The sequence below is a fragment of the Bactrocera dorsalis genome, chromosome 4, assembly GCF_023373825.1.
Source record: "Bactrocera dorsalis isolate Fly_Bdor chromosome 4, ASM2337382v1, whole genome shotgun sequence".
NCBI classification, from domain to species: domain Eukaryota; kingdom Metazoa; phylum Arthropoda; class Insecta; order Diptera; family Tephritidae; genus Bactrocera; species Bactrocera dorsalis.
The window spans coordinates 21,405,303-21,549,481 of record NC_064306.1 but is presented as its reverse complement, the minus strand read 5'-3'; the positions used below and the strand labels follow the sequence as shown (position 1 = coordinate 21,549,481).

The window sequence follows — 144,179 nt, the reverse complement described above, 5'->3', positions numbered from 1 at the left end:
GCTAAAAATTATTAGAATTTTGGGTGATTTCTATAGCAGATTACAGAATCTAAATTTCAGAATGCAATAAATATGAAGTCAGAGGGTAGGAGCTAAACTCACTCAAAGCGCATTAGCTTATTATGGAGTATTTCATGACAAATTACTTTGTTAAGTTTCGCAACATTCGGGAGTTCAACATCAAATCAACCATATGAGCAAACCGCATTTTAACCAACAACAATGAAGTATAAATTGTTGACTAAAGAACTCGGATGCACCGGTACATTCGATAAAAAGATCTAGACGAACTCTTGTATATAGAATGTGAATATAGTTAACTATTGTGTAGTATACGAAACTTTAAATGACACTAAATAGGTGAAGGCAAATAAAACACTTTGTTGTTTTTACAGTGAAGAAAGGATTGTGAAGATACCACAGCTTGAAGAGAATTTGTTAAGTCTGCATTAGCATAATATTTTACTTGCGTTTGCATCCTATTCGTAATTGGTTCTATAAAAGGTGGTAACGGTCGCCGTTATACTAATTCAAAATTCAAATTCTATGCTCCTGGTCCTGCTATATGGTGCAGAGAGATGGACGATGGCAACATCTGAAGAGTTGACGTTACGAGTTTTTGAAAGAAAGGTTCTGCGAAAGATTTATGGTCCTTTGCGCGTTGGCCACGGTGAACACGAAATAAGCTAATAATAATAAACATGCTGAGGACATCATGCGAACTCAGCCCTCTCAACTTGTTTTAAATAAATCGTTGCTTTACTATATTTCAGTAAATGCGAAAAATTACGTTTCTAACGAAAAGCTATTTATGTTACATATATATGTACAATCTGTCACAAAAGACACCTTAAATCATGCTGTTGTTATCCGCAAACACATTGTTTTTGCACATTACAATACACAGCAGCAAAACGATGACATAGATAACATTTATTATTCAAAAACATGTCTGCCGCCAGCCATAACTTTTGCGAATATGTAAAGTCAATGAAATACACCCGACCGCCTCAAATACTCGCCTAGAGCGGCATCGCCATACAGACTGTAGTAAAACTTTTGTTGCAATTCTTTAAATTAACTCGAAATTGTTTCTGTAATTTCCCACCAACCTTATTCACCTTGTTCTTGCACTGCCTGGCGCAGACTCCCCACAGAATTTCTCGATTTCACTCAATTTGAGTAAATATAGGGTATGGATTGAGTGAGCAGGCAACATTTACTAGTTTGGTGGACTTAAAATAAATGGTCGCGGGTGCTTCAGGAAGTACTTTTGTGCAGGATTTTACCGCAATCAAACGGCATAGTGAAAAGAATTCTACGACAATCTGCGGAATTCGAATTGATAAAAATCAAAACGCACGCATGTTGCAGATATTGTAATAGTTTTGTTCACTTAACGACAAAGAAAGTATATTATCAGATTTACCGTAGTATAATGGTTATAATATGTGATATTGATCCACGTATTAATCTAGCTCCCATATACTATATTTAATGATTTTCATTAATTCAGAATAAAATTGGAATTGCCAATCCATTGGATCATGCTTTACTTATATATATATTATATACTAGCTGACCCCGCAGCCATTGTCCTGGGTGAAATTATATAGTTTGAAATGAAAAGAAAGTTAAATTTATCATTTCATTTTTGTTTTTGCTTTTTTCAATGTAACGCAGCTTTATAAACAACATTTTTCGGTTTCTGTTCCGGTGTACAGAAAAGATGGTTTTCCAACTCGTGAGCACGCTACGGCCGTGTGAAAAACATAGCATTTCCAAATTTATGCCACACACTATCCTTGTGTCCTGTTGATTGTCATCTCAAACGCAATTTTCACTGGAAACAGAATACCTTTGAACTGAAATTTCAAATCGTTAGAACTCAAAGGAATTCGTAGAATCAAGCATTCTGCTTCCTTATATTCGATAGCAGCGTCACAATCAGTCGGGTTCCATCTCAAGAATGATAGAAAAGAGATTACGCATTGCGCAGGTCCGTTATTCTAAACATACAATTCTGACGTCACACGGCGCAGTAAAAAATTTGACAGCTATAAACTATACTACTCTAACATTCTTGTTAACAAGCAATGTTTACTTGCTACTCAAGCTATTTCACGAAATTTATGAGCCGTGTGACGTAGATGCGCAGAACGAACAAAATTTGAACTCGTCATTGCGCAATCTTGTTTCTATCATTCTTGGGTTCCATTACACAATTTCGGTGCATGAAGATTACGAAACATAATAATGACAAATCATACTTTGAGACGCAAATGATCCGGTCGCATACCAAGTCTCTCCAATAATTCACGGCGTCGTCTTCATTGTCAAGACGATCGATCGATTTGTATGAGCGCAAGTCTCCCAGAACTTGACTTTGAATCTTCCAGTTGAAGTCAACAACATCGGTATTTTTGGCAGCTAACATTGTGCGTGCACTTAAGGAATCGTAGTTATGATAATTTGGCCAATGTCCGAACATTCGTGATGAGTTCATCTTTCAAACCGCCGAAGTATCAACCGGAATTAACCCATTTCCTATTTTTAGCGAAGAGGAAATAAAATGTCTTCGGTAATGTCATTTTTGTTCGTATCCCATAATAGACGCGGATTTGAAGGCTGATATGTCGAAATGATTATCGCGAAAAGTGTGCGAACTTCATTTGCATTCCAGTGATTATCATTTTCCAGCAATTGTAAAGGGTGATTTTTTAAGAGCTTGATAACTTTTTTTAAAAAAAAAACGCATAAAATTTGCAAAATCTCATCGGTTCTTTATTTGAAACGTTAGATTGGTTCATGACATTTACTTTTTGAAGATAATTTCATTTAAATGTTGACCGCGGCTGCGTCTTAGGTGGTCCATTCGGAAAGTCCAATTTTGGGCAACTTTTTCGAGCATTTCGGCCGGAATAGCCCGAATTTCTTCGGAAATGTTGTCTTCCAAAGCTGGAATAGTTGCTGGCTTATTTCTGTAGACTTTAGACTTGACGTAGCCCCACAAAAAATAGTCTAAAGGCGTTAAATCGCATGATCTTGGTGGCCAACTTACGGGTCCATTTCTTGAGATGAATTGTTGTCCGAAGTTTTCCCTCAAAATGGCCATAGAATCGCGAGCTGTGTGGCATGTAGCGCCATCTTGTTGAAACCACATGTCAACCAAGTTCAGTTCTTCCATTTTTGGCAACAAAAAGTTTGTTAGCATCGAACGATAGCGATCGCCATTCACCGTAACGTTGCGTCCAACAGCATCTTTGAAAAAATACGGTCCAATGATTCCACCAGCGTACAAACCACACCAAACAGTGCATTTTTCGGGATGCATGGGCAGTTCTTGAACGGCTTCTGGTTGCTCTTCACCCCAAATGCGGCAATTTTGCTTATTTACGTAGCCATTCAACCAGAAATGAGCCTCATCGCTGAACAAAACACGCGCGCGAAACACATTTCGAACCGAACACTGATTTTGGTAATAAAATTCAATGATTTGCAAGCGTTGCTCGTTAGTAAGTCTATTCATGATGAAATGTCAAAGCATACTGAGCAACTTTCTCTTTGACACCATGTCTGAAATCCCACGTGATCTGTCAAATACTAATGCATGAAAATCCTAACCTCAAAAAAATCACCCGTTAATTGCTTGCTTCTCAAAAAGTTGCACACACCGTATCATTCACAGTACGCAATGACTTAAATGAAGTTGAAACGCGTACATTTATCAATAGCAACCGAAGGTAGAAAGAATCGTTGTTTTGCGGTTGGATTGTGTAAATTCGTCCTAATGCATTAGTTGATAACACACCTGGATGTCCATTTACTGCTTGCCTTTGCTTTCTGCGTAATTATTTCTTCAAGGTATTTCCGAGTGTCTTCGCAAACGGATCACTGACGAAAGTTGAGCAAAAACTCATAAATGTTAATTGGGTTGAAATACACTCTTTGGTCATTCTCCAATTTAACTGCGATACGTACAACAGTCGGAAAACGTTCATGAATTGCAAAATTAAATATCCTACAAAGCGCTTTATTGCAGTTCACGTATCGACCGTATCGTTCAAGACCAATAACCTCCATGTTGCTTCCTTTGGTGACGTATTTACAGACGTATTTTATCGATTACACCAAACTGTAATACTCAACATTTATATGAGTTTAGAATATGAATTAGACAATAATGGTGAATATATTGTAGTACGATCCATGTGTTGTCAACTTCGATATTCACTCTTCTACATTGAATGCTGAATGTTCTGCCATCGTCGTCTGGTGAGCAACGCCGATAGAGTGGATATCCATCATTTCTAGTTTGTGTTTCCGAAACAAAAGCACGTGAATACTGTTTCGTGCATTTATTGTGAAACATACAAACCGAAGTGGGATTGTGGTGTCCGCAAGTTCCATGAACCATATTGGTTTTTATCACTTCGTATAATACTGCATCTTTCTTTGCATCAGGAATTTCCGCACGATTGAATAACTTCATCAATTTGATCTGGTGTAGCCACCATCCACTATCCACAATCCAAAGAAGAATGTAATGCGTAAACCTTTCTTTTGCCGCTCAACAGAGTACATCTAGCATCTAACAGCACCATATATATGTACGTTGCTTCAAGATAAAGTCCATCAAGGCTGTTGCTTGAAAAGTCTTACTGTGACATCGTGACGATAGCTTACTGATTGACCGCGATCTATAATACCGTACGTATGCCATCGTATCCTGGGAGTACTCGGCCATGTGCCTTGGGCTGCTAATGTAAGTTGATGCCAAAAAGAACGCCGACCGATATAAGCGCGACCTCTTCATGGCATCGCAACAAATTTCAATCTGTAATTGATCACTCTATGTGCAAAAAGCATAACATTTTCACTGAATAACTTTCAAACATTTTTGAAGCAAACGACAAATTTGAACGATTCAAATAAATGAAAAACAAAACAAAAAAATCGAAAAAAAAATTTGTATGGGAAAAATTAACTTTTTGGAATAATCCAATTTTCCGACTTTTCCTCACGAAAAGCATACAAGTTTTTTTTATTTCTAAACCTTCCCCGATTGACACAGAACAGTCTCTTTAAAATTTCATCAATATTGGTTCAGCCGTTCTCTTAGCGTTACTAACGAACAAACATTCATGGCATTAGGGTTCGTTACAATAAATTTGTAAACATTGGGGCTCTTCTGCGAATCGTACTTTATTTTATTTTATATTTTAATTTTAATCAAAGTTACAAAATTGTTTCCCGCGTTATAGTTTCAGCTTTACAACTTTTTAAAGATTTTCATTTAGATGCAATTTATATAGCTACAAATGCCCCAGGAAGGAGTGCATTTAACAGAGTTGAACGACGCAACGCACCTCTCAGTCGCGATCTTACTGGTGTACTATTAAATCATGATGATTTTGGGTCACGTCTTGATTCAAGTAATCGAACTGCTGACTTAGATCTAGAAAAACGAAACACCGAAAGTGCGGGCAATGTGTTGGCTGACATTTGGAGCAAGTTAGTCATTGATAATTTTCCACTCGTCGCTGAATGTGTTGCACCAACCGTTACTGCACTGGATATTGAATATATGTTGAAAAATAATGCTACTTGGTATGCTAATCATGTACGTGAGTCACAATATTTTTTACAAATAGGTAAATGTGAAACTATTGCATGTTGCGGTGTAAGATGTTCTAGTCTTTGGAAATTATTAAAAGAAGGGTTTTTACCACCACCTGTGTTAATTAAACAGACATCAGAAGGTTATGGAGACACAGGCAGTGATGCCAACGCTAAGTTTGCTCCATTATTACTACAGATATTATTAAATCTCCAAGCATCATCCCATTTGAAACAAGTTCCATGTGATAGTTATTGCCCTAGTGTCGAGTCATACTTATTTAAAAGATCGTATAGCATATGTGGTCTATATTTTTTCATATAAAGCCACCAATCAACACAAACAATCACATAAAAAACAAGAGCTGTTACCTATCGCGAAAATTCGTCCTCAAAGAATTGCGGCTAGACGTGCCCGAGAGATTTTCTGTTTAATGAATGATGACGATGCTTTATGGATGGAAGAAGACGATGTTGATACGAAAGATGTTCCTGAGATCCAAATTCAGAACGAAAATGAAGTGCCTGATTTACCAGCAATAAATGAAGAAAGGAGTGGGTCAAAAGTCCATGGACACAAGATGATTAAGTTTTGTATTTTTAATTAGCATAATTAAGTAAATACCTGTTATTTTTTGACTAGTCATTCGTTGTGTCTGTACTTTAATATTTAACTAAATGTTGATTTTACTAAAGATTATTCAATAAATATAAGAATAAATAGAATAACCTGTTTTTTTTTTATTTTTTGATAAATCCATAAAATTGTAAAATGTGTGACGCCACGAAAAGGGGGGACTAGTTCAAAATGTGACAACTAGTGACAAGGACGGGGGGAGGGATTAAAAAGTCCTTAAATTCGTGTGACGTAATTTATGGGTGGCCCCTTAGCTAACGTACGAGTACATACATATGTATGTATGATACATATGTATGTATGTACTCGTATGTATACATATTCATACATGAGTTGGTTTCCAATTTTTAAGCGTGACATTTGATTGCGTGTGAAAGTCAATTTTATGTTTAGCTTCTGTGATTTGTTTGCTGTTGTTATGATGCACTGTTGGTTAGTAACTATTTAAAGAAAGTTATACTGGACGTCAATTCAACACGCTTCCTCATGTTGAAATTTTATTATGACAAGGCTTTGCTTGAATTAAATAAGATTGTACTAGGCGAAGTAAGAATCCTAAATTGAAGAAATTTCCAAGCTAATGATAATTCTACTATACTGACCGACATATTCTGCACAAATTCTGCTGGAATAAAGAAAACCTTTATATTTGGAATATGGAAGCTAGTGTAATTTGGAATTAAAGCTTAACATTAGAAAAGAGATGTTCTCTAAATTTTAGTTAAAGTCCTCAGAAATGAACTTATATTTCTGGTCAGATATGGGCACTGAGGTTTACACACTCGGTATTAGTCATATTTTTCACGTAGTGCCTCTAGCAAAATATGCCACTACCGGATTATGGCTTATTTTTTATATTGACTAATTGTATTAATACTGATAGTACTTCCATGGTATCAAGTCTAGTACCGGAAAAATGTATTGTTTTCAATCTTATCATACGAGTACATAGTTTGCTATTAATTAATACTATCACTTGTACCTTGATATCAGTTGGTAAAGTTCAAAAAAACCTCAAACAAACATCTACAACTTTAATATATACATATGTTTATATATTTCAAAACACGCTTTAAAATCACTTCAAATTAAAGAGTGAAAAATAATTTATGTTGACAGTAATATTGCCTGAAAAATACTTGTATTATTGAGAAGACAGTCTATTATGCTCGATATACGAAAAATATAGCCCAAAACATCTTACGTCTTTCTCAAAATAATCGTTTTCAGTCAAAATGTTTTATAAGGAAAATATATAAAATTTCAGTAGAACATTATTAAATTTCATACATACTCACATTTGAACTTCCTTAACTCAAATCACCACAATCCACAAAAAAACTCTGAGTTAGGGAGACTTCGAGCTAGAAGTTTTCATTAAAACACAAAATTTTTCAAAAAGCTGTAACTTTTGGCTGAATATAGTATATTGTTTGCTTGTTTCAGTAAAAATAGTTTCTAATCTGATCGTCAATTGTATTAATATCCGTATTTAAAACGGTTATAGCCAGTTGAAGAGTTCAAGTTATGGAAGTTCAACTTATTACACAATCTACAAAACTATATTCACACACTATATACGAATTTTAATACACAGAATTCTCAAAATAATTTAATTAACTGTAACTGATGTAAATTCAAAAGTACTTTTTTTCGAAATTAATAGACATATTAATCGTTCTTTGGCAGACATATGGTTTTCCTACTACAATGTGTACACAAAAAATATTCAGAAAATCATACGTTTGTTTCCCTACCGGGTCGGAAACAAACGTATGATTTTCTGAAGGTGTTAGCTGTAAAGAAGAAGAAGAATGTGAAATTGACAAGTGACTCTCAAAAAAAAAAACTTTGTAGTAAAGAAACTGAAAACAGGGGGCTTAGCAGGGGGCTAGGCAATTGATACTCTGTATTGCTTACGCATCACTAACAATGTTGCTCACTTTTGCTTTTTTTTTCTTTTTATGTAATAAATAGTTGACATTACTTCCAAAAATGTGAAAGTATAAACGAGCAAAATAAAGAAAATAATAATAATTTGTTCGTTAAAACTGTGTTGAGTACTTTAAAAATGAATTCTGTGGCATTGTGGGATCATTATTATTCTCAGAAAAGAATTGATAGAAGAATTATTCGACATAATTCGGACATTATGTCTCTAAGCGATAAAAGGTTAGTAAAGAATTGCGGTTTTAAAATGTACTTAACATCTACACATTTTGTGTTTTTAGCTTTATGCAAAATTTCCGCCTCAATAAGCACGCGTTTTTATATGTTTTGGACAACATAAGACCCCAATTAAAAGTCGCTCAAAGGACCACATCAATTCCAGAAATTGTAAAACTGTCAACAACCTTGAAGTTCCTCGCACAGGGCGGGTATCAACACTCGGTCGGTCAAGATAGGCATTCAGGGCTAGCCCAACAATCAAAGCATAACGTGTTTCCCTTGATCATTGAGGAAAAAATAGAAGCAAATAGAACCTTTCACTTTTGACGTCCGGAATTCCAGGCGTAATTGGAGTGATTGATGGGACGCACATCCAGTTGATACGACCATCACGGAATGAACACTTATTTTTTAATCGTAAACTAAAACATAGCATAAATTAAATTGTGGTAAGAACATTCATAAATACAATAATATACACGTACATATATTGATTCCAGTGCAATGACCTAAAACTTTTTTTTAGATATGTGATCACAAAATGCAGATAAGGGCAGTAAATGGTGGATTTGGAGGCGCGTCGCATGACTCCCACGTATGGAACCTCTCAGGAGAACGTGAAAGTTTGAGGACGAACTACGAAAGTGGAAATAAAAGTGAACGAATTTTTGGTGAGTATATATAACTGTAATAATAACTTATGGCGGCTAAATCGCCATAAGATAAAATTGTTATATATAGGGTGATTTTTTAAGAGCTTGATAACTTTAAAAAAAAAAAAAACGCATAAAATTTGCAAAATCTCATCGGTTCTTTATTTGAAACGTTAGATTGGTTCATGACATTTACTTTTTGAAGATAATTTCATTTAAATGTTGACCGCGGCTGCGTCTTAGGTGGTCCACTCGGAAAGTCCAATTTTGGGCAACTTTTTCGAGCATTTCGGCCGGAATAGCCCGAATTTCTTCGGAAATGTTGTCTTCCAAAGCTGGAATAGTTGCTGGCTTATTTCTGTAGACTTTAGACTTGACGTAGCCCCACAAAAAATAGTCTAAAGGCGTTAAATCGCATGATCTTGGTGGCCAACTTACGGGTCCATTTCTTGAGATGAATTGTTGTCCGAAGTTTTCCCTCAAAATGGCCATAGAATCGCGAGCTGTGTGGCATGTAGCGCCATCTTGTTGAAACCACATGTCAACCAAGTTCAGTTCTTCCATTTTTGGCAACAAAAAGTTTGTTAGCATCGAACGATAGCGATCGCCATTCACCGTAACGTTGCGTCCAACAGCATCTTTGAAAAAATACGGTCCAATGATTCCACCAGCGTACAAACCACACCAAACAGTGCATTTTTCGGGATGCATGGGCAGTTCTTGAACGGCTTCTGGTTGCTCTTCACCCCAAATGCGGCAATTTTGCTTATTTACGTAGCCATTCAACCAGAAATGAGCCTCATCGCTGAACAAAATTTGTCGATAAAAAAGAAAAGAACCGAACACTGATTTTGGTAATAAAATTCAATGATTTGCAAGCGTTGCTCGTTAGTAAGTCTATTCATGATGAAATGTCAAAGCATACTGAGCATCTTTCTCTTTGACACCATGTCTGAAATCCCACGTGATCTGTCAAATACTAATGCATGAAAATCCTAACCTCAAAAAAATCACCCGTTATATTATGACATTATATTAATGTTTTAAAAGAAATTATCGACATCTCTCAGCAACACTTATGTATATGATTTTGTTATTATTATTATAGGAGACTCCGGATATCCTCTTGAACCTTGGCTGCTAACACCATATAGGAATGCGCCAGAACTTTCTGATGAACTCTATTTCAACCAACAGTTTACAAAAGACCGATCACTAATTGAACGTGTGTTTGTTATCTGCAAGAGAGCTACATTCCGCGCCTGAAAAAGTCGTTAAAATTTTGAACGTATGCTGCGCTCTACACAATATATGCATTTTGTACAAGGTAGAAGTACCAATTAATATTACACTTGAGCCAGAAGAATTTTCCACCACTAATATAGATTTACCTAATAGTGGTAATTTTATTACTATTACTAGAAACATTAGGGACGATATTAAAACAAATATGATAATTGCTCGTAACTCAACTTAATTAAAACGAATTATTTGCACATTAATAAATCCAGTCTTTTATTTCATTGTAACAAGGAAAATTAAATTTAAATAATTACATATTAAATTTGTAGTTTTTAATTCTACTTCTCGCAGTTATATAGTTATTTAACTTACATTTTCCAGTTTCTCAATTTTTGTTCATCAATTTTTTCTTTATATAGACATTTTTCCTTTTCAAAGCTTAGTCTCCGTTTTTCTAATTTATTTCTTTTTTTTCAATGTTTTAAAAATGTTTTTTATATTAAAATTTATATCGTTTATGACTTTAATCGAGTTATTGTGAAATATAATTTGGGTTTCGACTTGTTGTTCAAGCAGAGTCTGCTGCTTTTTGCGCGGTGGGTACGTCACATTTGAACATTGTGGTAGTTCATTTTCTTGTGTATTTGGTTCGGTAGGGTCTACATTTACCTCCGACATGATACTTGTAGCTGCACCGAATGACAAGGTACGTACCACTCATTCCATTTATTGATTCCTCTATTGACAATAACTCACTCACTTGATGCTCTAACTGTGATAAGGGTATGAAAAGTGAGGGACCACCTCCAGTTCCCGTAATATTATTTTTGTTTCGTCGCATTTTTGCCTTGAAGTGAATCTGCCCAAACCTTTAATTGATTACATTTAATCACATTTATAATTTATCTGTGCAATTATTGGAATTACCTTTTTCCACCCCGCAATGTCGCGCAATGGTGGCTCAGCTGCGTTTAAATGGGAAACTAAATTTTTCCATAAATTATTGGAGGTACTTTTGCCGTCTGGTGTTTTTAGTGATCCTTTCGATAAATTAAGATGCGCCTTCATGAAATTCCCGAGAGTTTCAAATTGCTTTGGTTGAGTTTGTTGTTTTATTTTCGGTTCTTTCCTGTAAATTTGTGCAAAATAGTTCATATGCACGGCGTTATATATTTATATTTGAAACTTACATTTTCAAGCAATGCGACTTCTTTATACTTGTAGCACAAAAATTACGAATATAACGCATGTTTGACAATTGCTTTGGCAAAGCAGACTACCGCCAATGCGAAAGGGAAAAACTAAATTCGAAAATTTCAAAATTTACTGCGATTGCCGAATTACAGAGTACCAAAATTGAAGATGCGAACATTTTCATATTCGTATCGCATTACAGAGTGACCCCCCAGGAATTAGCAAACATTTATTATACTCGTATACAATTCAAAACTATTGAACGAAAAAAAAAAACAAAGCGAATGCGTAAAGTATTTCTTGTTTAACAATTGTATTTTATTATGGCAGCAGCGAATTTCTGCAAAAAAATTTCAGAGCAGGAACAAGCAGTCCCTTGTATCGTTTTTTAGTTTTTTAGGTTAAGAAACGTTTTTGCAGCAGTAACCTTACCAACATTAAACTTCTTTTCCTGCCCTAGCGAACGCTACAATGCCGTCAAGGGATCAATCGTGGCTGTAATTTCTCTGCTTTCTATTTATATCACTTACAACAATGCACAAGTCACAAAATAATATGTGTGTCAAAATTTTAACACATCTGAGATCACCTAATTAACATACAACGTTTTTCCGGCACAGAGATTTAAATAAAAGAAATGTTAATTATAAATATTTTTGTGGAAACCTATTTTTAACTGAGAACATTAAGAAAAACTTTCTAAAATATTTTTGAAACAAAATTATACTGCACATTTATTATTGTGACAAGTGGAAATCTTCGATTTTCGATGGATAATGTATGGTATAAATTCATAATAATTATTAAGAGTAAGTTCATAAATATTTATGTATGTTAAATTATGTATATTCCGATTTTTCCCATAAGATTAGATACCTTGAGAACACTAACTGTGAAAAAGTTTTACTGTAATACATTATTAACATTTGTATGTAATTGTAAAGATGGATATTTTTTTGCTTGTTACATGGAGGAGAAGTTGTGGTTGTCATCTGACGTAAAAATGGTTGAGCTTTACTAGTTTAGAAGATATTCTTCTATTTAGGACGGAGCCATGCCCACTTTAACTCTGCGCTCCTTAGTAAAAAATACAGTTTTGTAGCTAAGTTAGTGTTTAGTTATGACGCTTTTTTGGGTTTCGTTTTAATGGTAACCATTTACGAATTCATCCTCGTTTTGTTAAATTTCATTACAATAACTCAATTTTTAATCAAGTTACAGTTTGCTTAGACAACCATTCGAATTCTGTTTCGTCATTCTGATCATTAATATATCTTCTTTACTGGCGCACCAATTGGATATTCTAAGCGAAGCCAGGTCCTTCTCCACCTGGTCCTTCCAACGGAGTGTATGTCTTTCGCTTCCTCTGCTTCCCCCGCTGGGTACTGCGTCGAATACTTTCAGAGCTGGAGTGTTTTTGTCCATTCGGACAACATGACCTAGCCAGCGCTTTTAATTCGCTGAACTATGTCAATGTCGACGTATATCTCATACAGCTCATGGTTCCATCGAATGCCAAATTCGCCGTGACCTATGCGCAAAAGACAACAAACCTTTCGCAGAACCATTCTCTTAAAAACTCGCTACGTCGAGTCATCAGTTCTTGACATCGTCCAAATCTCTTCACCAAATAGCAGGACGGGATCATTAATATATACCATATATATAACCATATATAACCCTTTAAATGTTATGTTAAAAACCTTATTAAATGGGAAATCCATATGGGATATATGTAAACACAACCGAAGAGACTTGAAACCGAAATTTTTTATATTAGGGATATGAGATTTAGACCCAGGTCTAGACTAATTTCACTCATATTTAGTGGTAAACCCCATAATTTTCAAGGAAACTTCTCCATTTACTTTTATTAAAATATTTTACATTTTGACCAACCTGTAGGACTTAAAGTCGGGTGGAAAATCAGAAATTTGTATACGTGCTTATTAGCGGCAGTGGAAGAACAAACTGATGATTGCATTAATTTGGACATTGCTCAGGTATATTTGCGAACATATTTCCACTCAATTTTATAAATATATATGTAACTAACCCGCTGAACGACAATGCTAGAAAAAGAAAACTCAATACATATACTATACATATATGTACGTATATAAGTAGTACAGGACAGTGGTGGCAATTCGTATTTATGGTGTTAGGTATATATGATCTATGTAAGTGATGCCTTGAAGCTGTTTTAGTAATATGCTCTCTGAGTTTCATTAAGGCGCACTTACTATCTCCACTATATTTATATGGACTGACGATTTCCAGATGTTCAAAAATTGTGATATTAAATAGTTATATACGGCTAGGACAAGTTTTCGCCCGATTTTACTTTAGGCACAAAGACACATTCTTATTAGCAAAACTCTCTCGTTTTCACCAAGATAACTCACATATTGTCCGATTTATGCGGTATAAAGTAAACCGAAAGCTCAAAATCTTGGTAGCATATAAGTTTTACAAATTCGTCATTAGAATATGTGAAATAATGTTAATGTATGTATTCACTCTGCCGATATTTGTGTGGTAGATCGTGAAATTTATGTTATACTATACCAAGTACCAAATATTTTTTGATGATGCCTCATCCATACACAGCTTTCAAATATTACTGCACTTTAATATGCATTAATATTTACACGTCATTATCGCAAAAATCGAGCAGGTACGGTTTCCGATTAAAATGTCGATGGCAACTCGCAATATAATATTTGAAAGTTTATAATCAAATTATATATGTTCAAAAGCGTATAACGACGAAAATTAAATACAAGGTGCCTTCCAAAGAAAACAGGACTTTAAAAAATTAGAACAAATAGTTTAGTAGTTACAGCTTTTTGCACGATCTAAAAGCATGTTGAACGAGTGTTTTAGCTCGTTGGCGGGTACGGCCGCCAGTATGCCGGTGCAAGCCTTTTGAATGGGCTCTACGTCTGCATAACGCTTTCCTTTCATGGGCAAATGCATTTTTCCGAAAAGAAAGAAGTTGCACATACTGACACTTAAAACGTAATAACTTCACTTCCAATCATTGAGATGTAAGGAAATTCTCAATGGACAATCGACAAAGATGGCAGATTCTAATGCACTAGTTGACATATAGATTGCGCCACCAGGGGGCGCTAGATTCAAAAAGTCCAGTTTACTTTGGAACACACCTTGTATGTATATTATCAAAATATATGTGTTACTATACATATGTAGTTATTTTGATAATAGGGCAGTAAAAGACAAAATTATTTCGGAGGGAGGAGATTAAGATCTGATATCAACTATGTATAAGCTAGTTTTCAGCTTGAGAAATAATAATAAATAATTAAAATTTAGAAGGGTTTGGAACCAATAAAGCAGCAAAGGGTCATAACTAGAAAGATACCTTATTTTTTTCCGAAAATATCCATTCGACATAGGAAAGGACTACGTAATATATGTAACTGATAAATAACTTTCCTAAGACTGAAATGAAATGAAACCTGCGATATACTTTCGCCTCCCTCCCACATCTATTGAATTATTTATATTAAATTATTAAATTTTGATTTTGAAGGCCGGTAGTACAATTGACCTTCGCTCAAGTAAATATACTGAAACAATAACTACCCAACTTCAAAGCATTCTATAATTATTTAACATAACATAAGTAATTTTTTGGATATAGTACAAGGATATATGACTGTTCTTTAAGCACCTTAGAATATTGCATTCAAATTACACAAGCTTTTACTTTTGAAACGATATGTGTCAACATGTTTGACATTATTAATTGTGACTTTAATTATTTTGTGTAATACCGTTATATTTGCCATATGACTGCTTGGATCAAACCACAAAATATACGTATTTATAAATATCATCTTTGAGTGAATGTTTGGGGTATTAAAATAAAGAAATACTTATATTTTAGGAAATGAAAAAAATAGGAAACAGAAGATTGCTGAGCAAACAATAATCACGATGAAACGGTGTAGGCTTTTCCTTTGCAAGGACCAAGCTGCGAAGATGATTGCGATATCTGTCACATTTCTCCTTAAACTGATTACAAATATGTATTTATGCACACTTATTTTATGCTTACTTTGCAAATTATGGAATGAATACGCAAACTTTTGGTTTTAAATTACGTAAATGTAATGAGATAAATATTTACTGACATGAAAGAAAATGGATTTATTTTTAAGTGACGATTTGCAAACAAAACCGTACATATGTAGATATGTTATGTATGTAAAGTTATTTACATATACATATGTACATGCCCTTATTTTACTGCACCCTTGAAGTGAATCAACATTGCAACTTAATTTATGTCTTATACTTAACATGAGTTCAGCTCCGCCATTCCCTTCCCCATTGATATTTTAATGTTCTTCTCGGTGGATTTTTTTTTTTTTGAATTTAGAAAGTTATAATTTGCAAAGCGTTTATTATATCCAGATTGTACATCTTATCTTACGTCCATACTATACAATCTAAACATGAATACGAGTGTATAAGTACGAACAATCGAGTTTTTTATCATGGAGTACCTTAACGTCCGGTCAATGACCAGGTACCCGGGTATCCATTTCAATCTACATGTCAATTTTTCTTAACTCCTCCTCAAAAAAATTTTATGGCCGCCTGGATCCTCAAAATTAAAGTTATTTGACACCCATCTTTCGTCAAAATTTTTTAGAATTAATTATTAGGTCTACAACTTTGCTTCCACCGTTTTCCAATAGATGTCTCTAGGGTCATCGGTTTATATCGATCTTGGACATTTGTGTCAACATTAACTCAATAAAATATTTGTAAAGATCTGTTTGCATCCCAAACTTATTCTCAACTGAAAATGTCACTTTTTGAGCCGAACTCTCTACATTTGCGGGAAATTTTGCTTTTCTTTTTTAATTCCAAGGAAAGTGCGGCTGAGGACCCGTCCACGCTTTACTGAGGCTGACACATACATAGATAATACTGTTACTCTACTACTATCAATTCTATTAGGTATTAAAAAATATAGAATTTTTGTAAAACAATTTGCGTTAGTTTACAAAAAAAATGGCAATGACATTTCGTGCATTAATTAAGCATTGCTTTTTGAGGGAATAAGGGAAAACACTTTTGGACCATTTTTATACAATAAAGCCTTAAATTAAAAAAAAAACGGCGGAAGCAAAGTTGTAGACCTAATATTTAATAAAAGCTATTAACTATCAAACTTGATACCTCCTCCGTTCAATAACCAGTTACCCGGGTACCCGCTGAGATTTATATATACTTGTATAAATGACGGGTTTACACACACTTATGAGATTATTTGTCAAAGTATTCAGATAATTATATTTTTAAATTAATAATAGACAATAAAGTTTACAATTTCTTTTATTTTAACAATAATTCTTATTATAAACAATAACAAGAATAGTTAGTAAGAACAAAATAACTCAGTTTTTCTTATTTCAGTAATATTATTATTTTGGAGGTTGGAGTCATATGTACAAGTTCATCCAAGTGAGGAAAGTTTTCTGAGCGCCATTCACTTAGGAATGACCAGAAACGATACTTTTACATATGACTCAAGCAGCTCACGACTTCCGGTCTTTGACCAAGTATCCTCTGGGTAGCCTAAGAACATCCGTTTGAAGGCGAGCTAAAGTGAGAAGGCGAAACATCCCCTCCGCAGGGTTGTGCGCTGGGTTTGGGACCCGCCACGTAAAAAACACCACGAATGATAAAGCAAACACAGCCTCGGATGAAAGACCCCCGTTTGATGACGACCATGGCAAACGAATGTCCGGTCCCTTAATTGGGAAGGTTCCGCTGCCCAGCGGGTAGATGTCCTCGTAAAGATAAAGGCTGACATCACCGCCGTCCAAGAAATACGATGGACGGGACAAGGACAGAAACGAGTAGGTCCTTGTGATATTTACTACATAGGCCATATAAAGGAGCGCAAGTTTGGTGTTGGATTCGTGGTGGGAGAGAGACTCCGTCGCCGAGTACTGTCATTCACTCCAGAGAATGAACGTCTAGCCACAATCCGCGTCAAAGCGAGGTTCTTCAACATATCGCTGATTTGCGCCCACGCCCCGATGGAAGAGAAGGACTATGTGACCAAAGATGCCTTTTATGAGTGCTTGGAGCACGCTTATGAGAGATGCCCCCGCCACGATGTCAAAATCGTGCTTGGCGACTTTAACGCCAGGGTGGGCAAAGAAGGTATCTTTGGCACTACGGTCGGTAAATTCAGCGTCCACGAGGAAACATCCCCAAATAAGTTGAGACTGATCGACTTCGTCGGGGCCCGAAATATGGTTATCTGTAGTATTAGATTCCAGTATAAGAAGATGCATCAAGCTACCTGGCTGTCTACGGATCGAACAGTCACCAACCAGATCGATCATGTTGTGATAGACGGAAGACACGTCTCCAATGTTTTAGACGTACGTACGCTCTGAGGTCCTAACATCGGCTCGGACCACTTATTGTTGCAGCCAAATTCGCACCCGCCTCTGTGCAGCAAAAACGCACGTCAGCAAACACAAGGAAGGTTCGACATCGAAAAGCTGCAATCACAAGAGACAGCTGAATGATTTTCTACTCGACTTGCACTCCTGCTCTCTGAGAGCACTCATCAACAACTTGGTATAAGGGAACTGTGGGACGGCATTTCAAGCTCCTTACGTACAGCTGCAAACGAAACCATTGGTTTTCGGAAAATGCAAAAGAACAGATGGCACGGTGAGGAGGGCCAGCGGAGAGAAAAAAGACTGCCTACCTCGCAACATTGCAATCGACCACAACACGTGTGGGATGGGATAGATACCGAGAGTTGAAGAGTGCAGCGAGAAACATTTGTAGATCGAAAAAGAGAGAGGCCGACATGCGTGAATACGAAGAGCTTGTTAAGCTGGCCGACAGGGGTAATGCTTGAAAATTCTACGAAAAAATGCGGCGACTTACAGAAGGTTTCAAGAGCGGAGCATACTCCTGTAGAACCCCCAAAGGTGATCTAGCCACCGATGCCCAGAGCATACTTCTCCAGCCTGCTGAATGGCAGTGAACACATAACACCAGGAGAAGGCGAACCCGATTCCCCAATCGATGACGATGAAGCAGACGTTCCATTACCCGATCTAGAAGAAGTTCGAATAGCAATTACTCGCGTGAAGAACAACAAAGCGGCAGGGGCCGTCGGCTTGCCGGCCGAGCTATTCAAACACGGCGGCGAAGAACTGATAAGGAGCATGCATCAGCTTCTGTGCAAAATATGGTCGGATGAAAGCATGTCTAACGATTGGAATTTAAGTGTGCTTTCCGCTCTTCTTTTCACTACATTTTCGCAAATATTGGAGCGGTTCGGCTACCTGACACTTAGAGCGTATTGCATAGTTCATTTGTATGTTGGTATGATGGTTTCACACATTTCTTAGAAGGAATTACCATTAGTGTGGTTGATAATTTGTTTGTTTAGAATACCCGCTTTTAATATTTTCAAGACCAAATAATTAACGCGAGTTTCCTAATCTTTGGGAAAATATTAAAAACCCGTAATTTTTTTATTCCATCATTTTTTCTGAAATTAATTAGTTACAATTCTTGTTTTCATCACAAAATGCTTTATATAAGAACGTTACACTCAAAACTTCAAACCGCTATGACGAAAAATAGCATATACGATATATACAATACCCTGAAGAAAGTTGTTACTTTTCTGCTATTTGCTATTGTGATCATAATTCACAGGTTCGAACTGCTATCGTAAATCACAGGTTCGAACTGCGATCACAGTTTCATAGAAGCGAACTGCTATTTATAAAAAGTGATCGCAGTTGCGTTTTGCGATTTTTCAATCACAGTGAAAAAATCACCGGTAGTGAAATATCGCTCATCACTATTATGTACAATACCCTGAAGAAAGTTGTTACTTTTCTGCTATTTGCTATTGTGATCGTAATTCACAGGTTCGAACTGCTATCGTAAATCACAGGTTCGAACTGTGATCGCAATTCACAGGTTCGAACTCCGATCACAGTTTCGAACTGCGACCACAGTTTCGAACTGCGATCGCTGTTCACAGGTTCGAACTGCGATCACAGTTTCGAACTGCGATCGCTGTTCACAGGTTCGAACTGCGATCACAGTTTCGAACCGCGATCGCAATCGCAGTTCATAGAAGCGAACTGCTATTTATAAAATGTGATCGCAGTTGCGATTTGCGATTTTTCAATCACAGTGAAAAAATCAACGGTAGTGAAATATCGCTCATCACTACAGCTCTGAAAGTATTCGACGCAGTACCCGCCGCGGGAAGCAGAGGAAGAGGAAGACCTCCACTCCGTTGGAAGGACCAAGTGGAGAAGGACCTGGCCTCGCTTGGAATATACAATTGGCGCCACGTAGCGAAGAGAAGAAACGACTGGCGCGCTGTTGTTGACTCGGATATAACCGCGTAAGCGGTGTCTATGGCAGTAAAGAGGAAGAAGAATATTATTTTCTATTTTTTTACTATTTGTTTATTTATATTGTTTTATTTATTATGACACAGTGCTATGTAAGAACATCCTTCACATGACGTGGTTATAATACAGTGTTCATCACAAATAAGTTTCTCACATACTGAACATATTTTTCTAGTTTGCGACGTTTTTTGAATTCACTTTGAAGAAATTCATAGCATACAGCAGTAATCTTTTTCCTTCCAGTTGAATCGCGCTGTTTCTGAGGTCTCAATAATACAGATGACCGACCAAGAAGAGATTCAATCGCCACTTTCGTTGAGAAATGCCTCATAATTTGGGCATTATTCGCACGATTTTCAACGAATGGTGAACACAGCTCTCTGCTCAATTGAAGATAAAATATAAAGGGTGACTTTTTAAGAGCTTGATAACTTTTTTTTAAAAAAAAAACGCATAAAATTTGCAAAATCTCATCGGTTCTTTATTTGAAACGTTAGATTGTTTCATGACATTTACTTTTTGAAGATAATTTCATTTAAATGTTGACCGCGGCTGCGTCTTAGGTGGTCCATTCGGAAAGTCCAATTTTGGGCAACTTTTTCGAGCATTTCGGCCGGAATAGCCCGAATTTCTTCGGAAATGTTGTCTTCCAAAGCTGGAATAGTTGCTGGCTTATTTCTGTAGACTTTAGACTTGACGTAGCCCCACAAAAAATAGTCTAAAGGCGTTAAATCGCATGATCTTGGTGGCCAACTTACGGGTCCATTTCTTGAGATGAATTGTTGTCCGAAGTTTTCCCTCAAAATGACCATAGAATCGCGAGCTGTGTGGCATGTAGCGCCATCTTGTTGAAACCACATGTCAACCAAGTTCAGTTCTTCCATTTTTGGCAACAAAAAGTTTGTTAGCATCGAACGATAGCGATCGCCATTCACCGTAACGTTGCGTCCAACAGCATCTTTGAAAAAATACGGTCCAATGATTCCACCAGCGTACAAACCACACCAAACAGTGCATTTTTCGGGATGCATGGGCAGTTCTTGAACGGCTTCTGGTTGCTCTTCACCCCAAATGCGGCAATTTTGCTTATTTACGTAGCCATTCAACCAGAAATGAGCCTCATCGCTGAACAAAACACGCGCGCGAAACACATTTCGAACCGAACACTGATTTTGGTAATAAAATTCAATGATTTGCAAGCGTTGCTCGTTAGTAAGTCTATTCATGATGAAATGTCAAAGCATACTGAGCATCTTTCTCTTTGACACCATGTCTGAAATCCCACGTGATCTGTCAAATACTAATGCATGAAAATCCTAACCTCAAAAAAATCACCCGTTATATGCTGTAAGGCAATATCGAGAATATTATAAAAAAATGCTAGAGGCCATCGTTGAGTTGATCTTTTTGTAGTATATCTACCAAGCATTTTATCCATCGTGTCTACTCCAGCTTTAGCTGGCTTCGATGGAATGTATTGAGTGAATCTAGTTCGACCTCGGTATGGATAAAGTTGCTCGTCGATTGTTAGGTATTCTGTTGGTATATAATGTTTTGCTAAATTACTATTTAACATTGTCCAAAAGTCTCGTATTGGAGCAGCTTTATCACTTTCTAAGCGCTGAGCTCTAGTATAGGGTGATTTTTTAAGAGCTTGATAACTTTTTTTTAAAAAAAAACGCATAAAATTTGCAAAATCTCATCGGTTCTTTATTTGAAACGTTAGATTGGTTCATGACATTTACTTTTTGAAGATAATTTCATTTAAATGTTGACCGCGGCTGCGTCTTAGGTGGTCCATTCGGAAAGTCCAATTTTGGGCAACTTTTTCGAGCATTTCGGCCGGAATAGCCCGAATTTCTTCGGAAATGTTGTCTTCCAAAGCTGGAATAGTTGCTGGCTTATTTCTGTAGACTTTAGACTTGACGTAGCCCCACAAAAAATAGTCTAAAGGCGTTAAATCGCATGATCTTGGTGGCCAACTTACGGGTCCATTTCTTGAGATGAATTGTTGTCCGAAGTTTTCCCTCAAAATGGCCATAGAATCGCGAGCTGTGTGGCATGTAGCGCCATCTTGTTGAAACCACATGTCAACCAAGTTCAGTTCTTCCATTTTTGGCAACAAAAAGTTTGTTAGCATCGAACGATAGCGATCGCCATTCACCGTAACGTTGCGTCCAACAGCATCTTTGAAAAAATACGGTCCAATGATTCCACCAGCGTACAAACCACACCAAACAGCGCATTTTTCGGGATGCATGGGCAGTTCTTGAACGGCTTCTGGTTGCTCTTCACCCCAAATGCGGCAATTTTGCTTATTTACGTAGCCATTCAACCAGTAATGAGCCTCATCGCTGAACAAAACACGCGCGCGAAACACATTTCGAACCGAACACTGATTTTGGTAATAAAATTCAATGATTTGCAAGCGTTGCTCGTTAGTAAGTCTATTCATGATGAAATGTCAAAGCATACTGAGCATCTTTCTCTTTGACACCATGTCTGAAATCCCACGTGATCTGTCAAATACTAATGCATGAAAATCCTAACCTCAAAAAAATCACCCGTTATTAGCATCGTTAAATCGAATAAAACGAATAATATTCCAGAAGCGATTGATACTCATTGCTGCGCGATATAATGGATATGAATACAGCTGCCAAATTTCCCAAGCATTGTCAGTATTTGAATTATTGGCGCCAGAAGTTATCAAAATAGCCAAAAATTCATAAAATTCCTGCAGCTCGAGATTTTTCCACTCCAATTGCTTTTTTCTGGACTTTTTCATTATATGTATGCCGGTGTGAAAAATAATTTAAAAGACAAGAAATTGGTGTTTCTATTAGGTCCACATCTTTCTCGCACAATATTACGTCTTTCAACTTTATGTTTACTTCGTGGTGTCGCAGCCCCAATGATGATGATACTCATGTTGCTTTCAATCCAGACAACGTCGCTTCTATTTCACTTTCTTCATCTTCATCCTCTCCATATTCACTTCCATAATCTTCTTCTTCGTCATTATCTTCATTATTGGGTGCAATTTCATCAGAAATAGAAATGTTAATCCGAAGCTACCGCTTCGTTTGGTGGAAAAAATTCATCGTCACTACTATCTAACATGTGGTCATCATCAGATTCTTCTGCTTCGAACGTTTTGTCGAAATTTTTATTTCCTTGAGAACGGGTGACTCTATGGTAAAAAATAACTAATTATTATACTATTACATAGTATATTATTATATTTTTTCTCTTATCTCTGTATACTCTCTACGCTGATCACTATGTTTGTAGAATTCCAAATGAACACGTTTCTTTCTTTTCGTCCGAAATGGAAAGGGGAGAGGGACGGCTTAGGTACCTAAATATCCATTGACCTTGGCACTCCGCATTCGTTATTTCTACGAGAACTATAGAATATGTCCCCATATATAGTTATTTTCTATGCCATGTAGCAAACTTAGACAGAAAAAAACAAATTTTCAGTATACTAACGACTTCTATACGTACATCTGCTCCACCTGGGTACCCGGTCATTGAACGAATGGTGAAAGTTTGGTCATTGAGCGGACGGTTAAATGAAGAACAACGGGGCTTTGTCAGTACTCGGTTTAACGAACAACTTGAAGAAGACTCCACATATGGTGAAATTGAAATAAAACAAAATCGTGGTGAAAACAAAATACACAGGTTTACAAAAGTATACATACGCCATATATATCTTGAATATGTGTGCAGAACATAGTAAAAAGCTATGTTTTTCTTTAAGAAACAAGTTATTTTAGTTTGATAGAATAAAAAAATAAGGTAATACGAGTACTTTCCCAATAAATAATTTAATTCAAATTCACGAACTATTAGATACTATACATAAAATCGAATTCACAAAAGTATAAGTGCCTCCTTTGACAATCGATATCTTACCCATTCCTCAGGAAAACCTGTGTAAATTCTGCATAGAACACAGCGTCAGTGAGAAAAATATCCAAGGAAAGAGTGGCTGTCCTTGTATGCAGCTATGCAAGTGACAGAAAAAGGTTAAAGCCTTTAGTGATTGGAAATCTCAAAAAATTAAATTCAGGGTAGTTGAGAAAAACTTACAGCGTTCAAAAATGCGTGCAAATAATGAAGAAATTCCTTTATTTTGAAATTTTTGTATAAAAAAGGGAAGAATGCCACGCAAGTCACCAATGAAATTTGTGAAGTTTACGGAGACGATGCTGTAGAATGGTTCGCTCGATTCCGTTTTGGAAATTTCGATTTACACTGCTGAAAGTTTATCACTGATAGAATAATCTCCCTAGCAGAAAAATGGTAAAAAGTGGAGACCAAGATGGTATATAAATGTTTATTTATTTTAGTATTAATGTAAAAAAATTAGTTGAAGTTTGATTGGAAATACGAAAATACTTTTTCGACTACACAATATATGGGTACTTTATATTCCTCCAAATGTTACCCCACTAATACGGTCAATGGACCAAAATGCTATTAGATTACTAGTAAAACTGCATTATAAGAACAGACTCTGTCCAAAATCTTTGCAAATAAGGTGGAAGATGTTATAGCATTTTTGTAAGCTTTTAAGTTTAATGATATTGAGACTGCATTATCTTCGGGATGGAAGTCCACCTCTGAAGCAAATGCTTGAATAAGCCATTTAAACAAAGAGGTCATTTTTTATGAAGAGAAAAATCTTCCTATTTCATTCTTAAGACAAGATATGAATGGAGGAATGGAATTGCTGAAGTAGACTTTTCTAAATAAAAATATTATTAAATTATGTGCTTAGTCTTTTTCAAATAAATATTTTCTGTAACATTTTAAATTTCAATTTTCAGTCAGCGATTTGAATGGATAGGTTGAACAAAACATACAGGATTCCGATGAGGTTGATGAACAAGTGAAAGAGAATGACGAAATATTCCCAAAAATTAAACTTGAAGATGCAGTTATAAATTTCGAAAAATATCGGCAAGATCGATTTCATTGAAATTTTAGGACGATCTTCAGGATGGCCCAGGGAGTCTTCCTGTAAAGCTTGATTGCAATAGATTTTTATACCCTGAACAGGGTATATTAAGTTTGTCACGATGTTTGTAACACCCAAAAAGAAGCATATAGAAATATATACATACATAAATGATCAGTATGTTGAGCTGAGTCAATTTAGCCATGTCTGTCTGTCTGTATATACACGAACTAGTCCCTCAGTTGCAAACGTCATTTTCTCTTCAAGAAGCTGCTCATTTGACGGAACGGCCGATATCGAATCAAGTTTTTGTATGGAAAACTTTCACATATAACAAGATATATTCACGAAATTTGGTGTAGATTATTTTCTAAGGCAACAATGTAATCTCCCAAGAAATTGTTCAGATCGGATTACTGTTGCATATAGCTGCCATACAAACTGAACACATAGTTGCTAAACTAAATGCATCTGTGAAGGGTATTTAGCTCGTAGCCAAGGAGGGGTCAGGGTACCAAATACTACACAAATATTTTACAAGGTGCATTCCAAAGTACACAAGACTTAAAAAACGGAAAAAATGGCTTTTTCGGCAAAATCAATTTATTTTATTCAAAATAGTCTCCTTCTGCTTCAATACAGCTTTTTGCACGGTCTAAAAGCATGTCGAACGAGTGTTTTAGCTCGTTGGCCGGTAAGGCCGCCAGTATGCCGGTGCAAGCCTTTTGAATGGCCTCTACGTATGCATAACGCTTTCCTTTCATGGGCAAATGCATTTTTCCGAAAAATAAGAGGTCGCACGGTGCCATATCAAGTGAATACGGGGAGTAGTTAATGGTTAAAATTTGATTGTTGGTCAATTAATCGGTCACGAGCGTCGGTCGATGAGACGGCGCATTATGGTGCAAAAACGCTAATTTTCATCTTCGCGATATTTGGGTCGAGACACCGTTCGGTCAAAATACGTTAAATCGATTTCAAGGATGATTTCGGCTGATTTTTGATGAATGCACGCATAGTTTCGATGGAATTTCCGGTGATCACGGATTTTGATTGGCCCACATTTTGATCGTCATTTATGTCCTCACGACTACTTTGAAATTTTTGAAACCATTCTTGCACTCTGCTACAGGATAGGCAATCCTCGCCATAAACTTGTTTCATCAATTGAAACGTTTCGGTGAAAGTTTTACCAATTCTAAATCAGTATTTGATGTTGGCTCTTTGTTCGAAGCTCATTTTCGCACCGATTACACAAACATACTGACACTTAAAACGTAATAACTTCACTTCTAATCAATGAAATGTCGTGAAATTCTCACTAGACAGTCGACATACTCGTATAGATGGTAATGGTGAGATAGATATAGGGTTATATATATACAAATGATCAGAATGACGAGGAAAGTTGAAATCCGGTTGACTGTCTGTCTGTCCGTCCATCCGCGCAAGCTGTAACTTAAGTAAAAAGGGAGATATATTGATAAAACTTGGTATGTGGGTTCCTTAGCACAAAAAAATTACGAAGATGGGTGTTATCGGACCACAGCCACGCTCTCAAAACGCCATTAACCAAAATCCTATAAAATGCCAAAACTATGCACTTAATTAAGATACACTTGTAGTCAACAGATAAAATCGGTTGATACTATCTAAACTCCCATATACTAGATATGATGATTTTCATTTTTCTAATAAACTTTATGTGACTGGAAGTGTTTGAGTTACACTACTGTGATCAAATTGAAAGGTGCGTTTTGTCCATTTCATCTCCTGTAAAGTAATATCCTACCCTTGCAATACACTTATGCCAACGAATTTTCCAGTTATCATAGCACTATGAAAAATCCTCAGTCGTGATGGTCATCACGCTTTCTTCGATTCAGCTTGTACGAGTATATCCTCAATTGAGTCAAAAACGGTTTCTACAGAGCTGTCGTTTAAATTTGCCGAATAGCCAGAAGTTACACAAAGGTAAATCAGAGGAACCGGTGGTTGCGACATGATATTAGTTGAAAATGTGTCGAAATGATCACAAATAACCAATGCAGTATGAGGTGGTGCATTATCATACTTATTTGTTCAATAAATTCAGACTAGTAAAAATCGAAGAATTCGAATAGATGTCACTAATAGTGCTTCCAACTTACAAAAACAAAAATCTACCAATTCGAAAAATACGCGAAATATAAATTTAAAATTCAGCTTTCAATTTGATCACAGGAGTAATAGTGTAGGTATATATATGTGGCAACACCACAAGCTTTAAAATTTATTATTTCGCAAATACAACCATGCGCATTCTATTCGCTTTTAACTTATATTCGCTTTAGGTTAGTAAAAGAAAATAAAAACGTCTATCGGCCCTTTTGCTTTTGGATTCTGAAGAACAAACACGCATTTTTATTTCGCTCCTAAACTCTATAATTGGTGACCCTTGACGGTAAGTGAGATGTCGCTCAACGATAGCATGGCGGTTACTGCTGGTCCAAGCCACGGAGAATTCAACGCTACAAAACCAATTTTTCCACGCATCCCGCTGCCATTGATGTCCGAAGACAACATTGAGGCTTATTTTTACTCGTTGGATTTTTGGTTCGAGGCCTCTGGCGTTACAACCGACTCGGCTAAAATTTAATATCGTAGCGGCCAGTATACCGCAGGTAAAGTTAATGGAGTTGCGCTCTATAATAGATGCTGCGCCCACGTCTGCGCGATATCAATTCATTCGTACCAAATTGATAGAAAATTTCACTGAGAGCCAGCAACGCCGCCTACAACGTGTATTGCGCGACATGCCATTGGGCGACCGCCGCCGTGGCGACCTGTTTAATGAGATGAAGCGCGCTGCTGGTTCCGCTCTAAGCGAAAGCATTTTGCATGATTTGTGGGTTAATCGCTTGCCACCATATGCGCAAGCAGCAATTATGGCAACCAACGTACCTATTGTCGACAAATTAAAAATCGCCGACTTAATAGTGGAGACGATGCAAATGCGTGAAGTTCGTATCCACGAGGTATCCGCATCAAATCATACGTATACCACAGACAACGACCTGAGGACCGAAATAGCAGAACTGAAACAGCGTTTTGATTAGTGATGAGCGATATTTCACTACCGGTGATTTTTTCACTGTGATTGAAAAATCGCAACTGCGATCACTTTTTATAAATAGCAGTTCGCTTCTATGAACTGCGATTGCGATCGCAGTTCGAAACTGTGATCGCAGTTCGAACCTGTGATTTACGATAGCAGTTCGAACCTGTGAATTACGATCACAATAGCAAATAGCAGAAAAGTAACAACTTTCTTCAGGGTATTGTATATATCGTATATGCTATTTTTCGTCATAGCGGTTTGAAGTTTTGAGTGTAACGTTCTTATATAAAGCATTTTGTGATGAAAACAAGAATTGTAACTAATTAATTTCAGAAAAAATGATGGAATAAAAAAATTACGGGTTTTTAATATTTTCCCAAAGATTAGGAAACTCGCGTTAATTATTTGGTCTTGAAAATATTAAAAGCGGGTATTCTAAACAAACAAATTATCAACCACACTAATGGTAATTCCTTCTAAGAAATGTGTGAAACCATCATACCAACATACAAATGAACTATGCAATACGCTCTAAGTGTCAGGTAGCCGAACCGCTCCAACATTCGCGAAAATGTAGTGAAGAGAAAGGCGGAAAATCTACGTAAGTGGGAAGTGGAACAGACCCGGTCTTTTATTCGGCCAAACAGTGTCAAATTGGCAGAATTTGCCGCCACAACAACCTTAACGACGTTTGAACGTCGACTTAGTTGCGATCGCAATAGCAATATAAAATCACAGTGATTTAAAAATAGCAATCACTGAAATCACAGATATCGAAAAATCACAATATCGCCCATCTCTAGTTTTGATAGAGTTACGAGCAGCGAGAAAACACGTGCGCGTTCCAGATCGAAAACGCATCAAACATCAATTCAGGCGAAATGTACTGGTATCACGCCAAGTTTGGACCAAACGCTAAGAAGTGTCGCCAACCTTGTAAGTTCGCTCAATCTACATCGCCAAATGGCAAACAATAGAGGTGCTCTGCCAGCAGTATCTCAGGGATAGGCAGACGCTCTGAGATGCCTTCGAACTGCCGCCTACGTATATTCGACACATCAACTAATATAACATTCCTTATCGACTCCGGCGCTGATGTGTCGGTACTTCCGAAGCATTCGAAATTGGCACGAGTCAACCCATCGGATATGCAATTGTTTGCCGCTAATAGTTCACCTATTACGGTTTTTGGAGAAGTCATACTTCGCCTTAACCTCAACTTACGGAAGGATTTTGTTTGGAGCTTTGTGATTGCAGACGTAACCCAAGCAATCATTGGAGCAGATTTTTTATCACATTACGACCTTTTACCTGACGATGTCTGCTCGACCGCAAAACAACAGTTAAATCATTTTGCACAGTAGCGCGAATCAATGTATCAAACATTTCAACCATAAGTTCAGCCCGAGATTTTTTAAACTCGCTGCGAGAGTTTAGTGTCGTAACGGGACCAGCCGCTCCGGATTCTACAACGAAGTCCACCGTGGTTCACCGAATCATTACAAACGGTCAACCAAAAGCTGACGGCAGCGCGCGCTGAATTCGAGCTGTTGATGAAGCTGGGCATATATCGGTCATCCAGCAGTAATTGGGCTAGCCCATTACATATGGCGCGGAAGGCCAACGGGTAATGTAGATGGTGTGGAGACTACCGCGCGCTTAACGCGGTAACCGTCCCCGACAAATACCCTCTGCCGTTCCTGCACAATTTCAGTAATATTTTTGCTGGAAATTCAATATTTTCAAAAATCAATCTACGGAAGGCCTTTCACCAGATTCCAGTCGATCCCAATGACATTTGTAAAACTGCCATCACAACTCCTTTTGGATTGTACGAATTCACGACCTTTGGGTTGCGCAACGCGGCGCAAACATTCCAAAGAGTCATCAACGAAGTTTTCCGTGGCATAGATAATGTGCTCACCTACCTGGACGACATATGCGTCGCATCACGCTCCCCAGAAGAACATCGCGCACATGGTCGTATAGTTTTGCAACGATTACGCCAACATAACTTAACAATAAACGGAGCCCACTCAGTGCTTGGTGTATCAGAGCTGCCTTGCTTCGGGCATGTGATCGCGAAGGATGGAATCAAGCCGCTGCCTAGCCGCATTGAAGCGATTCGCTTATTCAAACTTCCTACGATTGCAAAGGATCTTAAACGATTCCTAGCTATGATCAATTTTTATAGATCGCTACTTCCAAACCCACTTTCGCCCCAAGCACCTCTTTTCACAATGTGTTCTGGAAATAAGCGCAACGACAAAACGCCACTGAACTGGACGAACGACAACATAAGGCACTTTGAGGCTTGCAAAGAGGACTTCGCTAATTGCGCGCTTCTGGCGCACCCGCTATCGAACGCTCCTCTTTCATTATCAAATTTGCTCTACATCAAATTTCCAATAGATCACTTCAACCTTTAGGCTTTTTCCAGCGCCTTTTTACAAAAGCTGAGCAGCGGTACAGTACCTACGATAGAGAATTAACTGCGATATTTCTCTCCGTCCGTCATTTTCGCTTCATGCTTGAAAGAAGAAATTACCACGTTTACACCGACCACAAGCCGCCAATCTATGCTTTTCGGCAACGACTAGAAAAAGCATCCGATCGTCAGGCACGTCAATTGGATTTTATTGCGCAGATCACGACAGACATTCGTCACGTACCAGGGGTACAAAATGTTACAGCAGATCTGCTGTCTCGAATCCAAGCCATAACAACGGATCCAATAAATTTTGATGACTTGGCTGAAGATCAGAAAAACAACGACGAGTTAAAGTCATACTTAGAAGGTAAAATTAGTCATTCGCTTCTACTAACCAGTATTATTATCCCCTCTAGTACTAAGAAAGTCTATTGCGATACTTCAACCGGTCGACTACGCCCGTTCATAACAAAAAGATTCCGACAAACAGTTCTTTGCGCAACACACAACATATCTCACCCAGGCACGAGGGTAACTGCGAAACTGATGACTGAACGCTTTGTATGGCCCGGAATACAGAAAGATAGCCGGGAATTCGCCAAGCAATGCATCCAGTGCCAACGGAACAAAGTCATCCGGCACAACTCTTCACTGTTTCAACGCCGCGCATGCCCCGGACAACGGTTTTTACACCTGCATATCGACATTGTCGGACCCTTCCCACTTTCCGACGGCAACCGCTATTGTCTCACGGTCATCGATCGTTTCACATGTTGGCCCGATGCATTGGCTATCCCAGATATCACCGCAGAAACAGTATCCAAGGCATTAATAAGCTGTTGGATATCGCGATTTGGCGTTTCTGTTGACATAACTTCGGACCTGGGCCGGCAATTTGAAAGTAAACTTTTCGATCAACTCATGGGGGTCAGGCATCGACGGACGACCGCTTATCATCCACAGACGAATGGCATGGTCGAACGTTGGCACCGAACGCTTAAGTCAGCAGTATTGTGCCACAATCACAATCAATGGACCTCGTCGCTGCCACTAATCCTGTTGGGGTTTCGTAGTTCTTTTAAGGCTGACATAAGAGCTTGTCCAGCTGAACTAGTTTACGGGACTAGTGAAGGAAGTGGAGACCGTAGCACATTTACGACGCGTCATGCGAGATTTCCGCTCCATATATACCGCTTGGCATACCAAGCAGAAGTCATTCATACACGCAGACCTTCAAAAATGCGAACAGGTGTTTGTACGAGATCTATCAGTCAAGCCATCATTGTCACCGCCATATAAAGACCCGTACAAAGTATTGCATCGCCATTCAAAATATTTTGCCATCGACGTTAACCATCAAGCCGTGAATGTTTCGATTGATCGTTTGAAGCCAGCCAATACTGCCGTACCCTCTCTCTAGGAGGAGAGTACTGTGGCAACACCACAAGCTTATAAAATTTATATTTCGCATTACAACCATGCTCATTTATTTCGCAAATGCAACCATGCGCATTCTATTCGCTTTTAACTTATATTCGCTTTAGGTTAGTAAAAGAAAATAAAAACGCCTATCGGCCCTTTTGCTTTTGGATTCTGAAGAACAAACACGCATTTTTATTTCGCTCCTAAACTCTATATATAGAATTGCGTGAGTTCCGATCCTCTGATTGTCATTTTTTACTTTAAGATATTTTCCTGGTTTTGGTTCCAGAAAGTTCCAAGAGGATAAAATGTTCGTTTGTTCCAGAACTTATCCCTTCCTTACTGTTTTTATCATCCTCCAGAATTTGAGAATAAATTCGAAAGGAAAACGAATTGTAGTTGATCGGTCGTACGGGAAAAAGAGCGCAGCACAGAGGTATGAAAGAACGCACTTGACTTAACAGACCCCGCGCGTTCCTTATGAATAACTTTGATGTCCTTTTAATATAAAACAATTAGAAAATATGCGCAGCTTTCTCAAATCTTATCGGTCAATAATGTCATATATTTGGACATGCACAAGATGGAAAGTCAATTCAAATAAAATTTACACATGGTAGAAATTTTTAGTTTGAGTTCGCACATTATACAATTAAGCGTATTTAAGTATATAATTAAACATTAAAGTTTTTAGGTAAGTAATAACTGATGCAATTTCATTTGACTTTCACCGCGGGAAAACGTATAATTCTACACTGAACTTTTCCTCGCAGAATCATTGTAATTAATAAGCAGCCATTGGTAAAAAAAATCTTCCAAGACTAAGAAAGTAAAGGAAAAAAGAGCAACGAAAACAGTTAAGGAATGCAAGGCATGCTCCAAGAAAATCGTAACAGAATACATGTAATAAAACCAGAATGACAGAAACTGAAGAAGAGCGTAAATCATGTGGCAACAAATGTGTGACAGAGTATCTTCATTGTGAGCTACCAAGGATCAAGAGGCTAAGTCACCAAAAATCGATTTAACGTTCGCAGCGTTGAATTGCAATAAGGATGATGATTACAGAAATCATAAGGATCGGCACAATGAACAAAGTTTATTTCCTTAAGTTTTTAATTAATAGTCCATATATGCTTAAATAAAGCCCGGCGAAGCGGACTGTGTGCTAGAGCGTATTGTTTAAATAGCTAATTACCATAGATATATGCAGTATGTACCCTTCAGGTAAAAAAAAATTAATTAACACAGTTTTTTAATGTGCGAAAACCAAATTACTTCACAGCTGAGCAAGGATTAGCAGCATAATATCAACAGGAATCCGTTTTTTTCATTTGTTGAAGCTATAAAGATTTAGTGCTGTGTTGTAGATCGGCCAATACTGGAAGGGTGATTTTCTCTGTAAAGTATTTATCTATATATTGGATAGTCGAAAAAGTCTTTTTGTATTTCTAATCAAAATTATAATTTTTTTTTTATTTATACTTATGTGCACATGCAAAAAAATTAAACTATTATTATTATATAAATATTTTATTATAATATAATTATAAATTATTATTTCTAAAATTAAACAAGAGACTCTCCAAATTCATTCCTATTACACATTTAGCATCGACTTTATAAGGACCATTAAATTTGTTAAAAACTTTTTAATGAATTAATTTTATTGCAGCCAAATCTCCTCTTTGGTATGCTGTACCCATTGTTTGTTTTTTTGGCAAATTTATTTCATACAAATCTTGATCTTTCTGAATATTCGCTCTTCATTCATCACTCAGGGTACGGCGATCTTCTTGAAGTAATTTTATTATGTCACTAAACATTTCGATCTTCATTTTTATCCCAAATATAATCTCGTGCTCTTTTTAGTTTTTTGTACCTTAGATATGTAGTATATATAATTTTACATCATTATACAAGTTCGCCAACATGAAGGGCTAACTCTATTGGCCCGTTCAGTTTAGTCATTACTTCTTGAAACGCCTGTGGTTATTTACAAATATATGTTCAATTTTATTTTCACTACAATATTTTTTTCTACAAATTTGAATCAAATGCCGCGCTTTTATAGCTAATAATATGTTGAGGATAAATGGTGACCTATGTACTCAAAAGCTTTATTATTTTCTGAGCGTTTATTTGTTTAGGTCGGAAATAGCCAAACGAATTCAAACAACCATTAACTAAAGCGAAGTTATACTTATAGTTCTTCGATGTGGAATGTAAGATACCCAAATGGTCGACATGGATAGTTGTAAGTGGGCAAACACTTTTCTTGCCTTCCTGCTTTATGATTGTATACTATGCACTCAACGCAGTTTGATATGTTTCATACAATTTCTTTTTCTCGGTACTACCAATAGATCCTGTCCCTTCCATTGCTTGTATAGTGCTCCGTTTTTTCATAACGTAATCTGCGATGATTTATTGTCGAGAATTGCAACTGTCGCTTTTAGTTGTTTTGTTGGACATTCTGAACTTATCCTCTGCATCTGCGATGTCATGCCCATATTCAGATAAAAGCTTAGACTGTCAACTTCATTTTCTCTCCCGCTCGATGTTCAATATTATAGTTCAAATCTTGTAAATACATACTCAATTGTACTACTACGCAGTTTGCTTAAACGCCGAACAATCGGTAAGTGAATCAAACTGAATTCGCATTAAAAAGTGGGGTAGCAAATTCGTGGCTAAGTGCGCAGCTTTGACTTCTTGCGCAACAGCTGACTTCAAATCAAGTATTGCTTGCTGCTACTCGTACGTAAGACCAATCTGAAATTCAGCTTCTCTCTGCAGTAACTGTGTAAATGGTCTGGCCATTATGGCATGATTTTGAATAAACTTTATACCATCGTTTATCTTCCGCCAAAAAATGAACTTTACGTAGCGCATGAACACTGCTGGCGTGTTACAAAATCCAAACGGTGCTTAGTCAATTCAAACAAACCTTCTCTGGTTAAAAATGTTGTATATTTTTGACAACTTTCTCAAATTGGAGCGAGAAAGAAACCATTACATAGGTATATTACCGAAGAAAATTTCGCTGATTGCATCTTCTCCAACACTTAATAAATGGTTGGAATAAAGAAGCGATCTTTTAAGATGGCAGCATTTAGTTTACGACAGACTTTTATCTTTTATTTGCAAAGACTACTTTACTGGCCATGTCTGCCTTAGATTCATGAACTAACCGAAGTTTTTACCACTCGTCTACTTGACTTAACGTATTAATATGTGTTCATAGTGTGGCATTGTATGTCTTATCGGGGAAAAAATATTCCTAGCATTAAATTCTAATTGGAATTGCCGAAGAAAACCATATCCGACAATAACTTCGTTTTTTATTTTATGATTAGATACGACAAGAAATGTTTTTTACATTTTTAACTTCAACATCTAAAGATAATGCATCATTCGCCGCTAACGCAATATTTCCCAAAACATATAATTTCCCAAAACTTGTTTATAAACGGGATATCTGCACCTGCGTCAAGGATTATTGGTTAATCCGCAAATAAAAAAAAACCTTTAATAGATAAATTCTTCAACACATTTAGTAAACAATATTTTAATGCTCAAAGGATAAAAATAAAACTGTGACTAAAGCCGTGTTCTCACTTCTGAGGTAGCTCAGGTCGTAAGCTCAATGCGAATACGAGCATTTGCGTTCGAATTCTGAAACTCTCAAATCAAAAATTATATTTGTACTAGCTGACCCCGTAGCCGTTGTCCTGCGTGAAATTATGTATTTTGAAATGAAAAGAAAGTAAAATTTATCATTTCATTTTGTTTTTGCTTTTTTCCATCTAACGCAGCTTTATAAACATTTTTTGGTTTCTGTTCCGGTGTACAGAAAAGATAGTTTTCCAACTCGTGAGCACGCCATGGCCGTGTGAAAAACATAGCATTTCCAAATTTATGCCTCACACTATGCAACTTTCTTTAGGTCCTGTTGATTGACTCACAAATACAATTTTCACTGGAAACGGAATACGTTTGAACTTAAATGAGAAATCGTTAGACCTCAAAGGAATTCGCAGAATCAAGCATCCTCCCCAATTAAGAAGAAGAATCATTCTCCCCCTTGTATTCGATAGGTGCGTCGCAATCAGTCGGGTTCCATTACACACTTTCGGCGCATGCAGATTGCGAAACATAATAACAACGGATCCTACTTTGAGACGCAAATGATGCGGTGGCATACCAAACCTGTCAAAGAATTTAGAAATACCACTGGATAATTCACGGCGTCGTCTTCATTATCAAGACGATCGATCGATTTTTATGAGCGCAAGTCTCCCAGAATTTGACTTTGAATCTTTCAGTTTAAGTCAACAACATCGGTAAATTTGGCAGCTAACATTGCGCGTGCACTTAAGGAATCGTAGTTACGATAATTTGGCCAATGTGCGAACATTTCTGATGAGTTCATCTTTCGTGAATTGATAAACGGCATATGGAATTGCTATCGAACCACCGGAAGTATCAACCGAAATTGTACCATTTCCAATTTTTTGCGAACACGATGTAAAATGTCTTCGGCAATGTCGATGTTTATATCGAAAAGTATGCGAACTTCATTTTCATTCCAGTGATTAGCGTGTTCCAGCATTTGTAATTGCTGGCTTACTTCTTCAAAACTTGCACAGATGGAACCATTCACAGTAAGCAATGACTCAAATAAAGTTGAACCGAATACCTACATTATTCTATAGCAACCGAAGGTAGAAACAATCGTCGTTTTTCGGGTGGATTGTGTAAATTCGTCCTAATGAATTAGTTGATAAGACACCTGGATGTCAATCTACTGGTTGGCCTTGCTTTCTGCGTAACTATTCGACGATGCATTCCATGTATAATATCAAGGTATTTTCGAATAGAGCAATGTTCTCACAAACGCATCACTGACGAAAGTTGAGAAAAACTCGTCAATGTTAATTTTGTTGCTGGCGATGTTTCCACTGGCTGCACTGTATTCTTTGGGATGAAATACACTCTTTGGCCATTCTCCAAATTAACTGCGAGACGTACAACAGACGGAAAACGTTCATGAATTGCAAAAGTAAATAGCCAACAAAGCGCTTTAGTGCAGTTCACGTATCGACTATATCGTTCAAGACCAATAACTGCCATGTTGCTTCCTTTGGTGACGTACTTACAAAAGTATTTTATCGATAACACCAAACTGCAACAGTGGCGAATATGGTACGATCCATGTGTTGTCAACTTCGACACTCACGCCTCTAAATTGAATGCTAAATGTTCTGCCATTGTCATCTGGTGAGCGACGCCAATAGAGTGGATATCCATCATTTCTAGTTTTTGTTTCCGAAAGTAAAGTACGTGGATAATGTTTCGTGCATTTATTGACAGACATACAAACCGAAGTGGGGTTGTGGTGTCCGCAAGGTTCATGAACCTTATTGGTTTTCATCACTTCGTATAATACTGGTTCTATCTTTGCATCAGGAATTGCCGCATGATTGAATGATTTCATCAATTTGATCTGGTGTAACCACCTTCCACCATCCAAAGAAGAATGTGTGCGTGCGGCAAACCTCTCTTTTGCCATTCAACAGAGTATATCTAGCATCTAACAGCACCATATCTGCGTTGCTTCAAGATAATGTCCATCGAAGCTGTTGAAAAGTCTTGCTGTGACATCGTGACGATCGCTTTCTGATTGATCGCGACCCATAATACCGCACGTATGTCATCGCATCCTGGGAGTACTCGTTCATGTGCCTTGGGCTGCTAATGTATGTTGATGCCAAAAAGAACGCCGACCGATATTAGCGCGACCTCTTCATGGCATCGTGACAAATTTCAAGCTGTAATTGATCACTTTGTGTGAAAAAGACAAAACATTTTCACTGAATAATTTTAAAAAATTTTTGAAGCAAACGCCAAATTTGAAAGATTTAAAAATTGAAAAGCGAAACAAAAAATTTAATAAAAAAATTTGTATGGAAAAATTAACTTTTTGAAATTGTTCAATTTTCCGACTTTTCCTCATGAAAGACATACAGGTTTTTTATTTCTAAACCTTTCCCGATCCACAACGAACAACCTCTTAAAATTTCATCAATATTGGTTCAGCCGTTCTCTTAGCGTTACTAACGAACAAACATTCATTCGTTTGTATGGAAAAAAGAAAATGGCTGTTTTTAGGGGGTTTCCGGCAATTATTCGAATTTTTTTCTCCGCAGAAACCATCCCTGAACCTCAACAAGCATTTAAAAAACAAATTATTAAAATTGGTTCAGTCGTATGAAAGTTATGACGTGCATACATTTTGGCGATTCATTTTTATTTACATATGTACATATGTATATAGATTTTTATTTTATTATTTGGAATCCGTAGTAAATTTCCATTCAGTTACTTCAATAGCATATGTATGTATGTATTTTACTTACGGAGAGAACTTAAATATTTCATGATGCTCATATGTTCAATATGCTCATATGTTTATTAAATATTCCCTTATTTATGCGTATACCACAACCTGCACCAGAGTGAGATCGCCCCTGTCGAGCTTCTACTCAACTTAAAGAAGTGCGGCAACGACGTGGCTATAGTCCAGGAACCATGGATTCTATCGGTTAACGTGATCGTTGGGCTGAAGTCACAAAACTTCTGGCTTATTTGAAGCGAAAAAGCGTTTCCGATGAGCTATCAGTCTACTTAAAAGCGTCAGTTGGTCGGTTAAATAAAAATGTTAGAAATAGTAGCTTTGGAGATTAGGACAGATTTTAAATGCAATTTCCAAAACTGTTTCACATAGCGTATAAGTATTTAACGATTGTCGCGACTCATAGCCTTCTGAAAGACGTTTTTCGAAGGCTTCTCAAGTGTTAAATGAACAGTGAAATAGACTGCCGGCAAAAAATTTAAACAAAATTTTATTTCTAAAACGCTTGTACAAAAAAAAACTGGGGTTTATAAATACACTAGGCAGAAAAAATCAATTTATTTAGTTTTCATTAAAGGATATTAAAAGTGTAATTTTATGGAAGTAAAAGTGAATATTTTTCAACAATAACGTTTAAACAAAAAAAGTACAAACGACTTAAAAAGTCGACTAAAAATATTCTGCTTCGAAGTTGCTCTTAAATTGAATAGGAAGTTGGATATTCCCTACGTTTTAAAACTTCTGCTAGGCGTTGTGGCATTGAGTCAACAAGCTTTGAGGTTTCTGTCGAAGAGATTTTAACCCTTTCCTCATTTAGTACATCATTGAACATAGCTTTTAAGGGCGTTGGCGGGTTTTTCATTCCAATAAATCCCACAGGTGCTCTATGGGACTCAAATCTGGCGATTGTGGTAAAGCTGCTTGGGATCGGTATAGAGTAACTAAAGCTTAACTATGTCTGCGGTATACTTCGGGTGGTTATCGTGTTAGAAATAGTAGCCATTTCCTAGACCCATTTCTTCCGCGTCTTGATTCAAATTTCTTTTTGAAATATTGCGGTAAGCATATTTGTCGAGAGTGGACTCTATAAATTCCATTCGGCTCACAACATTACTAACCATGCACCTCCATATCATTGTTTTACCACCATCATACTTTTCAGTTGGCATCAAGTTTTCCTTATCAAGTGCCGTGGCCGTTTTTCGCCATAAAATTTTACGCTCCTAAAAAATAACACTCTGCCAAGACTCCCGGGGCTTGCTCAGGTGCTCTTTTGTGAAAGCATACGCTTTTGCCTACTCACTAGCGATATGCACGACGACGCGACCATGATACTCTGCATATACAATTTTACAAATTGTGTCAGTGCAGAAGAAATTTTCTTTAACATTTTCAGGAATTGTCGATGCAGTAAGTCTTGGGTTTTGCTTCACATTCTGCAAAACGTTACGTGTTTCACGCTCGTTTAATATTTTTGGCCGCCCGAAACGGTGCCTAGATACAAAAACGCCGGTATCTACGTATGTATGTAATTTTTTATCATCTTTTGTATGGAAGATTGTGTCCTTCCAACAATCCGATCTATTTCACGGTATGAATTTCCTTCTTCATGGAGTTTAACAATTATTTCTCTTTCAGAGGAGCTCATTTTTTGCCTTTAGGAGACATTGTGTATACTGCATTTAATTTCGAACTGAAATAAACAAACATCTTTTAAAATTGCTTCTCTTACAAAAAATAAATCTATAGCTTACCGATACTTTTACACTGTGTTATTACGCAAGTAATTCACGTTTTACTAATTGTACGCAGACTTTTTCTGCGCTGCCAAATGAGTATTTTTTGTAAATTTATGTAAAAAGCAATGTTGCCAGGTTTTTATTGCAACGCTATGAGATTATGCAATAGACTAACAATAATGCATTTAATTTGTTTATCCTTTGAAATATAATATATATAAGTTAGTGGATCGACCCTCATCTCAACTCCCTTAAAGGCATCATTGAATCCGTTCGTGTCTTTTTCTTCATTATTACCATAAAAGCGACATCAACTTGCGGTAACTAAATCTATGGAAAGCGTCCGCTGATCGCATACCTGACACCATCAACAACAACCTGTTTATTTCCACTTTGCATTTGCGTAGGCTCGATAGGCTTAGTTTTTTAAGCAAAAGAAATTGTATCGAAAAAGAAAAAGAATCAGAATAAATGTGATTGCCGAAGTGAGCAAGTCTCTAGTTTTTCAAATTTGATTGCCGAAGTTTCCGGTTTTTTAATTGGCGCCCAACGTGGGGCCTGTGGTAAAAAAATCATCGTTCATTGTAAGCAGATTCTCCAGCAAGGATAAATCTCGAATCGAAGGATAGTCCGGCAGGCTAAGGACCTCATCAACGAATTATAAAATTATCAACGAATTATTAAATCATCAACGAATTATGAAATCATCAACGAATTATAAAATCATCAACGAATTATAAAATCATCAACGAATTATAGAATTTAAAGGACTCAACGATCCTCGCTTCAATCATCAGTTATCAACATAACCAAGAATTTTCATAAAGAATACTTGTAAATGATTATTCAAGATTATTTCTTGTGGGGATTAAGTGTTATTATTAGTGAAAAATTTTAATATCAAAGTGAAAGTTTAAAAAATAAATTTAAATTTTGTATGGCATCTAAGTATTTCCTTCCTTAAATTTGATTTTTTCGTTTTTTTATAAAAATTGCTGAAACCACAGTAATTTGTCCTGTAAAGAGTTTGAATAATTTTCACCCAAGTCCTTGCTTTAGGAGTGCCTTTTCAAACGGCATACGGTTTCGGTTTGAAATAAGAAAATTGTGTTTTATAAGTTACGTGATTAAAAATGAGTGTTACGCGTGAATAAGTAATAGAAATAGTGAAAAAAAGCAATGAAGAAATTAAGCAGGGATTGGCAGAGCAAATTTGCCGTCTTTCTCAAGCTCTTGACCGGCTAATTCCACCTAGCGGGGAAACTTACTTACCGGTAAGCATTGATCCTACAGTTAGTTCAGATAATTTAAGTTTAGATTTAATAAAATCCCTCCCAGAATTTAAAGGGGAAGCCTCAGCGTACCCCGCTTGGCGCACTGCAGCTCATTTTGCTATGAGCTATTATAAAGAACATTAAGAAAAATATTATGTCGCTATGGGAATTTTCAGAAATAAAATTACAGATTCAGCTAGTATATCCCTTTCTTCCTTTAACACGGTTCTTAATTTTAAGGCAATAATCGCAAGGTTGGATCAGACATACGCGGATAAGAGACCATTGTATGTTTTAGAAAATGAATTAAGTATTTTGAGGCAAGGCAATCTATCGATTGCTGATTATTACCATAAAGTTGATAAACAACTGACACTAATTATTAATAAGCAAATTATGTCCCATAATGGTAACTCTGAAGTTGTCGCTGCTCTCAATGAGCAATGGTCTTCGTAGACCATTATGTGACATACTCTTTTCCACCAGGCCAAAGGACCTTCCAACTGCGCTTGCAGTTGCTCAGGAGCTTGAAACTAATCACAAAAGGTACGATTTTGCGCGTATATTTGCCGTAGGAAATTCGCAGACGCCGAATATTCCTGTTACATCTCAGGGCCGTCAGTTTTTTTTTAGGAATCAGCTAAATCATCGCACTTATTCAAATCACAAAAATAGACCAACTCCTATGGAAGTCGATCGTAGTATTCCTTCTACTCGGCAACATGCTAATCCTTACACCAACAATGCTCTTCAAAAGCGAGACAGCAACCATTTGCCCAACCCGAATCCTCCCATTAATAATTCTCGACCACAACAGAATCCAATCCTTTTCCAGCCCACAGTTTTTAAGCGCGGTCGCGATCAAACATACTCTAATAGATCACCATTCCCTAAGGTACAAAGGGTAAACTATATGCCACATGAAATAAAGCCAATTCTATCAATAACAAGTAAGGAAGGGCTAAGTTCGGGTGTCACCGAACATTTTATACTCTCGCATGATAAAGTGATAATCGAGATTTCATTATCCGTCATTTACATATTTTTTTAAACGTGATACCTCAACTCAAATACCGTATTTGTGTAAAGTTTTATTCCGCTATCATCATTGGTTCCTAATGTAGACATCAGATGGAATTCAAAATAGCGTTATATTGGAAGAAGGCGTGGTTGTGAACCGATTTCACCCATATTTCGTACATGTCATCAGGGTGCTAAGAAAATATTATATACCGAATTTCATTGAAATCGGTGGAGTAGTTCCTGAGATATGGTTTTTGGTCCATAAGTGGGCGACGCCACGCCCATTTTCAATTTTTATTAAAAGCTTGAGTGCAGCTTCCTTCTGCCATTTCTTCCGTAAAATTTTGTGTTTCTGACGTTTTTTGTTAGTCGGTTAACGCACTTTTAGTGATTTTTAACATAACCTTTGTATGGGAGGTGGGCGTGGTTATTATCCGATTTCTTAAATTTTTGAACTGTATATGGAAATGCCTGAAGGAAACGACTATATAGAGTTTGGTTGTAATAGCTATAGTAGTTTCCGAGATATATCCAAAAAGGGGGCGGGGCCACGCCCACTTTTCCAAAAAAATTACGTCCACATATGCCCCTCCCTAATGCGATCTTTTGTGCTAAATTTCACTTTAATATCTTTATTTATGGCTTAGTTATGACATTTTATAGGTTTTCGGTTTCCGCCATTTTGTGGGCGTGGCAGTGGGCCGATTTTGCCCATCTTCGAACTTAACTTTCTTATGGAGCCAAGAAATACGTGTACCAAGTTTCATCGCGATATCTCAATTTTTACTCAAGTTACAGCTTGCACGGACGGACGGACGGACAGACAGACATCCGGATTTCAACTCTACTCGTCACCCTGATCACTTTGGTATATATAACCCTATATCTGACTCTTTTAGTTTTAGGACTTACAAACAACCGTTATGTGAACAAAACTATAATACTCTCTTTAGCAACTTTGTTGCGAGAGTATAATTACATAGAAGGAGATAAGGATAACAAAGGATACGTTTATGGTTGCGAGCATCAGGAAAATGATTACAACACCAATGACTGTCATGAAGATATTGAGAGTAACTTTGCAGACGAAATCAACCATTTAAACTAAGTTCGCTCTTACCATTTATTACGAAAAAAACGGCAAGTGGTCAGGAGCTACGCATTTTAATAGACACAGGTCAAAAACTATTCTTTCTAGAAAGGCGTGAAATCGATGGAAAAAACATTCAAGCTTGAATCAATCAATGGCGTCAATCTGATTGATAAACAATGTTTAATAAATGTCCGAGATTCTACCTCTACTTTTTATTTACTAACAAATTTAAAAACGTTTGATGGTATCATTGGATACGATTTTTTGAAAAAAATTAACGCTATAATTGATATAGAGAGGGGATACTTATTTTACCGCAAGGGCCAAGTAAAACTTCAGCATATTTCTTGCAGTCAAGTAAATTTGATAACCATAGAGGATTCGGTTCCAACTAGTATCCGAAACCAATTCAATGATATGATTAGTAGCAATAATAATGCCTTTGCCGATACAGATAGAGCACTGCCTTATAACACCAAAGTACAGGGTAGAATTCGTACGATTACGAATGAGCCAATTTATACCAAAAGCTATCCCTATCCTGTTTCCGCAGCAGAGTTCATAAACACAGAATTATTAGCTCTCCTTAAAGATAAAATAATTCGCAAATCTTGCTATCCATATAACTCGCCTGTTCATGTGGTTACAAAAAAGGTAGGCAAAAATTACGGATGGTGATAGACTTTAGGAAACTAAATGAGAAAACAATTTCAGACAGATATCCCATTCCTGACTCGTCAGTAATTTTGGCACTCTTAGGGAAATCTAAATATTATGCCACCCTCGACTTAAAATCGGGATTTCACCAGATAATTTTATGCGATGAAGATCGGAAAAAACCGCTTTCAGTGTCAACAATGGAAAGTACGAGTTCTGTCGTCTGCCATTTGGCCTGAAAAGTGCTCCCAGCATTTTCCAGCGAGCTATCGATGATGTCCTTTGTGAATACATAGGAAAATGTTGCCACGTTTATATGGATGACAACATTATTTTCTCTCCTGACGAACAATCCCATTTAGTTGACATAAACATAATTTTACAAAGTTTAGAAAAAGCAGGAAAGAGAATTTCGTCCGAAAAATCAAAGTTTTTTAAAATAGAAGTTGAATTTTTTGGGATTTTTAGTTTCACGAAATGGTATCCAAACATGCCCAACTAAACTGAATGATATACTCAATTATAAAATTCCAAACACTCTTCGAGCACTACGATCATTCCTTGGGCTATCAGGATATTATCGAAGATTTGTGAAAGATTACGCTAGAATTGTGAAGCCGCTCACAAAATATCTGAGAGGAGAAAACGGAAATGTAGGTGCGAATAAATCAAAAGCCGTTGTCATAGTACTTGACCATGAAGCTGCATATAAGGGCATTCGAGCAAATAATACGGGTATTGGCATCTGAAGATGTACTCCTGCAACACCCGGATTATAGCCAACCTTTCGAACTTACTACAGATGCCTCTTCAAGTGCGTTGGGAGCAGTTTGTCACAAAATGGTAGACCAATCACTATGATTTCTCGTACTTTGTCTGCGACAGAACAAAATTATGCTACAAATGAACGAGAGCTCCTCGCAATGGTATGGGCATTAAAAAATTTGCGTCATTACTTGTACGGTATTAGTAATATTAACATTTTTACCGATCACCAGCCCCTTATTTTCGCTGTATCTGATAAGAATCCTAACTCAAAATTGAAAAGTTGGCGTGCTTTTATCGAAGAGTTTTCACCAAAATTTCACTACAAGCAAGGAAAAGAAAATAAAGTAGCCGACGCCCTATCTAGACAGTTCATCCACAACTTGAGTGAATCAGGGAAAATGGAAACCGTTCATAGCGAACAGTCTTCTAGTGATGCCATTAAAACTATTAAATATCCTGTAAACCAATTTAAAAATCAGTTAGAGTTATCTAAATCCAACCATTTTAGCAAAATAAATAAAATTTTATTTCAAAAGCTCCGACGTCATATTATTTGTTTTGACACCATCGAAAACCTAATGCGCTATCTAAAAGAAGCTATCAATCCAAATGTCACAAACGGCTTACAATGTGAACATAAAGTTTTGGCAGAAATACAAAATGAATTAGTGATGCAATTTCCTGGGGTTAAATTCGTACACACGGAAAAACTTGCAATTGATTTAACCAACAAGATTGACCAACTAGAAACAATCGCTACGGAACATAATCGAGCTCATCGATGTCTGAACGAGAATTTTCAACAAATCTCAAATGAATATTATTTTCCAAACATGAGAAAAATGCTAAAATCTTTAATTGTGAACTGCAGAATTTGTTTGCAAAACAAATATCAAAGAAAACCATTTGATCCTGGTATTGGAAAAACCCTCATACCGAAATACCCTGGAGAAATACTCCATATTGATATTTCTATCACAGCCAAACAGCATTTTTTAACTTATATTGACAAGTTTTCTAAATACGCCATTGTTAAGCCAATAGCTTCACGTCCCACAGTTGATATAAAAGATGCAATGCTAGAAATACTGCTAATTTTTAAAAATACCAAAGCTATAGTATCTGATAATGAAAAAGCTTTCCATTCCATCTTTCTTAAAAGTCTTCTTAGGGATAATTTTTCAATCGAACAGTTTTTTATTCCTACACTTCATAGCGAGAGTAATGGACAGGTTGAGAGGTTCCACTCCACACTGCTGGAATTTGCCCGCTGCATCAAGGAACAACAACAAATAAGTGAGACTAATGACCTAATGTTATTAGCCACACATAAATATAGTACTAGTATCCATTCTGTCACAAACTTGAAGCCAATTGAAGCTCTCTATAGCTCATCAATAGAAATACTAGAAACGATAAGAAATAAATTGAAACTTGCACAAGAAAAAACGGTAGACAGATTTAATAAAAACAAAAATACTAAAACGTATAAGCCTGGCGAAAAGGTGTTTCTTAAAAGGAATAAAAGACTGGGAAACAAGTTCAGCAGTATTTATATTGAAAAGGTTGTTGAAAAGGACTTGGGAACAACGGTACTAATAGATGGTAAAAAGATTCACAAAAGCAATATACGTTAGACATTTTTTGTATATTATAATCAACTTATATGCCAGAAATTAAAAAGTATACATCTAAAAAATTATAAGAAATTAGTACTAAAATAAAATCCACAAGCATCTAATCTTGAATATTTACCTTTATTTTAAGTTCAAGATAAAAAAATGTAAATATGAAATAAACTACTTACTTACTTACTTTTTGTTATTGTTATTTTGTTATTTGGATATTTGTATGCCAAACCAATTAAAAAAAGGCACACTGTCACAACAACTGTTAACATCTGCATCACAACCTACTGATGGCGTTGGAATTTTAAATGATACAATACAAATGCAATGTTGATGGAGTAACGAAACCATCCTATTGAACTGTAGCCTAAAACAAGAGCTGGTCATCGAACCGGGGACGATTCGATCTTATGGAGGGGAATAGTTAGTGGATCGACCCTCATCTCAACTCCCTTAAAGGCATCATTGAATCCGTTCGTGTCGTTTTCTTCATTATTACCATAAAAGCGACATCAACTTGCGGTAACTAAATCTATGGAAAGCGTCCGCTGATCGCATACCTGACACCATCAACAACAACCTGTTTATTTCCACTTTGCATTTGCGTAGGCTCGATAGGCTTAGTTTTTTAAGCAAAAGAAATTGTATCGAAACAGAAAAAGAATCAGAATAAATGTGATTGCCGAAGTGAGCAAGTCTCTAGTTTTTCAAATTTGATTGCCGAAGTTTCCGGTTTTTTAATTTATATAAGTTACCTTTTTAACAAAAGAAAAGAAGATGCAAGATTTTTTAATTGAAATAATCTGTTGGTTATTTTATTCGATGCATCGAAAATATCAATGTATTTTGACGATATATCGAAATGCATCGATGCAATATTTTGATACATTATATCGAAAAATGTATATGTATATTTTTTACTTGCACCCCTATTTTATATTATCTTTATGAATAAGTAATTATGTTTCTTTTATTAATTATTATTTTATTCACTAAAATTTCCTAAACTTGCTGTCTTTTATGCCTAGGACTGAATGTGTTTCTTTCCCCTGTTAATTTAAATTATTTCTCCCCTTCGAAATTGGTTTTCGTTTCCACGTTTATTGTGAAAAGTTAGCATCTCCTCCTATGATTGTTTGAAGGTATATCGTAAATTTTCATGATTAATTTTATTATAAAATGTATCTGCTGGCTTGAAATTTTTGACTGAATGCATAGTCAACTTATACTGTTGTGCAACTACATATGTGTGTATGTTTTGGGCCACGGTGAAATATTTCGTTTTTGATTTAAATTGAGGGGTAGTAAAACTTGGATCTTTGTCAAGAGCTACATATATGTTTTACATCCGGAAAGATTTGCATTAGCTCTAAAATTTGTTCACCAATGTTAGTTTTATCGTCTCGAAACTTGAAGGATGTTAGACTCCACTTCTTTAAGCATTTAATGAATTTTGCAAATCTGCTCGAGCCAGTGGAAGGAGAATATTAGACATAGGTGCTTTGAGGCCAGTAAAAAATACTCTGAATGCATTTTGTCTATTTTTGTTGTTGGGAACCCAAAGTCATGATGACTTTAAAGGGTCATCTATTTCAAGGTAGTCTACTTTTTTAAAGAAATAGCACAGGAATTTCATATTTAATGGAGAATGTTTAATATCATTCGAAAGAACATCCTTTGGCATTTATTTTTTGAATATTATATATTTCAAGATCACAGGATCTTGGTAGCCCAAAACGTAAACATATCTGCTCACCGAAGTGTTTTCTCAATAAATTCATTGATAGACGCGATGTGTGGAAAATGGCGCCGTCTTGTCACCGAAATCACGAGGTTCAATTTCAAGCATCAAATAGTCGGTTATAATGGCGCGATAACAGTCGTCGTTGACGGTTACCTTTTCATCGGCATCATTTTTCAAGAAATATACATATATACCAATGATTCTACCGGCCCACAAACTACACTAAACCATTGTTTTTTATTTATTAGTAACGTAACCCAAGCCATTGAACCCTGTGGAAAAATACTAAGCTCTGGTCGGCATAAGCGACGTCTAATCGTAAAAGTATTGCTTCGATATTTTATACCGTCTCGTGATTAGAGAATACGTCATTTCCGTCTTGAACAATTTTATTGCGTAATATAATTAGAGCAACAAAATATCTGCAGCTACCTCGTATATATAGACTCACGATGTTGTATGATATTTACTATGATTCCCTATTAATTTTATTATCTCTTAAGACTCGTCGAAATTCATTTCCAGAGTTATACTTATAAAGGGTGATTTTTTAAGAGCTTGATAACTTTTTTTAAAAAAAAAACGCATAAAATTTGCAAAATCTCATCGGTTCTTTATTTGAAACGTTAGATTGGTTCATGACATTTACTTTTTGAAGATAATTTCATTTAAATGTTGACCGCGGCTGCGTCTTAGGTGGTCCATTCGGAAAGTCCAATTTTGGGCAACTTTTTCGAGCATTTCGGCCGGAATAGCCCGAATTTCTTCGGAAATGTTGTCTTCCAAAGCTGGAATAGTTGCTGGCTTATTTCTGTAGACTTTAGACTTGACGTAGCCCCACAAAAAATAGTCTAAAGGCGTTAAATCGCATGATCTTGGTGGCCAACTTACGGGTCCATTTCTTGAGATGAATTGTTGTCCGAAGTTTTCCCTCAAAATGGCCATAGAATCGCGAGCTGTGTGGCATGTAGCGCCATCTTGTTGAAACCACATGTCAACCAAGTTCAGTTCTTCCATTTTTGGCAACAAAAAGTTTGTTAGCATCGAACGATAGCGATCGCCATTCACCGTAACGTTGCGTCCAACAGCATCTTTGAAAAAATACGGTCCAATGATTCCACCAGCGTACAAACCACACCAAACAGTGCATTTTTCGGGATGCATGGGCAGTTCTTGAACGGCTTCTGGTTGCTCTTCACCCCAAATGCGGCAATTTTGCTTATTTACGTAGCCATTCAACCAGAAATGAACCTCATCGCTGAACAAAATTTGTCGATAAAACACATTTCGAACCGAACACTGATTTTGGTAATAAAATTCAATGATTTGCAAGCGTTGCCCGTTAGTAAGTCTATTCATGATGAAATGTCAAAGCATACTGAGCATCTTTCTCTTTGACACCATGTCTGAAATCCCACGTGATCTGTCAAATACTAATGCATGAAAATCCTAACCTCAAAAAAATCACCCGTTAGTTTCGGGTTCATATTCAGTAACCCCATTTGTCTGTGTTAAGTTAACCAAAGTTAGTTTGATAGTATTTACTCGTATTTCTGCTCTCAAATTAGCTGGTATAACCCTAGCTATCAATTCTTTACTATTTGGTTTCTTACTGTCATTTTATTAAGTTGATTGATTAAACTCTCCAGTGTTTTTTTAACAAGAATTTTGTTACTGTTTGTTTTATATACAATTTTTAATAGTGTTATTGGCTGTATGTCTTAGCCTTGGATTGAATTTTTAGGCAAGTATCCCTTCTTATACAAATTTTCGTCGAAGTTTTATTTTTTCGTTTAAGGCAAATTTCGTGTATGTATTTTGATTACTTATACAATATACTTTGTTCAAAAGCATAATTCAACATTTAAAATTTTGAAATTATATATATCATATTTTTTATTTTTAAAATAATAATTTAATTTAAATCAAACCTTATACCTTTGTGGTTTAGCTTTTTCGCACTGGTCGTTACTTCTTTCATACGTCGTTCGGTTCTTCTGCACGTAGGCCTGAAATTTTCCCTGAAATTTGCCTGCAATTCTTGAAGTTCAGTTTCTGCTATTATTACTGAGTGTTGAAAATATTATTGAAATAATTTGCGGTTTCTTTTGAATTTTTTTTCACAAGGGAAGTAGTTTCCTTTTTCAGAAATTAATTTGCAGTTACACTTCTTCTGCTGTTGACACTATTCACATGTATTTTTAAGGTCTTTTTTTTAATAATTTTTTAGGTATATATATCGTCACCATAAATGCAAAATAACTTATCATCAAAAAATTCTAAATTGAGTGAATTATTGATTACGCTTCACTACTTCAAATTTTTAAATATGTTCAACATTTTCTGGTTCTGCGGTCATATATAAACCAGTTTTAACCAATATTAATATTTTTTTTCACTCATGTTCCATTTTATTCCGTGTTTCATTCATGCCACTGTAAATTTCTGAAAATGTTGTTACGTTAATTTGCATTTCAGGTGACGATATGTATGTATATGTATAATTTTTTCATTTCACGGTTTTGAAATACTTTGCTTTATTAACTGATTTTTTACACTTTTCAGTTTGTATACTCTTGCAACCTATTGCTACAGAGTATAATAGTTTGGTACACCTAACGGTTGTACGTATCACCTAAAACTATGCGATATACTATAGATATAGGGTTACATACATATACATATGTATGCTTATAAATGATCAATGAGGAGAAATGTTGAAATCCGGGTGACTGTCAGGCTCTCCCTCCGACCGTCCAAGCTGAAACTTTAGTAAACAAATGAGATATCTTGATGTAACTTGGTATGTGTGCTCCTTAGTAACGGGTGATTTTTTTGAGGTTAGGATTTTCATGCATTAGTATTTGACAGATCACGTGGGATTTCAGACATGGTGTCAAAGAGAAAGATGCTCAGTATGCTTTGACATTTCATCATGAATAGACTTACTAACGAGCAACGCTTGCAAATCATTGAATTTTATTACCATAATCAGTGTTCGGTTCGAAATGTGTTTCGCGCTTTAATTTTGTTCAGCGATGAGGCTCATTTCTGGTTGAATGGCTACGTAAATAAGCAAAATTGCCGCATTTGGGGTGAAGAGCAACCAGAAGCCGTTCAAGAACTGCCCATGCATCCCGAAAAATGCACTGTTTGGTGTGGTTTGTACGCTGGTGGAATCATTGGACCGTATTTTTTCAAAGATGCTGTTGGACGCAACGTTACGGTGAATGGCGATCGCTATCGTTCGATGCTAACAAACTTTTTGTTGCCAAAAATGGAAGAACTGAACTTGGTTGACATGTGGTTTCAACAAGATGGCGCTACATGCCACACAGCTCGCGATTCTATGGCCATTTTGAGGGAAAACTTCGGACAACAATTCATCTCAAGAAATGGACCCGTAAGTTGGCCACCAAGATCATGCGATTTAACGCCTTTAGACTATTTTTTGTGGGGCTACGTCAAGTCTAAAGTCTACAGAAATAAGCCAGCAACTATTCCAGCTTTGGAAGACAACATTTCCGAAGAAATTCGGGCTATTCCGGCCGAAATGCTCGAAAAAGTTGCCCAAAATTGGACTTTCCGAATGGACCACCTAAGACGCAGCCGCGGTCAACATTTAAATGAAATTATCTTCAAAAAGTAAATGTCATGAACCAATCTAACGTTTCAAATAAAGAACCGATGAGATTTTGCAAATTTTATGCGTTTTTTTTTTTTAAAAGTTATCAAGCTCTTAGTACAAAAAAAAAATTACGAGTTCGTAGATGGGCGTAATCGGACCACTGCCACGCGCACAAAACGCCGTTAACCGGAAACCTTTATAATGCCGTAACTAAGGACTAAATTAAGATATAAAACTCTAAATTGGCACAGGGGATCGCAGTATCAAGGGGCACCTGTGAGCAAAAATGTTTAAAAAAGGGAGCGTGGTCCGCCTTTAGTGGGCCATAAAGCTCCAACAACCAAATTTATACACCTCAAATATTATAAAAACTCCTATTGATCCTATGAAAATGAATGAAATATGTACCTGTAGGATGATAACCCTCACACCCCATACAATAGTATAGTTAAAAACTACTAAAGCAAGATAATTGAAGAATTAAATATGCCAGAGACATTAAAATTTCCCTCTTAGTTGGTTTGAAAGAGCGTTTGGTATTGCACCGTGGTATTATTATTTGATATTATGATTGGTGATTGTATGGAAAGTACCTTAATGAAACCCAGGGATATTTTTAGTATGTGGCATGACCGCAACTACTACATTTAATGATGTTCGTACTTCTTACAAACCTTATAGCGAATATGTCGCTCAGTGTATGTGTTATATGTAATATATACATAAGGTATTTCTCTGGCTTTAATTCCTACAAGAGTATAAAATATTCTGCTGGACCCGAACTTAGCCCTTCCTTAATTGTTTCCATTTCAGTTCCTCTTTTGAATTATAGTTTTTGTTTTAACAAAATAAATATATCCATGTTTTCACTTAAGTATTTCTTTATATTTTTTGTAGACATTGCCGTTAATTTATTTGAAACAACTATCACTTGGTAAAATTAGCACAAATTTATAAATAATATTTTGTTTTTGTTTTTTTTTTTTGAAAAATAATTTGTTTTTGTGGGTCAAAGGTCCACACGCAGCGAACGTGTCTTTCAAATGCACCTCTGACCAAAAATTACGTACGTATACTTAATTCGAGCAACACTCGAACAATATTCGAACTACGTACTATATGTATATAGTTGAGTAGCATAGTTGAGAATAATTGAGTGCCTGACAATTGAAATGTAAACTGTAATGTAAATTAGAATAAGTTAAGTGAGTTAATAAGTTGTGAAAATTGTGTAAAAATATTAAATTAAAGAACTTAATAAACCAAAAACTACATAAAGTTGTAACGATACATGTAAACACATGAAGTTATGTCCAGATGCAGATGCAGATGTTGTTAGTTGTTTACATTGCCGTTATGTATGTCATGGCTCGCGTTAACTTGTAAGTTTGTGCCATGGCGTAATTTTATTTTCGAACTTGCGTTTTTTGATGTTTCCTCATTATAATTTACATTTTACAGCTAACATTTGCGTCTCCTTTATTCATTAACATCCTCTGGTCATATTCCGGAACAATTTTTCTCGAATTGGTCGACTGACACATTTTTAGCAACTTTAATAGATCGCTTGAATTCACCAAATTACCGCACACGTTCGAGTTCTGCATTTAGACGTCTTCCACGGTTCCTACTACTTCCGTCGGTTTAAACACGTTTTCTTCTCTACTTTTTCAGTTTTCACTTGATTTTTTTCTGCTACTTCATTTTTCTTTTTGTCCAACCTGCATAAGGGTATCATTCTTACGATTTATCGATTCAAAGGTTAAGCCCCCATGTAAAGAGTAAATATTATTGTTAACGAAGTTACAAAATTTAAAAATAACAAAAAAATTTGAGTCACAGCCTCATTCTGTTCATCCCTGCATTTTGACAAATAGTTAATTGCTTCTTGTTTGCGATCTGAACAACAAAAACTAACTGCTTCCATAATTGCTTTAGATATGAGGAAAATTCTCAAAAATGCTGTTTTTCTTGGTTGCTTTGTACGTAAAAAACCTTAAATTTCGCTTGTCAGGACTTGGGTAAGTTGGTGACAGAAACACACTGGAAACACGGGAGAGGCGGTGAAATGATTTGATAGAACTGTAATTTGGTATCACAGTAGCAAGAGGCAACTGTGGGCTGAAAAGTTTGAAAGAATGGGCGTTACCCCGCTCTTTAATAAGTTTAATATAAGTCTTAAAGCAAATGGATGAAATTGGATAACTACCCTAATATCGATATCTTAATAAATGAATGCGTTATTTTACATCCAGGATGATGCAAGAGAACTTTATAGAAGTCGGTGACAAAACTAAACGATGGGCATGGTACCGCCCACTTTTAGATGTGATCACATATCTGCGGACCTCTTCGAGCGATCTCAACGAAATTAGGTATATAACCTTCACTGACATTCTTAAATTAGAGTGTAAAAATGGGCAAAACCACACAACCACACAATTCTAAATTCTACTTATTTTACTTTCCAGTATACAAATTAATATAACAATATAAGACTTTGCACGAATAGTGCCCTTAAATTATGCAACCTGATGACCGAAAATTGTTTAAATCGAACCAAAACTGTTGAAGCACCTATGTAGGTATCAAAATATGTGAACCCCAGTACTGACAAGTATAGTTGACTTTATGTCGAAAATATCGGTCAGTATGTGAGCTGATATGTCTGTGTATCAAGAATTGCTTGAATCCTGTCAACACCTTCCATATACCTAATTTAAAATTTTAGAACCTCCGAATGACTTTACATATACTGCTTATAGTATATCGGCCAATTTATGTATATGTTATGTAAGTTAAAAAAGAAAGCGTGTTTTACTTATAACATTGTATCTTTCTACTTAAAATCGATAAAAGTAGGCGAAGTTTTAACTAGCCCCCATATACAATATGTATTTATTATCAGGATTTTCAAACATCTTGCTGACTTTTCTCAATATGATTGGTTACCAGGTAAATACGGGTAGTACTTAGTACTATTTTACTTCGCGTTTAAAATTGTTGGCCCGATACCGGCTTTGGACCCAAAATTTCTTAGCTAAAGTTGTTCAGAATGATCCGTAGAACATTTCCCTAATACGCGATGTTTTCGTTTATGAAATTCCCTTAATTCGACGCGCTCTAATATACATCCCTTGTGACGTTGGTTTATTTGAAATTTGTTAAGCTTTAGGTAGAGTCATGGATAATAAACAGCTAGTGGAAGGCTTTCAGAGGTACATAAATATATGTATGTTGTTGTTCATGCCTGGCTATTGAAATATAAAACATGAAAATTTAATTTTTTTTGCAGAAAATATTGCGTGAATTTAAAAAGCTCAGCTACATAAAAAACTTAATTGTTATAATTTCGCGACTTAAAAATTCATAATATTTAACTTTATCGCCTTAATAAATTGTAGTTCTAAAAACTTGAGTTCAATGGAATTTTATTTATTATTAACATAAGTCCGTCGGTATACACCCGTTACGTGTGCATATAAAAATTTCGTGAATTAGTAAAATCATGAGCAACGCCTTTATTTTCAGGCAAATATTAACTGAATTTGCTTTTTGCTCAATCGGCTTAGAACTATCTCAACTACTCGAACTTTTTTGCTACATACGAGTCAACGAATAATGTTTGTTTAATTACTTCGTATTTATTTACAGTTAATATAGTTTGTATGTATCATAATATTAATGGTCCACTGCATATATCATTCAAACTAATTAATATAACACAAAATTAAATTTATAAATATATTATGTAGTTACATACGTCAAAATTGAATACTTTACGAACAAGTATGGAACAGTGAAAATTGAGCGGGGAAAACTAAACCATGATACCCGGCCACATCATCCTTGTATATCTGAGTCATGACGCAGTACTTCACCATTAACTTTTTTATTTGCTCCATTCCCAAACTTGTACACGAAGTACTAATTCAATAAAGTATAAAGTGGCTCGTTGAACAGCAAAAGTTAAAAGCACACAGAGGAACATTTAAGAAGCAATGCAGGAAAGGAGGAATGCCTTTTATTGGCTTTATTTAGATTATGTGGCGTGTCCAATTTTTACTTAGGGAATTTTAAAGATTGCGTAACTCTCGTTAGCTTAAACCAAGACGTACAACAAGAGTTCACTAAAAGTTCGCCGGTTTATACGTAGGTTACCTTTTACATTTCACGATTTGGCAACCCCAGTGTCACAACTTTACCGCACTGTTTTTATTTTTAATGTTATACTCAAAACATTTTGACATGATTGCACTATTTGTGTTGTTTACCCGATATAACTTAAAATATTCATCTCAGCAAAAAATAGGAATATTTCTCAATCATTTTTAGCGATTATCTTTTACAACTTAAATGAATTTTTGACGATGAAGCTGAACATGTGTTTATTGATGGTGTGGCGAATCCAGTCGAAGTCGAATTTCGTGAATGGCTTCAAAAATCTGTTGTTGTTCTGGAAATTATAGATGCTGTGCGTAAGCTAATATTGCAATATGGTCATGTGGCCCATCGTGAGATAGAGAAACTATAGTCATGGGTATTTCCAAATGAGTGGTACACAACCATTTCTTTGCCAGTTGTCTTTCAAGAAATCAGAAAAACAAAACATTGAAGACAAATTATTCTTCACGACAATTCGAGCTCTCACTTATCTACCGAACAAATGTATTTATGAGCACTCAAAGCATCGATTTAGTGAATCAACTCCGGTAAAGTCCTGAGTCGAATGACTTCTTTTTTTTTACCGAGAGACTAACGCCTCTCGACAACTGAAGAGGCGGCTGATGCGTTCAGATCACATGTTTTGGAGATACCTCAACCAGAGTAGCAAAATTGCTTCGAAAATTGGTTCAACGCGTGCAAAAGTATATACACGGTGTTTTCCAAAGTAAGCAGGACTTAAAAAAACAGAACAAATATTTTTTTCGGCAAAATCAATTTATTTTATTCTGCTTCAATACAGCTTTTTGTACCGTCCAAAAGCATGTCGAATGAGTATTTTAGCTCGTTGGCCGGTATGACCGCCAGTATGCCGGTGCAAGACTTTTGAATGGGCTCTACGTCTGCATAACGCTTTCCTTTCATGGGCAAATGCATTTTTTCGAAAAGCAAGAAGTCGCACGGTACCATATCAAGTGAATACGGGGATTGATTAATGGTTAAAATGTGACTCTTGGTCAAATAATCGGTTTTATGATGAATGTTGGATTCTGAGCAATTTTTGGTCGTCAGTCAATTAGTGCGGAACAAACCGTGTACACACCTTTCGTAAGCACAAATGTCAAAATGCGATAAATCGACGTTTTGAAGATGTTCAATTCCCTTTCCATGAATTTCAATGATGATTTCGGCTGATTTTTGATGAATTCACGCACAGCTTCGATAGAATTTCCGATGATCGCGGATTTTGATTGACCCACATGTTGATCGTCATTTATGTTCTCACGACCACTTTCAAAACGTAGAAACCACTCGTGCACTCTGCTACAGGATAGGCAATCATCGCTATAAACTTGTTATATCAATTGAAACGTTTCGGTAAAAGTTTCACCAATTTTAAAACAAAATTTAATGTTGGCTTTTTGTTAGAAGCTCATTTTAGCACCGACAACACAAACATACTGACACTTCAAACGCAATAACTTCACTTCCAATCAATGAAATGTCATGAAATTCTCACCAGACAATCGATAAAGATGAAGATATTCTAACGCACCAGATATATAGACGGCGCCACTAGGGGCCGCTAGATTCAAAAAGTCCTGTTTACTTTGGAACCCACCTTGTAGATATTGAAAGAAATATTTTGAAAAACAGTAAAGCGATATTCAAAGATTAATATTTCTCTTTCCTCTGTAATCCCGAATTATAAGAGACAACTTACATATGCGTTAAGAGAAGGTATTATGGGTAATATACTTGTATTATCCCGGTCTTAGGAGTTGATAAAGGTAAGAAAATGGGTGAGGTTTTGAATATTTTTTGGAAAAGAATTTTGTGAAAATTTGGAGCTCTTATATCTGTAATTTACAAAGTGATTTGAAGAAATAAGATTTTACGAGTTTTGGCGGTATTGTGTGTAACAACAGCCAGAATCATCGTTATGAACTCTAAGAAGAATCAATTAATAAAATTAGGAACAAGGTGGGATATTGGAGTGTCAATGGTCTAGCTTCCTTGAACATTCATAAACTCGAAAACCCCTTTCTATCTGCCTCTGATATATTGTTATCCCAAACTCGAAAACTTCAAACTCATATGTTTCCCCTCTGTCTTACACCAACTTTAGTTGAAATCCGTTTGGCTTATTTTAAACGCACATTTTATATGTATATATGTATGTATGTACTATGTGTATACTTATGTCTATGCTCCAATTTCGAAAATGTTTGAAAGGGGTCCAATATTTCATAAATGTCAGCTTAACAAAATGATATTCTAAGACCGTTTCACACCAACTCAAAGAACTTAAGACCTTTTGTCATAAATATTTATACACCCATATGTAAGTACATGAACATACACACTTCCACATTTCCCCAGTGTTGACAGTGAAAGTGAAAATAACAACAAAAAGTCATAAATCTCTTAAACTGTCATTTGTACACTTAGCGACTTAAACGAAAATGGTAGGGAAAAGCGCCAATACACATTCACCAGACACAATTTGCTGGACAATTTTGTAGCTGGATCTAAACGATTCGAAGTCCTGTCACGGTCACCGGAAGAAGAAACATTCTTGAGCGAGCAGGGATCTAACGTCTAGATGTTAGTACTTTGTGTGTGTGGTTTTCATTTGGATATATTTGGTACCTATCTATATTTACGAATTTAAGACCACGTATAGTAAAAAGTTTAAAATTTCAAAGAAGAAAACGGATCAAAAGTACTAGTGTAGTAGTAAAGTTTTTAGCTTGTCTACACATATAATTTGTGTGTTTCAAATCAGAACAAAAATTACAGTTTGTATTCTAGCGCATTAATTTATAAAAACTGTAATAGGCTCTAGTTTCAAATGCATGGCGCTTAAAATAATCGGAAAATAAAATAAAACCTCGTAACACGGCGAATCATTTGTACTTATGTAGTTATTTCCAAAATGAAATTCCAGTCGAATCTGACATTATACCTATGAGATGCATGCCATCGAATTACTGTTAAAAATAAAAACATACGTTTTGATGCATGCATATACATATATATTTGACTTCTGTTAAAAAATTAAAGGTATCATTCTAGAAGGAATCATGGCAACTGTAAAATCAAACAAACTTCAGCGAAAACCCGTCAAGTCATTTCAGAAAGTCAATCCCATAACTCGTTTAAGTAAGAGAACAAATTTCATCATGATAATTTCACCATGCTTTCCTATATTTATGTACTTACATATGTGTTTATGTACGTATATACAGGCTTATATTGAGCATATACTAAGCAAACTCTAATTATTTAGGCATGAATACCAATTCTTCTCCAATTTGATAATAAAGTTAATTGGTTGCCATTTAAATTTCCCTTAAAGATAAAAGGTCAACAAGAAATCCAAATGAGTTGAAAATCATAACATTTGAAAAGCAAATATAATATTTACGCAGCTTATATTCCTCTATATGGTAAATGTGTTTTCAACTTGTTTTCAATGGTTAACTTGAAGGTCGTATTATTAATAGGTTTTGAAAAGCAATTTCTCAATGAATAACCTCGCTCACTTCAGATATAATGGTATTGTTAAAATCTACTAAAAGCGCGATAAATCAATAACTAAATACGCCGCAGACATTTAATTTTATTCTCGAGATGGTATGGGAGGGATTAATAGAAGCCGAGGTCAAAATTGGAGAACGGAGTGACATCGCCTGCTCGTCTGGTTTAAACCGAATGACATTCTACTTACATTCTTACATTATTCATAATTGAAATTCAGAGAAATTTTTTTCCTGTAATGGTATGTCTGTGTATCAAAATCCGGTCGATATGAAATTACGTACAAGATTACCATATAACTTTTTTTTATAATGCTAGTACTTTTCTCGAAAATGGTGATGAGCCATTTTTAATCAACCACGCACCTCCCTTTCCTTTTCTCGATCTCAGCCTTTGCTTAATGTTTGTTACTTTGTCTTTATTGTTTCAACGGGGGCAAGAAAAATACTTTTATATTTTTCAATACAATTTACTTTAATTAAAAAGATGAATTTTGACACTTCACATTTAACAATAAAAATTAATGTTAAGTATATAAAGGCATACGCTACATGCCAAGATACGATCGTATAAATGAAGCGTATCCAGATGAAAATTAGAAGATAGGATCTCGGTCGAATTAGTTGTGGAATGACGAATACAGAATTGATCCGATTTATGTACATACTCGTATGTATATAATGTATAAGCGAGAGCTAATGCCAGTGCGCGGGATGGGTGTCGAAGCAACGAAAATTGATCTGCGAAGCGTCTATGGCGAATGTTGACGTGCGAATCTGTGTAACGAATTGAAGCCTGCTTTCCCATTGCCCATCCTTTTTCTTGAGTGGGCTGGCGTACATATGTGTTGAGGTGTGCTGTAGTGCCATCAGCTGTGGTGAATGGCGATGTAGCATCCTAATGATGCGCCAGTTTTACCGAGTAGAGGGGGTGGATGCTTAACTCATTTAAACATTTATTTTCCGATGGGTTTCATCCCACTTCTTTCTACAATTGTCTGAATATTTGAAAACTCAAAATAATGACAAAAAACTTCATTCATTCACCAAAAAGAAAATATTGGCACTAACTTTGCTCTAGAATCATAACTTGAAAAATTCTGTTAAATTCAACTATTTAAATATGGTTGACAGAACAAGGAGAGACTTCTTAAATAGCTGCTTGCGCATAATTTTAATTAAAACTCTCATACCATCTGAAGTGATTTATTGCACTTTTAGTAGTTTTCAAGAAACCGTTAATAGGGAGGCGGCTGGTTTACCACCTGCTGAAGCTTATTTTCACACTATTGTTAGAAAGGTTGATAAGATTAGTTCTGTGAAAATTATTATTTGTTGAACTTCAGCAGCCTTATTAATGTGTACATAAGTTATTCATTTAAGAAAAACGTTTCATTACGCCCCACTGTGACTCCATATTCTGAGTGTGTGTTCCGTCTTGTGTAAAGAAAGGAATATTCCCCTTTGATACTCATACTCATGATGTTTTCCAAAAGTCTATGCAAATTATTATTATTATTTTTTTCATTAGGAAAAACCTTAAACCTAATAGTTAGAAAGGAGTAGACGATCTTGAGAACTCCTGCCCTAAGGAAATCAACACCGATCCCGCATCGCACCGCACTATTAAATCTCAGCTACATTAAGTAACCACTATTCAAAATATTTTAGACCATTTTCGAGTTTCTGTGAGGAACAAGATTAGTCCTGCCTTTCACATACATAAGTGTTGTACAACGTGCGTGAGACTGCTACTAGTTATGTTATTTTTGTTGGACTCAAAGAAAGGGGTTCCATTATTTTCTTAATGGAGTCTTAAAAAAGATATTTCAGAAGGCAAATATTAACGAAATGTATTTTTCTACATTAAGCAATATTAATTTTTCTGCTTGCTGATGTTTGCACTTTTTAAGAAAATATATGCTTCCGCGTTGCTGTGGGTATGGTAAACAGAGTACATTAGGGGGGAAGAACAATTTGTTGCAAACAAATGGTTTTCTTCAACAATCTATTTCTATTATGGATTACTATATTCCATAAGAAGATTTACTTGTAATGTTATAATTTAAAATTATTCTTAAAAAAAAAATTAAAATTGTTTAACCAGTATAACTGAACCAGTTTGGACCGTACAAAAAGCTGTATTGAAGCAGAAGGAGATTATGTTGAATAAAATAAATTGATTTTGCCGAAAAAAACCATTTGTTCTGTCTTTAAAGTCCTGTTTACTTTGGAAAACACCTTGTGTTGCAACATAGAAGGAGTGAAGCTTGAGATACATCTCCAAGTGGAACAAAACTTTATATTTAACTAAGAAAAGTATTACCGTGAAATTTAAAAGTTTGTTTGAAGAAAGTAGGCGTGGTTGTATTCCGATTCCGGTCATTTTCACAGTGTCTAATACGAACATTTGGATAACCTCATACACCAAATATGATTGAATGTTTCATACATATACTCAAACAGACAGAAACGCAATCGATGGGACCATCGGTAGTAGCGATAGTTTTATTTCACGCCTCACTATCGTCAAGGTATTTTGACTATACCATGAATTCGCGATAGGTAAGAGAGGGATGAACCATTACACGTACACAGGAATTTCATTAGTGGCTTGGTTGCGCGCTTGCGGTTTCAAATTCTTAAGTAACGGGTGATTTTTTTAGGTTAGGATTTTCATGCATTAGTATTTGACAGATCACGTGGGATTTCAGACATGGTGTCAAAGAGAAAGATGCTCAGTATGCTTTGACATTTCATCATGAATAGACTTACTAACGAGCAACGCTTGCAAATCATTGAATTTTATTACCAAAATCAGTGTTCGGTTCGAAATGTGTTTTCGCGCGCGTGTTTTGTTCAGCGATGAGGCTCATTACTGGTTGAATGGCTACGTAAATAAGCAAAATTGCCGCATTTGGGGTGAAGAGCAACCAGAAGCCGTTCAAGAACTGCCCATGCATCCCGAAAAATGCGCTGTTTGGTGTGGTTTGTACGCTGGTGGAATCATTGGACCGTATTTTTTCAAAGATGCTGTTGGACGCAACGTTACGGTGAATGGCGATCGCTATCGTTCGATGCTAACAAACTTTTTGTTGCCAAAAATGGAAGAACTGAACTTGGTTGACATGTGGTTTCAACAAGATGGCGCTACATGCCACACAGCTCGCGATTCTATGGCCATTTTGAGGGAAAACTTCGGACAACAATTCATCTCAAGAAATGGACCCGTAAGTTGGCCACCAAGATCATGCGATTTAACGCCTTTAGACTATTTTTTGTGGGGCTACGTCAAGTCTAAAGTCTACAGAAATAAGCCAGCAACTATTCCAGCTTTGGAAGACAACATTTCCGAAGAAATTCGGGCTATTCCGGCCGAAATGCTCGAAAAAGTTGCCCAAAATTGGACTTTCCGAATGACCCACCTAAGACGCAGCCGCGTCAACATTTAATGAAATTAATGAATTCAAAAGTAAATGTCATGAACCAATCTAACGTTTCAAATAAAGAACCGATGAGATTTTGCAAATTTTATGCGTTTTTTTTTAAAAAAAAGTTATCAAGCTCTTAAAAAATCACCCTATACAAAAAATTGCTCATAATAATATACAAATTTTTAAATTCAACAAACATTTACACTTTAATCAGATGTTGTATGCGTAAGAAGGAATGTTGCGGAAACACTTACAACTAGGTAAGAATTTCTAATATTCTGAAATACCGTCTCCAAATAACCGCAGTTATTTAAAGTAAACAGCAACCACTATTCTGAATTTCTGACGTTACACATTTTCATTATTATAACAAAAATTAAGAACGGTGAAAAGAACTGTAAAGACGCCCAATACACTTATGCAAAAGTTTTTTTCCAATCCTCGAAACAGTTGTTTAAATCAGTTTCCGAAATAGTCTTCATTGAGCGCACGTATTCACATTTAAGGCCTTCAAATGGCTCAAAACGGTTTCCCGGAGCGGTCGTTTGAGTTTTCTGAATAGCAACAAGTCACATGGAACTACATCAGGCGAATACAGTTGTTGTGACTCAATATTGGTTGAAAATTTGACGAAAAACAGACGAAGAATCAATGCAGTGTGAGTGGTGCATTATCGTGGGAAAACGAATAGTTGTCGGCCCATAATTCCGTCCTCTCATAACGAATACAAGTAATTTTGCGCAAACGATACATAACACTCAAATATTATTCCTTATTGACAATTTGGCTGATCGGAAGCAATTCGGAGTGCACGACTACTCCAATCCAAGACTCATCAAGACTCATTGCTCATGACATCCTGGTAGTCGGAAAGCATTCTTCACAGAAGTTAACACGATGCTGTTTTTCGAAATTTATTGATTTTAGAACCAATCGTTCTTTCCTTTTCTGAGGTCCAAACGAATTAACTAACAAATTGATTTTAACTGATTCTTCCGATATTCCAAGGATGACAATAAGATCTCTGACTATTCATCGACGATTCTCACGCACCAATTGCTTTATTTTTTGACGTGTTGATCATCAGTTGATGTTGATGGCCCGTCGTCAACCCTCTTTGAATAATTCGTACCAATCAAAAACAAATGCTTGCGACGGATAATTATCACTGAAAGCCTTTTCCACCGTTCTGAACGTTTCGGAACCAGAAATTTGATTCCGCACACAAAATTTAATAGAACTTTTTTGTTGAATCATTTCATTCATCGTAAAAATCGCCGAATACACTCTATGTACTTCAGAAAAATACTAAGTATTTACATACAGTAGTTTATGTAACTTGTAAATTAATAGTTAAAGATTTTTAAAATATTTTACAAGTGGGCGGCAACTTTGGTTTTATGTGAACGATACATAATCAGACTCATGCACCCACTTATTTAAGCAATGGTGAATTATTATAATACTTTTTTCAAAATACTTGAAACTTAGATTTATATTTATTGAGCAAACAATTTTATTTGCTTTAAATTTACCATCGGGGGACTCCATTCGTATGTTGCAAAAAGCACAAAAGCAATTAATTAAAAATAAAAACAAATATGTTTGAATGAACTAATATTTTGAACAACTCGGTACATTAAATAAAAATAAATTGTACATGTGCTCCGAAATTTAGTAATTGGTTTCATAAATTCTGTTGCTATCTAAACTCAATTGTTTGCTCTGAAAATGCCAAAAGAATATGTTTTCTTTTAGAAAAGTTATTAAGAAAGCAATAAATTAAACACATTCACCACACTGGAAGCAACAAACTTCCAGTAGAGGGAAATAAAATGCATTTTACCATATTTATTCAAACGTAAAATATTTGTATACTCTCGAGTAAGCTTTGAGTTTACTCAGGTATACTCGAGAACATGGTTTCCATGCAAATTTATGTAGATAACTCACACACTGACCAACATATTTGGAAGAAGTTTTGGAAGTATTAATTTATAGTATGTCGTATATTAATTTTGCCAATAAATCTAAGGACTCAACGATATACATGGTGTAAAACCAACCGAAAATGTCAAGATTTTGTATAAGAAGATAGGGCTGTAATTAGATATACAGATTTTTTTTTCTTTTTAGGCACAAAGCTCTCTTTATTTCATTATTGACACCTGTGGTTTGCAGTTAGCCCCAACTTTCAAAAGGCTCATGTATAAGTTTGACAGCTCTCGGATAATTAGTTTGTGAATTATATTATTTTGAGTGAAGCAACTTTTGTTATTGTGGAAAAATGATTAAGATATTGCTTTTTGAAGGAAAAAATACAGTTAAAGCAAAAACTTTTCTTGATGTCGACACTGCCCAGAAAATCAACCTTCAAGGATTGGTATGTTAAGTTCAGACATGATGAAATAAGCACCGAAGACGGTGAATGCAGTGGACGCCAAAATACGTTGGTTCAGACGAAAACATCAATAAAGTTCACATAATAATAATTGTTGATGACCGTAAAGTTAAGTTGCTCGCGATAGCAACACTCGTAAAGATATTAACTGAACACGAGCCATACGAGCAAGCAAAAACTACGAAGAGTTGATTATTTGCAGCAGTGATTGGATATGTTCAACCGTAACAAACCGGAATTTTTACTTCGATAAGTAAAAAAACGCTACGGTCGACTGGCAAGGTTATACTGTATTTTGGGATGCGCATATTCTGCAGACCTAGCCCCCAGCAACTATTTCCTGTTCTCAGATCTCAAATAAATCCTAGCTGGGGAGAAATTTTCGTTGAATGAAGAGAAGGAGGGAGATCGCCGAAACTGAGGCTTATTTTAAAGCAACAAATCGTACTATAAAAATGATATCAAAAAGTTGGAGGAAACCTATAACAGACCAGAGACTTTTCAATTTGCGCAAAGTTTTATTTCGAAAATTAATAAAAATCTGAATACCATCCTTTTCATGATGGCAATGGATATGTGTATAAAGCTTTATATCTTAATTTTTACATACATATGTCTTGCACTAGCACATAGTTATCCAGACTGGCGGTGGTTTATATATAACTCTATACGTATCTCGATTTTTTGTGTATTTCAAACAACCTAGTGAAACGTTGCAGATAGAAGCAGGACTTGTACGTTTATCTAAAAAAAATTTAATATTTTTCTTTTACTGATTTCAACAACGAAGATGTCGTCACCGGCAGGGTAGAGGATGGCGCCAAAGAACTCCAGTGAATCTTGACCTACATGCCTCATGACGACGATGTGGATCACCTTCAGAGTTGCATAGGAGAATTGTTTCAAAGGCCATGAAAAGAGGAGTCAAAGTAATAATATTAAGAGCGGGAGGGTCTCTAATCAAAAGTTTTGCTTTGGATTTTGGAAACCACGGTTAAGCCATAATTTTAAAATTCTTAATTTATTCTTCACGATCTATGTTGTCTCCTCAAAGTAATATCCCTTGGCCCAATACACTTATGCCAACGTTTTTTCCAAAACTTGAAACAGTTGTTAAAGTCAATTTCCGGAATAGCTTCAATGTCTTCAAATGATCAAAACGGTTTCTTCAGAGTGATATTTGGAGTTTACTGAAGAGTCAGAAATCACAATATTGTTATGTGATGTATGCGTTTGGTAAATGACGTTCGGTAAAGCCACACCACGCTCATAAATCTTTATTACTCAATATCAAATTTAATTAAAATTTTAAGTAACAAATTCATGGCATGGCTAAATATTTAGAACAAGCTCAGCAACCGTTGTTTAGATTTGAATTTAGCCTATCTGAAAGCTATTAAAATTATATGATGGAACCAATTATGTATATATAAAATTGAACTATGAGCGAACAAGTATAATTGAAAAAATGTTGAAAAATTTTAGAATAGTTGACGTTCGAGTCTTCAAGATCAATTCGTAGACTGAAACAAGTTTTTATTAATATAAATTTGTTTATTTAAATTCACAGATGTTCTAATTAAAACTAATTGCCTTATACTTCACATAGTATTGAATATTCTGACACCTAGAATATACATAGAGTAGGGTTGTTTTTATTCGCAAGCAATTGCACATAACGAAAGTGGATTATGAAGAATCAAGTGCCATTAAACAGTGACCCGCATGACCTTCGCAAATGACAGCAACCACATAGCAAATGTGGTGCAATAAGGTAAAAAGTAATTTTTCATTCGCACCCTCCACCTATGTATGTATGTATGTATGTACATTATTCCGTTTATTCCTCAGGATATTTTAAATGAACTCAGATAGTTCTGCTATGAATTATACGTACATAAACGCGTATATGTATATTATGAAGGAGGATAACAGTAAATAAGCGACCTTACACAGTTGTGTGCACTCTGAAGGAGTGTATAGCATTTTTACTCCTTATACAAAAAAGACAATTGCAAGGTGGCAGTTGTTTTAGCACCGAGCAGCGCAGAACTTTGAAACTTGTACTGTTTCCTTTAAGTTTTACTAGTCATGGTTGCGAAAACTAGGCGCTGGTCATATATTTCCGTGAAAACCATATTAAAACTTTGCATCTCGCTGTGAAAAGGGAAATGTGTTTGTGGAGAATATGTACGTGTGTTTGGTCTTTTCCGCGAAAATGGATACATACAAGGTCTGTCACAAAAGAAACCGAACTTTTTAAATATAACTGTTTCTGGTGGCGCCACCTATTGGTGGATATATGAAATAAAAAGTTTGATCTCTTGTTGACATTTCGTAAAAATTTAAGACAATTGGATAACTAAAATCGATGTTATCGATCAAAAAGTGACAGCAGCTTTTGGCCATCGGTCGTAAAATGCATATAAATGCATATAAAGACAATGCTGATTTGTTTTTACGATTCCGAGGGTATTGTGCACCGAGAGTTCGTCCCACCTGGCCAAACGATTAATGCTGTGTTTTACCTTGGTGTTATGGAGCGTCTTATGTCACACATTCGTCGTGCTCGACCACAATACCGTGAGGCAGGGTCCTGGCGCCTGTTGCACGATAATGCGCCGTGTCAATGGTCGACGCTTGTCACTGATTTTTTGACAAAAAACTCCATATTAACCAATCACCCTACTCACCTGATCGGGCACCCTGTGATTTTTGCCTATGAAAGGACACTTGGAAGTTCGAACCGACGACGACCGATATTCTCAAGAGCATTCCGAAAACTGACCTTAAACACTCATTTGAAATGCTAATTGACCGGGCTAAACGCTGCATCGAAGCACAAGGAAACTACTTTGAATACAAAAATATAACTTTTGAAAAATACTATTTTTTTGTTGTTTTCCTTTTTAACAGTCCTGTTTCTTTTGCGACAGACCTTGTATAACTCAGTAAATAAATATCTGGATATATAAGAAAAACATTAAACAGAGGAAGTTAAATTATTATATTAGGGATATGAGGTTGAGACTTAGATGGGGAACAATTTCATTCATAATCAGGGCTAAGCCACATAGTTTTTAAGAAAACTTACTGGCCAATATAAATTGTATAAAAACACATGGAAAGTCGGAAACTGCTTTCCTGAAATATACTCAAGAACTTGTTTCCATGCAATTCTGTGTATATAAAGCCGCTGAAACCAAAATAGATGTTTTTATGCAAATGCTCGTTGAAATTACAGTTTTTGCCATAAAATCATATCCAAAGGAAACAAGCTCCTTATTTTTAATATATGACAAAAACATATTACACTCTTTTTTATATTCTTTTTTTGATTTTTTATTATTACGGGTTGAATCAGGTCAATGGTTCCTTCAGTCCCTTTCAATATGAAGATTTTCGAACTTCCAAGTGACTTCATACTGGATATATCGGCCAATAATTGAGTTATCTCAATGAAAATAACCAAACATGTTTTACTCATAACGGTATATCTTTGTGGCTAAAATACAAGTAGATACAATTGGGCGAAAACTTGGTCTAGCCCCCATATAACCTTTACCAGGATTTTCGAAAATCCGGCTGACTTTGGTCCATATGATTGGTGATTATATGTATGTGTATGTACTTTAATTAAACTCAAGGAATTTTTTTTTGTGACATGATAATAGTTAATAGGTAAAATCGGGTCGACACTACCTCAACTCCCATATACTTCATGTAATGATTTTCATGTTTCTAGCAAATCTTACGCCGAATTTGTCGGTCAGTGTATAAATAATATAGATAATATGAATAATGAAAGAACTCTTGTTTCTTGTAAACTGCAAGAGTACAAAATGTTTGGTTGCGTCCGAATTTAGTCCTTTCTTATTTGTTATAATTATTATCAACATATAACATTGACAACATTAATTAGGTTATAATGTGTTACGTTTTATTGTAGACTGAAGCTTTCAGAGGCGAAAAGAAAAGCTGGAACCCGTTTAGGAGGTCCTCAATTAATATAGTTATGGATTGCAATATTTTCCTTAAAAACCATAGAGCTGGCAATTATCACCTGATTAATAATATGATTACGAATTTCTTCATCATCTGTTGTAGAATGTCTCAAAAATACACTGAAGGTAATAAGCTTCTTTTGAATAAGAAGGCGAATGTTTTCATCAAGGTATAATAGGATTTGAGAGACAACTAAGAGAAATTTCTACGGAACATGACAGAAAAAAGAAAGGTGTTTATTTTTAAACATTTGACGTTTATATTAAAATGTCATTTATATGTAAAAATTTTGTATTTTTTTATTGAGTGGAATTTATTCATGTTTAACACATAAATGTAGACGTTTTTTTTTATTGTTATTGTTAATTTGAGGTAAGCAACAAAAATTAGGTATGATAACCCGTGCGCAAAAAATGTACTATCTGCGTACTCTTATTAAAGATGTGTGCTACATTTATACACTTTAGCTGTATTTATTAGATTATAATTATTGCTCGGGGGTTTTTAGTTAGGCAATTTTAGTAGTTTCAAACCAGTTGGGTGAGAAGTTTCAGCTGTTTTCCTTTTTAGTCATGAAGTACTGGAAAACATTGGGTCCACTAAATTTGGTTGTATTAGTGTGTGTGATTTGTATATTATGGGATTGTGAGTATGAGATTCACGTTACACAAAACTGTTTAAAGTTTCTAGAGAAGTTCTCTGATCGCCATTCACTTGGGGGTGGCCAGAAACGATTCTTTTACATATGGCTCAAGCAGTTCACGACTTCCGGCCTTTGACGATTACTTGGAGTGCACCTGTGAGAGCTGTCCTCTTCGAGCCGTTCGATACCAAACGAGGTTTTAGACAAGGCGACTCCCTATCGTGCGACTTTTTCAATCCGCTGCTGGAGAAAATAATTCGAGCTGCAGAACTTCACCGAGCAGGTACAATGTTTTATAACAGTGTACAGCTGCTGGCGTATGCCGATGATATTGATATCATCGTCCTCAACACTCGCACCGTTAGTTCTGCTTTCGCCAGACTGAACAAGGAACCAAATCAAATGGGTTTGGCATTGGGGGGGCAAAGACGAAATATCTTCTGTCATCAAACAAACAGTTGTCGCACTTGCGAATTGGCTCGCACTTCACTGTTGACAGTCAGAACTTTGAAGTCGTAATTTCGTCTATCTTATAATCAGTATTAACACCAACAACAATGTCAGCCTTGAAATCCAGCGCAAATAACTTTTGCCAACAGGTGCTACTTTGAACTGGATAGGCAATTGAGAAGTAAAGTCCTCTCTCGACGAACAAAAGCCAAACTCTATAAGTCGCTCAAAATTCCCGTCCTGCTATATGGTGCAGAGGCCTGGACGATGACAACAACCGATGAGTCGACGTTGCGAGTTTACGAGAGAAAAGTTCTGCGAAAGATTTAGGATCCTTTGCGCGTTGGCCACGGCGAATATCGCATTCGATGGAACGATGAGCTGTACGAGATATATGACGACATTGACATAGTTTAGCGAATTAAAAGACAGCGTCTACGCTGGCTAGGTCATATTGTCCTAATGGACGAAAACACTCCAGCTCATGTGAAGAAGGACTTGGCTTCGCTTGGAGTATCCAATTGGCGCCACTTAGCAAAAAGAAGAAAGGACTGGCGCGCTGTTGTTAACTCGGCTCTAATCGCGTAAGCGCTGTCTACGCCAATAAAGAAGAAGAAGAGAAGGTAATGCATTTGAAGTTGGCATGAGAGATTAAATATTGCATGGAAATGAAATATGACGTTAAGTACATGATTAAGATAATGAAAGTAAGCTTTGAAGCGGTTGGTGATAAGTTGTTATGGTCCTTTCATCATTCAATATCGCCAGGAGTGCCTTTAAACACTAATCACAAGTGAAGCTTGTTCAGATAACTCCATATTCCTTTAAAATAATGAGAAAGTTAAACATATTCAATCCCTCGCAATGTACGAGGTTACCTCTTAGTCCTTAAATGCGTATCAATTTCAGTAAATATTTAAAATTCAAGTTCAAAGAAAGTTAATATATTTTCATTCACACTTCAGCAAATGCGTTTAGTTAAGTGTGTATAAATCATTTAGTGTTTGAAATCGTTTAAGGCTCCCTCAAGTCAAAGGATTGACACACTTTACATGTCCGATTTGTTAGAAGCAAATGTGAAAAATGCAAACTGACTTACAGTAGACTACCGTTAACAGCGACTGTCGCATTCTACTGTTTTCTCACTCCATTGGATGATGAAAGGGTATTGTATTTATACCAGTTGTACTCGTATATTAAGTCCAGGGATGGACGAATTTAAAAAGATATTTTATTTTCAGAAAAGAAGACAACGTGTAAGAACTGACCATTCGCAACTGTTTTTCTTTTAATACATGAAAGTTACGTAATACAAATTTACACAGTTTTACTTATCTGTGTCAAACTGTTAAGTTTCTTGAGTTTTCGAGAATGCGAATATTTACGATGGCACTTAACCAAGCACTTCGCTCCTCAATCAGGAGTACCTCGGAGCGTTAAGTTTCAAAGTGATTCCAAACCCACAAATTTGCAGTAAACAATTTTCCGTGTTGAGTTTCACAGTTGACAAAACGAATTGAAATTCAGTTTGTTTTCTTTAACCAAAATATTCTGCAAAGTTGTTCAACTTGTACGCGCTAGTGGATATGTATGTATGTACATATGTATTACATTAACGTACATAAATCAATGAGCACATGCGGGACAAGACTTGCGTAGTATTGACGCATTGAATGGAATTAAACTTTAAGAGTTAATAAATAATTCGATTTACTTCAGATATCCACTTTTATATGAAAAGCAACTGTGCAGATGACAATGCTGTTCAGAGATTCAAGTATAAACCGATTTAACCCAGTTTTGAGAAGAAGGTTCCGCATTTTAGTGATTTTCGTGGAACTTTGATACGTTATTTACATATATACTCATTAGATTTGTAGAGATACGCTTTTTCGCTGTCGTTGCTTTGTCCAGATCTTTGATTTCAAGCGTAACCTACCTGTCTTAGGACTCGGACTAAAGCCATTTCTTTTAAAACTTCTAACGCCTGTTCCTGAAGCTTTATAGATATCATATATATCATGCCATCTTTGGGTAAAGTTCTACATCTCAGGAACTACTTGACCAAATTTGGCGGGTATTAAGTTCCCTGAACATAATTTTCAAGGATCTAGGCATCAAATATGTGGACCCCAGTACATAATATATATAATTAAATTTTTACCTAACATATCGTTCAATCTGCGGGATTTAGTATTTAAATTTGGAGAGAGTACTTTCATGTTAATAACATAAGGATCTTGTGAAATATTTTCGAAAATCCGAAAGAATATATTTTTAATAACTGTGTGACTTCTTGCCTAAAATGAGGGCAATATTGCCCTAGGCCCCATATACTCGCTATATATAATATATATTGGCCAATCTGTGAGGGTTCCTATAGACATTCAGAGAAATTCGTATACCTTGTACAATAATTGCAAACTTCTACTGGGCTTTATACCGTACATACCGGAACGCGAATTACCATAGCTACCATTTACTACATAAGTATAAACATTTTCATAACTCCAGAAGGGTTGAGATATCCTATTCTTTGGTTGATATAGTATTTTATTCAAATATATTATACATTAAATTTAGCTTTAATTAAGGTTATATCACACATGTATATGTATATACCTCTTTTGAGTTTATTAGGCTAACTTAATATTAATATTTCGAACATCGAAAACTAAGTGGGCCTGCCACTTATGTATAATAAGTTATTAAGATAGTCAATTCTTGCAAGTTGCGAGGGCATAAATGTTATGTTATAAGTACCACAACTCAGCCCTTCCATAATCGTTTGAATGTATTTTTAAATTTACCGCTTAAACTAAATCACGACATCAAAAGAAGGCATTGCTGACAGCAGGAAATTGATCCTTTTACCTTTGAGGAAACGGCTGCATAGGAAATGGTTGCTACATACGAAAATGCTTTTTCAACTTGAAATTCTTGTTGCTTTACTCCAGAAACAGAATAATGTAACAAAGTTTTACGTGAAATGCCACAAACATCGACCTTCGGCATTTCGAATGTTTTAGTTCATTTCAAACTTAATTTATTTCTTTAGAAACAGTTTCTCTTTCAAAAAATCCCCAGAAGAATTAATGCACTAGCCTAGAAGGCTCCAAAGAATATTTTAATAGACTTTAGCAACGACTTATACTTATATTATGAATCCTCAGTTTGTTCGCAGGATATTACACTTTAAAGCAAAAAATTGTAAACACTGCAGTGGCCAACTTTTTCAGAAAACTCAAAGCGCAAGTCACACCTCTAGAATTGTGGTTTACCAAATGGAACATACACAACAATACCGAAAAATCTGAATGAAGCAGTTAAAAAAAAGTGTTTTGATAACAGTACTTTTTATTTCGTAAAATTAATCTGCGAGTCTTATTATCATAATTCTATATCTTGACGCGTGAAGGAGAACTTATGTATTTGTATTTAGTTTTGTTTATGTTGTTTTGGTTTTAGTAGTTTTTTTTTGGATTGCTGTAAATTTTGTGTAATCATTTATAAATGATAAGTGATTTAAAAATTAATATACTGAAATATAGAGTGAAATAACTTTAAAGTTTTTCATATTGAGTCGATATAAAAAATATGTTCACAATATTTTGCCTCAAAGAAATAAATTTTAAATGTCCTTGCGTTTGTATATGTCGCCTTTATGATCAAAATCGCAAAATACTTATCTGGGGCATACAAGTGACAAGAGGTACATTAGTGCAGACAACAATTGGTTAAAATCAATAGGTAGCAATTCCAGTCCTTACAAATGCTTTAAGCCTGTATTAAGAAGTAACTACAATTCAACGTTTCCTTTTTTCCGACTTTGTGTTTACTCGTATATGTGTATGCATTATTATTGCACTGTGTTATAATAATAAAAATATAATATACCTCTCATGGAACCTTTGTACCTTTTGGCAATAAACTGAGACAGTTCAGGCGAATTTTTCATTAGCAAAGTTATTCGCCTTTGACAGGTACATGTACTAATCACTTAGGTTTAGGACGGGACTTTGATGTGGATGAATACGGACCTCTCAATTAAGTCACAGGAGCTTGTGACGAGTCACAACCGATGTGTGTGATCTGGCGTTGTTCTAATAAATGACAATTCCTCTCCTGTTGCCCAAAGTCAGAAAGCCTACAGGTCACTTTTTTCAGATGATTATAGGTACACATATTATACAGGTTGATAGTATGTGTCCGAATCAAGTGCATAGTAGAAAATTTCTTGTCAATCCCACCAAACTTATACTTAGGCTGTTCACGATAAGGTGGTTATCGGGTTATGTGGTTATGTGATTAAGTAAACAACAACAAAATGCGGTATGACAAAATAACCAAAGTTGACCAACTAGGCCCTTGTTTACAGACTATGTGGTTGTTTGCTTATTTCTAGTGTTAGAAAGTCGTTGCAATTTTACTAAATGGCAGCACAAAAAATAAATAAAACTAAGCGAATGGCATTTCCATTTAGATTTTCTTATTGGAAAATCTGCTATTAACAGCTGTTTTTGTTCACAATCAGCAAATTAAAACCGGAACAAAAAGCATCAAAAAGAATCAAAAATCAGCAAAAATCAACAAAAATCATCAAAGTAAGTAAAAAGATAAAGTACAAAATAAATATTCATTGTTTTTTCATTTATTTATACTCTAATTTTAGTGTCTACAGAAATACGAAAGCGCCGGCGAGAAAAGGAGGTGAAAAAATGGACGGAAGCTGAAATTAAAACCGTGCTGTCCTATATGCAGGATCACCGAAACGTCGAGGTTAGTTTGCGACACATTAGTTATTTATTTTGATTTAATTACATCTCCTTTAATTTCAGAAACCAACAGCGAGAATCTACTACACTAAGTTGCTTGCAGTGACAAAAATTGAAGCAACGTGGAACATCTTAAAATGTAAGATTCGCTATTTAAAAGCCAAATAAAATCGGCAGAACACTGGCTAAATTCCACGGGCGTTGGAGTAGAGGATGGCGATGTGGAGCTGACTGTGATGGGTAGATTTTATATATACAAACACCAAAACACTGCTATAGATAAACTGGCAACATTAGAATCTGAAAGAGTGAGCTTTCGCGAAAAACAGCTTCAATTTGAAATAGAAAAATTCAATTGGATGAAGCAAGTTGAAGCAAATAAACATGAAAATGAGAAGAAGAAGATCAAAAACGATTTCCAACTCAAAAAAATGGAGTTGGAGCAGAATGAGAGAATAAGGAAATTTGAAATTGAAATGAAGTACAAAATTAATAATATAAATAACCAATAAACAAATAAATAAATAATTTTTCTTACTTGTTATTAAAACAAAAATATGAATTTTGATTCAAAAATTAAAGTATATAGTGCTTGTCTTTTTAGTTCGGGGGTAGGTGCAACAATAGCACCTCTATCATATTGGAATTCATGGGCTTCGACACTTTGCCTTTCAAAGTGTGAAGAATCTCGCACTTTCAAGAGTATGTTGTGCAGCACACAGCGGACAAGTACCCACTTATTAAAAAATTTTTGACTCTCTTGGTCTTTTATTTTTATCGGCATTTGTTTCAAACTACAAAACTTTTCTTTAAGAATCCCGAAACAATTTTCGACACGATACTTGCTATGTACTTTGTTAAGTTTAGCTTGTCTTACAGAGTCTGCTAAAGAAGAATTGCTTCGGTATGGTGTTATTAAATGTTTTGTCAACTTATACGCAGAATCACCTGCAATCCACTCTTCTCCACTAAATAAGCTAGTTGTGTTTCTTCCAATATGGGATTTCCTAAACACTTTAGAATCGTGGTAGCTTTCGGGATAGCCCACCTCTGCATGTAATATGCGTAACTTATGGTCACATACGACTTGCAATTTGATAGAGTATATTCGTTGCCGAGAAAAATACACCTCATGATTTTTATTCGGCTTTTCGGCCAGTTTAATCTCATTACCGTCAATGTAACCAATGCAATATGATAATTCGCAGAATATTTGGAAAAGAAGTTCCCGGTGCTCTGCCGGTCCAGGCCAATGAATGAATTGGGGTAGTTTATTCAAAATTGCCAAAAAACTATTTTGGTGATATTGGTCAATGTACCTCCATCTCCCACACCAAAAGTTGTAGCGATTTTACGTACAGAAGCACTTTCCCCCGATGAACCTAATCGGAGCAATACGATTGCGAGTTGCAAATCTACAGGTATTTGTAAACTTGAATTAGTAAAGTTCATATCATTAGAAAATATTTCTAGGAGATGAGCGAATTGTCATTTGCTGACGGGCAGCATTTGTACAAATCTTCCATCGTCAAAGCAACACAGAACATTTTCTCGCCAATGAATAGATTTTGGAACATGTAGTTCATCTCCCCGTCTACTACAGATGATTAAAGTTATATCCTCTAGCAGTTCATCTAGTACTTCATCCATTGCATTATGACACTGTTCAGGGTGCAAGATGTCTGCAAATTTTATACAAAGACTTTTTTGAACCCTTAAAATTCGGATTATTTAATAAGCACATACCTTCAATAAAGTCCATTTCCTGAATAGCAGAACTTATTTTAAATTCGATAATTTTGCTTTTTAAACTTTGTTTAGGCATTTTATAAGTTGGAATTTCACTGAACTAAAATTGTAAACAATGAACAGCTGTTTGTGTAAAAATAAGCAAATAACCATACAACATAGGGTGCTCACGGAGCATAGAGGTTATTTTTAATCTAATAATCACATAACCCGATAACCACCTTACCGTGAACAGCCTAACTATATTATATAAGTACACTCGTGGTCCCGCAAAGCTTACAATTTCAAATGTTTTGCATATTTGACAACACTTTATAGCGGTATTGAAATTTTTTTATTTAGAAATAAGTTAATGACACGTTATTTATCAAAATTATTAAAACTTAAAAACAAAACAGATTCAGCTATAGACAAAATCATTTAAAAGTTAGTGAGCTTTACAAAATGAGCTCGAAAGGCAAAAGGCTGACATGTATGAAAAAATTATATTTTTTATTTTTTTTTAATTTAATTTCAATTCATTTCAATTGGATTTAATCTATTATTTTTTTAATTGAAACACAAGGTTTAGCGCGGAATTACTTTAAAAACAATAAAATCAGCCGCCTTTGTATAAGCACAGAAAAGCAAGTTTATGTTTTATTCATTAAACGTGATAAATTAAAAACTATAATTATAGTTAGATAATACAATTTAGTTTTATTCTGCTCATTAAAACTTATAATAACAAAAAAACAAAATGGAATAAAATCCCGAACACCCCCACATAACAGTACTGTTAAAAACTACTAAAAGTAGTAGTTTTGAATATAATATAATAATAAATGAATAACTAAATACGCCATAAAAAATTTTAACCCCGAAATGACATGAAAGGGCTTTGTAAGACGCGTGGTAAAACTTGGACGATTGGTAAGGCACCGCTCAGTTTTTATTCCATTTGAAACTCTCACCTTCTAGCACACAAATCAAAAATGAATTAATTTAGCAGCATAAAACTTTGCACGAATAGTGCATTTCAGATGGGGCCCAGTGCTCATACGTACATAGATAATTGTTTACTAAAAATGTGGGTCAATATGATTCAGAGAGAATCCTTTCCTGTGTGAAAAATGGGTTGAATCGGATTAAAGCTCAAAGCACATATACCTAATATAACGAATTCGGTTTACTTTATACCGCCTATATTGGCTAATACAGGGTGGGCCAAAAGAAACCAAGCGGTGTAAAAGTTTAATAATTTTTATTTTTTCTTCAGATTATATAATATACAAAACGGAAATTTTTTTACACTAAGTATGAAAAACGATGTCTCTTAAATGACGGCTTCGCACTGATGGGCTCTTTTTAGAGCATTTTCCATAACATCTTTCAAAACTTGTGGCTGTAGCTTTCGAATTTCTGCACCAATGTTTGCCTTGAGTTCAAGGATTGTCTCTGGCTTGTTCACATACACTCGCTCCTTCAAATAACCCCAGAACCTACAGTTCTGCTTATTAACAAAGCCATTCAAATGAAAATAAGCTTCATCACACATAATCAAATTTTTAATAAATTTGATTTCATTTCTGGCCAACTCTTGAAATTTAACTGCAAAATTTAGAAGTTGCCGATGATCTGCGGGTTCTAATTCTTGCACCATTTGCACCTTATATGGGTATAACTGTAAAATAAAAAAAAAAATAATAAACGAAAAAGTTATTAAACTTTTACACCACACCCCTTGGTTTCTTTTAGGTTTGTTTCGTCGAAAAAATACCTTTTTTCATGATTTTTTTTAGAAAAAATTATTGCTGTATGTTTATTTTACTTTTTACTTACTTAAAAAAAGCTTTATGGAAAAATAGCGAGGAATAACGGATTTATCGTCGATCTCTGCAGGCACCTCGAAAAGAAATTTTTGTGCGGTGACCAGCCTACCGCATCACGGGATCATCTGAAACCAAAAAATCAAAATGCTTTCTTTAGTTTATAGTTTATCCTTCAATTGACGTCGAGTTGTTTTTTTAATTTTTCAATTTTTGGTACCATTTTCAAGCCAATATGACGATTCTAGACAAAAAATTTGTTATTGTAAAATTGTTAGTAATTAAAATTCGAGAGCTGTATATATGTAGAATATTTGTACAATATTTCAAAACGATCGATGCAGTAGTTTTTTCTGTAGGCTGGTCACCGACTTTATAAATGACATATTTGGGAAAATCGATTCAAAGTTCTCGTTGATGGTTCAGAAAAAATAAAAATAAAAAAAAATGGAAAAAAAGTTTGACAACATACCCCCACCCCCTTCATGAAAATTTGTCCAAACCATATGATTTGTTATTCTATCAAAACGTATGCACCTAAAACTATTTGCCCTTCCATACTCGTTATATAAAGTTTTGCCAGTACCTGGAAGTATTTCCAATGCTGTGATCCGTGTAAATTGCGACAATATACACTCTTCGGTTATAGACAAACATAGTCCTTCCTTCCTTGTTTACCGGTCAAGAAGTCGCTGTACATACAAATGGCATTTTGTGGGTTCTACGAGTTTATGATACTTTTCTCGCCTAATGTCGACTTTGCGACCCCATAAAAATGTCTCTACAGATTTGAATTTGTTACGCAATAATTTTACGGTAACATTTAGTTAAGATGACATTTGTGAAAAATGAGAATTTAGGTATTTTCAAGATTTAGAAGTGCAAACATACATACATACACACATGGTCAAAATAATAAGTACATACGCCCGTGTAACCTTCAATGACTAATAAATTCTCTTTTATTCATGTTTAAAGAGAAAAAATATAATATTTCATTTTATTATATGACCTTATTTTGGAACGATTGCTTCCCAATCCATTCCTTTAGCTCCCCCAAAGGTTTTCAATTGGATTCAAGCCGGCAGTTAGTGGCAAACTTTCTTCAACATATGGGAACATCGTATTTTCCAAGACATCTTTGTATTGAAACCTATTCATGGTGCCTGAAGTACGATGTATTGGTCCTACACCATACCACTAAAAGCAGCCCCAGACCATTATGTTGCCGCCACTATGTTTAACGGTCTTTTTTGTAAATCGTGAATGCAATTCTTTGCCTTTCGGACGGCGAACATTCCGCCTGGCGTCATTTCCGAACAAATTTATTTTAGTTTCGTCGCTCCACAAGATATCGCGCCACTTTTGAAAACACTTTTTTTGGTGGTGAAACCTGGGCCGGACCAATTTGCATGATTTTTCGCGAATTGTAATCTTATCTTTAAATTTTTATTTCGCAATAATGGTATACCTGGCTATCCTGCCAGGTAAATTAGCTTGATATAGTATTTGTCGGGCCATTCGGGAAGATATTACACTACCAATATCGGTTGATATTATTCTTGAAGATCTAAATGGGTTCTTTTTAGCAAGAAGACGATACGGTTGTCCATTGTTGTTGATGTCTTTTTTGGTCGAACGAGAGTTTCAACATTTTTTTTAATCCTTAGGGCATTCTCAACGAAATACAATAAACAGCTTAATGTTTTAGCGATATTCCTAAGACTGTGCTCTTGTATTATCGCAAGTGTAATATTTAATGTCTCTGTATTAAGTTTGTGATTTATCTCACCTTTAGTACATAGACTTTAAGAAAACCGTTGTATGGAAAGTGGGCATATCTATCATATTTTCACACTATCGTGTAAATTTGGGTGATTGAACTTTATTAGTTTAAAAGATAAGTATGTACAATAAACTTAGTACACACAAGTTTATATTTCCTTGACTTATATTGGAGCTACAATTAACACAGACTGATAAAATGCGTCAGGTACCTCGCATACAGTCACCAATCATATGGACTAAAGGCAGCCGGATATTCCGGTTTACATTAGTAAACCACAGATATCGTTCCAGATGGTAAAAATGTATTGTTTGGAATCTAATTCGTATACAAGTATTTGTTATTAAAATTTGCTCAGGCGGATTTATACCAGATGATGTCGTAAAACCGAATTTTTCAGTCCCAACGAATAAGACTTCTGCGAAATAGAACTCGATGAGGACTCTGAAGAAAAAATTATTAAACCGCCATCCAAAAATGAAGTAACGCATTTCTTAGCAATTTTAAATTACGATTTAAATACGTATATTAATACAACTGTTGATTAGACTAGAAACTCTTTTCACTGAAACAAGCAAACAATATATATTGAACCAAAATTACAGAATACATGTTTTATGTATGTGAGCAAAAAACTTTGTGAAAAGTAAATAAATAAAAATGTCTATAAAACTATACTTTACAGCTTTTTTGAAAACTGTTATGTTTTAATGAAAACTTCTATAACTCGAAGTCTCCCCAACTCGATTTTTTTTTTGTGGATTATGGTGATTTGAGTTAGAGAAGTTCAATTGTATTACATTATATATATTCAATGTTATTACAAATTAAGTCTGTAAACTGTTTGATATACCTTTCTATCTACGATGTAAATGGCTCTTTATATTAGGCCTAATTGTTATTTTAAATATTTTTGTTCGAAATTCAGAGAAAACGTGAATTACAGGTTATTGTATATTCAAAAGTCGATTAATTGCTTTTGCCTCATTGACTTAATTACTTTAGTTTTTATTAATTGATGCAATTTTAATTTCCATCAATAATGAGGGTAACTTTCACACATGTTCAAACTTTCTTTGCACACTTCCACTCGCCGCAATTTCTTGTCATCAGTGAGCACTTTTAGGACCATCTTCTCGTACACCTTACGCATGTTTAAGTGCTCCGCCACAATGTCAATTGTGCCAGCCACTCTATTAGCTGAAAGCTAACTATTAACTACTTAGGCATTGTGTTTTCTATCCCCGTTCTATTCGAAGATCACTTCGCCTTCAGAGCAGGCGCTCACATCTACGAAAATGTAGTCTTCTTTCTTCATTAAACCAGTTATTTTACAAGAGGACCAATATTCTACCATGTACAGCAACTTCATACCATCCAATTCCCTCCTCCGTGTTTACGGTGTGCAAGCTAGACGAGTTTTAATATTTTTGGTCGATAAAGCCTTTTATTTTAATACAAGTAGCTGATTCGAAACTGATTATATTTAAAGCTCGTCGCACAGTCCTTTCGCTAACTGGTTTGTTTAACATTTCTGCAGCCTTTTTTTGGTGTCGTCGAACTGTTTTTTCGCATTTCTCGTTCCAATAAACGTGTATCAGAGTCAGTCAACAGTTTCGGCCATCCATGTCGCGTACGCATAATATTTCGCTTTTTTTGGACATTAACTGCTGTGCGTTGACTTATATGTAGTTTTTCGGGTATTTTTCTCGAGGCATTCCAATTTTCCGTTAATACTAGGATGCAGTTTTCCACTTCAAACTTATTTTTTTCGTTCTGTCAATTAAATAGCGATGCTGTCACTTCAAACACTTCTTTTTTTTTTTCAAATAATATAAAAAGTAAAGGGCGAGTAAAGTTCAACTAAAGCTTGAAAAACTAAAAACGGCAAATATTTTTTCATTTGATCAATGTAACAGTACTTCTATTAGCATGTATTCGAAACGTGCAAAGCTGAGCAAATAGTTATTTTTTTAAGTTTTGTTTTGTTACTTTTTTATGTAGGAGTTGGGGTAGTATCGACCAAATTTTATTTATTTTAACATGACACATACTAATTAAATGTTCCCTGAGATTCATTAAGGTACCCCACTAATCCTTTGGAGTAAAGTCAACCGGATGTTCGAAAATCCTAATAATAGTTATATAAAGATACACTGTTATGAGTAAAACATATATTGGCCGATGTATGCGGTATAAAGTCATCCGGAAGTTTGAAAATCTGTATATTAGGTACATGGAGTCTCAGGAATTATTGACCCAACACATTTTTTATACACAGAGATGCTATTATCAGAAACAAATTCTCTCTGAATTTCAATCGTTTTTCAATAGGGACGCTACAAAAGTAGACCGATAGGGACAGCAAACGACGCCACATTATTTCCCGCTCCTTTGACATTTCTCTTCAGTAAGGTTTACCATTTCAATATGGAAAAATACACGATCCAACAACGAATCGAAATGATTAAATCTTAATTCCGAAATTCGGAGTCAGTGACCTTTAAGACCGGGTTTTTCAATAACTTACAAAAGTCCGAATGTGCCCATTTACGAACTTTTTTGCCAGGGAACATGTTTACCAAGTTTGATCAAGATATCTTAATTTTTACTCAAATTACAGCTTGCACGGACGGACGGACAGATATAACGGGTGATTTTTTTGAGGTTAGGATTTTCATGCATTAGTATTTGACAGATCACGTGGGATTCAGACATGGTGTCAAAGAGAAAGATGCTCAGTATGCTTTGACATTTCATCATGAATAGACTTACTAACGAGCAACGCTTGCAAATCATTGAATTTTATTACCAAAATCAGTGTTCGGTTCGAAAATTTTTTATCGACAAATTTTGTTCAGCGATGAGGCTCATTTCTGGTTGAATGGCTACGTAAATAAGCAAAATTGCCGCATTTGGGGTGAAGAGCAACCAGAAGCCGTTCAAGAACTGCCCATGCATCCCGAAAAATGCACTGTTTGGTGTGGTTTGTACGCTGGTGGAATCATTGGACCGTATTTTTTCAAAGATGCTGTTGGACGCAACGTTACGGTGAATGGCGATCGCTATCGTTCGATGCTAACAAACTTTTTGTTGCCAAAAATGGAAGAACTGAACTTGGTTGACATGTGGTTTCAACAAGATGGCGCTACATGCCACACAGCTCGCGATTCTATGGCCATTTTGAGGGAAAACTTCGGACAACAATTCATCTCAAGAAATGGACCCGTAAGTTGGCCACCAAGATCATGCGATTTAACGCCTTTAGACTATTTTTTGTGGGGCTACGTCAAGTCTAAAGTCTACAGAAATAAGCCAGCAACTATTCCAGCTTTGGAAGACAACATTTCCGAAGAAATTCGGGCTATTCCGGCCGAAATGCTCGAAAAAGTTGCCCAAAATTGGACTTTCCGAATGGACCACCTAAGACGCAGCCGCGGTCAACATTTAAATGAAATTATCTTCAAAAAGTAAATGTCATGAACCAATCTAACGTTTCAAATAAAGAACCGATGAGATTTTGCAAATTTTATGTGTTTTTTTTTTTTTTAAAGTTATCAAGCTCTTAAAAATCACCCTTTACAATCATCTGGATTTCGACTCGTCTCGTCATCCTGATCATTTAAATATACATAACCTTATATCTATCACGATTAGTTTTACTTAAGTGATACATACAACCGTGAGGTGAACCACACTATTATACTCTGTTGCGACATGTTGCAAGAGTATAAAAAGGTTTTATTTCCAGATGAATGAAAGTTCAAGCAAGAAAAAAAGTGCGAAGCAATACTAATGCTGAGCTGCCTCCGAGCTACTTAGTACCAACACCAATGCAGCGTGATGGTTTGTAGAACTGTTGCAGCCTCTGGGGTTGAAATTTCGGTGTTTATTATGGGTAATATGGAGGGTTACAAGTAAAAGTCACTATTGCAAATAAGTTAATACTTTTAGCGGATAATTTTTATCTCGGTTCAAGTTGAATCTTCCAACAAGATGAATCCAAAGCATTATGACAGCAATTAAACATATAGTACAACCCCCAAGAACATTTTTGAAAATATCTAAATATGTCTAAGAAATTTAGAAGAGAAGCATTAGAAAAACAGTTTTTACAGCATCTATTCTAAGGAACCTGGAAGAAATTTATTTTAATCAAATGACAAGGCAGCTTCGAGCGGTTATACTATAGATTCCAACGGGGCCAACTAAATCCCAAAATGCAACAAGACCTAAAATTACGTAACGTCTTCGTATTACAGTGAGTTATTTGTGTATTATATTTGTGTACAAGATGCATAATGTATGATCAAATGAAAAATTGTATAATGAATGTGCGTTGACTAAGATGGCACAGAAAAATCTTTTGCCGTACAACCTAATTTAAGTTCGCAGTAAAAACTGCTTATTCCGGATATGACAAAACATGAAACAGACGCAAATTGCAAACGTTACTTAAATTTATGTCACAATTGTTACCAAATCGATAAGATATGAAGTTTCCTTGACAAATCTGTGCGCGCATTTTACAACGTTACTTTTTGTAACTTTTACTTTCGAAGTGGAACTGAAAATTCAATTACTCAAGTCACTAAGCTTTTGTGTATAACAGCTTCATCAATCAGTTAGTCATAAAATGATGAAAACTCAAAAGAAACTCTACATGTGCATAAGTCAATAATTTGAAATACTTACCTCCCTGTTAAGATCTTTAGTATAGTAAGTAGATATTATGTAGTAATAAAAAGATTTAGGGATGCAAATAATACAATGAAATTTTGAATTACGAACCGATTTCGATAATTTAAAGACAATAGTTAGTTTGAACCGTTAAAAATATATTATAAAATCGTTTACATCTTTAGCAAAAATGTTTTGAAAGTATGAATTTTTGTGTTATTTTGAATGTTTGTAACTATATATTTTAATATATAATTATTTCAATATCATACTCTTCTCAAAAGTGCAAGGTTTATTAGTTATATCTAAATACACATTGAAATTTTCGTTGATATGCAATATAATATATTCTTTCTCCAAACAATTTTCTCCCAAATCTTTATTCTCGATATTTAATGGATTCAAATGAAAATAATAAGCAAAAGCGAACAAAAACGAGACCAGTTCGGGGAATTCTAAAAACAATATTTCAGGTGCGGGCTAAAATAGAAGTGTTTTGGTAGCAAATATTTAAACACACATATAGTATTATTTGTGGAGAGTTATTATCAACAGGATAGACATGTGTAACTATTTTTTCGTCAAATGGCTGCAAAGTTAAATAGAGAGACGAACTGTAATATCACAAAATTCTCATTTAAGATTCGTGCAGGTTAAAATATGTTATTATTAATTTCCATTCAATTTGGAACCTGAACGTTTTGGGTCTCTGCTAATTCCATTCTGTTCTGACGTTCGTCCATCTAATAAGCGCTTGGCATTTCGGTAATTTTAGCATTAGTTCGTGTGACAGTCTTGGTCAGAACGGTAAAATTTTTACCAAATTAACCAAGCCTGTATATCTGGTGTAACGAAGTCTGTATGTATAGGGTGATTTTTTAAGAGCTTGATAACTTTTTTAAAAAAAAAAACGCATAAAATTTGCAAAATCTCATCGGTTCTTTATTTGAAACGTTAGATTGGTTCATGACATTTACTTTTTGAAGATAATTTCATTTAAATGTTGACCGCGGCTGCGTCTTAGGTGGTCCATTCGGAAAGTCCAATTTTGGGCAACTTTTTCGAGCATTTCGGCCGGAATAGCCCGAATTTCTTCGGAAATGTTGTCTTCCAAAGCTGGAATAGTTGCTGGCTTATTTCTGTAGACTTTAGACTTGACGTAGCCCCACAAAAAATAGTCTAAAGGCGTTAAATCGCATGATCTTGGTGGCCAACTTACGGGTCCATTTCTTGAGATGAATTGTTGTCCGAAGTTTTCCCTCAAAATGGCCATAGAATCGCGAGCTGTGTGGCATGTAGCGCCATCTTGTTGAAACCACATGTCAACCAAGTTCAGTTCTTCCATTTTTGGCAACAAAAAGTTTGTTAGCATCGAACGATAGCGATCGCCATTCACCGTAACGTTGCGTCCAACAGCATCTTTGAAAAAATACGGTCCAATGATTCCACCAGCGTACAAACCACACCAAACAGTGCATTTTTCGGGATGCATGGGCAGTTCTTGAACGGCTTCTGGTTGCTCTTCACCCCAAATGCGGCAATTTTGCTTATTTACGTAGCCATTCAACCAGAAATGAGCCTCATCGCTGAACAAAATTAAAGCGCGAAACACATTTCGAACCGAACACTGATTTTGGTAATAAAATTCAATGATTTGCAAGCGTTGCTCGTTAGTAAGTCTATTCATGATGAAATGTCAAAGCATACTGAGCATCTTTCTCTTTGACACCATGTCTGAAATCCCACGTGATCTGTCAAATACTAATGCATGAAAATCCTAACCTCAAAAAAATCACCCGTTATATCAAACGAAGTCTGTCGGAAGCTGCAAATCCTAGGAGAAGGACAAATTATAATCAGATTAATTTTACATATTACAAAAACTCACAGATTGACCTATATTTTTTGTAAAATGTGAGCAATATTCACTCATATTCATATACATATTCGTTTTGAGGTTCTTGAAAAGATATGATTCATTTTTAAATGTTACTGGCATTACTTTTGCAAATGTTTGTTCAGATATCTGCATTGTTGTATTTATAAACAGTAAAGTGAAAGGATCAGATTGGAAAATTGTGATTTAGGATGTATTATCGTTTAGTTGTCGTTCGATCACTCTGTAAAATAGAACATGCCAGGGCAGTATTAAAAATTTATGAGTTTATGATTTACGATGCATTATGACAAGTTGTGGGTCTCCTAAAAATGCAAGAGAGGAAAGAAATTCGTTAATTATGATAATGGGTGTTGCCAAGCATCTAGCCCAATTTTTATACTGATTACTATGTAGCCCTTCTCCTTTTTCGGCTCAGCAAAATTGGTTACCTTGTATATCAAAACAACTTAAACATAAATATTGACGGACTAGAATTTTATTAACTTGTCGGTATACATATAGTCTCATAGAGCTATAAGTTATAACGATCCGAAAACATAGAGTTCAGAGTTGTATTTGCGTAAACTTATTTTAGCATGTATAAACTAATGTATAAACTTTATTTACTTTCATGAATGTCGCTATGATAGCTTTATTAACCGCTACTTGCGTATTTGCTAGGCATCAAGCAGCAAAGTCACACACGGCTAAAAAAAAAAGATATCCAATTTCGGTTTATTTTCCACATGTTACCCAAAAGTCAAATTGCTTTACACCATTTCCTATTATATTAATGTGTGTAGGTACATACATATATGAGTGTGCTAAAAAAAAAATGCAGAAAGCTGTAAAGCTCTGTGCTCATAATTTATAAATGTCGCATTAACTAATAATATTTTAAGCCCATTTCGTAACAGCCAAAGAAATTAAGGCCCTTATTCCTGTATATACATACATACATACATGTTTACATGTCCCTCATTTGCATGCTTCAAAGAGTAAGAAAAAAGAACAACATGAAGTCATATTATAAATCTCATAAATTTAGCGACTTTGACGAAAAGCATAGGATGTGTATGGGTTATTACAAAATATATCTCCTAAGCACTGAAAAGCCATGCAAATTTTGTGTTATGTGGTGCATTTTAATAGCTCTTGGGTTTAAGAAGTAACATGTGTTTCGTCGAGCAACAAACGGCCTATTTTTATTTTTTTTTTTTATCTGAAGAATGAAATATTTTCTGCACACTTTTTATAATTCCAAAGATACAAATTTTCCAAAGCTTTTCGGCCAGACCCTTGGAAAAAAGGTGCCGTGTCGTTGACAGGAGAACTTTTCGCAAGATCATCAAGAGTAAAAAGAAAATAATACGTGTTTTAAAATCCTTCGTTAAGGACTTTGTAAATTTTATCTCGAAGGTCGTTGTAAAATTTCATTCGGATCGGTTGAAAAGTTCGCGAGAAACATTGACAAGCGACTTTGAAAACATTGTTCCAAAAAATTGCGTTTAAAGTTTTAACTGACCTCGAGCAACTTTTCACAGCTGTACCACAAGAGTTGTGTAGAATTAAATCCGATAATAAAATTTAACTTTTGTTGCAGTAAAACCATGTAATCTCTTGAAGAAATGACTTTTCCGCCTTCAGTCACAAAATATAAAATACATAAGTCCATTAAGTGAACAATCCAGAGTATATTCTTAATCAGACGAAGAGTTTCATTCCGGGGCTCACAGATAGCTTTATTTAGGACAGATATATTAAAATCTTGCTGATGGAATTAAATTGGAATTTAAAATTGTGGTATATGCGATTAGGCATGGTTCATTCTGTCCTGTAACTTAAGGATGTCACGATAATTTTACGTACGCTAAATTTGATTCAAATCGACTGGAATAGTTCATTGAATGTAAGATTTGGCGAATGTATGCTGTGACGCCCCCATTGATTTTTGAGCAGAACAACTGTGACATCTTTACTGTTCAATTTGCTGCGTATGAGGTTTTGGATTACTTTTTTTTAAGGTTTTATCATAACATTTGTATTTGGTTTGAACGTGGTCTGCGTCAGTTTCCATTAGTTTCAAGTGTTACATAGAACGGTTAGAAAAAACTATAATACCCGTCTAACATGTTGCTATGTGTGACGTGTTCATCTTGGCATCCGTCAGATGGGAAAAATGAGATCACTATCACGCCCATCATTAAGGGGTTAGGGGTAGTCAGAGGTACAAAAAATAAGAATTTTCAGTTTTTTTTGCTATTAAAACGTGTTATTTTACAAAATTAGTAATATGGCATTATTATAGAATGTGTTGGCTTGAAGTCACGAAAATTTGAAAAAAAAAAGTTTTATATCCAAAGTTATAGTTGTTTGTGTTGACTCAGTTCCAAAACAAGGTACTTGGGGTGACAACCATAAGTACTTGGAGATTCGTCTAAAATCAATCGGACAAAAAAAAATTAGTTTTATAAATAGATAAACATTAACAAAATGGCGGCCTCAGGAAATTTTTTTCTAAATTCTTGGGAAAAAATAAAAATCCTTCGATCAGGCCCGAATTCATTATGTATTCTAAAAGCTGTATAAATTTCATTAAAATCTACTGAGCGATTTTCGAGTTACAGTTGTCACCAGCTCAAAAAACATAGTTTTGAGAAAAACGCGTTTAAAGTTTCACACTAGCGCTTTGAAGTGCCCAAGCTCTCTTTGTTATTTGTCGAATAACTCAAAAACTAATTATCGGATCAACGTGAGATTTTCAGAGAATATTTTTAAGATATTACACTTAACGAAAATGCGAAAAAAATATGTTTTGAAAATTCTGACTACCCCTAACCCCTTAAGTTAAAAACTATATAAGGCCAGAAATTAAGATACAAAAATGTTATTTGGCATCCCTAAAGTACATATCTCAAAAATTAAAATAAAACAAAATATTAAATTTTACAGCCAACATCACACTTTATTAAAATCTGTTTTCGACTTTTAACTAGCTGTTAAAGTTTATCATGCCATCTTATCCTCCATTCATCAGGTCCGATTTATTTTTCTCTCAAAAGTCAAGAATTTTTTCCAGTTTTTCCTCCCTCATTGCACAAGTATCAGCACCATAGTATAAAACTTGGCTTACACAGATAGGAGTGTCAGTTTATGTTATTTGTTGAGTGAAAACAACTTTTTTTAGTAAAACGAATGATCTACGAGTATTTCCTGTCGGTATCCTTTTATCCTTTGCAATGTTCATGACGTTGTCTGCTGTTTTCTTGCAACCGAGATATGTGAATGTGTTCACTGCTTTAAACTCATATTTTACAAGTTTAACTGTTTAATGTTTGCACTTTTAGTTTTGTTTTTTCCTTCATTTGTTTGAATCCAATTTTTTCTGTTGTTGTTGCAATCTCAGAAAAAATAGTTAAAATCGCATTTTTTGTTTTACTTGCTATAACAATGTGGTATGCATATGTGTATGACGTACGCATACAACCCACTAGCAAAAGGTAATACATAGGTAGTGTATGGGTTGGTAAGAGCCAAAGTGAGGGTCTTACTTCTGAATTCATTGCTGAATTTTAACACAGCGATGTCCTAGGAATTTCAGAACAGATCAACTCACATACCCAGGTTTACAAATCTGTACGCATTACTAAGCTATATATCTGAAGACATGAATTAGTCAGTTGTAAGCATTACCGGCTCACATACCTAAATAAATATATGAATCGATCAGTTGTGCGCATTTCCTACTAAAACGAATCCAAAATAAATATCTTATAGTTTTATATTTTTTAATTCAATTAGAAATAATAAAGAAATCCATTTCAGTACAAATTACTATAACTAAGATTTTACATTTAAAAATAATGTCAATGTTACTTAAGTTAGTTGTTTTCATACTTTAATTTATTATATTTGTTTATCTTTTTGCTTTTTCAAAGAGCCCGGTTTGTGATATCGGTTTTTACCCATCTTGAAAGCTCTTTTGAGCTCCCGTTCATAATCGCCTTTAGTGAAACCTTCCACTTGCATTGCTTCTAAAAAAATAAACAAAGTGTATCAAAACAAAGACTTATTAATTACGGAAAAGTAAAATTTACCATATATGGCATTATTTAGGCACTATTATTTTTCACTGCCCATTGTTTTAAGTCAACTACCAAACTACTTTCATTCACATTTTCAGTTCTAGAATTTTCATTGTTAATTTCAACCACATTTTCATTATCATTGTCACATTCACTAAGATTATAATTATTGTCATTTGAATTATTTATATTTAGAATTTCATTTATTTCGGGATTAATTAGTCTTCTTTGATGACGTTTGCTGCACATATTTAAATAACTTTTAATACTTCACACGCGACTGCTTTCAACAATTGTCGACGTCGTGGCAGGACTAACGGTTACCAATTATTTTCAGAAAAGACAACAACAAAAAAGCATCGGTTTTGTCACACAACCTATTTCCTATGAAATTTAGTACTGAAGCGCTCACATACCCAGAGGGCTGGGTCGATCAGTTGTGCGGATGACCAACTCATATGAATAAAATTCGCACATTTCTTGAAGATAACAACAACGATTTTAAAGCGAAATTTTTTTCGTTTCTTGCCCCGCAACCCATTACCAACTCTCTTACTTTTTTCAGTAGTGAATTATTTTGCTACTGGGAAGTATACATACATACATATGTTCTTAAGTATATGGTTCTGTTGAAAACATTACCAGTCCGTTTGGCGTCGCACGTTTCGTCTATGGCGCTGCACAGTAAAATGTTGAAAATTGCAGAAGAGAGTCTCGCATTGGCGAAGGCAAGTCTTGCCATAAATTCTGTTGCAAAGTTGACAATGCATACAGCGAGTACGAATTCGCGAAAAAGCGATAGATATAAACTTATATACATATGTATATACAATAAATGATCAAAGACGGCGAGTTGAAATACGGTTGACCGTCTCTCCGTCCATCCCTCCGTATAAGCAGAAGCTTGAGTAAAAATTAAAAGATCTTACCGCCTAAATTTTAACGGCATAAATCGGTTCAACACCTCTTGCGACAGTGTTGCTACTCCCCATATAATGGTTTAAATGAAAACTTCGAAAAGTGCAATAATTCACTATCTAAATTTGTTGAAAATTCGAGATTCGAGTCCAGAGATGACTTTACTCCTCAATTGCCTATTCAGTCCAGAGTAGCACCAAATTCTACGTTGGATTTCGAGGATTACATTGTTGTTGCCATTAATGCGAACTTATCTACAAATTCGAAGTTATGACTGACAACAATGACGTCGGAGCCTAGTTGCGAGTGCGACGTCTGTTTGTTTGATGACATGGAATATTTCGTCACTACCAGACCCATCTGCTTCACTTATCCAATCAGGAGAAAGCAAAACTACCGGAGCAGCTGTTGAGACCAATGATACCAATATCATCGGCGAGCGCCAGCAGCTGTACACTCTTATAAAAGATTGTACCTCCTCGATTAAGTTCTGCAGCTCAAACTATTTTCCCAGCAGATTGAAGAAGTCGCACGATAGGGAGTCACCTTGTCTCGTTTGGTATCGAACGGCTCGGAGATGACCTTCCCGATCCAGTCGGAGCTTTTGGTATTGCTCAACGTCAATTTACACAGCCGAATTGGTTTTGCGGGGATATCAAATTCAGACATCGGGGCATAAAGGCAGCTCCTTTTCGTGCTGTTAAAAGCAGTTTTCAAATCAACGAAGAGGTGATGTGTGTCGATTCTCTTTGCACGGATCTTTTCCAAGATTTGACACATTTTGAATATCTGATCAGTTGTTTATTTCCAAGGCCTAAGGCCATACTGATAAGGTGTAATCAGTTTGTTAACGCTGCGCTTTAGTCTTTCGCACAATACGGTCGATAGAACCGCGATGTTTAGGAGACTTATCCCATATAACTAAAATCAGTTTATTCGAATATCTAATTGACTTTACTACTTATAAATTGGTGATGGTATATGTGCTACTTTAATGAACCTCAGAGATATTTTTATACCATTGCAACCAGTTACTCCAGAGTATTATAGTGTTGTTCACCTAACGATTGTACCTATCACTTAAAACTAATCCAGATAGATATAGGGTTATATAATATTTATAAATGATCAGGATGACGAGAAAAGTTGTAATGCGGTTGACTGTTTGTCTGTCCGTAACTGCAACTTTATTTAAAGTTGAAAAATCTTGATGTGACTTGGTACGTGGGTTCTTTAGTACAATAAAAGACCAACGAGATCGTAGAAATCGGACCAATACCACGCCCATTAACCTACATGAGGACGGCAAAAGAGTATTTGGACATAGTACTTGTTTTCTGTTAGTAATATATAGTACTCGTAGTAATAGATAAAATCCCCATGTACCGTATATAACGTTAAATATGTATGTAAGAGCTCTTTGTAAAATTGACTAAACGTATAAAATTAGATATATCCGAAATTAAAGCCGAAAATATATCAAATTGATCCACAATTACTCCACGATTTTACAACTTTCTGCGTTCAAGAAATCAACCGCTTCATTCTTTACCACAACTATGCGATCGTCGACTAAAACAACCGCATTTTGAGCACTCAAAACATCGATTTGATGAGTAAATAAACGTTTGCCACACCTGAAGAAGCGGTTGATTCATTCAAAAGGCATGTTTCGAAGAAACAGCAATCAGATTAGCAAAAGTGTTATGGCAATTGGTTCAAACGTTTGCAAAAGTGTATAGATCTTAATGGAGAATATTTTGAAAAAGAATAAAGCATATTTGTAACTTGTTTTTGTTCTGGAATCCCAAAATATAAAAGACAACCTACATATCTAAAAAAATGCTTGAATTCCTATCTTTCCCTAAATTTGAGCCTGGCAAACTTCAAGAATATGAAAGGTTCAGTTACATCCTTAGCCCCTAGCCCTTATTATAATTACATCCTTCTGCTTAACTTTTTCTTTATATGTACATATATCCAATATATTCAGCTGTACTATATTTTACTGTTTTTCATAAGCTTCGTCAGCATTATGTCATATATTGAATTCAATGGAACTTAATTCAGTAGAATTTTCATTATGTGCTGAGCCCCTGCTCAGCTTATTCTTACATATTTATACCCTGAACAGGGGATATTAAGTTTACCAGGAAATTTGTAACACTCAAAAGGAAACGTCAGGTTCTCTACATGACAGCGTCTATTTAGCTGAGTCAGTGTGTCTGTCTGTACGCATGTTATTTGACATTAGGAGAGTCGTTTTTGTTGATTAGTGGAAACCCGTTATGAATCCAGCGTTTGCTATAATATGCCCAGTATCATGCTGGATGACCCTACATAACGGGTGATTTTTTTGAGGTTAGGATTTTCATGCATTAGTATTTGACAGATCACGTGGGATTTCAGACATGGTGTCAAAGAGAAAGATGCTCAGTATGCTTTGACATTTCATCATGAATAGACTTACTAACGAGCAACGCTTGCAAATCATTGAATTTTATTACCAAAATCAGTGTTCGGTTCGAAATGTGTTTCGCGCGCGTGTTTTGTTCAGCGATGAGGCTCATTTCTGGTTGAATGGCTACGTAAATAAGCAAAATTGCCGCATTTGGGGTGAAGAGCAACCAGAAGCCGTTCAAGAACTGCCCATGCATCCCGAAAAATGCACTGTTTGGTGTGGTTTGTACGCTGGTAGAATCATTGGACCGTATTTTTTCAAAGATGCTGTTGGACGCAACGTTACGGTGAATGGCGATCGCTATCGTTCGATGCTAACAAACTTTTTGTTGCCAAAAATGGAAGAACTGAACTTGGTTGACATGTGGTTTCAACAAGATGGCGCTACATGCCACACAGCTCGCGATTCTATGGCCATTTTGAGGGAAAACTTCGGACAACAATTCATCTCAAGAAATGGACCCGTAAGTTGGCCACCAAGATCATGCGATTTAACGCCTTTAGACTATTTTTTGTGGGGCTACGTCAAGTCTAAAGTCTACAGAAATAAGCCAGCAACTATTCCAGCTTTGGAAGACAACATTTCCGAAGAAATTCGGGCTATTCCGGCCGAAATGCTCGAAAAAGTTGCCCAAAATTGGACTTTCCGAATGGACCACCTAAGACGCAGCCGCGGTCAACATTTAAATGAAATTATCTTCAAAAAGTAAATGTCATGAACCAATCTAACGTTTCAAATAAAGAACCGATGAGATTTTGCAAATTTTATGCGTTTTTTTTTTAAAAAATAGTTATCAAGCTCTTAAAAAATCACCCTACATACTAAACCTTACTTTTTTTAAAAAATTTGTACGCCTTCAATAAATTTACCTTTAACGTTTGCTATACATTCGAAATTACTACTACTTAATATTGCTATATTTATATATGTATTTACTTCTAAAGATATGAATATATGGTAGAAGTTTCTAACAGCCCAGTGTATAATTCAAACTATGGGCAATTTATACGTATTGCACATTTGATTCATGATTTTGGCAATTTTACGATTTCTTGCATGATATTTATGTGCTAGTAACACGTGTGGAAAAACGACAATTTGGAAAATTTACGAGTTGACGCCACAATTTATACCTTTTTACTTTTGCAACATGTTATAATAGCTTTGTTCACTTAACGGTTGTTTGTATCATATAAACCTAATCAATATAGAAATATATATCGTCACCTGAAATGCAAAATAACGTATCATCAAAAAAATCTAAATTGAGTGTCTTATTGGTTACGCTTCACTACTTCAAATTATATACGTAATATTACATGTGTTCAATATTTTCTGGTTCTGCGGTCATATAAAGGGTGATTTTTTAAGAGCTTGATAACTTTTTTTAAAAAAAAAAACGCATAAAATTTGCAAAATCTCATCGGTTCTTTATTTGAAACGTTAGATTGGTTCATGACATTTACTTTTTGAAGATAATTTCATTTAAATGTTGACCGCGGCTGCGTCTTAGGTGGTCGATTCGGAAAGTCCAATTTTGGGCAACTTTTTCGAGCATTTCGGCCGGAATAGCCCGAATTTCTTCGGAAATGTTGTCTTCCAAAGCTGGAATAGTTGCTGGCTTATTTCTGTAGACTTTAGACTTGACGTAGCCCCACAAAAAATAGTCTAAAGGCGTTAAATCGCATGATCTTGGTGGCCAACTTACGGGTCCATTTCTTGAGATGAATTGTTGTCCGAAGTTTTCCCTCAAAATGGCCATAGAATCGCGAGCTGTGTGGCATGTAGCGCCATCTTGTTGAAACCACATGTCAACCAAGTTCAGTTCTTCCATTTTTGGCAACAAAAAGTTTGTTAGCATCGAACGATAGCGATCGCCATTCACCGTAACGTTGCGTCCAACAGCATCTTTGAAAAAATACGGTCCAATGATTCCACCAGCGTACAAACCACACCAAACAGTGCATTTTTCGGGATGCATGGGCAGTTCTTGAACGGCTTCTGGTTGCTCTTCACCCCAAATGCGGCAATTTTGCTTATTTACGTAGCCATTCAACCAGAAATGAGCCTCATCGCTGAACAAAACACGCGCGCGAAACACATTTCGAACCGAACACTGATTTTGGTAATAAAATTCAATGATTTGCAAGCGTTGCTCGTTAGTAAGTCTATTCATGATGAAATGTCAAAGCATACTGAGCATCTTTCTCTTTGACACCATGTCTGAAATCCCACGTGATCTGTCAAATACTAATGCATGAAAATCCTAACCTCAAAAAAATCACCCGTTATAAACCAGTCTTAACCAATATTAATATTTTGTTTCACTCACGTTCGATTCATTCATGCCACTGTAAATTTCTGAAAATGTTGTTACGTTATTTTGCATTTCAGGTGACGATATATAATTATACATGGTATATACTGCCTGCGTGTCCGTCCATCTGTCCTTTTGGGGTAAGCGATAACTCGGCTAAAAATTAAAACATCGTTATGCATCTTGGTACACGCGTTCCTTGGCAAAAAAGGGAGGACGAGTTCGTATCTCCTAAACCTCTAATAACTAAATTCGCTTTTGACAAGTCTCTTAAGACACCTTACCACATGATCCTTTTACTTTCCAGTACACAAATGAGTACAATAATATAATCGGGATAAATCTATGAACAAATAGTGCTTTTTAGACATACTACCTCGAGTCTAAAAATTGTCAAAACCGGCCTATAACTGACAGACTTTTTTAAACCACATAGATATATCGGACAATAAGTGATTTTTTTTAATGAAATTGAGAGAGCGTGTTTCTATAATAACAGTGTTTCTTTGTGCGTAAAACTGATAAAATTGGGCAAAAATTGGCATTAATCCCAATATAACAGATATTAAGCATTTTGAAACATCCGACAGAACTTATTTCATACATATATTATATAATACATAGAAAGTTTATAGAATGCTTGAAAATTAGTTGTCAGGTATACATGAACAGTGTCAAAAATTATTGCAAACAAGCCAGACCTTTTCAGACTTTCCACTTGATTTTGAACCATTAATTTTTTGTTGGCCATCAGAGCCTTCTTCGATTCAGCTTTTATATCCCGAATTGGGTCAAAACGGTGTCCTCGGAGTGGTTACGTGAATTTGCTGAATTACCAGAAGTTACACGAAGGTAAATCAGGCGAATGTGTGAATGTGGCGAAATAATCACAATGCAGTATGAAATGTTATCGCACTTCTTTAACTCTTAGAGCCTCCCAAAACGAGGCGACGATTCCCAAAACATGCAAAGTATCAGAGAACTGCAACGAGTAATGAATTTTTGGGTATACTTAAGTACTGATCCGGTACTCTGTCTGATTCTGCCAGTTCAGTTCATGTACACGAAGCGAATTGTTTTCTTCAAATCAGCGATAGAGAACAACTTTGTATCACTAGCGATCGGCTTATACCTGATTTGTTTATGAACGTTCGTATCAGCAGAAAATACCCGAAGTGATGCATACTTATACTTCAATGATTGAAATGATCGACAGCGTTCGGTTTGTATATCATCCCCTAAACACTGATTTAGTCGTGCACTTCTGCTCTATTTCAAATATATATGTTTGTATGTATATGTATGTATGTACGTATCAGAGAACTGCAAAAATCAGTATTTTCTTGATTTACTCATACGCGAACTTTTTCATTCAACCTAACTCACTGAAAAAACCAGAGTGATGAGTAAAAATCAACTAATTTTGCCGTACACATCATTCCGAGGATCTTGAGTCTTCGGTTCAAAATTTCTCACTCAATTCAACTCACTGAATAAAAGTCAGCGTTCAATAAAATGAGCATGTGTTGACGAAAGCATCATTTGGTTCAATTTGAGTTGATCGATTATGAGTAAACTATTAGCGACAAGACGACACGATGTGAGCGTGCATGTACAGTAACAATTTCTATGTAAGCCCAATGCGTTCCACGAACTGCAGCTTGTTGTTGTAGCTTGTTTTTGTTTTCGTTCTTCTCACAATTCATCTGTGCAGAAAAAGTGGCACTTGCTGTGCGCATGAGTAAAATCATACGAGTTGATTTTTGCGAGTTGAGTGTTGTTCTTGTTCAAAACAATGATTGTTGAACCGAATGAGCAAGCGTCCGAAATCATTATATTGAACACGAGCCGAACACACTCGGAGTGAAACAAAAAATCGCACACACCCGAGTGTATTTAGAATCAACAACGAAAATGTAAGCACATGCAAGTTTGATCGGCTGATCCGAACAGTGTGATTATTCGGCTGTTGAGCGCGTACGAATGTTTTTCATTCAGCCGATGCAGTTCTCTGGTATGTATGTACAACATATGTTATAGGTATAATGGAAATTCCATCATGTACATACATACAAGAAATGTATTTTTTGCCACACATGATTCAAATCAGTCCAGCAGTACATTGTTGTTGTTTGCTGTACTTTTAGATTTACCCATAGATTTACTCGAAGATTTACTTATAGTTTACCCAAAGTTTCATTTCAATTCAAGCAATCGCCGCAACGCTATGAACTGACATGATGCGATTGCAACCGAAGCCAGCTATACGTTTACACGATCGTGATTGCCGAAGAACAGATTGTTCGTGTTGTATCAGATCAGTTGACGCTGGCAGATACACGAATTGATTAACAATGTTGTCTATGCTGAACTGAATTGATTTGATTGTGTTTTTGGCACGACTGTTTGTTCTGATTTTATCATACTCGTTGCAGCTCTCTGCAAAGTATAAAATAAAAATTCACTCAAAAATGAATTTGAAGCAGAGTGAAAATGAATTAAAACATATACTTAAGGCTTTTGAGAAGAGAGAGCTGCAAATCGAATAGATGAATTGGACAAAGTAAAACAACAATGCTAGAAGTGAACAATATCTATGAAGTAGCGGAAAATTTCAATACACAAATTGTAATAGTATGTAAAGAAGTAGGTTAGCAAAAATGAAAATAAGAGAGTCTGCAAAGATATGTTGAAATCACAACAAATGAAAGAAAACCAAACAAAAACAGTTACCGAAGCTTCGGAAATATATGCTACTTATTGTTAAATCTAAAAATAAACAAAGAAGTGAAAGAACACAAAGTGACTTAAATAACAATATTTATCCAAGTCACTTGCGTATCGCGAACATAGAAAGAAGAAGAAACGGTGTAATAATAATTGAAAGTGTGAATGATAAGGAAAGAAATAAAATACAAGTAAAAAAGGCTATTGAACAGAATATGAATAAAAGCTATGAAGTTAAAATTCCGAATACAATACATCTGAATTTCCGTTTGCGTAATATGAAATTTTAATATGAAGATAGTATCATAATCGAGAAATTGAAAAAAAAAACAAACCTAACATATAGAATATTTATGTATAATATATTAGAAAATTCATATCATGTAACAGATTCAATCACAAAGCTGCAGAATGCAAAAACGAAAATCATTTCACAAAGTCATGAACTGAACATAAATACAAAGAAATTCACCAATTGTATTCGTTGCAATATACAGGGTCTTATAATCAATTTTGCACAACTACAAATACATATGTACTTGTAGAGAACAATGATTATGAATGAATGAACAATTTGCCATTCGATTTTCGATAACCAGCAAAGAAATTCGAAATCAACTAATCCATTGAGTATAATGTCAAAGAGATAGAAGCGAGTGTAAAGGATATAATAAAAAGTCATACAAAAGTCGTACTTTAAATAAAGTTTAAAAATGCTAATAAATACTCTTCGACCAATATTGAAGAATACAGTAGACATGTTTAGATTTCAACATTAACCTGCGTGCGTTCAGTCGTGAAATCGGAGCTGCGCGGATAACAACTTTAGGTGTTATTATGGTGTGGTTTCTGCAGACTAGGGTCCCACCGGTTTTAAGGGGGGAGCCTGCTTTAGAGGCTTCAAAAAATCGATTTTTTGAGAATTTTATTGGGAGGGAATGATTGATTAAAGCGGAATTTTTAAGGATTATAGTTATATATTTAAACATCATTCACAAATTTTTTGGATACGAAATCTTTGCTATTCAGCCTTTGGGAAGCAATTGCCCGATGCATCTCGCATGTGCATTTACCGGACGGCGGGCTGGATGCAGGTTCCAATTTATGTCGGAAACAAAAAATTCAAAGAGATTCATATTTTTTAATAAATTATCTTCTAGTTAAACTAAAAAAATCCCAAAAAGTTCATAATTTTACAAATTTTTTAAAAATTGAAAAAAGTGGTTTTTGTCTAAAAAAATGTTACTTTATGTTGTTTAAAAATATGTTCAAACTTGACTTTTCTAAGTTTTTTTAGTTTGAATAGAAGATAATTTAATGTCAAAGATAATAAATTTTGCCTCAATTCCATACGACGTTTAGTTTTTTCTATCCTGCCCGCCAATTAAGAAAAATCGTAAAACTGAAAAACCGAGAAATCGCGCGTCAAAGTTTCCGCTTTCTGCCGAAGCGCTAATATATTTGCTAGCTAATAATACGAATTCCCATCTATAATTTTGGAGACATATTCTCAGATTATTTTTAAGCAGATTAAAGCGCTTTCTGCCGAAGCGCTGATACTCGTGTATTTGCTAAACGCTCGGTCACTATTTCTCTTCTAGCTTCGAAGATATTACGAATTCCCATCTATAATTTTGGAGACATATTCTCAGATTATTTTTAAACAAATTAAAGAAGGAAAAAAATCGATTTTTTTAAGCTTCTAAAGCAGGCTCCCCCCTTAAAGCGTATATGTGCTACTTTCTGAGAAGCATATGTATCGATGGGGTTGCTTGAAGACCCCAGCCATTGGAGCGAAACAATGGACGACGCAATGTTGCGCCGGTCAACGACTACGTAAAGAGAGCTTTTTGCGATTATGATAAGCACCTGCGTACTCTCCAATCCACGGAAATTGTGGGACAAGTATAAAAACGCTATGCCAGAAGACATTTCATGCCGATACCAACGGATAACACTTGATAACGATTATTTAATTTTTAACAAAGCGCTAAATCTTATTGAGGATAACATTTTGGTGAGGTGAAGACCTACATCGCAATATACATGGTGATGACAACTGACGACTCAACTGCCATATATACCATAAAAAGTTCTTACATTCCCTCTACCTGTAAGTGGTACCCTCCCACAAGTTGAAATTCAAAGTTGGACACATCGATGCGTAGCCTAGACGCGTCCAGACTGTATAACACCACAACTTTACATATCACAGAGATTAGACATCACATCGTCCAGCCCACCATTCTTACTGGAAGGGCCAGGGTAGAGACGGTATTGATATCCAGAATCCCTACAATACCCACAAAACTCTCACATTTGAAAGTGGCCTGTATCACAATTGATAAAAGTCTAGGACAAACAAAAGTAGGCATTCATCTGGGCACTTCTTATTTCTCCCACAGACAATTATAAGTGGGTTGCCTCCAGGTTCCGAATATTTGGACCACAGTATCTGTAGTTGACATTTTACTACGACCAATATGTGAGATAAGAAATATAAATTTAGAGATAATCCTTTCTGGGCAATAGTATGTCTGTGTGAATGAACTGAATTGACTTTATACCGCATACATACATCGATCAACATGTGATTTATCTCAAAGACAAGAAGAATAAGAATCGAGAGCAAGAAATCTTTTTATGTAGGAAGAAAAAAAAGTCTTAGGACGTGCTACAAAAAATGATTTCTAGTTCTCTACGACCCGAGACAAAAGTTCAATCGGAGACTTTTACGGTCAGCGAAATTATTCAACAAAGAAGTTATATTAAATTTTGTGTACGGAATCTAATTTCTGGAACCGAAAAGTTGAGAATGTTAGAAAAGACTTTCGGTAATAATTGCTTGTCGCGAGAAAGAGTTTTTATTTTGTCCAAATTATTCAAAGAGGTAGGCGTCAATAAAATAAAGGAATCGGGTACTTGGAAATCGGCGAATTAACAGTCAGAGATCTAACTGGCTTCGTTGAAATCTCTAAAGGATCAGTGGAAATCAGTTTGAAAGATAATTTGGGCAAAGAAAAGTGAAAGCAAGATTGACTCACGACTGGATAACTAATTTTTTTCTTCGAAAAAAAAAATCCGAAATCTTAATTCAGTAGAAAAAGTACTCGAAAATTGGGTTCATTAAATTCGTTCCCGCAAAAGAAGTTGTTGAGGCCATAATGATAAATGATGTTATATTCTGAACTTTCAATTACACTTCACATTGAATAAAAAAAATTTTAATTTTCATAACAATTAGTGCGTTTTTTTAAGGAAATCATATCACTCTTTTTTAATTTTAATATCTCTTTGTATTGCAAAAATTTGGGACATGATCTGTCAAAACATGGATGCTCTCCTAAGCAGTTTGTACAGGGCTAAGGGGTTCGAGGATTTTAATAATACCCATTTCAATGCGGAATGAATGGTAAAACAGTTACACCTGTTTAGTTTTTTTTTCTATTTCAGGAAGATTAGGAAGAGGATCAAATTGTGTTTTTATTTTCTTCCATTTGGTTGGGGATCAGAAGCCAGAAAGAAGAATCTACCATCATCAAGATTGGGAGGATGGATGGCCATTAATTCTTATGTTCAAAACTATAAATTTGTTATTACTATACATTTTTGCTTCTTGAGAAGTACGTAAATATGTACATAGGTAACTTTAAAAAATTTTTTTTCTTCACAAAAGAACAATTATTTCATCGGGCGCTGCAGGTCAACAGCTAAAAAACTCCTAAAACTTTAATGAAACACACATTTTTTGGCAAAACTTAAGTTTAATTTGTTTTGTTGCTAAAATATGGAACATATTGAGATAATCTAATGTTGGTTGACATTGGTCTAATAGTCCCTGAGGCAGAGGTTTCACCTAGATGTGCACGGTATCATAGCTACTTTTCAACCAACTAGTTATAGCACTTTATATGTTTTCGCTAAATTTCATTTTGAGGGTGCGGAATTGGTCTGCTTTTGCCCAACTGCAATACCAACTTCCTTTGAGACCTAGAAAAAAAAACTCTTTACGATTTCTCAATTTTAGTTAACTATATCGCACTTGTTACGTTAAAGTGTAACAACTCAAAATTTCCAAATTTTAGTTTTTTGCAAGAAAATAATGTGCAGTGGTCATCTGTACCCACTGTAAAAATCGTTCAGTGATTTGTCTAGTCTTTCGTTAAAAAAACCGTTATGACTCTCTTTTTGTTTTCAGAATGACTTCTTTCGACTCAACTAAAGAGTTACATTTTTAGTTGTCTCCAAGTGTTTTATCAAATTGCTTCGTTAGTGTATCACATAAAGTGTAACATTTTGAATTGTTAAACAGAGACAACTCAAATTAATACCACTATGTATATAAAAAAATTTCAGGAAAAGAGTAATAACTCAAAAATTTGTTATTTTCGTGCAAATACTAAACAAATAAAAATGAAACAATGGTTATATTATTTTTAATCAGTCATTATAGTAAATACTTTAATAACTTAATGCTTTTCTATGATTTGTTTAAGGTTAAATGCAATGTTCCAGTAAGTGGCACTGACCCCGACGATGTAGAATTGAATTATTTAATCAGAATGCAAAAATGTGCTTACTTTAAAAATATTGATTGACTCGGAATGAAGATAGCGCAGTTATATATACCATACATTAATTCTATTCAAAATACAGTGGTACTCCAATATAACGAATGATATAATGTTGGGACCGTTCGTTAAACTGAAATATTCGTTATATCGGAAACGAAAACTAAATTAATATTGGTACATATATGTTTAAAAATAAGTACATATTTGTTCATGAATTCATAAGCATTGGTTGAAATAAATACATATACAACGGAAAATGCATACAATACAATTAATAAAAGTTGAATTTTATAACAAAAATATGAGCATTATTCAACTGAAAAGAAATTTGTTATGCTCATTTGCTTTTGTGGGCAAGAAATTTTGAGATCCTGTGCCTTTTGAGGTAGGCTTTTCAATACAAATATTTTTTCCTGTTCCACTTTGTTTTCTTCAGACCATTTGATACACTTTTCATGCAGTCGATGGCATCAGGATGCTTTATTGGCGGCACAGCTACAACTGCAGCGGTATCACCTTCCTCCTCTTCCGAAATTTCTATAGCTAGTTCATTTTCAGCACTCGGGTTCTCTTCTACAAGTACATTGTCTACACTGTTCCATGCTTCCAAATCATCTGTGCTGAAGTTTGATATTCGCCTTTCTTTAACGATTGTCGTCTCAATGTGCCAGCATGTGTGCCTTTAACACTTCTTATCACTTTCCGACAATTTTTTAAAATTGTGCAAACACTCGATTTTGGAATACCATATTTCAAAGAGATTTCTTTCAGGGTTTTCCCCTTTTTATTTTCGTCAATTATTTTTAATTTGCAAGCAAAGACGTTTCCGAATTGAAGGCATTTATAAATAATTTATGCGATATCCTCACTTTACCACTTTGAACTCACAACTGATATTTCGCGCAATGAAGCGTGCATTAAGAAAAATAGCTCAATAATAACAAGAACTAACGGGTATTTAACTGCCTGCATTGTTTTTTGTTGTAATACAACCAAAACCAAATACAAACGCCATACATTCGTAATATCGAGTTCATCCAATTTCCAGCTTTCGTTATATAGAGTCATCAATGTATTGAAAAACAGCGTTCGTTATATTGAACATTCGTTATATCGGCGTTCGTTATACTGGAGCACCACTGTGTCTAGAACTTTTTGGAAAATCGTATTTGAAAACATCGAATTTCATCAAAATAAGGCCAAAAAGATGGATCATCTACTTAGTGGGTCAAAATATCCAGAAATAATACTAGATATTGAGTAGGGAGCATACGTCGATGTCTAAGAACACTAATAGCAACAAAATATAGGCCAAAAATTTTATAAAACTATTGTAATTACTTTTGATTTATATAAATAATCATTAGTGTACGTAAACTTTTTTGATATGAATTAGGCACATTTTAAGCTTTAGCATTAATTTTTTTTATTTGTGTAAAAAAAAAATATTTTGATATGCTATATTTAAAGTTAAATATACATATCTTGAAAAACCACAAAATTTATTAATTTTGAAACAAATAAACGCGTCGTAATTTTATAGAACTAGGTGTATGTAAACTTTATTGGTCCACTGTATATAAATTGCAAATTATTATTAACAAAAAAATTTATTAACACCTTTGAAAAATACCAAGGATAAGCACGTGATAGTTGGTTATTTCAAAACTCGAGATTTGGAGCAAACTTTCTGAACTTTGTAGAGATAATACTAAGATTTATATTGGTAGTAATTATTTTAAACTATTTACATAAAATTATTTATTCAGCGAATCTATCTATCCGTGTACTTCTAATTTAGGAACACTCTTCCTCAATAGTGGGTATCTGTCAGATGATTTGAAGATGCTTAATAAGTAAGTATAAAGCTAAGTTATGCACCAGTGGCAATTGAACACATTTTCGGCGTTATGAAACAGAGACAAATCTTCGGAAACTACTTCAGTCGCTGGTGAAACTTTATAACAAACAGGTAAGAAAGGGCTAAGTTTGCACCCTAATATTTTATACTTTTTCAAAATACAGGAATCAAAGATAGGGAAGCACCTTAAAGTGTAAAACGTCAAGCAGACCAGCCAATCTAAGCAAACTGAATCGTAACACTTCCACTTTCCCCCCAAACTTTTTTAAACTCAACTTCATTTCTCTTTTAGAAATTTGTAAGCCACCCTTCACTTGCCGCAAAGTTTTTGATGCTTAGAGTAGACGCGAACTCTTTTGCCAAATGACCACGCTTGTTTCCAGACAAGGTAATTCACCTTTAGTACTTATTTTTAGTACTCCAGCAGTTTGAGCAGCATTAATTTTTTGAGAGAGTAATCAGAGGAATCTAAAATTCTTTTGTAACATCACTTTTCATCTTACCTTCCTCTACCTTTTCGATTAACTTCTTCTTTTAAGCATTCGTCAAACATTTATACTTTCTAGGGCTCATAACGAAGACAAACTTTTAATCTGTATGCCAACGAAAAAGTTTCAGTAACTGAATGCTAACTAAACAAACTCGTTTGTGAGAAGTGTGTGTCAAAAAGCCAAACCAATCATAACAAAAACAAAGGCTCGTGTACGTTGATACATGTTTGAACTTGTGGCAAAATGTACTTACAATCTTACCGCCTCTTTCTCAGCAAATTTGAATTGCCGAGTGTTGGATGCCAATGAGTTCGAATTAATTCGTCATTTGGTTATACATACATATGTACAGTCAGAGTCATTAATATTCGGTTTCCTCTAACTCGTCAATTCAAACAACATAAAAATTGAGAAAAAAAATATTATTTAGTTTCGTTTATTTTATTATTAAGGACAATTCAACAGTAAATAGTGCACATAAACAAAAAAATAATATAGAATTCCATTCTAAAAAAAAGCAAATAACTTCAGGTACACATAAAACGAGCGTTCATTAATATTCGGTTTTTTGGTATTTAAGGCACAAAATTATTCAAAGAATTAATACCGAAAAACATTAATATTTGGTAGGATATCCCTTTGTTTAACCACTTCATTCAACCTACTTATTTGGCATATTTTCAACAATTTTAGCAGTGTATGCCGGCGATATGGGAGGATGGAGTCATGTGTAGAAGTTCACGCAAGTGAGGAAAGTTCTCTGATTGCCATTCACTTGGGAGTGGCCAGAAACGATTCTTTTACATGTGACTCAAGCAGCTCACGACTTCCGGTCTTTGACCAAGTATCCTCTGGGTAGCCTAAGAACATCCGTTTGAAGGCGAGCTAACGTGAGAAGGCGAAACGTCCCCTGCATAGGGTTGTGCGCTGGGTTTGGGACCCGCCACGTAAAAAAACACCCCCAATGAAAATCAACTATAAGCCTCGGATGAGAAACCCCCCTTTCGATGACGACCATGGCAAACGAAATAAGGACTACGATTTGAGGGCATGCACCTGGAATGTCCGGTCCCTTAATTGGGAAGGTGCCGCTGCCCAGCTGGTTGATGTCCTCGTGAAAATAAAGGCTGACATCACCGCCGTCCAAGAAATGCGATGGACGGGACAAGGACAGAGACGAGTAGGTCCTTGTGACATCTACTACAGTGGCCATATAAAGGAGCGCAAGTTTGGTGTTGGATTCGTGGTTGGAGAGAGACTCCGTCGCCGAGTACTATCATTCACTCCGGAGAATGAACGTCTAGCCACAATCCGCATCAAAGCGAGGTTCTTCAACATATCGCTGATTTGCGCCCACGCCCCGACGGAAGAGAAGGACGATGTGACCAAAGATGCCTTTTATGAGTGCTTGGAGCGCACTTATGAGAGATGCCCCCGCCACGATGTCAAAATCGTGCTTGGCGACTTCAACGCCAGGGTGGGCAAAGAAGGTATCTTTGGCACTACGGTCGGTAAATTCAGCCTCCACGAGGAAACATCCCCAAATGGGTTGAGGCTGATCGACTTCGCCGGGGCCCGAAATATGGTTATCTGTAGTACTAGATTCCAGCATAAGAAGATACATCAAGCTACCTGGCTGTCTCCGGATCGAAAAACTACCAACCAGATCGATCATGTTGTGATAGACGGAAGACACGTTTCCAGTGTTTTAGATGTGCGTGCGCTCCGAGGTCCTAACATCGACTCGGACCACTATATTGTTGCAGCCAAAATTCGCACCCGCCTCTGTGCAGCAAAAAACGCACGCCAACAAACACAAGGAAGGTTCGACGTCGAGAAGCTGCAATCACAACAGACAGCCGAGCGATTTTTTACTCGGCTTGCACTCCTGCTCTCTGAGAGCACTCGTCAACAACTCGGTATAAGGGAACTGTGGGACGGCATTTCAAACTCCTTACGTACAGCTGCAACCGAAACCATTGGTTTTCGGAAGGTGCAAAAGAACAGCTGGTACGACGAGGAGTGCCGTGTCGCAGCGGAGAGAAAACAGGCTGCCTACCTCGCAACGTTACGATCGACCACAACACGTGCGGGATGGGATAGATACCGAGAGTTGAAGAGGGAAGCGAGACGCATTTGCAGACAGAAGAAGAAAGAGGCCTAAATGCGTGAGTACGAACAGCTCGATAAGCTGGCCGACAGGGGTAATGCTCGAAAATTCTACGAAAAGGTGCGGCGGCTTACAGAAGGTTTCAAGACCGGAGCATACTCCTGTAGAACCCCCCAAGGTGATCTAGTTACCGATGCCCAGAGCATACTTAAATTATGGAGGGAACACTTCTCCAGCCTGCTGAATGGCAGTGAACACACAATACCAGGAGAAGGCGAACCCGATACCCCAATCGATGACGATGGAGCAGGCGTTCCATTGCCCGACCATGAAGAAGTTCGAATAGCAATTGCCCGACTGAAAAACAACAAAGCGGCAGGGGCCGATGGATTGCCGGCCGAGCTATTCAAATACGGCGGCGAAGAGCTGATAAGGTGCATGCATCAGCTTCTTTGCAAAATATGGTCGGACGAAAGTATGCCCAACGATTGGAATTTAAGTGTGCTATGCCCAATCCATAAAAAAGGAGACCCCACAATCTGCGCCAACTACCGTGGGATAAGCCTCCTCAACATCGCGTACAAGGTTCTATCGAGCGTATTGTGTGAAAGATTAAAGCCCACCGTCAACAAACTGATTGGACCTTATCAGTGTGGCTTCAGACCTGGTAAATCAACAACCGACCAGATATTCACCATGCGCCAAATCTTGGAAAAGACCCGTGAAAGGAGAATCGACACTCACCACCTATTCGTCGATTTCAAAGCTGCTTTCGACAGCACGAAAAGGAGCTGCCTTTATGCCGCGATGTCTGAATTTGGTATCCCCGCAAAATTAATACGGCTGTGTAAACTGACGTTGAGCAACACGAAAAGCTCCGTCAGGATCGGGAAGGACCTCTCCGAGCCGTTCGATACCAAACGAGGTTTCAGACAAGGCGACTCCCTATCGTGCGACTTCTTCAATCTGCTGCTGGAGAAAATTATTCGAGCTGCAGAACTTAATCGAGCAGGTACAATCTTTTATAAGAGTGTACAGCTGCTGGCGTATGCCGATGATATTGATATCATCGGTCTCAACACCCGCGCCGTTAGTTCTGCTTTCTCCGGACTGAACAAGGAAGCAACGCAAATGGGTCTGGCAGTGAACGAGGGCAAGACGAAATATCTCCTGTCATCAAACAAACAGTCGTCGCACTCGCGACTTGGCACTCACGTCACTGTTGACAGTCATAACTTTGAAGTTGTAGATAATTTCGTCTATCTTGGAACCAGCGTAAACACCACCAAAAATGTCAGCCTGGAAATCCAACGCACGATTACTCTTGCCAACAGGTGCTACTTCGGACTGAGTAAGCAATTGAAGAGCAAAGTCCTCTCTCGACGAACAAAAGCCAAACTCTATAAGTCGCTCATAATTCCCGTCCTGCTATATGGTGCAGAGGCTTGGACGATGACAACAACCGATGAGTCGACGTTGCGAGTTTTCGAGAGAAAAGTTCTGCGAAAGATTTATGGTCCTTTGCGCGTTGGCCACGGCGAATATCGCATTCGATGGAACGATGAGCTGTACGAGATATACGACGACATTGACATAGTTCAGCGAATTAAGAGACAGCGGCTACGCTGGCTAGGTCATGTTGTCCGGATGGATGAAAACACTCCGGCTCTGAAAGTATTCGACGCAGTACCCGCCGCGGGAAGCAGAGGAAGAGGAAGACCTCCACTCCGTTGGAAGGACCAAGTGGAAAAGGACCTGGCTTCGCTTGGAATATCCAATTGGCGCCACGTAGCGAAGAGAAGAAACGACTGGCGCGCTATTGTTGACTCGGCTATCATCGCGTAAGCGGTGTCTTCGCCAGTAAAGAAGAAGAAGAAGATGCCGGCGATATATTATCCCATTCCTGCTGCAGCTTAATTTTCAGGTCGGTTACTGAAGAAATCGTATGTTTGCGAATTTGACGATCTAATTCATCCCTCAGGTTTTCGATGGGGTTAATGCCCGGGGATGAGGGAGGTGGGTGGAGCACTTTAGTGCACAATTATAAAGAAGCCACTGTTGCACTAACCGCGATTTATGTTTCGGGTCGTTATCCTGGTAAAATTTGAACGACTCTAAAGTACCAAGTTTTTCTGCGCTACATTTTAAATTGGTTTTTAGGATATCAAGATACGACTCTTTGTTCCTTATCCCATTAATAAAAACTAGTTTCCCGACCCCTTTTGCGTCCTTACGCCTTAACGTGGCCATTGCCATGCTCTACTGTGGGCCTCAAATTTTTCGGTAGCAGCTCTTCATTAGGATTTCGCCATACTTTTACACGTCCATCCGACCCAAAGACGTTGTATTTGCTCTCATCGGCAAATAAAACATCATTCCACCAACTCTTTGGTTTAGAAATATATTCCTTGGCGAATTTTACACGTGCTTGTCTATTTTTTTGGTTGCACCAAAGGCTTACGTCGCGCAATTCGGCCATTAAAACCCCTAGCATTAAGGGTTCTTCTGATAGTAGAAGACGAAACCTCTTTACCAAACTCTTTCGCAATCTCTGTGGCAATATTTGGTGCATTTAAGAGTGGATTTGCCTTTATTTTTCGTTCGACTGTCTTCTGCTCTCTCTCACTGAGCTTCTTAGGCTTACCCGGTTGTTTCAACAAATGTTCTCTTCCTTCATTTTTGTACCACCGAACAATATCTCCCACTGTATTGACTTTCATATTGGTCATTTCTGCAATTTTTTTATACGATTCTCCATTCTTTTGAGGAAAAATTACCAATTGGATTTGTTCCAGAGTAAAATTTTTTCCTTTGCGTCCCATTAGAATTTTCTGTCTGAAATCAAACTATTTGAAGCATTTCTAAATAAGAGTTAAAGTTTATTTATAATACCTTAAACAACTTTTTTCAGAAAATCACTTTTAGCTCACGTTTTACTCACATAAACTCCAAGCGTGGGGAAAAACCGAATTATAACGACGCGTCGTTTTCTAGTAAACTGTAAACGTTGCACGGTTGCATTTTAAAGAGTGATTCAAATACTCCAAAAAAGTCATGAACAATAAGCGTAGTCATTATTTTTTAATTTTTGAAAAAAAATGTACTCATTTAATACTTATATTTAAAAATATGCAGGTATTAAGTTAAAGAAAACTAAAACCGAACATTAATGACTCTGACTGTATATTAATAATTTTTTCGTTCGAATTACCAAATGCTTAAAAATGTATTGGTTTAATTCGAAATATAAGCTAGGGAACTCGTGATAATTTTGAATTATAGTCGTCGATGTTTGTTAGAAAAACTAAAATCATTATACGTAGTATATTAGAGTTTGGGTGATATCGAACTGATTCTATCTATTAATTATTAGCATGCCACATATTAAAAAAATATAACCTGGGTTTGATAAAGGTACCTCACATACCATCAGCAATCAATTGGAGCAAAGTCAGCCGTCTTTTCGAAATCCTCGTAATAATTATATGAATGGTAGGTCAAGTTTTCGTCCAATTTTATCTATTTCAGGCACAAAGATATACTGTTATACATAAAACACGCAGTCCAATTTTCGTTGAGATAACTTGAATATTGGCCGATATATTCAGCAAAACCTGGAACCGGAAGTCCGGAAATCTTTATATTAGGTATATGAGGGCTCAGGTGAATAGCAATCCGATTCAACCTATTTTTGATACACAAAGTTACCATTGTCGGTAAAGGTTTTTGTCTGATTTCCAATTGTATATCTTACACATTGATCGATATTTTCAATCAAAAGTCAACTACAGATACTGGGGTCCACATATTCAGTACCTAAAGGCTTGAACAGTTTTGTTTAGATTTGGACAATTTTTGGTCATAAAGTGGCATACTTTAAAGGAATTAATCAAATTCAATTAAAGCTTTTGTGTTATATGGGAAGTAGGCGTAGTAGTAGTTGTATTTCGCCCATTTTCCCACTGTGATATAGACTATGAAAGACATGGCACTTACTAAGTTTAGTAAAAATCGGTCGGTTGTGGGTCAGGTTCCTCATACATGCTCGGAGGTTAAATTTAATGTCTCTTACGTAATTAGTTATTGATTTAACGTATTGGGACTCACGACTAATTAATCCGAAGGGACGACAATTGTATCACACTGTTAGAAATAGGCACAATAGCCTTGACATAATATCTCCTGGTAAGTCGATATATTGGCCTAGTGATCGTAAGAAAATACCAGATTTAGTTGATTTTGCGGTAATCAAAAATACAGATAAATCGCATATAACAGCTTTTTTATTATTTTACATTGTATAATAAAAATAAAATACTAACAACAACTACTCTGGTCTAAATAATTAGGAGAGATACTTAAAGCTAAATGTTAAGAAATACATTTGCTGCTGCTGTTGTCTTACTAGGTCAGAAGACTTCTTGCATTTCAACCTGATTTCTCGCCCAGCAGTTTCGGTGAGTCTGGAGGTTTCCTCATTAACGTGCTGTCTAAGCCTCAGTTGGTAAGACTTTGCTAACTTGGAGATTTCATTTACCACTGAATTCATGCCTAGATCACGGTGCAGGTCAGCAGATCTAATGTACCAAGGAGCATTAACCAAAGTCCTTAGTACCTCACTTTGAAAGGTAATGCTGGCAATAGAGCTTTGACTTGAGCAACCCCATAGTTGGGCTCCGTAGGCCCAAACTGACTTTAGGACTTGATTATATAATAAAGTCGACATGAATTGATTTGGTGTCGTTTAATTTGATGCGCCACTTAGATGCCCACTTAGTAATTACGTTGACTACTGTCTGCACTCGTCGACTAGATACTAAAGTTGACTCTCCAGCTGCTAACAAAGCTGTCCGCAAATGTCGCTGTCATATAACTAGAATCAGATGGGAGGTCACTGGTAAAAAGCAAATAAAGCATTGACCCCAACACGCTTCCCTGGGGAACACCGGCTTCTATCGGTTTCAAGTTTGAATACGCATCCTCTTGTTTAATGCGGAAGTATCTGTCTTTTAAGTATGAAGCAATAATTTCACAAAATTGTTTGGGTAGCATGTATTTCAACTTGAGCAGTAGACCCGTATGCCAAACTTTGTCAAAAGCTTGAGACACGCCCAAAAAGGCCACCGTACAAACGTTGTCTTTATCGATTGTATTTTCAACGCAATTAACGATTCGGTGTACCTGGTCAATTGTTGAATAGTGGCCACGGAAGCCAAAATGATGTGTTGGTATTAGGTGTTTCTGAGTGATTATTGGTTTGAGCCTATTTATGAGTACATTCTCAAAGATTTTGGATAAGGCTGGCAGCAGCGAAATTGGTCTGTATGATGTAACATCGTGCACTGGCTTACCCGGCTCAGGTATCAATATGACTTCAGATACTTTCCAAAGCGATGGCACGTATCTTAGGCATAAAGCACTTTTTATAATGTTTACAAGATTTTTTTACACAATTCTTTGGCAAATTTCGTAATATTTCTCCAGTTATTAAATCGTACCCAGGTGCTTTTTTGAGTCTTGTGTTCCCGATAAGATTTTTAATTTCTTCAATAGTAACAGGAGAAATGTTGATGTGTGGATCCAACTAACCATTTTCACAGTTCATCTCTTACCCATCGTTAGGCGTAAATGTATTTCTCAAATGATTTGCAAATACGCCAGCTTTCTGTTCATTTGGTTTGGCCCATGCAGTTTCGTTTAAGCTACATGTTTTATTTGTTTATTAATATTGCTTCAGAGTGAATAGTCGATGGATTTATCAGCTGTGAGTTTAGCCAGATAAGTTTTGAAGGAAAAATTTTTAAACTCTTTAATTTGTGCTCTTAGTTTCGCTGTACATTTATTAAGCTCAGTTTTGAGAGCAGAGGACCTAGTTTGCTGCCATCTCCGTCGAAGCATGCGCTTTTTGTGGATATTTTCTAAGATGTGTTTTGGGTATTTGGTACCACTTAGATTCACGCGGGTATTTGGTGTACTCTTCCACGCAGCGTTTTGAATTATTTTTGCGAAATCTTCAACCTCACAGTCCAACTCGATACCAGTCGATATGTGCTTAAGCTTTGGTCGACTTCATTCAATATACTTTTAAATTTATACCAATTACTGTGTTTATTACATAACTTTGGCTTGGCGGCAGAAGTAATTGGCTTTTCATACAGAGTTAGTAGCACTGGAGAATGGTCAGAGCTTAGGTCTGAGCAATCTTTATTACATAAATTAAGTTTCGGTCTTTTATTGATTATAAAGAAGTCCAAAAGGTCTGGCAATTCCTGTATATCTGTAGGCCAAAAAGTGGGTTTTCCTGTAGAAAAAAAATTGCAGTCAACTGCTTGTATAGCTTTGAGAAGTTCTCGACCTTTGGTTGTAATTAAACGAAATCTCCAATGAGTGTGTTTTATGTTAAAGTCGCCACCAATGATATACCTTTCGTCATATTTTTTTAATAAATTCATATACGTTTCTATTTTTATATTATGTCTAGGTGGACTATAGAGATAAATAAGATACAATGGGTGATTGTGCAATTTAACTGAAATTGTTGTAGCTTGAATTTCTTCCATCTTAATTGGATCTTCCTCGCAGTGTTCAATATTGCTTTTGATAATTATAGCGCTCCCACATCGTGCTGAATTTGCCGGGTGTGGTGTGTGAACTGATTGGTTCGTAAAATGAGTTTCAGATAATAGACATACATATATCAATATTTCTGTCGTGTAGAATAACTTCTAATTCATTTTTACTTTTGGAAAGACCATTAGCGTTCCAAAACATTATTCTCAAAGAGTTACTGTTCATTAATAAATTGTAGATGGCACTCAAGAGCGTTGAGACCCTGATTAAAGGACTTAAATAGTTTCTCTTGCTCACACAACCACGGTAGCTTGCAGGATGAGAATCGCCGCAGTTGCAACTTTTAGCAGGGTCTTTTTCAGATTTTCGCCATTCAATAGTAGGATGTTTGCCTCCACATTTCACACACCTCGATGGTTTACCACAGAAGTTTTTTGTATGTCTAAAAGCTTGACAGTTTTTAAACGGTGGAAATAATTTAGATGCTTTAATAGGCTCAACTTTGACAACGGTACTAAAAATGGGTTTGATCAGGTGAATTTTCTTTATGTCTTCAGTGGCATCAAATACTACTAAAAACATATCTAGCGGTTTCTTAGTCTTCCATTTAAGCTTATTAATTGCATTTATGACCTTAAAACCTTGAGATTTTAGATCATTTAAAATGGATTGTGTATCGCATGAGTGGTGTAAATTTTGTATCATTACCTTTATTGGTCTATTTTGTTTACTCTCGTAGGTAAACTAAGGTATATTTTCATTAGATAAGTATTTTGTTATTTGCGATAATTGTTTGAATCGAAGACATTAAGTAGGCGCCGTTGCTCAAAAGTTTTATTAAAAAGTTGTTCTTTATTAGATCTGTAATATTAGATCGTAATTTATTAAAATCCTTTACGTCGTTAATTATAATAGGAGGTGGGCGGTATTTGGAGAGGTATCAGCTTTGTGTTTTTTTGAAGACGCTGTTTTTTGAGTATCCACTCAGTTTCTTTAGCTAGCTCATCTTCATCGGTTTCGTATATTTGATCTACATTCATACTAGAAGGTTTTGCTTCAACACTCACTTGCTTGCTTTTACTAGATTTTAGTTCTTCGTTTTTTCTTTTTAATGTTAACTTTATGTAACTGATTGCACATCGCTTCCAAAGTTCTAAGCCTCTCATTTATAAGTCAGTTAGTTTTTTGTTTTTTTTTTTGCCAGTATGGCAGCGCTGATTGCAATTGGAAATTGTTAGAACAGAACAGCTGATTTCATATACGCAGAAATAACGTGTAAAAGGAAAAGTTGATGAGCACTTTTTCCCCGGGAAAATTAACTATTTGAGTGTTTAATTGATTTGTTATTGTTTAAAAAAACAAACTTTGATTAAAAATGCGATTTGATTTGAATGATTTTTTATCAATTTCTACCACTAATCCAAGGAAATCGATGTGTGACGTGTTGACAGCATCAATGCCTCCCACGGCGAACACACCCACGAATTACCACAGATTAGTTTATTTGCAAATTGTCGCAATTGCGGAGCACACTTGGATGTTGACCGCACTCAAGGATAGTAAACTAGTAATATGACATAACAGCTGATACATGAACTGTTCTATCTTCTGATCACTCTTCTGTTCTAATAAAATTATGTGAACAACACATATTCGTTGATCCAAAAGTAGGTCTAACATCTTATAAAACGAATTGGCTAAAATATAAAAAATACTCAAAAATACTATTAAAAGAACTCAATGATATAATAACAAGCCCAGCTGTCTTAGCAACACCAAACAAAAACTATAAACCGCTTGGTGCCAGAAAAATTATTAACAGAGAAATAAAAAAGCTTGTAAATGAAAAAAAGGCGTGCAAGGCGTGAATGGCAGATAAATCGCTCCCCCTTAGCTTCAATTGAAATCTGCTGCACGTAAATTTAAAAAAAGCGCTTAAACGTGAGAAAGAATTCAATACCGAAATGTACATAAAGATGCTGTGTCCAAATTCAAGTAAGCAAAATTCCCTTTGGAAGACCCAAAAGTCCATGAAGCAACCAACTAACTTCAACATGCCTATACGAGACATGGGTGGAAATTGGGCTCGAAGTGGCGAGGAAAAGGCTAATTGTTTTGCAAATCACCTAGAAAAGGTATTTCAGCCAAATTGCCCAAAGAACGACTTTAAGTTGTCTAGCTTACCCAACACAGTTACCGAGTCACTCGGGTCCTTTAAGACTTCACCTTCTGAAATTATTAGAATAATAAAAGAACTTAAACCAAAAAAGTCACCAGGACATAATAATATTACCTCAAAAATGCTAATTGAGTTATTATTGCCGTAGAAGTGCTCTCTTTGCTCTTCAGTGCAATCCTTAATCCCGGATACTATCCTAATTCTTGGAAAAAGTCGCAGATTATCTTGATAGATAACACAACCGTCTTCATACAGACCCATCAGTCTTCTACCCTGTCTTTCTAAAATATTTGAAAAAGTCTTACTATCAAAGATGTCTCCTTTCCTCCACGAAAATAATATAGTAATACCAACGCACCAATTCAGGTTTCGTGAAAAACATAGCACAATAGAGTAAGTAAACAGAATTACTAACGAAATAAGGAAAGCATTTGAGCACAGGGACTACAGTTCAGCTTTATTTCAAGACGTGGCTCAGGCGTTTGATAAGGTGTGGCATGAAGGCCTTTTATATAAGATTAAAAACTTTCTATCTTTCGAATTGTATAAAACATCTTATTTAAAAAATAGACAATTTATGGTGAAAGTGGGAGATTTCATATCTGCTGAACAATCACTCGCTTGAGCTTGTCTAGTTTTTAAATAGATGTAAGATTTTATAACTTATTGTTAAGCGTTTTAAATCAAAAAGTAGATTTAATAATTAAAAATCGATATTGCAAAAAAAAAAAACAAGTTATTGATTCATTGTAGTAGTTTTGAAATGTACCGTTATATGGAGGATTTCATCCATTTTCATAATGTCGCTAGGAATTCCTGTAATATTTATTTGCGCAAATTTGATTATTGTAGCTTTAGTAGTTTAGGACATACATTAAACCTATTAGAGTCCGGGCTACGCCCTCATTTTGAAATTTTTTGGCCCCGAGTACCACTTACTACTGCTATATCCTGTGCCAAATTACGATTTGTGGGCGTGGTAGTGGTTCGATTACGCCCATCTACGATCTTGTGATTTTTTTGGTACTAAGTAACTCAAATACCAAGTTTCATCAAGATATCTCAGTGTTTACTAAAGTAAAAGCTTGCACGGATGGACGGATAGACAGACATACTTACACTCACCAGGAATTCAACTTTTCTCGTCATACTGATCATTTATACATACACATATATATATATATAACTCTATATCTATCTCGATTAGTTTTGGGTGATACGTACAACTGTTAGGTGAACACAATTACTATACTTTTTAGCAACAGGTTGCAAGAGTATAAAAATTACATCGAAAATCTATATCACTATTAGAAAAACACAAATCCTTCAAATCCTATGTTCTCCAATTTTTCATATAACTATAACCAGGAGGCAGTGTATTATATACATGTGTCTTCGACTTGGTCACACTAGATTAATACACAAATATTGGAAAAGACCCAACAACGAGTCTGCCCATATTTCGTCCTGGCGATTCTCTCAATTCAACATCTAATAGAAAACAGCCCATCATTAGAATACGCCCGAATAGAATTAAATAACTCTAACTTAAGAGAATTGTTAACAAAAGTAACTTATTCTAAGATAAAAGACTTTATACAATTTATCTGTAAATTAAACATTTATTTTGAAATCCGTTAATGTAAAACAATAACTTTAGTACCAGATTTACTTAATAAGCTGATGGCCTTAGTCGTTATTTTTTGTATTTTAAATGTGTATAGTAATTATTATGTTATCCTTTGCAATAAATAATATTAGTATTTCATTTGAGTTGATTAGGTTGATTTTGTAATGAATCTAAGTGAGTTAAGGATTTTTAACATAAGTTAATTAAATAGCAAATATCACTGTAATCCTTATTTCTTTAATATAAAAAGTCCTTTCTCACCTGTGATCCTTGCCAATTGCGAGAATTTAAAATGTTCGGTAGCACCCAAATTTATATCTTCCATACTTTTGTAATATAGTATTTTGCAGCATTGGATAAATTTCCACTCCCTTAAATTATTTTAAAGATTCTAGGATGTCTTTCATTTAATTCGTTTCATTTCTATTCATATATGTACACACATCGCTTATTATACATCGCACGAAACAGCCTTCGCCAAAAAGGTTATTCGATTTGCCGATACTCAATGCAACATACTTGTATATTGAGAAATTGAAACAAGCGCCAAAGCTTAATACAGCGCCTTATATTAAATAGAATAATATACAACATGGGTATTATGAATTTTTTTGGAAATTTATCTATCTCCTACTGCAATTTCACATATCCATAAACTTGTTTGCACCTTTGTAAAGACAGAAAAACTTCACTAAAAGTTTGCCACAATTTAAGTTGAATATTTATGATAGTTTAGAAACCAGAATGTATGCATATCTTGTGAAACGGTTGCGGAAGTTGCTATTGTCCTCTGATTGAACTTGCTATTCTCTACACAGCCAAAACTTAAAAGGAAAAAGTTATGTGCCAAAGGTCTAAAATCAAAACAGAGATACTTTTTATGTATTCATTTATGTAATTTTTTTCTGAAACAAATTGATTAAATATTCAATACTTGGAGAAATTGTTCATTCAATGAGGTATCCATGTAACCTCTATACTGAACTCACAAAATTGCAATAAAGTAGTTCTTTTTCTTCTGTATTGACATAGACACCGCTTACGGTTCTAGCTGTGTTTACAACAGCAGCCTCCTTTTCGCTGTTTGGCGCCAATTGGAGATTCCAAGTGTAGCCAGGTCCCTCTCCACTCCGTCTTTTCAATGGAGTGGAGGCCTTCCTCTTCCTCTGCTTCTACTGGCGGGTACTGCGTCGAATAGTTTCAGAGCTATAGTGTTGTCATCCATTCGGACGACATGACATAGCCAGCACAGCCGCTGTCATGGCGATATTCGCCGTTGCCAATGCGCAAAGGTCCATAAATCCTCCGCAAAACCTTTCTCTCGAAACTCTTTGGATGATGAGTAACTCGTAGAGTTTGGTCTTCGTTCGTTTAGATAGGAGTTTACTAAAATAGTTACTTTAATAAAATACATGTTTGGCTGCACACTGTATCATTTGAAACGTGCTTCTTCTTGCGAAAAAAAGTTTAAAATTGTACATATTATCGAAAAAACTTTCTTGTTTACATTTTAATAATTTTCAGTGTTTTGCAACAGCTATTGGTCAAATTTTTATTAGCTATAATTCTGGGAAAATATTTTATTGAATTATTTAAACAAAGCAAACCCATTTTTCACACATTTTTCTTTTTTTTGGAGTAGGCACAACCATGTGTAACTAAATCAAAATCCTTAACATACTCACATCAAAAATTTTGAATGACAACAAAAGCCAAAATTCACCTGCAAAAGCTGCAGGTTTTTTAGATTAAAAGTCTGGTAGACTAACAAAAATCTTTATAAGTAGTTTAAGGGAGCTGGAGGAACATCCTGCTTTCGTACATTTTGCATTATGTTCATTAAACTATAGTACTCGTATTTACAATATTACGCATTCATTTAATTTTGCTAAGGTATGTTACATAATCACTGATATAAATACTTTAAAGCCAATAATATAATATATATATAATATTGATGAATATTGGCAATGGAGGTTGAAATTATTGCTTTACGTTCACCTCAAATAATACAGTTGTCACAAATGCAGCACACTTTTATTTCCAATATACTTATATACCGGAATATTGAACTTTTAAAAGAGAAATGAGGAATTAGTGATCGCCAGGTCAAAACATATTCGCTAAAGTTATTCAAATATGGCCGGAGTATTTAACCCTTTTTCCGCGTCCATGAAGCTGTTGTGACCATTATACAATATAACTTTACTGTACTCTGAAAAAGTATCATTAAGCCCGTGCCTCTTTATATATGTATATACGCGATCTAATCTCTCAGTTTTTGTGATATCGATTTTGTAAAAGCCCTCTCTTTCCAAAAAGCTAATCATTTGTCGGAACGCCGATATCGTACCACTATAGACAATAGCTGACAAACAAATTGTACATTTGGCCAGAACTGATGTTAACCTTTATTCTTGTTTTCTTCTTGTTTTTATACTCTCGCAACAAAGTTGCTAAAGAGAGTATTATAGTTTTGTTCACATAACGGTTGTTTGTAAGTCCTAAAACTAAAAGAGTCAGATATAGGGTTATATATACCAAAGTGATCAGGGTGACGAGTAGAGGTGAAATCCGGATGTCTGTCTGTCCGTCCGTCCGTCTGTCCGTCCGTGCAAGCTGTAACTTGAGTAAAAATTGAGATATCATGATAAAACTTGGTACACGTATTTCTTGGCTGTCACGCTCACAAAATGGCGTAAACCGAAAACCTATAAAGTGTCATAACTAAGCCATAAATAAAGATATTAAAGTGAACTTTAGCACAAAGGAACGCATTAGGGAGGACATATTTGGACGTATTTTTTTTGGAAAAGTGGGCGTGGCCCCGCCCCCTACTAAGTTTTTTGTACATATCTCGGAAACTACTATAGCTATATCAACCAAACTCTATAGAGTCGTTTCCTTCAGGCATTTCCATATACAGTTCAAAAATGGAAGAAATCGGATAATAACCACGCCCACCTCCCATAAAAAGGTTATGTTGAAAATCACTAAAAGTGCGTTAACCGACTAACAAAAAACGTCAGAAACACTAAATTTTACGGAAGAAATGGCAGAAGGAAGCTGCACCCAGGCTTTTTTTAAAAATTGAAAATGGGCGTGGCGTCGCCCACTTATGAACCAAAAACCATATCTCAGGAACTACTCGACCGATTTCAATGAAATTCGGTATATAATATTTTCTTAACACCCTGATGACATGTACGAAATATGGGCGAAATCGGTTCACAACCACACCTTCTTCCAATATAACGCTATTTTGAATTCCATCTGATGCCTTCTCTGTATAATATACATATACATTAGAAACCAATGATGATAGCGGAATAAAACTTTACACAAATACGGTATTTGAGCTGAGGTATCCCTTGTGGAAAAATTGTCGTGATCGGACTATAACTTTTCAAGGTCCCTGATATCGAACACGAAGAACTCAGTGCCTAACCTAACCTAACCTAATTTTTCACCGAAAATATCGGTAAATCTCTCAGAATTTAATTCTAATTAATTTTACAGCAAAATAAAAAAATATGTAAATGACGGATAATGAAATCTCGATTATCACTTTATCGTGCGAGAGTATAAAATGTTCGGTGACACCCGAAGTTAGCCCTTCCTTACTTGTTTTTTCTTTAATTGACACCCGGTAGTAATTGCTAAATAAGTTTAAATGAGAACAATGTCATTACGAGCAAAAAAATTTAAAGTATTTCATATGTATGTATATTAGTTTGTGTATATCGGAGTATAAATATGTATTTAACAAGTAAGGAAGGGCTAAGTTCGGGTGTCACCGAACATTTTATACTCTCGCATGATAAAGTGATAATCGAGATTTCATTATCCGTCATTTACATATTTGTTTATTTTGGTTCATAATGTATATATTGTATTATACAGAGAAGGAATCAGATGGAATTCAAAATAGCGTTATATCGGAAGAAGGCGTGGTTGTGAACCGATTTCGCCCATATTTCGTACATATCATCAGGGTGTTAAGAAAATATTATATACCAAATTTCATTGAGATCGGTCGAGTACTTCCTGAGATATGGTTTTTGGTCCATAAGTGGGCGACGCCACGCCCATTTTCAATTTTTAAAAAAAGCCTGAGTGCAGCTTCCTTCTGCCATTTTTTCCGTAAAATTTAGTGTTTCTGACGTTTTTTGTTAGTCGGTTGACGCACTTTTAGTGATTTTCAACATAACCTTTGTATGGGAGGTGGGCGTGGTTATTATCCGATTTCTTCCATTTTTGAACTGTATATGGAAATGCCTGAAAAAAACGACTCTATAGAGTTTGGTTGACATAGCTATAGTAGTTTCCGAGATATGTATAAAAAACTTAGTAGGGGGCGGGGCCACGCCCACTTTTCCAAAAAAATTAAATTTAAATATGCCCCTCCCTAATGCGATGGTTTGTGCCAAATTTCACTTTAATATCTTTATTTATGGCTTAGTTATGACACTTTATAGGTTTTCGGTTTCCGCCATTTTGTGGGCGTGGCAGTGGGCCGATTTTGCCCATCTTCGAACTTAACCTTCTTATGGAGCCAAGAAATACGTGTACCAAGTTTCATCATGATATCTCAATTTTTACTCAAGTTACAGCTTGCACGGACGGACGGACGGACAGACGGACGGACGGACGGACAGACAGACATCCGGATTTCAACTCTACTCGTCACCCTGATCACTTTGATATATATAACCCTATATCTGACTCTTTTAGTTTTAGGACTTACAAACAACCGTTATGTGAACAAAACTATAATACTCTCTTTAGCAACTTTGTTGCGAGAGTATAAAAATTCAAGTATACTGTTGTAGTCCATTTCCCTGATTACACGAGTATTTTCCTCATATCCACTTGTTATAACTTTTTTGAACACGCGCTGATTGCATATTGTATGGAAAAAATTGCGAATAATACGAAAGGAATAGCATTTATCCGCAAACAATGTACTCTTTTGTAAGTAAATTATGTTAATTAAATAGTAATTATAATTGCGCAGATTGAAAATAAATTATAACGTATGTATATATGGATGTAACCGACGTATGAAAATACTGAATTTATACTGTGAGTGTGTTTTTACAGTTCTGTTGATATACTTGTATATATGTCATATACCATACTGTATATACATGAATGTGTGTTATATGTATGAATTTACATGTATATGAAGTATAGTATATGACATACATATGTATATAAAGGGTGATTTTTTAAGAGCTTGATAACTTTTTTTAAAAAAAAACGCATAAAATTTGCAAAATCTCATCGGTTCTTTATTTGAAACGTTAGATTGGTTCATGACATTTACTTTTTGAAGATAATTTCATTTAAGTGTTGACCGCGGCTGCGTCTTAGGTGGTCCATTCGGAAAGTCCAATTTTGGGCAACTTTTTCGAGCATTTCGGCCGGAATAGCCCGAATTTCTTCGGAAATGTTGTCTTCCAAAGCTGGAATAGTTGCTGGCTTATTTCTGTAGACTTTAGACTTGACGTAGCCCCACAAAAAATAGTCTAAAGGCGTTAAATCGCATGATCTTGGTGGCCAACTTACGGGTCCATTTCTTGAGATGAATTGTTGTCCGAAGTTTTCCCTCAAAATGGCCATAGAATCGCGAGCTGTGTGGCATGTAGCGCCATCTTGTTGAAACCACATGTCAACCAAGTTCAGTTCTTCCATTTTTGGCAACAAAAAGTTTGTTAGCATCGAACGATAGCGATCGCCATTCACCGTAACGTTGCGTCCAACAGCATCTTTGAAAAAATACGGTCCAATGATTCCACCAGCGTACAAACCACACCAAACAGTGCATTTTTCGGGATGCATGGGCAGTTCTTGAACGGCTTCTGGTTGCTCTTCACCCCAAATGCGGCAATTTTGCTTATTTACGTAGCCATTCAACCAGAAATGAGCCTCATCGCTGAACAAAATTTGTCGATAAACACATTTCGAACCGAACACTGATTTTGGTAATAAAATTCAATGATTTGCAAGCGTTGCTCGTTAGTAAGTCTATTCATGATGAAATGTCAAAGCATACTGAGCATCTTTCTCTTTGACACCATGTCTGAAATCCCACGTGATCTGTCAAATACTAATGCATGAAAATCCTAACCTCAAAAAAATCACCCGTTATAACAAAGACGGCGTAAAGTTTGCTAAAATAAAAGAAATAGTTTATGTAGTATATAGTAACTGTGGTATTTTGTTGACTAAATTTACCCATTAAAATATAAAATGTCCGATATTACAAGTTGCCTTAATTTTGCTAAGATACCTAGAAATTTATCAGTATAAACGGTATAAAGGCAACCAGAAATTAAAACGTCATAATGAATATTGGAGGCTAGAAGTAATAACCTGATTTTATTAATTTATGACACAAGGTAGCCGTATTATCGAGAAAATATTCCCTCGAAATTTTAATAATTTTCAGTGAAATGTCCACTTGAACAGTTATAGTGCAATTTTAGCTTGAGATGGCTTTTTAAAAAAGCCACTAACTTGGGTACACTATTTGTGCAAAGTTGTATCCCGATGTATTCATTGGAGCCTAATTTGTATACTGTAAAGTGGAAGGCTTATATAAAATTTAAAATTCTGATATTTGGGAAGTAGGCGGAGTTATAATCCAATTTCACCCATTTGTGCCAAAAAGATTTGTTCTGAAGAAGACTTATTGATTTAGCTTAAGGGGCTATACCAGTGTGACGCATGAAAAATTAGGCGATTTTCGTGAATTTTTTTAAGAGAAAGTACGCGATTGAATATTTCGAACTTATTTCAACGTAATAAGATATATTTTCAGCCTCGGAGGCCCGTCTTTAATACGACTCGTTGTACCAAATTCCAATTCTTTATGTGGACCGACAGACCGACGTACAGATAGTCACACTATATTCAACATATTTGCGTAGTTCAAAAGGTTTTAAGGGGGTATTCTACTCTAGAAATCAAATTTTGGACAGTTTTTTTAATTATATTTAACCAAAAATATTTTTAGCATCTCATTTTTTATGGTGTTTTTATTGATATCTTAAGAATACAGAAAAAAAAAATTTACAAAAAAATATATTAAAAATTAAAATAATTACATCCTGGTAACATTGATCCTGACTGTCCTGGTGGTCTGAAAAAAAAATCAAAAGAAATTCTTAATCAGTAAGGATGCTGTTATAGTCCCTACCTCAGGGAACACGAAAAACACGACTGCCTGAAAATAAAAATCATTTTTTACGCTTTTTTTGAAATTCCTGAATTTTTTTAAAATATTAAAAACAAAGGATTAAGGATTATATAAAGATAAAGGATTATATAAGGAAGGTTCACACAAAATTTCAAGTAAATAGGTTGTATAGAACTTGCGATAATGCCGGCACCGTGTGGAAAAAAGTAGTGTCGAGAAAAATTCGTTTAAAAAAGTGAGTCTACCTACCTACCGGGCTAGGTACTGCGTCACTAAAGTAACTGTAGCTCTTAAAATAATTTTAATTTTTAAAAATCCTTTGGAGGATATGTTCTTAAGGGTCTAAACTTTAAATATATGAAAAAAAAAAAATCGAATTTTTCAAAATTCTAGAGTAGAATACCCCCTTAAGTATTACAAGCAACCGTGGCGACAGCATGAAAAGCATGTGCAGCTCGATTTGATGGCTATTGCTCGAAGTCTGCCTGAAAGAGCATTGATATAAAAGATAGACACAATAATAAAATATTGTAACGGATTTCTCGGTAAATCGTTTATTTTAAAACTCTCTCTTGGGTTTGATCACTGGATTATTGAATTAAAATTCCAATTTAAGAGCTATACACCGCCGGCTTTGTCGTAGGATTCGTCTCCTGTTGGTAGATCGTACGTGTGAATCTGCTCCGAAAAAGGCGAATACTGCGAATTAATACTTAACCCTTTCGACCCCGATTTTGTTCCTGTAATATAAATTTTTTTTTTAGTTTTAATCTCCTTATATTTATTCTAGAAAGGTATAGTCAAATTTTCAACTCGCCACTCCTACCCGTTTGAGCGCTACTTAATGTTGCCTGTGAGCAACGTTGGGCAATTGTGGTATAAAATTTATTAATATTTTTTTTTTCTAATCATATTTTATTTTATTTATTGGGGAAAAATTAGGTATGAAAAGACAAAAAAACAGTTTTTATTGTTATTGCAGCAAAGATGGACCTTACATTAAAGACATTTGGACATTGGAGTTCCTGTCTTGCACACCCTGTAGCGCCCTTTTTCACCGAATCCAATGTTCCTCTTATCATATGGTTTCGTTTCTGGAGGGTTCGACTGGAATCTGTACTTTTTCGTGTTATTCGACGACACACTGCTCGATGGAGAGTTTGTATCGCTATCATTCCTCTCTGCGTTCGACGGTCTGCCTCGCTTTCTTTGCATAGAAACTGCAGAAGACGTAGATTGCAAAAGGGCAACAGCAATTTCTTGTTGAAATTTTATTAGGGGAATGTGTTTCTGTTTCGGATGAAGCAAATTTAAATGTTTTCTATAAAACAGCCACGCATTTGTAAAAAACGTTCCCAAACACCAATAAAAAATTCGTATATACCACTTCCTTGAGTGGTGGTTAACTTTGTAAAGTTCCATCAACATGTCCGCTAGATCCACACATCCCATGCCTTTGTTGTAGTTAGAAACTATAGCAGCTCTTCGGACATCTACGTGTGTTTTTTCTTTTGGGAACAACGTTTGCAAATGCTAACTGGTTGATGATTTATATGCGATGATATAAGTTGGACCGGCTTATTGTCAAACCATCTTACACATACAATGTCGACGTCTGCCTTCCACACACTTTCAGGAACTTCAAATGGCTTTGATCTCCATTTTAATGCCTTCGAATCAATTTTTTCGATGCAAAACTCTTCACTAGAACAAGATTCATGCTCGTTGTCTTCCGTAATTATATTGTCAAGAAGTCCGATTTCTATACTTTCCCCTTTGTACGTCCTCATTTGACAACCCTTTATCTTTAGGCCTCATAACTAAAGTCATAGAAATTTTATACCACAATTGCCCAAAGTTGCTCACAAGCAACTTCGCATATGTAAAAATTACTCACCTGATGTTGGTTTAAAACTAAAGAAATTTTCTTGCAAAAATATTTCACTTAACAATCGCTGAAAAGTAGTTCATTTACAGATTGATAATTTTTGTTACAATTATTTTAAAAATTTTCACTTTTATAAATGTCCTCCTTCGTGCAGAAATAAATTTTCGCCGACACTGCTGCAGTCTTTATCAAATTGCTTTGCTAAATGATTTACTAGTGATTTTTTTTTTTGATCACACTACATGCTGACTCATAAGACTACCGTTATCATATCCGTTCAATAAACAAAAACAAAAATAACGCTGGTTTGCCCGCAGGCATCATTGGGGTCGAAAGGGTTAAGTATATGTATTTTCACTACAAATCATGGCAAACCTACATATTAAGAAATATTTCATACTAATTTATTATACGAATTTGTGTTTGGAGTACGTATTATATATTCATAGATTTTCTTAGATTGTGTACTATAGGGCAAAAAATAGTAACAATTTTTAATTTAAATTTCGCGCAAAAACCCATTCGTCGAAATATTTTTTTCTATGTTGGTATGACTGTCAGTGACATCTTTGCCAAACGAGACATCAAAATAATCATTAGTGTTCAGTATACGCTTGTCTTTCTGAAGTACACAAAGTGCATTCGGACATTTTTACGTTTCCATTAAATTTTGTGTACGAAAATAAATTTCTGATGTGGAAACATTCAAAATGTCGGAAAAGGCTTTCGGTGATAATTGTTTATAGCGAGCAGTATTTTTGATTAGTGCAATTTATTCGAAGAGAGTTGAGAACGCGCTGACGACGACCACGACCAAAACGGTCAATAACATCAGCTGATGATCAACACGTCAGAAATATAAAGGAATTGGCGCTTGAGAATCGACGGTTTACTGTCAGGGATCTAACTGCCATAGTTGGAATATTGAAAGGATCAGGGAAAATCATTTTAAAAGATCTTTTGGGCCTAAGAAAAGTGAAAGGTTGATTGGTTCCAAAGTCACTCATTTTTTTTTCGAAAAACAGCGTCGCGTTAACGTGTGTGAAACAGTGCTTTCCGACTACCAAGATATTAATACTGCCGATAAGTTTTGGATCTATGCTAAGACCCGGATACAGACCATCAATCAGACGAATATAGTGGCAAAGATGAGCCGAAGCCGAAGAAACTACATCAAAGCAGGTCAAAATTCAAGGGTATGTTGACAGTTTCCTTCGATTATGAAGGTGTGGTACACTCCGAATTCCTTCTGGGTGTTTGAGTGTTATGCGTTGTTGCGCGAATCTTTTCGTGAAAAGAATCCGGAATTATAGGGCGACAACTCCTGGTTTTTGCACCAGCATAATGCATTCTGGCTATTCAGCAAACTCATACTGCTTTTTCTCATAGCAGTATTTGGTTTTAACGTAAAAATCATAAATTATACCACAAGATGACATAATGCCAACTGAAATATTCTTGCTTAATATTTCTTCCGCCATTACCGATAAATGCAGTATACTCGTAAACTAAACCAAAGCAATGAAATTTAAGAAATGGGGTATACATATGAAAAGAAAGTCAACCATAGGGTGGAATACCATGGATTTAGAGCAGGACCTTATTTTAAAATATAGAATTTATTGATAGATACGAAGTCATCCGGATAGCAATGCATTGATTTTATTAAAAATACTTTGGCACTAAACTAAAGTATGTTTAAGAAAAATAACAAGTAAGGAAATATACATATGTTCAATTTATAATGAAGTTTGTTTTAACATGATGTGTTCTTCACCAATCTTTGCTTCGAAAAGGACAACTTGCGTGACTTAACTTTATTATTATTCATTTATTTAATTAAAACGAATCAATTTACTCAAGAAAATAAAATTACTGAAATTTCATTAACAAAATAAGAAACTTAAGTGCTTTCTTAATTCTACATAAAACATTTCTAATATTTAAATATTTATGTTTAGTATGCCGAATCGCCAAAAACGAAACGTTTGTTAAAGATACTTTAACCGTTATAAGTTTCTAGAAGTTTACTGAAATGCCGAAAGCAGCGAAAAAAAATATTACCAGAAATTCTCAAAGATTTAGGAAACTGATCTGAAATTGAAAGTGAACTTAAATTATTTTGGAAATTTATAGAAAGTACCAGGAATCCTATATCTTTTTAACTTTAAATTTGAAAAGAAGACGTGAACTTCCGGTTCTTTCTAATGAATATTAACGAATTACGGGCGTTCAATTGCAGCCGTACTTAAAATTTTATTTGGCGACGTTTTTCAAAAATTTCATTGAAATTGTGAATATCTTTATGTAATAACTTTAATAGGCTATTTTATGTCAATTTATAATACAAAATCTTTATTTTGAATATTTTCTGTTACCTTAAGACATAAGTAATACAATGAATCTTTATTTCTTGTGCAAATGAAAATAAAAGTTCTATTCTTGTTTTCGAAATTTTCTAGACAACGACCAAAACAACATATGTATTCCATTTAAATGTTTCCAATTTAAGGTCGCTCACCTGGAATACGGCCGGCAATATTCACATAATATTGTATCAATGTACACATGTACGATGTGTACGTGCTTTTATTTCGACTACGTGTTAGTAGGTTGCTCGAGCAATAAAGCGTGCGAAATTTATGTTTTTTGTGAACAATTGTGATGTATCGATGAAAGCTGAAAGAAGTAAATGAAGTTTTTTACTACAGACGTCTCCCTAGAGGTAAAAGATTTATTGCTCTTTTGCTCACCAACATAAGGGAATATCAAAAGCGAAGAGGTGTGAAGACGTGTAAAAGCAGCCAACTTTTTCAATACCAATGTAAGCTTCTAATATTCAAAATGAGAAGTAAGTTCGGCGATTTCATATCTGTTCTGAATAACATAATTAGGGGCAACATTCTCTCGAAACGCAGGAAATGCCCTTACCATCAACACGATTTTTTTCCTCGGAATTGGATGAAATTGACACGGACAATGGCTTTTTCCAATGAGACAAAGTACCGTCTGATGTTTCACATTTAAACAGGGATACAGTGGGTTAAATGTTTGGCCAATCATATTGCCGTCATGATTATAAAAAGCTATCATCGCTCAAGAAGCTCGAAGACAGCATACAGCGCACTTGGTGACCACTTGGCCAATATTTTGTATAAATCATAAATGGCATAAAATTATCTGCATAATAAAAACAACAGAATACATATCGAGAAAAGGATTTTATTTCAATTTAACATCACGTTGTTCTTGTTGGTAGACCCTTTACATCGTTTCAGAACTGTTGGAACAAAGTGCATGGCAAAGAAAGGCTCAGATTTTCTGAGCTTGGTATTTGCGTTTTCATACGCAGTGTTTTCAGTTCTGTGAAAATTAGCCCAGTAATTTAATTCAGTGCTCTTTGCGCAGGAAGCGAACAAATTTACGTAATAGAATGTACCAACTTCTATCTTACATTTGTATTTACCTAGAATAGGTAGTTATAAGAAGGAACAAGTAAGGAACTGCTAAGTTCGACTTGCACGAATCAAACCGAGGGAAAAACCTTAAGGCGCAAGACGTCAACCAGAGGATCGGAATCCAAGCAATTATATAATTATCTATTTGTATGCATATTATATATATCTATATACAACTGTATCTGACTGGACATATTCCACATACGGTTTGTTAGAAAAACGAAATTTATTTATTTTTGCAAATACTACAGTAAAAGTGGTATTGATCGGATGCAACCCATTCTTAACACACAGACAAACCGTTGTCAGGTAAAGATGATCCCAGTGTTAAATAGGAATGTGAGACGAATGCCATGTACCACATTTGGTTGAAATTGGTCTGACGGGTCCTGAGATATGTATCTCACTTAAAAGTGAGATGTGCCACGCCCATCGTTCATTTTTTACCCCGGCCCTTATTCCCCTCTCCCATCATGTCGAATGTAAAATTTTTTATAACTAAAGCTAGGTGATACATACAACCGTTAGGTGAACCAAACTATTATACTTCGTAGCTACATGTTGACAGTGTATAAAAAACATATCCTCTCAGTTTCTGTAAAAAATCATACATTTTGACCAGCTTAAAGATGGGTGGAAAGGCGAAAATTACTACACCGTGTTCAAAGTCTGCGCGAGTATATGAGAAGGTCTAAGCCTTATTTTTCACATTACTTATCTACAGGATTTGTCCGGAAAGTTTAGGACGCCTCGAGGGGGGGACCTCTCTCCGCTTCTATGAGTTGTAGCGCTGAACGAAATACTCCTCCAACTAAACAGTGGAGGAGTGAAAGCAGTAGCGTATGCAGACGATATAGTGTTGTTGGTATCAGGTTTGTTTCCTTCAACAGTCAGCGAGATTATGGAAAGAGCACTTCGTAGGTTAAACCTATGGGCTAAAAGCAATGGTCTAGGAGTTAACCCGAACAAAACAGAACTAATGCTATTCACAGGCAGAACCAAAATACCTCAGTTTCAACTTCCGGTACTAAACGGCACAACACTCACTCTATTCCCAAACGCTAAATACTGGGGGTGGAGATTGACACCAAACTGTCCTGCAAAATAAATATAGAAAAAAGAATAAACAAAGCATACATGACCTACTATACTTGTAAGAAAATCGTCAACAAGAATTGGGGCCTCAAACCAAGTATAATCATGTGGATGTACACGGCGGTCATAAGACCCATACTCACATCTGGTATGGTGGCCAGCGCTAAACAAACAATACTCGTACAACATTAAAAAATTAAATGGAATACAAAGAGCAGCATGTGCGGATGTTACTGGTGCAATCAGGTCATGTCCGACTGATGCACTCAATGTGATCCTGAATCAACTACCAATGGGTATTTTTATTCACAAAACAGCAGCTATTGCGGCGATAAGAATAAAAGAATTGGGAGGTTGATACTATGAGCAGAACTACGGACATAGTGTAATCCTAAACAAGTTCACCATTAATAAATAAGACTACATTCTCCTCCAATGCTGGATTTCTATAGATATGTACTTACAGGTGAGGATACCATCTAGACTAGAATGGAGAATGGGCAGAGGGGAGGAAGATACCATCTCAGTCTATACCGACGGATCCAAAATGGACTGCTGAGGGGGCACGGGGGTATTTTCCGCTGATCTGGGCATATCTCTCTCTATACGTCTACCGAACTCGGCTAGCATCTTCCAAACAGAAGTAATAGGCATAGATAAGCCTGCGAAGTTCTATTAGAAAACCACGGGAATATACATAAAGCAACTATATTTACGGATAGCTAGGCGGCCCTCCTGGCATTGTCTTCACCCATGACTAATTCCAGAATAGTTCACAACTGCAAGAGAGCACTAAGCTCAATAAAAGACAAGCTCCACCTAAACTTGATCTGGGTTCCCGGCCACAGGAACATTTTCGGTAACGAAAAAGCAGACGAGTTGGCAAAGGCAGGAGCTTTTCTCAATGAATCCGAGGCGGAGATAATACCGAGTCCGCTAGGATCGATCAAAGGAGAGATCAATAGACAATTTCAACAAATTGTTGACAACAGGTGGAAAAACATTACAAAATGCGTCATAACTAAACAATTATGGCTAACATACGACCGGAAAAGAACCAACGACCTATTAAATAGGTCAAGAAAAAGTATTAACAGAATAACAGCTACCACAACAGGGCAGTGGCCATTTGGGGAACATGCGTCCAAAATGGGTATGCCCTACAACGACATCTGCCGTAGCTGCGGAGTAGCAGGGAACAAGGAAACAATCTTCCACTTTCTCTGGAATGCGCAGCTCTGGCACAGATCCGACACAAAACACTCGGAATCCACCAAGCACCAATCCTTGAATGGATTTCCACCAAAAGCATATCGGACATAAGTAGTTTCATCGAAACCTCAAAATGGTTTGAGAGAGAAGAACGTAACAGCAGATACAGGAGGTTCTACGAATAGTGTATCAAAATGGCACATCAGTGCTAATTGAGCCCGATAGGGCCGCACTCCTACCTACCTACCTATGTACAGGATTTGTCCGGAAAGTTATAGGACTGGCTTCTTCCGCCGCGACTGTACTTCGGAGCGTGCGCGCACCGACTAAATTCGTTAGAGGGCGTTCCTAGCTAACGAAAGAGCGGCTGGTCAGTTGTCCCAAGCATCTGGAAGTCACGACAAACATTTTCGCGCGACGTGTTTCTGTGAGTGGTGCAAGCCAAAATTGCAGCGTTCGTTACGTTCGTGTGAAACTTGTAAATCTGCGACAGAGATGATCATGCGGGCTTACCTAGATGTTGTTTTAGCTTGAATTGGTGTGTTTCGGTGGCACCAGGCCTTTTTTGAGGGCCAGGAAGAGGTCACTGATGAATGAACAAATCCAAAGTGAAAACTATGCTTATAGTATTTTTGACATCAAAGGCATCGTCAACCATGATTTTTTTCCTCCTGAACAAACCGTCAACGCCAAATTTTACGTGAACCTCAAGAGGCTCAAACAAAGGGTCAGACGGGTCCGACAAGACATTGCAGCTGATTGGAAGTTGCACCACGACAACGCCCCATCCCAGACCGTCTTTCTTGTGAACAGCTACCCAACCAAGGCCGGCATCCCAACGCTTCTGTAGCCGCTCTTCGGCCGCTCTACAGCCCAGATATGGCCCTCCGGACTTTTTTGTTTCCTTGCCTGTAAAGGCCTACGAAAAGGAATCCAAGCAGCATACACCTCGGCTCTCAGGGCTATTCAGGAGAATGTGTTCCGTGACGCCTTAAATGCTTGGAAATCGCACTGGCAGCACTGCTTCGACGCAGAAGGAGCCTATTTCGAAAGTTTTTAAAGAATTGTAACGATTGGTTCAATAAATTTTTTTAACCAATTCAGTCCTATTAATTTTCGGAGAAACCCTGATTATTCAAAAACATGTTTTCTTCCAAATCGCTGGAGATAACTTGCGCACTGACCGACATATTCGAAATAAAGTCTGTTAGAGTAACAAAGTTCATTACTTGTATTATGTAGTATATTCTGGAACCGATTTCACATATTCTTGGTATTAAACTATTATCTTTCTGACCCATTCGACCAAAATTGCATATTTTAGTTACTTAAGCCTGTCATATTGGTTGGAAGATGCATAAAAACAAATAATTCCCCAGAGATTCTTTATTAAATTCAATTTTGGATTTAAAGCAGGCCACTCCAGCAATACAAAGTTGCGAAAGTTAAAGAACGCCCTTGTCTTCTTCGCTACATGGATTGTCTTGCTGACAAAATTTATTCATCGCCATGGAAATTACCAGCAAAATAAAGGTGTTCGACTTCCAACAAATCGTTGTAGAAATATGTGTGAATACCAAATGGTCCGTCCAAATTAAATTTCTTTTATATTTTTCATAAAATGCAATTAGGACATTAATATATACGAGTATATAAATTTGTGTTTACGGCTATTCAGATGTTTCGAAACCACATATGCTAATAACTCGAAAATTAAAATTTTTGGTATGTAACACTGGTGCACTATATGCTGCTATGTGAACTCAATTGATGCAGTAAAAATACTTTTCTTTTCAAAAATCATCAGAAAAGGAATGAGTTGTACAGGCTAGCGATCTGATGGTGGGTTCATCAGGAATGGAAGCTAAATATCTGTAGTTCAAACAGTTCACTTTAATTAAGAGGCTTTAGCAACAAAACGTTTTTGGATACCCACTACCACTCAGCAATATTTTTGCTTCAATGTGAGTTCGTTTTAAGTGGGAAGAATATACTAGGTGTTTCATACATCGCTGCCAGATAAACAAATATAAGAAAAAATGGCACACCTACAATTTCTGACAACGTTGATGTTGCCGAAATCGGTTTAGCTATACAAGTATATCTCTCTAAAGAAACATTCGGGATTGCTGAAATAGTCATATAAATTTAAGAGAGTGAATATATTATGTTGCCAAAAAAGTCTTGCGGCATTTTCGGTAGTTGGCGCTGAAAGCGCGTAGTTCTAGTTTTATTCGTCGCATCGGGTCGTGCTATACCTTTTTGGAAAGCTCATTTCACGCGCTAACACGTGTTTGATTGATTGTCGTTTCTTTTAAGTCGTTCGTGAGTTATAGCGTCGCAAACATGGAGCAAAATAAAGCGAAAATACGGCATATTTTGGTCGAAAGAGACCGGCATAGTAGCAGCCGTAGCATCGGTCAAGAGCTGGGCATGAGTCATCAAAAATTCATTTCAATTTCAATAAAAAAAAAATCAATAAAAATACCGCAAAACTTTTTTTTACAACCCATTATATTCAACAAAGCTTTATTTGACTTAAGATGTACAAGTATCTAGATACTTTTTTTAACTCGGCTATAATCGCGTAAGCGGTGTCTACGCCAATTAAGAAGAAGAAGAAGAAGAAGATATAAATCTATTATACCTAAAATCACTTTTTTTAAGATGGAGGGCCAACCAGGAAGTCTAAAACGATTTATTTGGAATTCCGAGTGACTGCCTGTCATAAAATCTTAATTTTGAAAATTGGCATATTATTTCCTCTGCAAAAATCAAAAATTTTCTGAGCGTTGAATCAATCTCTTTAACGAAAGATGGCAATAAGTAATGAAGAGTATATAATTTCTTAAAATGCTTCGCGGAATAGAAAATATTTTATTAAAATTTCATTAAAATCAAACGAAATTACTTAGTAAACAATACGTTTACAGAAAGTCTAGAAAAAATTTAATTAATTCATTTCTGTTAATGACCTCACGGCATTCCTAGGAACCGGAAAATTATGCTTTAATTAATATACAATTTTCAAGACTAAATAAAAGCCTCTCTATTGACTATACTCAAATAAAAAAATATCAAAACAATAAAAAACGTTAACTTCGGCTGCACCGAAGCTAAAATACCCTTCACAGATGCATTTCTTTTAGTAACTATGTGTTCAGTTTGAATAGAAGCTATATGTTATAGTAATTTCGGAGATTACATAAATAGGTGCCTTTGAAAGTAATCTATACCAAATTTCGTGAATATATCTTGTCAACTGCAAAATCTTTCCATACCAGCATTTGATTCCGATCATTCAGTTTGTACGGCAGCTATGTGCTATAGTAAACCGATCTGAACAATTTTTTCGGAGATTATATTGTTGTCTCAAAAAATAATCTGTACCAAATTTCATGAATATATCTTGTCAACTGCAAAAGTTTTCCATACCAGCATTTGATTCCGATCATTCAGTTTGTAGGGAAGCTATGTGCTATAGTGACCCGATACGAGTATATACAATTTCTTCCGATATTACATTATTTCTATGAACAATAACTCATACAAAAATTCCTGAAGACATATCGCCAAATGTGAAATTTTCCATACAAGAACTTGATTCCGATCATTCAGTTTGTAGGGCAGCTATATGTTATAGTGGTCCGATATCGGTAGTTCCGACAAATGAGCAGCTTCTTGAAGAGAAAATGACGTTTGCAAATTTTCAAAACGATATCTTAAAAACTGAGGGACTAGTTCTTATATATGCAGACAGACGGACGGACAGACGGACAGACAGACAGACGGATATGGCTAAATCGACTCAGCTCAACATACTGATCATTTCTATACACTTTATAGGGTCTCCGACGCTTCCTTCTGGGTGTTACAAACTTCGTGACAAACTTAATATACCCTGTTCAGGGTATAAAAATGGTCACAGCAAATAGAATTTTTTGAAAAGAAGACGCTGCGTATACGCAATGAGGAAGGAAATGGGTTAAGGACATTGATCTTAGTCAAAGGAATTTACTTACCAAAATAGATAATGTTATATTTTATTAAACTAAAAAAAATATTTGAACTTTTAATTGTTTTATCGCGTCATTGCAAAATGTGCTCAAATGATCAGAATAGATATAAATATACTAAATATCGTTTAGAGATCAATTTACGTTTCTACTGTCCTTGATCAAAAACAGAACCATCTGGTGCTTCAAATTGCCAGCTATAACTTTGTAACTTTTATCTGATGAAAATACGCCGATTTGAAACTTATCAGCTCTCCTGTTTGTTTTATGTATATTGCTTGGCCTGATGCAAATGAAACACAAGCAATCGTTAAAGCAAAATCCTTAATTCGAAAATTAAGCATTCGACATGCAGAGGCAAAACATTTTGGTAGTCTACATAACTTCTTCATACTTCGTACTAGTGCCTTCTTCAATCAAGAATATTCACTTTTTTTCATCTTCTCGATGATTAGCAAATTATTATGTCTATCAATTACTCATCACTTTTATCACACCATTTAGATATTATTCACTAAAATTGGACTGTTTAAAGACTAAATTTCCGTCATTTTGCGTGAATAATGAACATGGTCTTGATATTCTAAAAAATGTTTTGGAAAAATTGAAAATAAATATTCAGGATAAAAGCTGTCCAATTCCATGATCCAATTAGTTAGTTGCTTGTTTTATACTCTTACCACAGGATCCTAAAAAAAAGTCGCCAAACATGTTGTATTTAATGTTTTTGGAGTCGCTGGTCTCGAATCCGAAGTCCCTTTTGCCCCATATTCTTCTTCTTTACTGGCGTAGACACCGCTTACGCGATTATAGCCGAGTCAACAACAGCGCGCCAATCGTTTCTTCTCTTCGCTACGTGGCGCCAATTGGATATTCCAAGCGAGACCAGGTTTTTCTCCACTTGGTCCTTCCACCGGAGTGGAGGTCTTCCTCTTCCTCTGCTTCCCGCGGCGGGTACTGCGTCGAATACTTTCAGAGCTGGAGTGTTTTCATCCATCCGGACAACATGACCTAGCCAGCGTAGCCGCTGTCTTTTAATTCGCTGAACTATGTCGATGTCATCGTATATCTCGTACAGCTCATCGTTCCATCGGATGCGGTATTCGCCGTGGCCAACGCGCAAAGGACCATAAATCTTTCGCAGAATTTTTCTCCGAAAACTCGCAACGTCGACTCATCGATTGTTGTCATCGTCCAAGCCTCTGCACCATATAGCAGGACGGGAATTATGAGCGACTTATAGAGTTTGGTTTTTGTTCGTCGAGAGAGGACTTTACTTTTCAATTGCCTACTCAGTCCGAAGTAGCACCTGTTGGCAAGAGTAATCCTGCGTTGGATTTCTAGGCTGACATTGTTGGTGGTGTTAATGCTGGTTCCTAAGTAGACGAAATTATCTACAACTTCAAAGTTATGACTGTCAACAGTGACGTGAGTGCCAAGTCGCGAGTGCGACGACTGTTTGTTTGATGACAGGAGATATTTCGTTGCTTCCTTGTTCAGTCTGGAGAAAGCAGAACTAACGGCGCGGGTGTTGAGACCGATGATATCAATATCATCGGCATACGCCAGCAGCTGTACACTCTTATAAAAGATTGTACCTGCCCGGTTCAGTTCTGCAGCTCTAATAATTTTCTCCAGCAGCAGATTGAAAAAGTCGCACGATAGGGAGTCGCCTTGTCTGAAACCTCGTTTGGTATCGAACGGCTCGGAGAGGTCCTTCCCGATCCTGACGGAGCTTTTCGTGTTGCTCAACGTCAGTTTACACAGCCGTATTAGTTTTGCGTGGATACCAAATTCAGACATCGCGGCATAAAGGCAGCTCCTTTTCGTGCTGTCGAAAGCAGCTTTGAAATCGGCGAAGAGGTGGTGAGTGTCGATTCTCCTTTCATGGGTATTTTCCAAGATTTGGCGCATGGTGAATATCTGGTCGGTTGTTGATTTACCAGGTCGAAAGCCACACTGATAAGGTCCAATCAGTTTGTTGACGGTGGGCTTTAATCTTTCACACAATACGCTCGATAGAACCTTATACGCGGTGTTGAGGAGGCTAATCCCATGGTAGCTGGCGCAGATTGTGGGGTCTCCTTTTTTATGGATTGGGCATAGCACACTTAAATTCCAATCGTTGGGCATGCTCTCATCCGACCATATTTTGCAAAGAAGCTGATGTATGCTCCTTATCAGTTCTTCGCCGCCGTGTTTGAATAGCTCGGCCGGCAATCCGTCGGCCCTGCCGCTTTGTTGCAACTGCTATTCGAACTTCGTCATGGCCGGGCAATGGAACGTCTGCTCCATTGTTATCGATTGGGGAATCGGGTTCGCCTTCTCCTGGTGCTATATGTTCACTGCCATTCAGCAGGCTGGAGAAGTGTTCCCTCCATAATCTAAGTATGCTCTGGGCATCGGTGGCTAGATCACCTTTGGGGGTTCTACAGGAGTATGCTCCGGTCTTGAAACCTTCTGTAAGTCGCCGCATTTTTTCGTAGAATTTTCGAGCATTACCCCTGTCGGCCAGCTTATCAAGCTGTTCGTACTCACGCATTTCGGCCTCTTTCTTCTTCTGTCTGCAAATGCGTCTCGCTTCCCTCTTCAACTCTCGGTATCTATCCCATCCCGCACGTGTTGTGGTCGATCGTAACGTTGCGAGGTAGGCAGCCTGTTTTCTCTCCGCTGCGACACGGCACTCCCCGTCGTACCAGCTGTTCTTTTGCACTTTCCGAAAACCAATGATTACGGTTGCAGCTCTACGTAAGGAGTTTGAAATGCCGTCCTACAGTTCCCTTATACCGAGCTGCAGATGAGTGTTCTTAGAGAGCAGGAGTGCAACTCGAGTAGAAAATCATTCGGTTGTCTGCAGCTTCTAGATGTCGAACCTTCCTTGTGTTTGTTGACGTGCATTTTTTGCTGCACAGAGGCGGGTGCGAGTCTTGGCTGCAACAAGATAGTGAACCGAGTCAATGCTAGGACCTTGGAGTGCACGCACGTTTTAAACACTAGAGACATGTCTCCCGTTTATCACAACACGATCGATCTGGTTGGAAATTCTTCGATCCGGAGACAGCCAGGTAGCTTGATGTATCTTCTTATGCTGGAATCTAGTACTACAGATATCCATATTTCGGGCACCGGCGAAGCCTCAACCCATTTGGGGATGTTTCCTCGTGGAGGCTGAATTTACCGACCGTAGTGCCAAAGATACCTTCTTTGCCCACCCTGGCGTTAAAGTCGCCAAGCAACGATTTTGACATCGTGGCGGAGGCATCTCTCATAAGTGCGCTCCAAGCACTCATAAAAGGCATCTTTGGTCACATCGTCCTTCTCCTCCGTCGGGGCGTGGGCGCAAATCAGCGATATGTTGGAAGAACCTCGCTTTGATGCGGATTGTGGCTAGACGTTCATTCACCGCAGTGGAATGATAGTACTCGGCGACGGAGTCTCTCTCCCACCACGAATCCAACACCAAACTTGCGCTCCTTTATATGACCACTGTAGTAAATGCCACAAGGACCTACTTGTCTCAGTCCTTGTCCCGTGCAACGCACTACTTGGACGGCAGTGTTGACAGCCTCTACTTTTACGAGGACATCAACCAGCAGGGAAGTGGCACCATCCAAATTAAGATATCAGACATTCCAGGTGCATGCCCTTAAATCGCAATCCTCAATGCGTTTGCCGTGGTCGTCATCAAAAGGGGGGGTCTCTCATCCGAGGCTTTTGCCCCATCAGCATGGTTAATTTTGACGGAAAACACAACTTTTTGATCTTTTTTAAATATGTATAGATGAATTTGTTTGAAAATTGTTACTGATTTTTGAGGTCGCTGCTTACGAATCTGACATTATATTTTGATAATCCAGTACGGCTGAAGAAAAATTAAAAATTTATCGGATAAGCAAAACTTTTACTCCCTCCCCTCCTGCTTACGTAAACATTTTTAATAGTATATACTTTATATATATATATATATATATATATATATATATATAAACATATATACTTACATCATGTCAATTAAATATATGTACATTATTTGTCGTTGGCATACATATGTATGTATAAAAAAGCAGATAACTACGGATGACGCAATCACATCTTCTAGACCCCCCTCACACCATATGTCATCCAAAATAAGTACAGAAACGACCACCGCTCCCTCAAAATGATTATTTTATATTAAGTGTTGACCAAGAAAAAACATCTGACGAGCTATCTGAATCAAAAGAAGATTCTAGTGTTGATTCGGATTTTCAAAACAAGGTTGTCAAAGAATCCTTTAAATTCGCCCAAGTAATGACATATTGAAAGTGTGAACTTAGTGAACCACTAATGAAAATGATACGTTTCTAGAAAGTATGTGAAAAAACTGTTAGAAAAATTATTGCAGAAGTTATTAATGAGAATAAATCAAAAGAAAATGCTACAAAAGATAGTTAAAAAGGAAAAAAAGTTCAGATTGAATAAAAACACAAATACAAACGATAAAAATTGAGTCTTTAACAAATATATCTTACATTTGCTTCTGTGCCTTGCAGAAAGCGTAGAGAGAATATGCCGAGCACAATTGTTAAAAAAGTGCAAAATTTTTATCTGTCAGGTTTTATCAATAGAATACTACCTGGAATGAATTATTAATCACTGACTATATTATGTTAGTTGATGGCATACATATTATTAAATATTTATTATAAAAATGTTAAGGCATTTTGAAAACAATTATTATGTTCCTCATACTAAATGTACTAAAAATTTTTATACTCTCGCAACAAAGTTGCTAAGGAGAGTATTATAGTTTTGTTCACATAACGGTTGTTTGTAAGACCTAAAACTAAAAAAGTCAGTTATAGGGTTATATATACCAAAGTGATCAGGGTGACGAGTAGACTTGAAATCCGGATGTCGGTCTGTCCGTCCGTTCGTCTGTGGGCGTGGCCCCGCCCCCTACTAAGTTTTTTGTACATATCTCGGAAACTACTATAGCTATGTCAACCAAACTCTATAGAGTCGTTTCCTTTAGGCATTTCCATATACAGTTTAAAAATAGATAGAAAATCACTAAAAGTGCGTTAACCGACTAACAAAAAACGTCAGAAACACTAAATTTTTCCGGAAGAAATGGCAGAAGGAAGCTGTACCCAGGCTTTTTTTTTAATTTAAAATGGGCGTGGCGTCGCCCACTTATGGTCCAAAAACCATATCTCAGGAACTACTAATCAAATTAATTTTACAGCAAAATAAAAAAATATGTAAATGACGGATAATGAAATCTCGATTATCACTTTATCATGCGAGAGTATAAAATGTTCGGTGACACCCGAACTTAGCCCTTCCTTACTTATATCTCTTAATCTGCGGCAAAATACAAATACAAAGGAATGTAAACTATATATTATTATAATTCTGTATATTCAAATATTCGGCTATTTTTACTAATAATTGGCAATAATTTAATTAGCAAGTAAGCAAATAGAGCTATTGATTCTTTTCTTAGTGCGCTTAGTGCGTTTATGTAGCGGACTGCGTAACGATGGATGTGCCGCACGTTAAGAGAGCGGAAGGGGGGACTGAAACTACAATATCTTTGAATATTTTCCGCGTTTTGCCACATACTCATCACTAATTTTAATTGTTTAACAAAATATTATATGTAAATTACAATTTTATCGTGCTCTAATTTTCCTTTTTGAAAAAATGATGAATTTGACGAAATATTTATATCACAAGGTATCCCAATGAACCGCTCATTTTCAAAATCAGTGATTTTGCGAAATTTTCACGGACTACTTGACGTGGTTTGAGCCATTTACGTTGTGTGCGAACGCAGATTGTTCGCATAAGTTGAAATCATTGATAATTGGTAAATTCGCAAATCCCCGTTGCTTTCAAGGGTTTTGAAAACCCATTGGAATATGCTTTGGAAAAGTTAATATTGGGATAAAGTAAAAAAAAATCCTTAGGACTTATACTTCCCTTAGTTGATTTGACTTGGTATTTATAGTGGATACACTAAATTTCCATGCTTGATATGTATGTACATAGCACAGCAAAGTGAAAGCGAGATATTTGTGACAACCAAATTGAGACGTGGGAAGAAATATCATACATATACTTAACTACGTAACTTGCAAGAATCATATCCAGGGAAATACTTTAAGATGTAAAACCTTTCATATAGAGTAAAGTCATTCGGATGTTCGAAAATC

The 144,179-nt window shown here is 36.0% G+C and overlaps 1 long non-coding RNA gene across 1 annotated transcript; it reads left to right on the top strand.

Annotated features, from left to right (window-relative positions):
• Window positions 1-75,029: 75,029 nt before the first annotated feature.
• LOC125778214 (uncharacterized) lies at window positions 75,030-75,518 on the top strand. The gene is made up of 3 exons (XR_007422575.1): window positions 75,030-75,110; window positions 75,179-75,285; window positions 75,345-75,518. It is a non-coding gene; the product is annotated as an uncharacterized LOC125778214 (long non-coding RNA).
• Window positions 75,519-144,179: the final 68,661 nt, after the last annotated feature.